This window comes from Primulina eburnea, chromosome 7 (genome assembly GCF_022965805.1).
Source record: "Primulina eburnea isolate SZY01 chromosome 7, ASM2296580v1, whole genome shotgun sequence".
Taxonomy (NCBI): Eukaryota; Viridiplantae; Streptophyta; class Magnoliopsida; order Lamiales; family Gesneriaceae; genus Primulina; species Primulina eburnea.
In genome coordinates this window covers 2203078-2341488 of record NC_133107.1, presented here as the reverse complement: position 1 = coordinate 2341488, position 138411 = coordinate 2203078, and the positions used below count along the sequence as shown (strand labels likewise).

General features: G+C 34.6%; 21 protein-coding genes across 55 annotated transcripts; 7 read left to right on the top strand and 14 right to left on the bottom strand.

Annotated features, from left to right (window-relative positions):
• Positions 1-6932: 6932 nt before the first annotated feature.
• Positions 6933-10186, bottom strand: LOC140836537 (WRKY transcription factor 6-like). Of its 2 annotated transcripts, none has more exons than XM_073202130.1 (5): positions 9652-10186; positions 9362-9466; positions 8765-9211; positions 7916-8029; positions 6933-7832 (listed from the first exon to the last, which is right to left on the bottom strand). In XM_073202130.1, the coding sequence occupies exons 1-5, from the start codon at positions 10012-10014 to the stop codon at positions 7158-7160; spliced, it is 1704 nt and encodes a 567-aa protein (XP_073058231.1). In that variant the 5' UTR covers positions 10015-10186; the 3' UTR covers positions 6933-7157. The 2 variants fall into 2 exon arrangements, with proteins under 2 accessions (XP_073058231.1, XP_073058230.1); XM_073202129.1 differs by having other exon boundaries at positions 6935-7832; positions 8765-9217; positions 9652-10184.
• Positions 10187-13040: 2854 nt separating this feature from the next.
• LOC140836536 (probable beta-1,3-galactosyltransferase 2) lies at positions 13041-14591 on the bottom strand. Its single transcript, XM_073202128.1, has 4 exons — positions 14349-14591; positions 14141-14266; positions 13932-14041; positions 13041-13603 (listed from the first exon to the last, which is right to left on the bottom strand). Exons 1-4 carry the CDS (start codon positions 14465-14467, stop codon positions 13455-13457), a joined length of 504 nt encoding a protein of 167 aa, XP_073058229.1. The 5' UTR covers positions 14468-14591; the 3' UTR covers positions 13041-13454.
• A 6385-nt stretch (positions 14592-20976) lies between these two features.
• On the top strand, positions 20977-23441 carry LOC140836535 (uncharacterized). 11 transcript variants are annotated; one of them, XR_012119119.1, is made up of 5 exons: positions 20980-21248; positions 21408-21494; positions 21863-21970; positions 22050-22341; positions 22954-23441. XR_012119119.1 is itself a non-coding variant. In XM_073202126.1 (3 exons), exons 1-3 carry the CDS (start codon positions 21016-21018, stop codon positions 23225-23227), a joined length of 594 nt encoding a protein of 197 aa, XP_073058227.1. In that variant the 5' UTR covers positions 20977-21015; the 3' UTR covers positions 23228-23441. The 11 variants fall into 11 exon arrangements, 1 of the variants encoding a protein (XP_073058227.1); XR_012119111.1 differs by having other exon boundaries at positions 20981-21248; positions 21713-21970; XR_012119114.1 differs by having other exon boundaries at positions 20978-21248; positions 21713-22356.
• Positions 23442-23713: 272 nt separating this feature from the next.
• On the bottom strand, positions 23714-29550 carry LOC140836533 (NEDD8-activating enzyme E1 regulatory subunit AXR1-like). Its single transcript, XM_073202125.1, is given in 15 exon segments — positions 23714-24112; positions 24211-24391; positions 24490-24573; positions 25031-25116; positions 25369-25531; positions 25617-25690; positions 26084-26172; positions 26621-26681; positions 26683-26715; positions 26815-26965; positions 27093-27172; positions 27413-27523; positions 28869-29032; positions 29138-29310; positions 29409-29550. Coding segments are annotated over 15 exon segments (1572 nt in total). The 5' UTR covers positions 29447-29550; the 3' UTR covers positions 23714-24028.
• A 588-nt stretch (positions 29551-30138) lies between these two features.
• On the bottom strand, positions 30139-34713 carry LOC140836530 (uncharacterized). Of its 2 annotated transcripts, none has more exons than XM_073202121.1 (3): positions 34137-34713; positions 31567-32975; positions 30139-30518 (listed from the first exon to the last, which is right to left on the bottom strand). In XM_073202121.1, the coding sequence occupies exons 1-3, from the start codon at positions 34452-34454 to the stop codon at positions 30245-30247; spliced, it is 2001 nt and encodes a 666-aa protein (XP_073058222.1). In that variant the 5' UTR covers positions 34455-34713; the 3' UTR covers positions 30139-30244. The 2 variants fall into 2 exon arrangements, with proteins under 2 accessions (XP_073058222.1, XP_073058223.1); XM_073202122.1 differs by having other exon boundaries at positions 34064-34186.
• A 162-nt stretch (positions 34714-34875) lies between these two features.
• On the bottom strand, positions 34876-38320 carry LOC140836532 (fatty acid hydroperoxide lyase, chloroplastic). The gene is made up of 2 exons (XM_073202124.1): positions 37845-38320; positions 34876-36068 (listed from the first exon to the last, which is right to left on the bottom strand). Exons 1-2 carry the CDS (start codon positions 38280-38282, stop codon positions 35019-35021), a joined length of 1488 nt encoding a protein of 495 aa, XP_073058225.1. The 5' UTR covers positions 38283-38320; the 3' UTR covers positions 34876-35018.
• A 1228-nt stretch (positions 38321-39548) lies between these two features.
• On the bottom strand, positions 39549-44465 carry LOC140836529 (condensin complex subunit 2-like). Of its 2 annotated transcripts, none has more exons than XM_073202119.1 (13): positions 44128-44465; positions 43932-44033; positions 43025-43142; positions 42673-42743; positions 42514-42574; positions 42159-42359; positions 41736-42037; positions 41485-41629; positions 41144-41403; positions 40907-40937; positions 40456-40598; positions 39955-40065; positions 39549-39765 (listed from the first exon to the last, which is right to left on the bottom strand). In XM_073202119.1, exons 1-13 carry the CDS (start codon positions 44365-44367, stop codon positions 39550-39552), a joined length of 2001 nt encoding a protein of 666 aa, XP_073058220.1. In that variant the 5' UTR covers positions 44368-44465; the 3' UTR covers position 39549. The 2 variants fall into 2 exon arrangements, with proteins under 2 accessions (XP_073058220.1, XP_073058221.1); XM_073202120.1 differs by having other exon boundaries at positions 41144-41391.
• An 867-nt stretch (positions 44466-45332) lies between these two features.
• LOC140836531 (uncharacterized) lies at positions 45333-48396 on the top strand. Its single transcript, XM_073202123.1, has 3 exons — positions 45333-45727; positions 46423-47718; positions 47937-48396. Exons 1-3 carry the CDS (start codon positions 45545-45547, stop codon positions 48162-48164), a joined length of 1707 nt encoding a protein of 568 aa, XP_073058224.1. The 5' UTR covers positions 45333-45544; the 3' UTR covers positions 48165-48396.
• A 395-nt stretch (positions 48397-48791) lies between these two features.
• Positions 48792-53291, bottom strand: LOC140836528 (chromatin remodeling protein EBS-like). Of its 4 annotated transcripts, none has more exons than XR_012119108.1 (6): positions 52996-53288; positions 51406-51748; positions 51227-51295; positions 50129-50267; positions 49551-49633; positions 48792-49051 (listed from the first exon to the last, which is right to left on the bottom strand). XR_012119108.1 is itself a non-coding variant. In XM_073202116.1 (5 exons), exons 1-5 carry the CDS (start codon positions 53066-53068, stop codon positions 49607-49609), a joined length of 651 nt encoding a protein of 216 aa, XP_073058217.1. In that variant the 5' UTR covers positions 53069-53288; the 3' UTR covers positions 49304-49606. The 4 variants fall into 4 exon arrangements, 2 of the variants coding, with proteins under 2 accessions (XP_073058217.1, XP_073058219.1); XR_012119109.1 differs by lacking the exon at positions 48792-49051 and adding an exon at positions 49067-49212; XM_073202116.1 differs by lacking the exon at positions 48792-49051 and having other exon boundaries at positions 49304-49633.
• A 6217-nt stretch (positions 53292-59508) lies between these two features.
• Positions 59509-59970, bottom strand: LOC140837355 (2S seed storage albumin protein-like). Its single transcript, XM_073203486.1, has one exon. The coding sequence runs from the start codon at positions 59968-59970 to the stop codon at positions 59509-59511; it is 462 nt and encodes a 153-aa protein (XP_073059587.1).
• A 7937-nt stretch (positions 59971-67907) lies between these two features.
• LOC140836527 (protein CELLULOSE SYNTHASE INTERACTIVE 2-like) lies at positions 67908-71292 on the bottom strand. Of its 2 annotated transcripts, XR_012119107.1 has the most exons (3): positions 69469-71292; positions 69286-69350; positions 67908-68218 (listed from the first exon to the last, which is right to left on the bottom strand). XR_012119107.1 is itself a non-coding variant. In XM_073202115.1 (2 exons), exon 1 carries the CDS (start codon positions 71202-71204, stop codon positions 69501-69503), a length of 1704 nt encoding a protein of 567 aa, XP_073058216.1. In that variant the 5' UTR covers positions 71205-71291; the 3' UTR covers positions 67911-68218; positions 69469-69500. The 2 variants fall into 2 exon arrangements, 1 of the variants encoding a protein (XP_073058216.1); XM_073202115.1 differs by lacking the exon at positions 69286-69350 and having other exon boundaries at positions 67911-68218; positions 69469-71291.
• A 1235-nt stretch (positions 71293-72527) lies between these two features.
• On the bottom strand, positions 72528-78678 carry LOC140836526 (nucleobase-ascorbate transporter 1-like). 3 transcript variants are annotated; one of them, XM_073202112.1, is made up of 14 exons: positions 78457-78678; positions 77149-77246; positions 76765-76941; positions 76533-76633; positions 76368-76443; positions 76015-76074; positions 75742-75929; positions 75561-75657; positions 74808-74894; positions 74618-74676; positions 74420-74511; positions 74076-74153; positions 73839-73996; positions 72528-73448 (listed from the first exon to the last, which is right to left on the bottom strand). In XM_073202112.1, exons 1-14 carry the CDS (start codon positions 78530-78532, stop codon positions 73236-73238), a joined length of 1560 nt encoding a protein of 519 aa, XP_073058213.1. In that variant the 5' UTR covers positions 78533-78678; the 3' UTR covers positions 72528-73235. The 3 variants fall into 3 exon arrangements, with proteins under 3 accessions (XP_073058213.1, XP_073058214.1, XP_073058215.1); XM_073202113.1 differs by lacking the exon at positions 78457-78678 and adding an exon at positions 78274-78438; XM_073202114.1 differs by having other exon boundaries at positions 73263-73405.
• Positions 78679-80079: 1401 nt separating this feature from the next.
• LOC140836525 (uncharacterized) lies at positions 80080-85848 on the top strand. 4 transcript variants are annotated; one of them, XM_073202107.1, is made up of 10 exons: positions 80080-80264; positions 80352-80455; positions 81830-81971; positions 82063-82359; positions 82449-82596; positions 82826-83791; positions 83906-84144; positions 84221-84294; positions 85042-85150; positions 85372-85848. In XM_073202107.1, the coding sequence occupies exons 2-10, from the start codon at positions 80400-80402 to the stop codon at positions 85414-85416; spliced, it is 2076 nt and encodes a 691-aa protein (XP_073058208.1). In that variant the 5' UTR covers positions 80080-80264; positions 80352-80399; the 3' UTR covers positions 85417-85848. The 4 variants fall into 4 exon arrangements, with proteins under 4 accessions (XP_073058208.1, XP_073058211.1, XP_073058212.1 ...); XM_073202110.1 differs by lacking the exon at positions 80080-80264 and adding an exon at positions 80715-80804; XM_073202111.1 differs by lacking the exon at positions 80080-80264 and adding an exon at positions 80715-80804 and having other exon boundaries at positions 80440-80580; positions 82068-82359.
• A 421-nt stretch (positions 85849-86269) lies between these two features.
• On the top strand, positions 86270-90447 carry LOC140836523 (protein disulfide isomerase-like 2-3). Its single transcript, XM_073202105.1, has 9 exons — positions 86270-86485; positions 86947-87105; positions 87616-87729; positions 87970-88127; positions 88563-88662; positions 89381-89557; positions 89643-89788; positions 89898-90044; positions 90126-90447. Exons 1-9 carry the CDS (start codon positions 86357-86359, stop codon positions 90280-90282), a joined length of 1287 nt encoding a protein of 428 aa, XP_073058206.1. The 5' UTR covers positions 86270-86356; the 3' UTR covers positions 90283-90447.
• A 229-nt stretch (positions 90448-90676) lies between these two features.
• LOC140836524 (GDSL esterase/lipase At2g04570-like) lies at positions 90677-92205 on the bottom strand. Its single transcript, XM_073202106.1, has 3 exons — positions 91796-92205; positions 91202-91694; positions 90677-91062 (listed from the first exon to the last, which is right to left on the bottom strand). The coding sequence occupies exons 1-3, from the start codon at positions 92156-92158 to the stop codon at positions 90866-90868; spliced, it is 1053 nt and encodes a 350-aa protein (XP_073058207.1). The 5' UTR covers positions 92159-92205; the 3' UTR covers positions 90677-90865.
• Positions 92206-94353: 2148 nt separating this feature from the next.
• On the bottom strand, positions 94354-95902 carry LOC140836520 (GDSL esterase/lipase At2g04570-like). Its single transcript, XM_073202102.1, has 3 exons — positions 95515-95902; positions 94705-95200; positions 94354-94602 (listed from the first exon to the last, which is right to left on the bottom strand). Exons 1-3 carry the CDS (start codon positions 95896-95898, stop codon positions 94409-94411), a joined length of 1074 nt encoding a protein of 357 aa, XP_073058203.1. The 5' UTR covers positions 95899-95902; the 3' UTR covers positions 94354-94408.
• A 3136-nt stretch (positions 95903-99038) lies between these two features.
• LOC140836521 (protein-tyrosine-phosphatase IBR5-like) lies at positions 99039-103791 on the bottom strand. 2 transcript variants are annotated; one of them, XM_073202104.1, is made up of 5 exons: positions 103301-103791; positions 101975-102074; positions 100836-100893; positions 100212-100318; positions 99039-99533 (listed from the first exon to the last, which is right to left on the bottom strand). In XM_073202104.1, exons 1-5 carry the CDS (start codon positions 103544-103546, stop codon positions 99439-99441), a joined length of 606 nt encoding a protein of 201 aa, XP_073058205.1. In that variant the 5' UTR covers positions 103547-103791; the 3' UTR covers positions 99039-99438. The 2 variants fall into 2 exon arrangements, with proteins under 2 accessions (XP_073058205.1, XP_073058204.1); XM_073202103.1 differs by having other exon boundaries at positions 99039-99544; positions 103301-103788.
• Positions 103792-104620: 829 nt separating this feature from the next.
• On the top strand, positions 104621-116809 carry LOC140836519 (histone acetyltransferase HAC1-like). Of its 3 annotated transcripts, none has more exons than XM_073202101.1 (17): positions 104621-104814; positions 105883-106213; positions 107127-107238; positions 107562-107850; positions 107937-108455; positions 108669-110455; positions 110944-111240; positions 111315-111593; positions 112476-112604; positions 113062-113262; positions 113382-113524; positions 113614-113926; positions 114177-114316; positions 114750-114828; positions 114940-115329; positions 115962-116179; positions 116287-116809. In XM_073202101.1, exons 2-17 carry the CDS (start codon positions 106020-106022, stop codon positions 116396-116398), a joined length of 5202 nt encoding a protein of 1733 aa, XP_073058202.1. In that variant the 5' UTR covers positions 104621-104814; positions 105883-106019; the 3' UTR covers positions 116399-116809. The 3 variants fall into 3 exon arrangements, with proteins under 3 accessions (XP_073058202.1, XP_073058200.1, XP_073058201.1); XM_073202099.1 differs by having other exon boundaries at positions 108633-110455; XM_073202100.1 differs by having other exon boundaries at positions 104640-104820; positions 108633-110455.
• Positions 116810-120323: 3514 nt separating this feature from the next.
• On the top strand, positions 120324-121926 carry LOC140836518 (anthocyanidin 3-O-glucosyltransferase 2-like). The gene has a single exon (XM_073202098.1). The coding sequence runs from the start codon at positions 120349-120351 to the stop codon at positions 121771-121773; it is 1425 nt and encodes a 474-aa protein (XP_073058199.1). The 5' UTR covers positions 120324-120348; the 3' UTR covers positions 121774-121926.
• A 1199-nt stretch (positions 121927-123125) lies between these two features.
• LOC140836516 (actin-related protein 4-like) lies at positions 123126-133342 on the top strand. 10 transcript variants are annotated; one of them, XM_073202092.1, is made up of 21 exons: positions 123126-123254; positions 123350-123441; positions 124111-124257; positions 124343-124416; positions 124603-124683; positions 125502-125562; positions 125703-125752; positions 126711-126765; positions 128009-128086; positions 128200-128253; positions 128701-128754; positions 128827-128887; positions 129551-129602; positions 129933-129999; positions 130984-131046; positions 131146-131208; positions 131758-131808; positions 132007-132069; positions 132597-132661; positions 132971-133039; positions 133121-133342. In XM_073202092.1, exons 1-21 carry the CDS (start codon positions 123242-123244, stop codon positions 133164-133166), a joined length of 1359 nt encoding a protein of 452 aa, XP_073058193.1. In that variant the 5' UTR covers positions 123126-123241; the 3' UTR covers positions 133167-133342. The 10 variants fall into 10 exon arrangements, 7 of the variants coding, with proteins under 7 accessions (XP_073058193.1, XP_073058192.1, XP_073058191.1 ...); XM_073202091.1 differs by having other exon boundaries at positions 132966-133039; XM_073202090.1 differs by having other exon boundaries at positions 132960-133039.
• Positions 133343-135451: 2109 nt separating this feature from the next.
• LOC140836515 (zinc transporter 8-like) lies at positions 135452-137141 on the bottom strand. The gene is made up of 3 exons (XM_073202089.1): positions 136492-137141; positions 135982-136131; positions 135452-135885 (listed from the first exon to the last, which is right to left on the bottom strand). The coding sequence occupies exons 1-3, from the start codon at positions 137062-137064 to the stop codon at positions 135580-135582; spliced, it is 1029 nt and encodes a 342-aa protein (XP_073058190.1). The 5' UTR covers positions 137065-137141; the 3' UTR covers positions 135452-135579.
• Between the last annotated feature and the right edge of the window lie 1270 nt (positions 137142-138411).

Here is a 138411-nt window from a genome sequence, read left to right as displayed (position 1 = left end):
AAAGAAGAGGAGTAGATCCAGTTCTGGGGCTGGTGAAGAAGATTGTTAATCCTCAGTTTCATTTATGTTGTTTTCCGCTGCGTCTGTAAGACATTGTGATGTCTGGTTTGTTTTACATTTCCGCTGTAAAACATTAATTATTCGAGTTTGTATCAGACATTGAAATATTCAGTATTTATGAATAAAAGACTAGTTTCTGAATTTCGTACTTCTGAGGCTTGTTGTTTTCGAATGTAAATTTGAGGGCAACGCCGGTGTCAACCAACCCCCGTCTCGGGGCGTGACAATAAATGTTAAGAATACAATGCTTAATCATATCATAAGAGCACTGGTGGTGTCCTTAGGTATAGGTTCTTGTGCTTCTCATATCATTACCAAACACTAGCTACTAATGTTTTGAAAATAATACTAGTTTTTTTTTTTATTTAAAAAAATTGGTTGTAAATTTTGCCTTATAATTTGTTTATATAAAAAAAAATTCAATTTTAGTCTTATATATATTGGTGTTTGATATTTTTAGTCTTATATCTGAATTAATTATAGATATATAGCTGTGTAACTATATTTCAATTTTAGCTCGTTTTCATCTAAATCGTGTAATTAAATTAACTAATATAATTTAAAAAATTTATGACTAAACGATTAAAAAAATCTCTAGTAATATGCACTCATCTTTAACAAATTAATGATAAAAAACTAACAATGAAATTAGTCAACTAATTACATGAATTTAACTAGAATGACACAAATTGATTGTCGAAACATAGTTACATTACTATAATTGATTAAACAAATTATACATGATTAAAACTATAACATCTTAATACATATAAGACCTAATTCTCAAGTAATTTTATTCCTAATTAATTTTAAAATTATATTTATTAAAATTATATTTAAGGATCATTTTTTATATAAATATATGTTAAAAATAGTGCCAAGCTCTATTATTTTGTGATTATTCTCTTACGCGTTGTACCTTTATTTAAATTTTTTATTGATTAATTATTATTATTATTATTATTATTATTATTATTATATATATATATATATATATATATATATATATATATATATATATATATATATATATATATATATAAACCGTCTTGGAAATGTTAGCGCCATCCTTGTATATATGTTTTGACATTTCTTGCAATGTTTTATTCAAATGAAACTGTCCTACTTGTGTATTCGTTAATGTCAAATATTTCATCATATAGCCATGTCTAAATTGTTGGAGTTGGTGAATATTTGATCAATAATTATGATTTTGATTCTTTTTTGAGTGAGTTCATCGTACATAATTTGTCTAGTACGATTTAGTTGACTAGCCCGATTTATGTTGCATTAGTCTATGCACATTGATAACTTATTTTCTTAAAAAAAATTATCATTTGTTGTAAATATATTTTTTTTTTTAATATAATGTTTTTATAAAGATGATTGCTGAATGAAAACTTGGAAAAACATATAAGCCAAATTAAAAATGGGCAAGTTTACTCTGAGTTTCCGACATGGACATTACTGTAAAGGACGGATTCATGGAAAAAACATAGCAGAAAACTTACGTTGTTTAAGATTTAATAATAATCAGTTTCTCGAAACATAATTTATTAAACTTTGAGGAAATTGCAGGAAATAGTATTTCTTTTCTTCATGTATATTAATTAAGCTTTCTTTTTATATTTTAGTTAAGAAAGCAATAGGTTAATTTGGTTTGTATCAATTACACATTAGAAAACTCAACAATGCGCAGTGATTAGTGTCCGATTCCACCACCAGAACCTTTCCCTGCTCCGACTCCAACTCCTACACCAACGCCAACTCCTACACCAAAACCGCCACCACCGCCAAACCCACCGCCGCCTCCTGAACCTCCTCCAAGACCACCACCGCCACCAACGCCTCCACCAGCTCCAAAACCTCCTCCATGTCCGGAACCACCACCGACACCCCCTCCTCCACCACCACCGAATCCTCCACCTCCGCCAACGCCACCTCCTCCAACACCCCCGCCCGCTCCAAAACCTCCGCCATGACCAGAACCACCTCCCACTCCACCTCCTCCACCGCCACCAAATCCTCCACCACCTCCAACTCCTCCTCCAACACCTCCACCTCCTCCAACACCCCCGCCCGCTCCAAAACCTCCGCCATGACCAGAACCACCTCCAACACCGCCTCCTCCACCACCACCGAATCCTCCACCTCCGCCAACGCCTCCTCCAACACCTCCACCACCTCCAACACCTCCGCCTGCTCCAAATCCTCCCCCATGACCAGAACCACCACCCACTCCACCACCTCCACCACCACCGAACCCGCCACCTCCGCCAACGCCTCCTCCAACACCTCCGCCTCCTCCGACACCCCCGCCCGCTCCAAATCCTCCGCCATGACCAGAACCACCTCCCACTCCACCTCCTCCACCACCACCGAACCCGCCACCTCCGCCAACGCCTCCTCCAACACCTCCGCCAGCGCCAAAACCTGCACCATGACCAGAACCACCTCCTAGACCGCCGCCACCACCAACTCCTACTCCCAGCCCTCCACCGGGACCTCGACCTCCTCCAAAACCCCCTCCAGCTCCTCCACCAAGCCCTCCGACTCCTCCTAGTCCACGGCCGCCTCGTGAACCGCTCAATCCTCCTCTCCCTAAGCACCCTCTCCTACTGAATCTACAATCATCACCTCTCCAATCATCATTTTCAAGCTTCTTATCACCGAAGGCATTTGCGCTCAAATTCAAGATAATCGCAAGCAAAAGCACCAACGCACACACCCATTTCCGTGATAAGAACCCCATTGCCTAAAATGTTTAAGCTTAGAACTCTCACTTCACTCTGGATGCTCAGCATTACTGGAACATATCAGTATATATAGGAATGAGAAAGTACCAGTGATAGATAAGTTTACACAATATTTTCTACGCCGCCATTAATGCAGAGAGTGTGCATGCATGGAAATGTGACGCGTTAAACAGATGGGAAGTGGCGGAGGTGCTCGGAGCATTAAATGAGAATGATAATATTAAATAAGACTGATTCAAAGTCAATCAAAACACATGCAAAGCTTTCACTTTACAACCTACCGACGCATTGCCAGTGACATAGTATGTTGAGAAAAATTCAGTAAAAAAGTAGTGTTCGGATCAGGATTTCGGGATACTCCAATTGCGGAAGTTTTGGTGTGGAAGATAAAGTATTACGTAGAAAATGTCATAAATTTGCCATGAATAAATTTTTATTCAGAAAAGGATTATTTAAATTTTTTAATATTAATTTAAATACTCGATCGAAATGTTTTTTTTTTCAAAAACATCCTCGAATAAAATAGTTCTAGAAATTCAATATTGTGAGTTATGACTGACTAATATATTTATCTAGATAGAAATTATTTTACACATATTAGCTTTTTCCAAATATTTTCGTAATTACTTAATTAAGAAATATTTTAAAAAAACAATTTTTTTTATCAATTATATCTTATTCTTAAAAATGTATTACGTCGACTAGATTTTGAATATTTTATACGCACGGATAAGAGTACATTACATGATAGAATAGGTCTCACGAATCTTTATCTGTGAGACGGGTCAATTCTACCGATATTCACAATAAAAAGTAATATTTTTTTATGGAAAACTCAAATAAAAGATCTGTCTCACAAAATACGAGAGAGTACCATGTCAATAGATGTGTATTTGCTCAGTACATAAAAAGTTGTGTGAACTCTAAATTGATATATGAATATATAAAGTTGGTGGGAGGTTAATTAGTTTACTTTAAGATAAAAGTCAACCACAAAAATTAAATGCCATAAAAATAAGATCGAACTTGCAATTTCTGTGTGGACCAGAAATTAAAAGAACTGGGTACTTCCAAGATATATTGCACATGTTTTTATCAGCTCCAATTTAATGCAACTCTTTCCCCAAATTAAAGAGTTTTTTTCTATATATACTGTGAATCATTCCACCCTGCAGTGAAAAGAAAATATAATTGTTATCATTTATTTATGGGAGAAATTTTTTTTAAAAAAAAAGAGGTCTCTTGTGAGACGGTCTCGCAAATCTTTATCTGTGAGACGGGTCAGCTCTATCGATATTCGCAATAAAAAGTGATACTCTTAGCATAAAAAGTAATATTTTTTCATAGATGATCCAAATAAGATATACCTCTCATAAATACGACTCGTGAGACCGCCTCATACAAGTTTTTGTCCAAAAATAATTCAATGATCCAACGAACAAGAGGCGATATAATTGACTAAAAGAAAGCTAACATATATAAAATATATATTATATAGATAAATATATATTATATGATATTACGGTCAAAGTGGGCTGTTTGTAGATATTGAATCATGTCGGAAAATATTTAGAAATAATATATTCATGTTAAATATAGCATAATGTTTTTGGACAATGAGAAAAAAAATAAGTTCAAAAAATAAATAATGCTAAATTTTCCTTAATTTCATAATCGGTTTTTTTAGTTAGTGAAATCAGCTTGTAATAGACGAAATTTAATTTGGGAATTTCTGAAACATATGCATCGATTAAATTTTAATATATCCATTGTATTTAATTAGAAAGACATGTATGATAGTACTGAAAAGGACATCTAAAAATAATGGTGTTTTTATGTTATGATTACTTTTTTCCTTTTTCTTTTTTGCTTATTTAGAATTATTGGAGAAATTGTATATTTAGTAAAACTAAATAAAAAGACATTTCTTTAGAAGTTAATTTTTTTCCTAATAAAAGTATTTTTATTATTATCGCAATTTTATTTGTATGAATAATGGATCTATAAGTGAAGATAAACAACATTTCACTTTTTTATGAATTTAAATTATTTCTTAAATAATAATTAAAGCCCAGAACCAGAACCATAAGTAGGGTAATTGTGAGATGATCTCATAGATCTATATATGTGAGAAGTGTTGATTAGATTCATATCTACACTGAGAATTAATATTTTGATGTAAAGACATGTCTCACAAAATTAACACATAATATCAGCTCATAAGAGTTTTCATGTGAGAAAATTTTTTATCTGGCCAGTATGAAGAATGTAAATTCTGAATTTTATTTTTTTCCCAAACTATATAAGAATGTAAATTCTGAATTTTTTTTTTCCAAACTATATAAGAATGTAAATTCTGAATTTTATTTTTTTTCCAAACTATATCTGATTTGAGCGGAATGATTAATTTGAGATTGAATTAAAATAACTTCATTTCAAAAAGTGTTTAAAACAAATTAAATTTTTTTTGAAAGAATTAAAATATGAACTATGAAATTCATTTTGGAACTAAAATACGAAACCACAAAAATCAAAATTTCCGACATATAAAAGAGAGGATTTAAATCATTTGAATTCCGTCCATGTGTAAAAATTTCTTCGAAAACTAGCCTTCAAATCCAAAGAAGCTGAGTTTACATACAAGTAAATTGGATGAATTTAGTTTAAAGACCAGTTTTTCGTTTGTTATATTACATTTCTTTCTTGAATAAGAATATTAATATTCTCGTAAATCAGGTTGAAAATATATCTCATAAAATTAAATGTAAAACGATGTCATAATAATTTGTATGATCTTTCTCATAAGCAATCTTAGTCATAATAATGTGCCAACAGGCTAGAAACAAATTCTAATGGGACAACAAATTAAAAAATCTTGCTCAAAAAAAAAAAAACAAATCAAAAAATATCTTACGTTGTACTTTGACAAGAGGATTTGATTTGGAAGAAAAAATTTGATTTGAATATGAATTTGAAGGCATAATTATCATTGTATATAACCCAAAATTCGATTAAATTATTCATGGGCTCCTTTCTTGACTTTAGGATGAATATTACTGGAAAAGGATAGCAACCTATCCAATACGACGGATTTAGCAAGAAAAAAAAAACAGAAACATCGATGCTTTAAATCTTTCAGTTTTTGATTCATCTAGTTTGGGTTTAATTATTTTAGATTGTAAATCCCTTTTCGAGAGATTTCAAACTTGTTTATTTGATTGGCAAAAACTTGTGTGAGACAGTCTCACAAGTCGTATTTTGTGAGACGGATCTCTTATTTGGATCATCCATGAAAAAATATTACTTTTTATACTAAGAGTATTACATTTTATTGTGAATATCGATATGGTTGACCCGTCTCACATATAAAGATTCGTAAGACGGTCTCGCAAAAGACCTACTCTATTTGTTTTTGCTAAGGTGAACCAAGTTGCTCACGCTTTGACTAGGACAAAAGGCTCTATATCAAATTTGGAAGGATGAGTTGCGCCTTCGATCGTTTTTTTTATTTCTGATGTTAGTCTAGTTGTATCAGTTTAATGAATACTTGTCGTTTCAAAAATAATAATATCAATCTTCAAATTTTGTGCTAAAATTAAAATTTTGTCCATGTTTCAAAAATATTCTTAATTTTTTTCAAATGTAACAACCAAGAAACTGATTTTCATCTCATTTTATGCTATTTCCTTGTTTTGTCTTCAAGCATATTGATACCTGCGGGAAATTTATGGTCCGATTCCAACAAGTGTCATTAATCCAGACGCAGGTTTCGAAATTACCCTGAGCCTGAAATCACAAATAAGATCGTTAAGAGGGGGCCAGGAAGGTGTCCTGGCGTAGCCCTTCCGACGCTCAAGTCAGAGACTGAGGATATATGGGAGGAGCAGCTAAGGGTGCTGCTGAAAACAATATAGTGAATGAATTAACTGAACATTCAAACCTGATATTTATAGGAGGATACTTGGATCCTTGATGGACCTGTCTCCCATTTGGGCTTGGGATGGGCCACGGGCTCCTAAGTCGGATCTTGATGGGTTCATCCCGGAGGTATCACATATGATAATACAAAAAGCATTGACAAGATCTACAACTATACAAAAAAGACTTTTCCGAATCCATACAAAAACAAACACCTCTCTTCTCCACTGTTTTTCTTTTCATTTTTTGTCTACATTGAACAACAATTTGGCTGTAAACAATTATTCGAAACATGAAAGAAAGAATATTGTATTATATCATTATATCTATCTATGTGTAAACAAAACAAAACAAAACAAAACAAAACAAAAAAATATATAAGAAAGATGAAATGTTTATTTCAAAACTCTAGTGCTTTGATCATCAGTTGACTGGAAAATTACTCGATGAGTTGATTTTGTTGTTTCCATTGCCATTGCTATCGGCATTAATGCTACTCCCATTTTCTTGATATGAGCCCCCGATGATCGAAGAAATGGCAGCAGCTAATGCAGTAGTGAAATTCGGATCATTTGTGATGGCATTTACGCTCTCTGTCAACTGAGTTTGCTGCCCTTGATGCTGCATCACTTGAAGCGAAGAAGAAATTTGATGAGTCCCTTCAAGGTCTTGCGATATTTGTAGGCCCGCAAACTTGGACTGGTTGTATAATGCTTGGCCTAAGATTTGTGGCAGAAGGGCAACAGCCGGATTCCCGTTTCCAGACATGTTTTGAGGTGGATTTTGGAATGGGATCGAGAATTGGTTCGAAGGTGTTCTTGGAAATGGATTAGGGGATTGTGTGAGGTCTAATGTAACGGTTGGAAAGGGCGCGGATGCAGATATAGTCGCCATGTTCGAGGAACAAGGGAGGAGCGTTCTGGCCAAAAAATTCGGGTTTATTAAGCCATCGGCACTAGGCATTGAACCTGAGAGTAGCATTCTTGCTGCTGAGGCCGTTGTTGAGACCATAGCCATCGCGGCTGGTGGCAATGGGTGGTTGTGGTTGCCTTCGTATGTTGTTATGAGGATACTTCTATCTTCGGCGCATCTTTGAACCTAGAATCATTTAATGGAACAGGAGATGAGACCAAGAAAATACGTTAAATTTGATTTAAGGGAGATGAAGAAGCAAGCATTACTTGTTTTCGTACAGCGCAACCAGCGGCCATGGTGCAACGATAATATGCTCGAGGGCATGGGTTTCCCTTGGCCATTTTCTGCCCGTATTTTCGCCATTGACATCCATCAGTGATCTACTCAAACATTCAAACCAAAAATCATTTTACTACATGCGATTATTAAAATAAAAACCAGAGAGAAATGGAAAACAACCTCAAGTTATCTGTATCGAGAGAAGTCCAATGAACAGAACAATTTGCACATTAATGTGCAAAGAATACACGTAGATTGAGTTGTCTTACAGTCTGATAGAACTATAGTTTGGGATTCAATTATTAAATCATAGTCGTAAATAATAAATTACATACATATCGATCTGCAGTGGTTAAGACAGATGATTCAAGTTGCTATGGAGGAAATTCTTGCCAGAAAGCGTGGTCCTGGACATTCTTAGACAATATTTTATTAAATGTGAAAGAAAAGTTTGGGAGACTGACAAATTTTGACTCGGACACGTCTTGACAGGAATTAAATTCATTGAATTTTGTGCTCGACTACGATGTCATCATCCCAAAGCTCAAGTTTAGAACTCGATCTTTAACGATTTATATTAGCAGACTCATATGTAAGCCAGATATCGGATCGTGGAAGCTCGGTATGTTACCGAATATTGGGCAGCAAGGATCCACAATCGAGTTTTAAGGTGTCTTGAACCCAGTCCATCTTGCTTTTATATCATGTCCAATGCCACTGATCTCGAAAATTCGAAATAGTGGAAAGTGAGATGATAATTTTATGTTTTAATAGATTTTGTCATGCCTGGTATAGATTCTACAAAGACTATTGAATCGAGTGTTACATATACATACCATAGGAGCCTCAGACCGAGCCCGGACTGAAACACGAGCCTTCCTCATAGTGGCCTCGGTAGCTTGATCAACGCTTTTAGGGGAGGGGGTTAGCCTAGGAACCTTGTTCTCAAGGTTTTGATCCTCTCCTCCGGTCATTTCCTTATCACTATCCGTTGGCGGATCACGGCCAATCCGCCCCTCGGATGATGACAAGGATGCCTCATATGTGTCGTTCGAAACCGCCAGCCCAAGATCCATGAACTGTCTAGGGACCATGAGTCCATTCCCGTTCTCATTTTTGTGTTCCGCTGCAGAACCTCCGTTGTGATCAATTGGCTTTTGCTGCATAAGTGTAATCATGTGCATCTGAAGGCCATTGTAATTGTTTGTTACTTGATTTAACATGTCCTTCAAACGGCGATTCTCAGAATTCATTCTTTCTAGCTCGGCTTGTAGAACTGTCAGCTGTTGCTGAGTGACAATATCAAGAGTTTCATTTTAAACAACAATCAAAGATTCGTTGCGAAAAATCCCATGACAAAGTTTATACTTTCATTAATATTTGTGCGATAGAAATCATTATTTTCAGTCCAGAAACTTTTTTTCGTCGCATACCTCACTAGTTTTAGCTTTCTTGTCCTCCGAGGTGGAAGATATACCATCGTCCACGATAGACTCATCACTACCAGTATTCCCAGCAGTAAGAAGGTGCAAACCAGTCTGTGTAATCAATTCACAAAAAACCAATAACTTACACACAAAAAACAATAATTCAGTAGCTGAAAAATGAATTTGAATCGTGAAATGACAAAACCCAAAAAACAATATCAAATAATACAGTCAACATTTCAAAAAGCACACACTTTGTACCAAAAAAAAAAACTGTTTATTTTTTTGGAACGTACGTTTACGTTGAAATCCAAGACTCTAGTGTTCTCCTCTTGAACGCGACGATCATCGGCGGCGGCAGCGCAGCCTTTCTTGTCGGAAAAGAAATCCATCTCATCAACGATCTTCCTCTTCCCTTCCCGACTATCGTGATGATCAGCAGCGATTGTGGTGCAGTTAAGATTTACAGGGAACTGAATAGTAGTGGGAGGCGGTGAAGACGATGACTGGTCCTGCTCCATGAATGATGATGAAGAAAAAGAGCGTGTCTCAGCGTGAAGATGAAGTTGCAAGAAATGGTGATGGGTTTTGTTGGGTTGAAGAAAGGGATACAATGAATTGTGATCTGGATCAAAGGAGAGTCCACTTCCTTTGGCCATAATATATAACAAGAAAGAAAGAATGAGGAGAGGAAATGGCAAGTCTAAGGAGATCAGAGCAAAGGACTCGCCTACAAAATGGGAAGAATGGGACTAGAGAACCAAGACCAAATATAAAGAGGGAGAAAAGGTTGAATTAGCTACTGTGGGATGAATCATATTGAGAATTGAAGGGATTTCATTTTTGGGTCTTGCTTCATCATCTTGTTACATTTGGTCAAGCTATATTTTTTATTTACTATTTGTGCGCCTAGCAACGATTCTAATTCTGTCGTTTGACCTGTGAGAATTGAGATAAAGATAAATAAATTAAAAGTTAGATAATATAATTATTTGTACTTGTATTTTCTTTTTTTACTAAATATATAGACTTTTGTAGATGATAGAACTTTCTAGAGTTTAAATCACCACCATTATATAAAGTATATCTTAGGCGTCCGTTGTAGACGTTCATTGACATAAATAGGTGGTGACTTAATTTGTTAACCACCAAGTTTTGAATGTAATATTATACTTTCTCAAAAGGGTAAACCCCACCCTCGAGGGCCCCACACAGAGCCGCCCCAAGCTCCGGCATGAAGGGAGGTAAATCAGGATTATGCACCGATAGAAGGTACCCAGAAGAGAAGTTGGCGGGAGAAATTCTCCATAAGGGGGAGCCGAGACTCGAAAGTGAGTATATCTGAAATATGGCAAAAACTTGTATGAGACAGTCTCATGGGTCGTATTTATGAGACGGGTCTCTTATTTGGGTTATCCATGAAAAAAATATTATTTTTTATGCTAAGAGTATTACTTTTTATTGTGAATATGGGTAGGGTTGATCCGTCTCACGAATTAAGAATCCTGAAATATTAGTCAAGAGATAAAATTAATGTAAATCTTATATTTTTCATAAATTCATGTTTGCTATTTATGAATTAAGTAATGTGCAAAAGCTGAAAACCCAACTTGATTTGAAACACAGGTTGTTTAATCTATATATTATAAAAAAGTCAAATATGAAAGAAAAATTACATATACAAGAAGTTTCAAGAAAAAATAAATATATAATACGAGATTGTATCGAAGAAGAACAAAAAATGTACCTTTCAATGTCGTTTAACATAAAGGGAAAAAACAAAACAAATAAATAAGAGAACTGACAGAGAAAACGAATGGAAAGGGTCAATATGTGTAAACCAAATTATAGGGAATGAGCTATGCATAGATAGGATGGTCCACTTAATTATGGACCCACTTTGGAATAATGCATAGTTTTGGGAGCAAATAGCAAAAATGATGTGATTTTATTTCTGCCTTTTTGTCACCGAGGATGAGGTTGACACGTTCCAGAAATTCACCGTCTTATTTACACCGGCAATCCCTGTGAATATTAATAATTACACGATGTCCACATTCATATATTATTATTATTTATTTTAATTTTTATAATAATCTCTATGTGATAATAATATATAATTTATTCTGTCAATCTTCGTGATAAATTTTTTGTGTTATTTCATGGATGACTCAAATAAGATATTTGTCTCACAAAATACGACAAGTTAGATCGTTTCACACAAATTTTTGCATTCAAAGTTAGGGTTTATAAGTAAACGACGAAAATTCGATCAGAAAAATCGATAATATTATTCCTACAATTTTATTTTAAAAAATCAAAATATAAATTAATGTGTGTATATAATATTGAGGTTTATATATATATATATATATATATACTGGTTAGGTTTTATTATCATTATCCTATTACAAGTATCCAAAGTTTAATAATTTATTATTTGTTTGTGAGAACGCTCGACTCTAACGTCCAAAGCGACTGGATCAATTCTCTCGTTTACCTCTTTATTTATGTTTTTTTTCAAAAAATTTGTTTTATAAAACACAAAATTATGGTGACCACAAGTTGTGGATTCACACAAAATAGCATTCCACACGTTTATTTCACACTCCCCTTTGTAAGCATTTTTTGTAGGCTAACTTGTGATTAATAAGTTATGATATAAAGATTTGCAAGAATATATTATTGTGAGACGATCGATCTCACATATTAATATATGTTTGACGGCTTGATTCAATCTATATTTGGAGTGAAAAGTAATATCTTTTTACTTGAAAAATAATATTATTTCATGAATCAGATCAGATAAAATATATGTACGGTATCACAAAAATTTTGATTTTTTTTTTGAGAAATATATTAATGGGACTACGTTTTCCTTGCCCACTTAAGTCAAATAAGAACTAAGCAAGCAACATACGACTTCTTAATTCTTGAAAGGAATCCCTTTTTTTTTCTTTTTTCTTTTTTTTTTTATTATTTTTTGAGCTGGAAGACAATCTAACGAAAAGAGTAATAAATTATAAATAATCATCTTTTCCAATTGAAAGTTATTTTATATTCAATCCTCGTTCATTTCATAGTCACTTTTGTTTTAAAATCCCATCGCCGTCCAAACAGATAGATATTCTCAAGTGTTGCACGCAAACTCATTAACAGGACATAAAATAATACTAAGTTCGATTCCAATTTTGCAATTGCTGGGAAATTCCTAGACTGGCTTGTTAAGGATCTATGATATGATAAATTGACGATGTAATCAATATGATGTAATCGAACAACTTTCATAAAATTGTGAGAGACCCACATAATCTAATGATATTGGAATAAGAGGATAAACACGTGTAGCATAGACTAACCCAATACCAATCAATAGTGAAAGGCAACTAGGCCATTTTTACCCACATTCATTTCTACAACGGGTCCTATCCTTCACCTGGCAAGTGACAAGGGATAAATAGAATTAAGGGTGATTTAATGTATTTTATAAAAGACGTGATTCAATGAGGCATATTTTTGAAATAACCATAAGCAATTTTCATTTTTTCCCCTAGTTTAGAAAAGATGAATCAAGCCATCTTATCCGACTCGTTGACTTGTTACAATTGTTAAGTTTGTTAATAATCACAATTCACAAACTTTCAATGCCTATCACAAGTATTAACAATAACAAAAGAGCTATACGAAAAAGTATCCTTGAAACATTATAATTATAGACTCAAACCTATACATATATTCTTGCACTTGACATACAGCAGGGTCGCGTCTTTGCGACCACGGTTGCTAATGACAAGAACAAGACCAGACATCACAAAAATATGTAAATAACTTCTCATAATCACTCAACTTTAACTTACAATTTTGCACCCGAAAAATAAAAAGGATCGACCTCATGACATGAACCGATCGACTGTGTCCTAGCTAGATGGTATTTGCAGTTGGAACGAACTTCTCTAGTAAAACGGAGAAGCATTAGAAGACGACTATTTCGAGTTTACGTCTCTGTATACTCGCGTACAAGAAAACTAGGAAAAGTAGCATCCACCGTTCGATCTAACATTGTTATTGTTGAGTTTGGAATTGCTGCTGATCAGCAGAATCAGAAGGCAGCTTTCCAAATAGCATCCTCTCCTTCTCCACACCTTCTGTGGACATCACTTATTCTATCGACTGATCTGCATATCCCGCTGCAGCTCCAATCGAATGAGGCAGCACACAGGTTTCCGGACTGTGCTTTCCATTCACAATCTGCAGAGACACTCAAGGTCGGAAAAGAACACGGACATCTCGAAAAATAGTATCGAAGTATTTATATGACTGTAGATTAGATTTTCCGGGCAACTGAGGACATGCACTCATGAGACCACCGGTAGAGCTGCTGGTTTCTCAGGTCTTGTGTTGGAGTCAATAACAAGTGCATAAGTGTGAATTTGTTTAAAAACATGGTCCCTTCAAGCAATATTCGTAAAGCAATAGTTGCACGAAAACCATTGCTGATGCAAGGCCTAATAACTCTTATAATCAAGGAAAATCAGAATATCTGCTCATGTGGATAATTTATTAATGAGATTTTTACCAGGTGCGGTTCCGCAACAAAGTCTTCGATCATCGATATGTTGAACGTCAAGTCCAATGAACCAAGATCCCAGAGACACATCCTCATTAGCATACTTGTGCAAAACATGCCTGCAATAATTGGTGCATTTAACATCACATGCTTTACCAAGATTTAGATACACCACCTGTTACTTAAATCTTAATTTCAGGAAAGAAATGTAACTTAACTGGTTTACTGAAATGTAATAAGCCAAATCTTTTGAAATGGCATACAATTGTCCCGTAGCATGACGGAAATACTTGTTTCCCGTTTCACCGAATTTCCAATATTCAGGTTCATGGTATCTTACCCCCCTGCGCCATGTGATTCGAGAAAAAAACACCTTGATGAAAAGCTAATTAGATTGAATTGGAAAGTTTGAGAGGATTAGCATACCTCTGAGCAAGGACGGGACCCGACTTCATACATCCTATGTACGCCCTCGGTTTTTTCCTGTGTCTTGCTAATATTCCCCCGAGAGTTGCTGCAGCAAAACAAGATAATAAAGAAGTCATAAATGATTCTATATATCTAATCTGTCAAGGGCAGATAAGCACAAGATTGTGCTCGGAGGACTGCAAAAAGGATGATGAAAATACGTCAAATTTGAACTTATATATAAGAGAAATGTTTACCCGGTTGTCTCTACCCCTGAATAAGGCTTACTTTTTAGATGGTAATAATTCTAACATTTCCTCACCGAAACGTTGATTTTAAACAATTAATGTTATAATTTTTACTCATAAATCTGAAAAACACGAGAATTTGGATCTCAGCCCAAATAAAAGTTCCATTTTCTAAAAAATCATCAATGTTTATGTAAACAAACAAAATGCCCAGTTTTAGAAACCACCGGAAAAGGGAAAAAAAATTGTTAAAACAATCCAGTATACAAAAAAAAAAAAGAATAGGTAAATGATCAAAGAAAAACAAACCAATACAAATTCAAAAGAAACAAAAGCAGAAATCATTTTCACCTATTGGTAAACAACATTCCTGCAAAGAAACACCCAATACAAAGAAAAAACGTCCATTTCTTAGACACGACACTTCTCGAAACCTGCTCTCCCCCTCTATTCTTCGTGTGCGTTTCTAAATACATATCTAAGCACAGAATTCTCCAAGATATTCCCACATGAGAAATGAGTTTTCTAGAAGCTAGAAACTTCAAATTCCCAGAATTTTGATGTTATTCTCGGTCAAGAAATATCAAAAAGATTTTGTTTTTGGAGGCCAAAAAAAAAAAGCTGCATCCTTCTTCTGTTCCTTGCACTTTATTCCTTGCCTCTCTCTGTATGTATATCTGTGGAGATTGCAGAACTCTTTGCAGGGAAGATAGATTAACAGAATCCGCAGTCTTATGATGAATTTATCATTCTGTCCTTTTCCGCAGTCTGTCGGCTGACAGTTAACTCCCTCATGCCATGGAGCGCATCAATCAATCGAGAGTTTTTCGGAATTTGATCTAGAAAAATTTCCAAGATTTTTTTTAAATAATTGAATCGTTCAATTCTGAAATTAAAATATTGGAAACTGCAGCACAAGTATAATACACATCCATTAAAATACCAAGATATTAAAAAATTATTCAAAGCTAGTTCTCGTATTTAATATTTTCAAATTATATTATGTATTAATTTCACTTGTAATTACAAAATCAACTGAAGAAATAAAAACGTCATTTTCATTCACCAGAAATTTAAATTGTATATATAATACAATTTCTTGTAATTGTTAGCTAAGGAAAATCTGCGTTTAAGATTATTATTTTTTTTGTAATTTTAGTTATTTTTTGTTTTGACGATTAATATGACACTACATACATCAACTTTACATCGCACCACATTAGAAAAAGAACTTAAATCACCAAACAAAAAAATTTAACATACTAAAACTAAAATCGGACAATATTAAAAACTAACATTGTACGTAGACAAAAATAAAAGACCAAAAAAACAATTTTTCCGTGTCGTCGATTCAATTTAATTTGTTTGAGAGGATTTGGTTTAGCTATGAATGTGATTTTTATTTGGACTTCTGTATTGGTGGGAGAATTATATATATTGTTTGTGATGTACCAATTTTAATTTAATCCAATTGATGTCAACGTTTTGTTCTACACTCGGGAATTATATTGTCATTATTGGATACATAAGTCTACCATTTGGGGGTTGACCTAATGGAAATTTGGAAGCTGTTAGAATTAATAGTCTACCATTTGGGGGTTCACCTAACATGATTTTCTAGTTAGCCTGTTACATTTAATAATATTTATTTATATAAATACATTAGCAAATTTATTATTACATGTAATTGTTGAATGAAATAATTATTTTCGTTGAATAGAGCAATCGAAACATGATATTTGAGTTGTTGTATGATTCAAAAGATTTGAGTTGCGCCGTTACTGTCAACTATAGATTTTAGTAAAGCGACAAACGGTCGATTATACCGTAATTTCGATCATGCATACTTGAAATCAATGTTAAACAAATGCTACCTGATAGCAAAAATAATCAAATTTCATTGAGAAACACATTCTCTTCTTATGAGCGAGTTTTTTATGATACAATAGTTAAATAAATGCTAGTAATAATTAAGCACATATTACTACTTTATGCTCACATAATGTAATATGAAATATCACTAGTCATTTTTCAACAAAAAAAAATGTAATGATATAGAAATTAAGATTTAATAAGCAAGTAGGGTTGGGTTTTTCCCAATTTAAATTGGGTAATTTTTTAAAAATATAGTAAACATGAGATCTGTGAAATTGTTTGTTTATTAAAAAGAAAATTTTAAATGTAAATGTGCTACAACTATGATTTATATATTTAAGTTGAAATATAAACTTTCGGCATATATATATATATATATATATATATATATATATATATATATATATATCACACACATATTTTTACATCTTAAAAAACACATGTTTTAGGTAAAAAAATTCTGTATTGGAATAAATGTTTTTCGCGGTAGATATGTTTAAAGAAGGTGAATAAACGTACACCTCATAAATTTTTCTTTCTTATTTTGAATAAATATAATCTCAACTAGTATTAGCAGTCGAAATCAGATCCCGATCTTCTAGATTCAGTAGACAACTAAAAAATAATCAATGCATAAGGATTTCAATTCTACTTAGGGAAAAAAGTAAAATCAGTAGACCAATAGAATTTGATGTAAAATAAAGAGCAATAGGACTGAAAGTAAATAATACAAAGTTTTTTATAGAACTTAATTGTTTATATTTATATTTATCTCGTTCCTCTGTTTTCCGAAGGATTTCATTGAATGATTTTGATTTTACAATACTTTTAAACATCCCCTTTAATTGGACTATCTACTTAAATTCTTAGCAACAAATTTTCACAACTTAGAAAAAATCTGAACAAAATGACTTTTTATGTCAGATACAAAACTCACACGAAATAGATCATATATATCTTTTATGCATGTGCTTGTAAGGTTTTTTAGCAAATGTTTGAATGTCTGATAGAGTAGATAACAGATCGTTGATAATGTCCAGAGGATTGCTGAAACCGAAATAGTACAAGATCACAAGTCATTCGCCTTTTTTCAAAAATAGTATGAAGTAATAAATGCATGTAACTAAGACATTCAATTACCAATTTTTTGTTTTGTTTTATATATCATAAACATTTTCTGAAACTCGGATTATTAATAATATGTTTTCACCAGTTAATGAAACAAATAAAAGACAATATAACTGATAGCACGATTCAGTGAGTGGTAGAGATATTCTAGTAATTCAGTAAAGACTGTCTTTCTGATTATTTGAAATATGCGTGATGAAAGGAATGTGTGCAATGGATCTTTTGAAAAATGAGTCGTCGAACTTTATGTTTGTTGAATTTTATTCCGTACTTTTAAAAGATTTGACAAATCAACAAAACTTATAAATAATCAATACTCTTTCATATAAAAATATAAAATATTAATATTTCAATTCTTAAAAATTATTTGTATATCATTAATATCCATTTACATCTTACGTAAAATACAGCTAGTATGTGCATATATAATCATTTATATGTTGTTAACTTTAAAATTCTAAAGAATAAATTTTATTATAAACAGCAGTGAAAACGACACGTGATTGCGCCCGCAAAGGCAGCCAAGAGTTGGGGTAGATGCACGTGATACAATCCTTAAGAACACGTGGCAGCTTTATATGGGTTTGTTCTCTCACATGTAGACTGACAAAAACGGGTCCCATCTCACAAGCAACCTTTGAAACGTGCATCATTCTGATGGAGGACATTCTCGTCATTTGCCTCTGAACGACCCTGCCAGAGTGAAACTGATGGCACCATACCACATCACGTGTGTATAGAAAAATAACAAAAAAAAAATTAATAATACAATTATTACTTTATTGTTTATTTAGCGTTATTTTAAGTAATAAAAATAAAAATATGTCTTTTATGAGACGATCTCGCAAATCTTTATATGTGAGACGAGTCAGTTCTATCGATATTCACAATGAAAAGTAATACTCTTAACATAAAAAGTAATAATTTTTCATTGATGACTCAAATAAGAGGTATGTCTCACAAAATACGACGCGTAAGACCGTTTCACACAAATTTTTATATAAAATTAGTTAAATAATATTCGATGTCACATTAATAATATCTAATAATTATGTCAATAATATTTAGTATCACATCGTCACTCTGATTATAAATAACTTAAAGTAAAAAAAATATTAAAGTAAAACCAAAATTTGACAATTTATATGAATAAAAACTAAAACAGATTTAGCAAATTTCGAATTTTGCAATTTTAACTTAATGAACAAATACGAACAATATGATTGTTAAACCATCAATACAGTATACGAGCATGAATCATATTTCGTAAAACTATAATTGGCAGGCTGTATACATCAACAAAATATTTTATATCGATTTATTTAAATTGAAAAAAAAATCTATTAAGAAATGTTCATTATATCAACATTTAAGTCGTCCTCAGATCAAAAGGAATAAATGAATTTTTCAAGTCATTTCATTGAATAAAACCAAAGAAGTATGTATGTTAATACTTGTTAGGATACAATAATTTTTCATATTAAGATAGTCGACTGCATGTGGTGCGCTTATACTATATAGCGTACAATTTAAAGAACTGAAACTCAACAGTAATGATTAGTTATAACATTTGGTAAATCAATGAACTTTCGATTCTACAATTTATATTAGCATCAAACCAAATGTTCGATTATTATGAGTTTTTTTAAAAAAATGAAACTGTTGGAGTGAAAATTATCGGATACAACAATTGTTTCTGTTAAGAATTCGACCGACACATAATATATGAATTATTATAAAATTTAAAATATTAGAGTTATAATTATCACTATCTATAATTTGTAATAAAAATAATTTTTAGCGTATGTATTATAATATATTAATATATACGATGAGATAGGAAGATGCCATAAATGTCACTCTTCGTTTCTACTACCGTCATACTCATTGCCGACATCTGTCTGGAAAAAATAACTGTTCTTTTTATTTTATTTTATAATATTTGTTTTTCTTTTTAATTTTCCCCATCTTTAGTATTTGTCGAGTCACGGCAATAATTATTTTTAATAATAAATATAGTACAATAATAATAAATATAATAATATAGTTTTTTTAAGGGAAATTTATAAAAAAAAACAAATCTATCTAATATTATATAGAAAACCCACAAAAAAAAGCAACAAAATTATATTTCCAATGTAATTTAGTGATTTTTAGATTTAAACACGAATGTGATAGAAAAAAAAATTTAGACAGATATTTATATATAAACGTAAATTTAATATTATGTGTTATTTATTTTAAAATTTTAATAACCTTAATCTACATTTGAATATTTTTTTATATTAAGTATTTAAAATTGACTCTTTAAACATTTAATCGATATATAATATATATATATATATATATATATATATATATATATATATATATATATATATATATATATATATAAGGTTGCATTTGGATAAAAACAAGTTGGATTTGAGGAAACAATTTGGAAGAAATATTTCAAATGACTCCAAATGAGACGTATTTTAAATCCACCAAAGTAACTCAAAATGTAGCTTAAAATGGTAGTTAAATACAAAATACTTTATATTTTATATAACACAAAAACTTATACGAGTTAATATTATGAAACAAATCTTAAACAGTCTCACAAAATTTTATCAAATCAATAATACTTCAAAAGTAAGATTAAACTAATAACAAGAATAAGAAATGCCCACCTTTCTTCTTCCTTGGAGTCCCACAAAATGTACTCGATAATCCATACGCCACAAACTCCAAACGGGGTGCCATGCTGTATTAAGATCTGGTCTGGGCCAACCCTTCTTATAAGCCATAACTCATGCAATTTTTATATATTTTTTTGTTCCATTTTGAATATTATACTGAGATATTGAGTTAAATGTTACCAAATGAATCTATATGAGATGTAATGATGGTGGGTCAAATGTCAGAGATGAGTGATATTCAAGAATCATGTGATTGAAGTTGGCGGCATACCCAATTTTTGTGGACGATGAACCCACACTAGAATCATGTGATAAAGCATGATATATAGCAAACTCTTGTACAACATACTCATCAAAAATCTTCTGGCCACCCGCCGTGGGCATCTATAACATCAATTATCCGATTTAATTTTTACAAATATCAGATAATAAAATTTTGAAAATTATAGTAGGTTTCAAATTCATCACAATGTGAAGTCGTTTCAAATCTTTCGTTCAAATACTTCTTCAAATCTAAATCTTTCGATCCAAACACAAATTCTGAATGAATATTTCACTTCAGTATTCTAATTTCTACATGTAACGAGGCAAATATGGTCATTAGGCTCAGGCCCAATGTAGTAATTAGAGAAGCGTCGTGTATGTTGGGCTGTTAGCATTTGAGCCCAACTATTTTAGTGGCCCATTTTCCAACAACTACCCATAGTCGAGTTGTTTCTATTTTCAGGTTCTTTGATTTGACTGCAAAGATTCATGGCACCGAGCGATGGAAGCAGACAAATAGAGCGGAGCGGCGACCACGACGGCCGGTGTCATCGCATTCACCTGTTTCTTCGCACTAGCAATCTCTATTCGCTTAATCAAACATCTACTCGTGAACAAAAAACGGGAGAAATCTTGTTATTTGAATACGGAACCGAAGCCTCAGAACTCATATTCTCAGTTCAAACACCTCAAGCTCAACGCATCGGATTTACAGGCATACGGTAGGTATAAGCTATTATTCTGTTCACAATCATTATCTTACCTATTTGTGGGAGATTAAAGGAGACCATTAGATATTAGAGCTTTTTCCTTTATCCTTTTGTGTTGATATCTTGTGGATGGGCTATTCTGTAATTGCTGTTGGTGCAATTATATTGCAGGCATGCGACGTGTTATCCAAACCACAGAGGTCATTGGCATATTTACTGGAAACAATCTGCAGAGTTTCCACAAATAAACTGTTACAGGTTTTGATTATTTAAGATATTTTCTATTATCTTTATATTTAATTTAGATAATTGAATATCATGTTTAATTGGTTACTCTTCTTCAATAATTGTTCGGAAGAAAAGTAAAGATATTGAAGAAATCATTCAACCACATAGAAGAATTTTTCTGTCTTCACTTCTTCTCTCGAAAATGCATCCTTGAATAAATGATATTTGCATGCCTTTCAATTTTGTAGGTACTTTCCAAAAGCACGAGATGAGTTAAATAAGTGGAAACTGTCTGACTTTGAAATGCTAATCATCAACACTTAATGATATACTGATTTTACAGTATTGTGGATGGTCATCTTGTTTAATCTGTCCTTGTTGCGAGGCTTGGAAAGCAGAATGAGCATCTCAAAGTGCATCCAGGGGTGGCATATCGGATTCTTTAGGTAGCAATACTGGAGAGACTGATCAGAAAGCCTTCATCTCTGATTGTAGACGATGCCGGAGTAAGCAGACAGCCTTCATCTCTTTGTATCGGAGGCGATAATACAATATTTTCTGCTAGTAGCAATTATATGAATTCAGGTGTTAAAAATGTTTCGGGTGTCATATTGACATCTGATCCAATTATAACAATACATCTGGAAACAGTAGCATGTTAAAAGAAATTACCAGTGCAGGTCAAGTTAGAGATGGTTCTTTAAAGCATGAATCAAAATTATCCTTGTTGGGTCATGGACCCCATGGGAAAACAGTTGTCGAGTATCTGCTAAAGGAGTATGGAGCAGATGGTATAAATCAATTTTGCCAAAAAACAAGTTTTTGTTGAGGCTCTTCATCCTCGTTTCTTGCCGGCTGGCTGGGATGTAATGCACAGGTATGCTAATGTTCGGTACTATCTAAACTTCAAAAGCTTTCACGTCTATTAGTTTGGCAATCTGGAAAATGGGGTGATCAATTTCTTCGGTTATCAGTTTCTGATTAAAAATAAGCCATGAGATATCAGGCGGATATTAGTTTTTCTAGGACAGCTTATTTAAAAAATAAAGAAAAGGAACATCGGTCTTGTGAGGGGAAATGCAAATCAGTCAAGTTTATCTAGCTGAGAATACATATACATTCAAATTTAATATTTGTTGTATGATTCCGTTCAAAGATACAATAAAATTGTTGTATGATTGATTGAAAAATGATATATATCAATGGGCCTTGTGCATTGTTCATTCTTAGTGTGATTACTTTGGTTCTTTGCTACTATGTGCGTCCTTAAATGGGGTTATAACGACACAGTATTGTTTAGACATGTTAAGCACTAGTTTGTGCTTCAGATTTTATACCACCAAAGTTACTTTTGCTGAGACAAACCATGCAACATCTTTCAACTTGCGATTCTGATGAAGGCAGTTAACTGTTAGATCTTGATAATGGCTAGTTTTATTAGTTCTGTTAGCACTTAGCACGATCTGATGTTACATTACTTTTTTGCCAGTGGTAAAAGAGATTTTGGAGAATTCAGCGTGCACAATCTACCAACAAAGTCAGTGCTGTATCTGACACGGAATAGATGCACAAGATGTCATGTAAACCAAGCTAATGGTGTTGCTTACATATATTTCGTTCCCGTTCTGGAAAGGGCTCTCTATTGGTTGATTGGCGGTTATTCCACTTCACAGAAGGATTGGAAAATGGCGAGCCTTATCTATCTGTTTTCAGGTCCTAGTGGTTTAGTAGATGCAAGAAGTGGAGCTCTAAACGCGAGCTAGCTACGAACCCCTCTCACGAGGTGCCTCAGAATTGACAAGCTAACTCAAGTTTTTGGTTTCATGAACGTGGTCGCCATCATACTCGTGAATTAGGGTTAAAAGCTCGTATCATATATAAGTTAACAAGTTTTATGTTTAAAGTGAATGACCGTTAGACTTGAGCATGTATTTGATATGTACCCAAACGTGGAAGGGAATCTAAGTGTCTTTTTGACATGACCACCACGAGCAACTTCAAAAGGAAACAGTTGGGTATGTGATCTGAAGTTCGATTCTTCTATCATCATCTTCTGGAGCAAATTTTCACACAAGACTTGGTTAGTGTGATTTATTTGCGCGATTTACAAGTTATTGTGTTGGTCTAAACGTATATTCATCGCGCATCAAAAAGTAAGAGCTGTGAGTTCAGTACAAAGAAGCAGCCATACAATATTTGGTGGAGAATGACTTTGAATATATATTTTAAACTATTCACTGGGGTTAATATGTTCAATCAACATTTCATTTTCATTTTTGTGAAAAATGAAAAACATTCCATTTTCTTCAACAATTGTCGAAATTAAGATCTTAAATCTCCTAAAAAACTGATATCAAGAAGCAATAAATACGTCCCCAGATGATTCTCATACCAGTTCATACAATCTCTTCTCGTACTTGAAAGAATGACCACCTACCTGCCGGGGACAAAAAAGGAAGAAAAGCGTGGTGCAGTTCCAGTTCATACATAGTCTCTTTGTGATACAAATTCCTCAGATTTTAAGAAAAGAAATATATATCAAATACCTGTTCCTTCTACAAAGCTTAAAGTAACAACAGCTGTGACTTATGCTCGACCCCATTAAAGATAAATGTTCCAATCATTGGAACAAATTGCCTAGTAATGAGCTGCATAGGAGAGCAGACTTATTGTTTAATGCTTGTACAGAAACATAATCGTTCTTATTACGACAAAACCGAGAAATTTTAACGAGGTCTGCACCAACCTTAATCACCTCCTGTGAAGCAATTCCACCAATAAAGGCAGCTACAGCATGAAGCTCTGCAGCACCATACCGGCACATCTCATTAATAAGGTCTTCTGTTAAGGTCGATCCATTGCAACCCAAGTCGCTAACTAGGGCAACAGCTGTTGTTTTCAATCTTGATATCTCCTCATCCATCTCACTGCAGAATAATTATCACAATTATGCAGGCAGAAGGCATCAGTTTCGAAAAGGAACACTTGATGATCAACTACAGCTTCTACTAAGCTTCTAGTTTACCCATCATATTGCCCTGGAAAAGTATTGTTATTTGCAGCGAAGCGATCCACGGCTCGTAGAAGAATATAAAATACCACGGCAATGCTGCATCATTCAATAAATTTACCAGCGGAAATCAATTGCTGTATTGCAATAAGCCGGCTAATGACGTGAAAGGCGAGATATTTAAGCACATTAAGGATAAAAATCTTTTTTTAAGTTGTGAAGCCGAACTGCTAAAAGAGTAAAAATTGCTTGATTATTATGGTAGGAGACAGTCTAGGATTTGATTTCTATTTCAAACTCATCTAAACACAAGCATCGGTGTACAAAGCAATAAATTTGAACTTTAGCTTGATATAGGTAGCAAGTTGGAAGAAATTAGCAGCATCAATATTATCCTTGGCGTGTCTTATAACATAACGAAGAAACCAGCGATTATCCTTTCAGGTTGTAATCATCCTTTTGTTGATTAAGTCAAACCTTGTATTTTCTCCTACAGTGAAAACCCGAAGTGATGCACCAAGACATCCAACGGAATGTTAATAGGATAAAAAGTTACCTGTAGTCTTCATCTGTTAAATACTTCTGTAATTCAACCTGAGCTGGAGAATTGAACTCATCCTCGATGGGGCGATATCTGCAAACCTAAGTATTTTGAAATAAGAACAATAAAAAGATGCTCATTATCAGGGAAACCTACGGAATCAATAACTGTACAAGAATAAGTTAAACATAAAAGTACAGCCAAGAATTATACAATTTTTCTTAAAAATCTAAAAACGTATTGACATAGTTAAACACAATAACAGTCAGTGTAAAAAGAAATACCAGCTATATAATTAATATTTCGGAAGCTCTGGAAAAGAGAACAGAAGAAAAAATGTTAAGAACATAAACCTTCAACTTTCGTGCATTTTTGCAAAAGCTTTTTATGGTGGCCTTTGAGACGCTATCTGTATCTCTGCCTATCTTCTTTAATATTTTTCTCACATGCTGCTCCACAACGAGAAAATCTGCCTCAGCCTTGGCCTGGTAGATCCTTTGCAGGTTAATATACAACCTGGAACAAAAAAACTAATGAACTAACAAGATGCATCATAAGGTGTAGTCAAAACACGAAAGGTAATATGCCTAGGAGAACTAACTCAGTTGAAGATGTCATATCTGGGATTGATCCCTCCAAAGGAGCCTCTCCACCACCTTCATTAGCTATAAATTCCTTGAAACATGAGAAAACAAATGCAAATATGATGTCAAAAACCATATTAGAAGATATAAATATTCCTTGTGGGAAATTCACTTGAGGTGTACTAACAGAGCACTTAATATTCTCACACATATATCCAGTGGGCGGGAAATTCGATATGTCAACTACAACATGGCCAGTTCTTTATTTCAGCAAACTGTGCAGAAACTTGCCACATTAATTGAAACTTTGCAACAAATGGGCTAAAACACTGAAATATAATAAAGCTCAAGGAAATCCTTTTAAAACCTATGAAATTTAAAGTTTCACCAACCACTAAATTTAGTTATGTTGGCACAAATATTACAAGCTTAAGTGAGAAGCTCCCCATTGACACACATAATACACGAGGAAACACATGGTTACCTTTAGAGCAGCGACCAACACCCAAAAATCTGATGAGTTGGAATTAACATCAGCACAGGTATCATTAATTATTTGTTGAACACTCGAACCTAAAGAGAAAAAGAAGTCTCAAGAAATGTTTCTCCACATATGGTGAGAGTATAACATTATTTCAAGTAGAAGAGAACGAGAAAAGTTTTAAAAATGACCAACTGCGGTAACCAACAGACTCACCCACATACTACAAAACATGCACAACTTCATTTACATAAACCGGTTTAATCCCACCTTGCAGCTTGATCTGAATGACATGTTAAATAATCGACAGCAGAAAACTTTATTGCTTTGGAGTTCAATAGATGAAGCAGAACTTAACAACATTCGCAGCATTGGCTGAGATTTAAAAACAATGCTCCTGCAGTGGAGAATCAAAATATTTTCAAGAAGCCAAATTTTGTCTGCACACTTTCCATGAAGATTTTCTGATGGTTTTGATAAAACATCAATCAATGAATTGCAACTACCACAACTAATAGTTCGAGTAACACATTAACTTACTAATTCCTCGAGGAGCAAAAACTTTAAATGATGCTTCGATGGCTTCTTTATAATTGTCCTCAGTCAGTTGCAATCATCTTGGACTTGATTAAATCCTAATACATTGATCCAAACAACCACACCACCTCAGAGAACAAAGAAACAAAAAAATGTAGCCAACATTAGATTTCCGAGGTACAAAACAATTCATGCACCTTAAATTTTGTTTTCTCTTCCCTTGTTGATGGCAGGTTTCCATCATGAGTTTTGGCCCACTCCTCTGCCATCTTAATAAGAATGATAACATATGGAGTGTGTTTGTGAAAAACGGGATCCACTGTATCCAACTCAATGCTTTCTGCAAAGCTGTCAGTGCTAAATACTCAATTGCCATTACTTAGACATATGTTATGATGAAGATTCACAGATGTGAGAACCGTGTCTAAGACAGAAAAATTTGTACATCAATTAAAAATAAGAAATAAAATAAAACCTTTTGAGCTCTAGCCATGGGTTATTTAGTCGAAGATCATCCAGAAAATGGTCGGGCTTTGATTCAATCACTGCATGTTCCTAAAGAAGGGGAGTAAGATTACCATACATGCCTTCATAACAGTTATGCTTAATAAATAGTTTCTTGGACAATTTTTGGTCACTGAAGTTTCAGAAACTAACCACAGAAATTTTTTATTCATGTTTACAAACATATAAATGTTCTTTTGCATTCGAAGACAATTGTCCTTCAGTGGGAGCAATCCCCATGATAAAATACTGCTAGCAAACTATCAAGAAATATTTGGCTTTAAGAGTTACCTTTACACTGATCCGGACAAAACCAGAAAGGCCATAAGAGCGGGCAAATATCAACATGACATTTGCATCACGACAGATTCGGTCCAGTTTTACCATTGAATCTTCAACAAGCTAAAGAAGAAAGAGAGGCATGTAAAAGACTAAAAAAACGTTGGCGAACTAAAAATTGATTACTGCTTATGGTACATGGGTTCACAAATTCACATACAAGTGAGTAAAGTTTGTAAAGATGGGGAACAGACTTTCTTTCATAAAGTGATAACACCGAACTGATAGAAATCACATTTAACAAACAAGGACGCTGAATAATAACACTTAGGTTTGTGTGGTTTTCCAATAATATTCATTCCACGCTTAACAAATAAGAAAAAAATCCTCAACTCCAAACAGGATATACATATGAAAAGAAATTACTTAATTACCAGGTACCAATTAATTGATTGAAGTATTACAAAGTTTGCAAAGTCAACAAATTTGCCATCAAATTAGCTCAAGCAGCCGATAACCACTCATAATACTCATCTCTAAAACTCCAATCTCGCAGAGGCTCAGCAACATAAATTGAAGTGCAGCAATTACTCTAAAAATAGTAACTTCAGATCTATCTTATCATAAATGACAGCGAGCATCAAGTACGGTTAGATAAAAGGGATGTCAAATCTGTTTGAAACCTAAATCAACGAAATCAGGAACTAAAAGGCTTAAAAGACCAATACTGGTCCAGCACAAAAGTCAGTATTTAACTATTAAGATCATCTAAAAAAAGTCAGTAGTAAAATGATAATTGTACATTGACAGCAAGTAAGTTCCATATTATAACTGTAAGATCCTGAAAATTAAGAGCAGAGCAGACAAACCTTGGGTATATGATGATAAATTTCAAAACAATTACCCTGTCAGAATAATCTCTACATTTTCTTCGACCCTCTCAGAACAGTTTCCCATGTGGTGCGTTCCTATCAATTCTGTTGTACACAAACCGAGGTATTCTACTTCTGAGGGTACAAACCTCACAGCTGTCACGAGTCTGTGAGGGAAAATTGGATGAAGGTGGTTGTTTTTGTTAAGCTTAACTTAAGCAGGACCAGAATAAGAGCCACTTATGTTTGTTCTCACTACAAATGCGGGAACTGTACATCAATATTGAGGTTGAATATTAGGTGCGAGTGAAGCAAATAATCCTAGAGACAGGAAGAATCAACTATATAATCCAGCTGTCACAATACTTTTATATTAGACCTTTTGGTTAAGTTAACCATCTCGGAAGACTAAAATACAGAACAAATAAGTAACCTTTGCAGTAACGAAGCTTCATAAGTAGCAGATACTGGAACCTCGTAGAAATGTTGGCCACGCTTATGATTCAAACAAAATCAATTCGACTAGAAAAATAAAACAAATTAAAAGAAAAGCCAAAGAATGCAATTACAGGCTTGGAAAAGTAATAAATCCGCACCTGGGTGGCAATAACCAAGGTAAACTGTGAAAAGAATGACGAGTTCGAGACAATTAAGGCCTCCGGGTACTCTTCGATAAATTTTGCTTTGACAGCATCATTCAACTCTTGTAGAAATGCGCATACTGTTTTGGCCTTGGATTTCCCAACACTCGATTCATCCACTAAACACATATCAACCCGATCAACAGCATGAATCATAAGCAATAGACAGAAACTCACAACACACATTAAATAACACATGTTATAATAGATTACAAAAAACATACCCATGAAATTATTTCCCAAATCCCCTAGCTCCACCTTGGAACCATCAACAACAGTGATACTTCCAACCCCACCAAGAACTAGATTTTTCAAGGTTTCCGATCCAGTGGGCCCACAGTTCAACAAACATATGCTCGATTTCTCGAGAGCTGCTTGCCCTTGCTCACCCCATATTCTGCAAAATAATTCAATATCAGAGCTATCGAATGTAATGATGAACGCCAGGAATACAGTGGAGGGAAATGGGATTCAAGAAAATACGACGTGTATAACCTGAGCTGGCGATCGTATTTGGTTTTGGGTTCCGCCATTGAAGATTACTACTTCGCTTTGTTGGTACGCAGAAAATATAGCAAAATCTTGAGAGGGAAACGAAGAAGACGGGGCTATTAAGTGACTACGGTATACTGTAAATTCTTTTTTTAATTAAAAAAACACTTATTTATTTATTTATTATTATTATTATTATTATTTATTTATTTATTATTATTATAATAAAAACAACAAATTATAAGAATTCGGCCAAATTGGGTAACCATGGAAAAAGATTTGCTCTGTTTTTATGGCCACAATTAAAATCGATGTGATCTATTTTTCTCTAAAATGTTAATAGTTTGAGAAAAAAAATAATTATCTAATTAGTAATATAATCAAATTATTTAATTAGCCGTATTTAATCATTTTCCTAATGGTAAAATAAAAATAAAATAAGACTTGAATTTAGTCCGATAAGCTACAAGCAGGGACTTACTGTTCCAATTATATTTTATTTAAGACTGATATTTAAGTCTAGATTCTTTGTATGGTTTTGGAAAATAAATGTAATTTTCATTTCCTTGGAGTTATTGGAAATTTGTATGAGTAATCTCTAATAAAAATCTAAATTATTGGTTTTTATATTGGAGTTCACTTTTGGTAATTGCAAGGTTTGCTCCAAGGTTGTTGAAGCCAAAATCCCCAAATTCTAACACAAGCCACGATCTTTGCCATTAAACAATATGCATTACATCTAATCAAATTATATTTGGGATAAAGACTTTGATTGCTTGTAACAACTCACTTTTAACCAGGGACCAAAAAAATAATAGTAATAATAACGGGACTTGGGATCAAAACATCCAAGAAATGAACTGGCATACCAGATAACGTACAAACATACTACAGTAATTAAAAAAAATGCAGCTTCTCAATCTTGGGTAGCTGAATTTTGCGAGCCATGATGCGGGGGGAATAGAGAGATCCGTCCTGAGCATGAAAGAAAGATCGTGCATCTGCGATATCAGCATCTTGACATCATCCTCGGGATTGGTGGGTTTATCATTATCGTTTGAATCATTTGCGGCTGATGCAGGATCAGAAGATGAGCCACCGGTGCCACTTAACCTACAGTGTGTTCAAGAATTTGACAAACTTGAGAAACCAACGTGAGGGATAAAGATACGTAAGAGATTAATTAATTACGTTGCTTATAAATTGGCTGAAAAAGGTAGAAATGAAGGCAAACCATTACAGCAATAGGAGTAAATTAATCTACTCGGTTTGACAGATATACAAGTTAATGTTTTTGTAAGCAATACATCCTCCACAACATGATGCATATCATAGTCCATTAGCTTAAGATTTCAGGCCCGCATCTTTCAATGGTTAGAGCTTTCTACACACACAAAAGTAGAGCTAGCTATCAAACATAGAAACCATATAGAGATTTTTTTCAGAAATCGAAACGTATTGTACTTCCGGCATTTCAAGTGCATAGAAAGTAATGAATATTTCTACAATTAAACAAATATATATTGTTTGACCAAATGCTCCTATATTACAAAGTACATCATTAGCCTACTAATAGAGCCCATCTGCGAGCAATAACAAATGGTAGTTTAACTATAAATCGATAGCAAATAATCATATCTTTTCACAGAGTTTAAGATACTAGTACGCTTAAGAAATAAAATTTGCCCTTTAAATCACAACATGATGCATATCATATGGCACACTAGAATTGGAACTGTGGCCTTGCACATCTCAAAAATTGTAACAAAATTTTGGTACTTATGCCCTTTAAATCACTTAATTTCTTATCATCCTTTAAATCACATTCTGAAAGCAAAAATACTGATGATTTTTCATCTTGTCTCAGTTGGATTGATTTTCATTCTAAAGGTCATAATACTGTAAATTGGCAATCTGTATTGATCTTTTTTCGAGTAAAGGCCACCAACGCGGGAGCATTCATTCATGAGAACCTTCCTGGAAGAACTAATTGCTGATTTCATAAAAGTTACTCAAGCCCTAGTAATGATCAAACATGAAAGGGGATCATAATTAATATAAGCAAGGAACTTCATCTTTGAAACACAACAGTCAGTCAAAATCCAGTAACTAACTGTACAGGTACGAGTAAGGACCTCCACTGAGAAGAATTATAACGCACCTTATTACAGAAGGTTTTGATGAACTATCATTTTCAGCAGCAGAACTCTTATTAACAGTGTAAGTAGAAAATAGATTTGGTTCAGAAAAGCCATCAATATCTCTTTCATCAAATGTACTGTGAGGGCTGAACACATCTATATCCGCCGAGTTTCTGTGGGAAGTGGTAAGATGATCATTTTGAATCCATTCATTTTGGGATGGATCTTGTAAACTAGCAGAGCCTGTAAAATCATCCCACTCATCAAATGCATCCCCATCAACTGTGTTGTTCTCCTCGTGCATTCTCTTATTCTCACTCATGTCAGTCTTATTGGTTTGCCACTGGAAATCTTGAAACAAGTCTACACTGGTAGAATGATCATTTGATTTTTTAGAACTGTGATTATCCCCAGTATTAATGGTAGCAAAAGACACTTCAGCAAGCTGAGACTGCTTGTTCGTGCTAGGCTCATCATTAACTGTTTTATTCGAAGTTACACCAGCCGCATTGGTTTTCCATTGAAAGTCTTCAAACGAAATATCATCAATGGCAGAAAGATTATTTGAAATTTCTAGAGTATGATCATCCTTAGCACTTGAAACGATATCAAAGTCACTCACAGTTTGGGACACATCCATTGTGTTAAGCTCCCCATCCATTGTCTTATTTGCAGGTACATCTTCATTATTGGTTTGCCACTGGAAGTCTTGAAACAAGTCAGCACTCGTGCTAAGATTATCCAAATTTTCAAAAGGATCCTTGGGACAAACTGTAGCATCAGATTCCCCAACAATCTGAGTCTCATTACGGCCCATATGAGTCCACAGATCATCTGAATTCCAGTCACCGGATGCTGGAGAAGCTACAGGATTGTCCATTGGCTTTCCAACAGTTAAATCCTCTTTATGGATAAACACAGAGTCCATATGAGCAGAAAGATCAACCTCTGAAATTGCGAAATGTGATGCTTGAGAATCCTGGATTTTATTTCCAGAATCATCTGGTGAAGCCATAACCTGGACAGATGATCTCGCTGCAGCATGTTGATTGTCGGATACAGCAAACTGGAAATCCGCCTGCCACTCAGAGAAAGATTCAGTGGTCTTGCTCATGGCAGACCCATCAGCTGGATCAGACGACTGAACATTCTGAAACAAATTTTGATTGTCAAGACCTGCAACTGCTTTAGTTCCTGTAGTCCCAACATCAGTTAATTTGAAAAAGAAATTATCTGCAGCGAGTCCAGTTGAACTCCAAAATCTTTTAGTCTCTTCTGGTCGTTTGTCTGAAATAGTGGTCTCTTGTCTCTGTATCTCTGCTGGCCATGCTATTCTAAAGTTTATGAAATCCGACAAGGGCAATTCAGATTTAGTAGAAATCTGCCCTTGATCTTGCTCATTTTTGCTGGTTGGTGGTTTGACCATTTCCTGTAATTTGATGTAATTATTTTGTCAGATGTTTAATCCGTCCAACCAGATAAACACCAGACACGGGTACTTAATTTTTTATCAGCTTGGTGAGTTACCATGGAAAGAAACTAGTCATAAACCAAAGCAAGACAGAATATAAAACTACCACTCTTGCGCATCACATGTCACATTTATGTACTTTGAGGCTAACAACCAGGTGAAAGACATCAATTTCAGATACCAACACTGCTGCACATTTCAACATACACAAAAAGCAGATAAAAAGATCGTTGGTCTTATGCTACATGAATACTGCCAAACTTAATTGTCTGAAAAATTAAAAGGAAAAAAAGAACTAGCAATACCAAGCCAGTGCGAAGAAAATGAGGAAAAAAATTCAAACACCATCTTCATGGATATTTTATCTACAAAATATAAAATTATTGCCTTTAGACAGTAATTTACTTCAAGCTCAAACATGAGCTGAAAAACCAATAGACCATTTATTCGATTGATCAAACCATATTACGATCACGAGAGTTAATTTCCACCCATTTATTTGATTATCCATGATTCCATATTTACCAATCATAATAAGCATGACATAAATTGTTTTATCATTGAGAGCTCCAAACCTTCATACATGACCGCAAACAATGTATGTCTATATAAATGCATTAAATTGTGTTATATCGTAAACAACTACCAAAAATATGGAGTTCATTTCAAACAAACAGGTCATAAAAATTTTACCATGGTACATAAACCCGAACTACTGAAAACAAAGTCCATACATGCCACATCCTATTATTTGATTATATATGGGACTTCATATTTTAAAATAAGTTGGTTTTCAACTGTGATTAATAGCAAACTGGACGGCTCCCTCACGATTCACCCTAAAAAAGTACCAACCTAGGCATTTCTCCTCCTCAAACAGCCACCGCACCCCTTCTAGAATTTAACTTCCCTTACCTCAGCCTATTTGCAAAAGCAAATAATTAGTTCTTCATGATAACTCTACATGAACCTTGACCCCGAAAAACCAAGAGAAATGCAATCGAAAAGGAAAATCTGTATACATAATAAACTTAAAAATACCGTACCTAGCAACAGAAACCAAAGAACTCAACGTGTAAATCGATACAGAGAATTGACATTTGTCACTGGCTAACATACCGATCCATCCAGAGCGAGAGAACGGAGCAACCACTGATACCCAATGGTAGAATTAAAGCAAATGGGATCTGGGCCAGCATCATTTTGGCAACGAGCTCCGCAATACACGCAGATGTTCGACTGTAATCCCCTGAGAAGACTTCCTTGACAGAGTTTGCAGCGGAGATGAGACGGAGAGGGTTCCAAGGTGGCGATAGCAGCGGAGAGCGATGGCAAGGCAGGTAGAGTCGGATCGTTCGGGTCGTACCCGTGTAGGCCCGCTGCTGACCGGGTCGAGATCTGGACCTGCCGGATCAGGTCACGTGTAAACTCGGACATCGATTGCTTTGGTTGCCTCGCGCTTCTGACTTCACAAATAAGAGCGTGCCTGATTCACTGGAAGCAAGGTTGCGCTTTCACTATTGGACCATTCGTCAACATTGGGCCAACTTGGAATGGGCTCATTATTTCCAATAAATGGGCCGTCTAACAGATTTGTATTCACTACCTACTTTGCTACTTGGGTAATTAAAATCTTGGGCTCGAAATTAAATAACTTCAAATTCATGTTGAACCAAAATTAAGTCTATAGTTATTTTAAAATTTTGATAAATTTAATGCATCAATTAATAAAATTATTTATGAAAAAAAATATTCGTAGCTATGATAATATTCATTTTTTTGATTAATATACATATGTTTTAAGTTAAAAATTTGAATCAGTTAATATTTTATCATGAAATTTTGATGTATAACCGTCTCATAAGAAATCCGTACTCATAATTATTTATAATGTTCATGTAATAATAGCACCAAACGTATTACATTAAAATATAAACCATGTATGATTGCTTATATAGTTCCCGAATAATTTGATAAATGGATGTCTCAGATCACACGATGTCACTTGGCCTTCTGGAGAGAAGTGATTCTACTACCGGAAGAAATAGTAATATTATCAAATCTTCTAAACAAATCAGCCAAAAACAAAGCGGCGGTCATCGGCACCACATCCCTCGCCGGGCATTGCTTGTTCGCCGCCGACGGCCCATCTCCGCCTCTCTGTGGCCCATTAGACCAGTACAGATACATCAGCAGCTCCTCCCCGCCTTTCTCTCTCGTAAACCGATCGTACACAAACTCTTCAGGATTCTCAAACACTGCCGAATCTTTCATGACCAAGGGCTGGTACCCACACAGCAGCTCTCCTTTCTTGATCGTGAAAACCCTGCCTTCCGTTTCGAGATCGAAGTCTTTCCTCGCCCTAGCGTACTGCAACGGAACCGGGGGATTCAAACGGAGGGTTTCATACACGAAGGAGTTGATTAGCTCCATCTGTTTCACGCTTTCGAAACTCAGAGTGTTGTTGTTTTTTGCTAGGGTTTGTCTCGCTTCTTTTCTGAGTTTCTCGTGCAGATTTTGGTTGTCCCCGAGAGCGTTAATGAGTGAAAAGAAAAACAACGCAAACCCACCAAATGCGTTGAATCCGAGTATAAAAAGAAGGTCGTGGACCGTTTCTTCTTCGGTAAGATTGAACTCGCTCTGGGCATGTGATAAAATCTCTTTGGCTTGATTTTTGACGAAATCACTGAGTTTCTGGTATCCAAAACTGATCAACCAAAAAGGGTACGTGAAGGAGTGCAGGAGGATTTCTGGAAGTGGCTGAAAGGTGTTAATGGCGGTGGTAGGAACGATTTGAAGGGCCAACCAGACGGAGATAATGAGGTGGCCGTATTTTGAGACTACCGGGGTGCTGGACGGGTCAGCGCGTAGGAGGGTGCGACTGAGGAAGGTGAATAGGAATTTTGCGATAGGTAGGTAGTAGCTAACGCCATTGCTGGAGGTAGAGAGCTTGGATTCTGTGGAGTCCCATAATGTATCCAGTGAGGACTCCATTGAAGGCACCCAAATGCTTGAGCTTTGCCTGAGCATTGAAGAAGCCAAGTTCTTTACCTGCAAAATATTTCAAATTTAAATAAAATGTGCTTGCACATTGAACTTAATGCCATGTGGTGCAAAAACAATTCTTTAAAACTCAACACAATGCTTGATTCTAATTATACCAATCTCCTTGATATATATATTTTTACAAAAAATACATTAATTATTATAATTATATTGGAACGATGACTATTTTTTATGACAAAAACTTGTTTGAGACGGTCTCACGGATCGTATCTGTGAGACGAATCTATTATTTGGGTTATCTATGAAAAATTATTAATTTTTATGTTAAGTGTATTACTTTTTATTGTGAATTTATATCGATAGAGTTTACACATTAAGATCTGTAAGACGATCTAACATAAATTAAAATCGCCATTCTCACCGACATATTATCGACAGAGTTTACACATTAAGATCTGTAAGACGATCTAACATAAATTAAAATCGCCATTCTCACCGACATATTACTATTAAATCGTCCAAAAAGCCATCCAATCATACTTTAATAGGTCTTCCCTGGTCTAGTAAGCCAACTGGTCACACATGAAATTAAAATCCATTTATTTGAGTAAAAATGATTTTATATATGAAAAAGATAAAAAGAAAATAAATGCGTAACTTTGTTTGATGCCTAAAAGTCACTGTTCATAAATAGGTCCCAACGAGGACCACGATTATCTCTTATTGCAAAACTTCGACGGTACACGTTGAGCTCAAATTAATATAACATGTATTGTTGCTCCATATTTGTTGTATTGTATTTTTTCCCGAAATTGAAAAATAGTAAAATTTTATATTTCATTTGAATATAACTTAATTATTTATATTTCTAATCTTAATTAAGAGTGTTAGCTATCACATATTAACTTAATTAAATTTTTGAGCCTCTAAGTTAAATTCTAGATTGAAATTAAACTAAGGTCCATTATCTTTACAAATAACTTAAATAATTATATAAAACATAATCAATATGTTAAAATTACATGTACGCGAGTTTTCACGAGATTGGTATATTTAATCTTGTTGACCTTGTAGAATACCAAGAAACAAAATCCCGAGAAACCAATCGAATTATTTATTGATTACTGTAGAAAACTTTCATGAATTTATGCAAAATTAATTGAAATTAATTGTTTTAAAAAAGTTAATTTTATTTATCCGAAATCTACGTTTTAAAATAAATGAAACATCCATTCATATGGTTTCTTTCATGCCAAAAATTTATGTGAGAGGATCTCACGAGTCATATTTTGTGAGAGCTAATTTTATTTGAGTCATTCATAAAAAAATATTACTTTTTATACAAAAAATATTATTTTTTATTATGAATATTGATAGGATTGACCTATCTCACAACTTAAGATCTGTCACATGATACTCACTCGTCTTTTATCGGCGGATTGACTAAAATATTTCTCTCAGATCTTCGAAAAAGTTTAAATATTGTATTTTTGTCTAACATTATAATCTCTTAATAGATTTTTTATTTACAAGAGAATCAATCATGTAGATATTTTCAATAAAAATAATAATTTGATGATAAAAAAGACAATTTTCAAAAACAAAATCACTGCTTCAAGAACATCTTGCCAAAAATATAGATCAATAATACGGTAAACACAATATTTTACACTATTTAGTCAATTATTAATTAATATGATCAAGTCAATTAAAAAATCAGAACTACTTTTAATAACAACAAAAGTTATAGAGTTCGATCGAGTTTTTCGTAAAACAAATAATAATGATATTGTATAAAACTGGTAACATGCGAGCGCATACCTGAGTATGTTTAGGTTCGGACGTATCAAGATATGCGCAAACCCGCTTACCGCCGGTGAATTTGACGCTGGGCATGAAGTCTCCGACAAGAACATCACTCTTCTCGACGAGATCCATGTCGAAAAGGTATGAGAAAGACTTCACATCCAGGAGGGCAACAACGTTCGGGTTCACTTTGAGGAAGAAAGGAAACGTCGGGGGCAAGTTTGTTCGGAAAACTTTGCTGTTGAATTTCTCGATTCTCGTCTTGAAGAACTTCTCGGGGCCTTGGAACCAGGCATAGTTCAGCCTGTCGGAGAGAGGGCCGATGATCGGCCAACCGTAGCTGCCGGGGATCGGCATCCTGGCAGCGGATGACGGCGAAGACTCTGGTGGAGAAGAGGATAGCGGCGCGGCAGATGGCGATGCCATCATTCTGCAGCTCATCAGTCCCGACATCCCAAATTATTCAAGATAAGTAGGTACAAAATTAGAGAAGCAAACATGTAATTATAGGAGCGAGCCATGATTGAGGGCAAACTTGTAATTTCGTACCACCCTAAATAAATCTCATGCACTACTTGTCTAAATTAGAGTTTTATAAACATTGGTAACAACTCACGTGAAGAATTAAATCTCATTCGCTACTCGTCTAAGTTAGAGTTTTTATAAAAATGGCCAACTTCCTCTTCGTTTCAATCATATAAATTTATTTCTTTTTATATAAATTTACAAAATTCATTCAATTAGCAAATAAATTTTTAACTTTTTCTCTTTACCTAATGAAAATTAATATAAATATTTTATTAATATTTCAATAATTTTTTTTGAAATGAAATTTCCATTAATCATTCATTGTTCCCACCCTCGTGGTTGATTGAATTACAAATAATATCTGGAGTATGATACGTGATAAAAAGATTAGCAAAGATAGTGCCGCGCGTGTCAATGTGTGAACCACCCTATTTGCTTATCTTCGAGCATGTTGGATTTTGAACGCGAGATGAGCTTCTAAAATTTGACAACATCCGAAGATGATCGAACCAAACTCCGTGTAGAATGTGAATATATTTTTTGTTCTTTCATTCCAGATGGTCGTAGAATGTCACATCCGCTAACATATATTGAATATTAATATTTTGAGTTTTGGCTTTGAAAACATGCTATATATCTTAATATTTATCTTCAAAAAACATGTTATATATTACATCACTCTCTCCCCATCTCAAATATAAAATATAATTTTCTAATAATTTTTAACATAAGTTTAAATATGTTAGACAAAGAGTTTAAAACAAGAAATCATTGTACTGAATTTACAAATAAAAAAATTCCAATAATTAGATTTCAGGCATATTTGCGACTTGATTCGAGTCGAGGGAAAATCAAGCCACGCTTTGTGAACACACGCGTCGCTAGAGGGCTGGATCTTGTGACTCCTAGGTACAAAAGCAAGGTCTTCCGCCATAGTTTTGCTTTATATAATTGTGATATATACACGTACGTCTGATGTAAATAATAGTTTTATCGTGCACTGCAATATTATGATCAAAATCAAATTTTAGAGAAGAAAATTATGAAATAGTGTTCTATGATTAGCAATATCGAGGTTACAATGTTAAGACCACCAAAACTACAATCTGAGGGAAATAAGGATGTAGAACGCAGTAATACAAAACCAAACCGCCTAAGTTGAAGTTTAGCTAAAAGAATGAAGTATGGCACCTTAAGAAAGGGTATCAACGTGAGGTCTGATGTTTATGCTCAGATCATCTAAGCTCGGGCAGCCATTGATCTGCATTCCGTGCTCGTTTGCTAAATGCAGTAGACATATGAAGCACAAATGAGGTGAGATATCATTGATAGATGCTGCAGCTCGGCAGCTGTCTGGGAAACAAGACAATACTTGGCGGAAGGATATCGTTCCTTCCGGTGATTCTTCCTGAAAATGTACCTTGACAGTTAAAGTTTCCACGACTGTAGCAGCGGTAGTTCATAAGCGAGAAAGAAAATATGTCTGGATGTATATGCTTGCGCATGTATATGGTGCTTGCGCATGTATATGCCACGAACTATGATAATTGACTGATCATGAGAAAAAACCCTCTAAAATTTAAATGGGAAAATTTACCTGAACTGAAGTTTGATTTAATTTCTGTATATGGTCCCAGAGAGTTTCCTTGAGTACATGAACATCAACCTGTTTAGAAGTCTTGTCGTACTGAACCTCGATTTTGTTTACCTGTTTACTCCATTAAAAAAAATGAGCATGGAGATCTAGATGTCTTTTTGTTTCAGAAATATCTAATGTATTGGTGAGCAAAAAACACATCAGAAGGGAATAATTTTCACACATTAGTCGGTGTTGACTTTTCTGTTTGTCGTGTGATTAGTGGCCCACAAGCCTGTAAGTGTTTATTGCTATGAAAATGGAGCTGGAGGAACAAACATGTGCTACCAATTTACCACTGAATTCAGAAACATTCTATAAAGCAATTTTTTTGCTTTAGACACAGAGGACAATTAATAAAGTTGAAGATCCAAAAACTAGTTCAGCTGTTTTAGCTTGCCTACAGTAAGACTCTGCAACCGATGATGAAAAAATTGTAAGATCTATCAAAATGTAACCAACCTGCCGAGGTTGGGAGATAAGAGTGCTTGACTCTTCAACATCACTGTTGAAATGTCCATCGTCAAATGCACCATCGAAACCACTGCCATCATCATCCCGAAACTTTGCTGCTCCAAAGTCATCACCGTGTTGGGTTTCCTCGTCTAACCATAATCAGTGATGTCATTGCATCAAAATGAAATGGAAAAGTTAACAGCAAGTTACGTCAAAATCAATAGCTAGATATATATTTGAGTCAAAATGATGAGAAATATGTCACCCATGTTGGCTGATACTGGAATTTAATACAGGGGTGACGAGAAAAATGTCACTTGTTTTGTCCGACACCAGGAAGAAAATACCAACATTTTATCATGTTTCAGTAAGAAAATTTGTCATTTTGCCACATGCAACGAGACATTTCTATAAAGTATCACATAAGGTTGTGTGAAATCATTCAAGGCAAACCTACCTTTTCTCCTCCTTCCACCCTTTCCAAGGCACTACAATCAAAATAAAACAAAATGATAAAATATCCCGACAAAATAATGTTATGAATCTATATAGAAAATTGAAAGACTAAATAGTCATAGATCAGCATGTATCATTCTTCTTCCATGACTGACACAACAAAGTTTAAAGTAGCAAACATGAGTGGGACGGGTGGTTGGGCTAGTAAGGGGGCGGGAGGTCAGGCTATCAAGTTTACCAAAACATTAGGTAACAAAAATAGCTTCACAAGATCCTCCGGTTGGTAGTGACAATCTTCTGGAAGCTTTGTGTTGCAGGGTGCTCGATTTGCTGGCAGCAACAGTGACTTGGGATTCTTAGGAGGATCAAATATATTTGAAATATCAGCATCGATGGCTCTAGAAAAATCAAGGTCTGTCTCTGCTTTCTTATTTTTCATTTTCTTAGCTTTTGGTGATCCATTTTCCTCAGCTTGGTCCTTGGGATCTATACAACAGTCTTCCTTAAAAGTCAGAGCTAAAAACAAGTAGAAAAGGATGGGAAATTTAGGCGATGTGCAAACACCTGTCACGAGTATACCTTTCACCTTCTGATATTTCCAATGATTGGGCCCTGCCCATGCATTTTGCTTTGTCGAAAATCCCAAGCTTGAAAACAAGTAGCCATCAACTTCTCCAAATCTATCATCTTCGAGGAGGTCATGGAACTTTACACCGTCATCGCCCTGACAAATGCAACAAGTTACAGAGCATAATTAACATTTTTTATTTTTCATAAAAAAGTGAATGGAGGCAAGAATGATGTAGAAAATCTAGGGTACGAAAATCTACTGAATCAGAAACATCTGGCTGAGTCGGAAAAATTGGATCCTGATCATAAGTTCCTTCATCTACCGTAGTAGTATGGTCATCATGACCAAAGCCCATATTTTCACTATTACTGAACGAATAACCATTTCCGAACGAGTCACCATCCATGTCAGGGTTGTTGTTAGACCTCCCAATAACTTGCTCAGATGAATTCAAATCATATGATATCCGTTGATCTGTATCAAACTGATTTAGCATGGCCCCAAGGCTGGGAGATATTTCCATATCGTTTGACATATTCAGTACCATCTGCTCAATGCACTCTGAAAAAAAAAAATAAACAAATGAGAGTTATGTGATCGAGAGACCAGTCATCTCTGCAGAATAAAAAATATGTGTAAATTCCTGCCAATACAAGCAATCATATGCTGCAGATGTACATACCTCTAGCAAAAGACAAATCAATTTTCTCTCCCCCCTCACTCTGAGACAAGGTAGACATACACTTTCCAGGTACTTCCAATGAATCGAAAAGGACCCGGCAATCAGCATAAACTCCAAGATTGTTCAGCAACAGACCCTTAGCCCCACCTTCATCAAACTGTGCTGATGTCTGATGGTATAGAGGATCGACCACAAATGCAACTGAGAGACAAAATTCAAAACACATTTACTCATACCAGTGAGTGCACACATAAACAAAACAAAGGCACAAACAGATACAAGGACAATGTGAGTTGACAAAGTCAAATAAGGAAAACACGAGTATTTTTCTAACAGTGGTAAAGGATTAACATACCATCAAACTTCTTTACATTTATGGCATTAAAAGATGGCTCCAGCGTAGATAAAGGTGACAACTGCACACACATAGCCACTCTTCAAATTCTACAATCAGTCAATCGACTAGATACAAAAATCATGTTATTGACCCACTACACAGGAAGAGACTCTTAACCTTTCTCCCTTGCTCCTTCTTATCATTTTCTTCTTGTTCATTACTGATATCGGCATCCTCGAGAATAGGACCTGGATGAGGAGATACAAAAACCAGTTAATAGAGAGTAAAATAAGGGAATAAAAACAATTATCTACACCCACACATGCATAAAATTCCAGGTCAAGCATCATCATTCATCTGAAAAGAACCAGATGACAAATTACTGACAGAGAGCATTTAGTAAGAGTAAATGGTAGAATGAGAATGTACAGATCAAATACAAAATTCAAGTTCTTCTAACTAATGACCGAATAATTCACGTTACAAAATAATGACGAGCGAGAAGAGATATAGCTATGGGAACCCTAACCTTGTTCATTCTCTTGGCCAACCCTATTGATTCCTCCAAGGACTTTATAAGCTTCAGAATGAACTGAATCCACCCTTAAGGAATATATCTTGACCCCAGCTTCCAGGGTACAACTTGCCTACATAAAAAGTTAAGATATGGCAGGTGTGAAATGTATAAACTAAAACGTAAGTCATATGGACACTCTGAGAGTGTTTCTTGTATAAAGATATGTCATCAGTAGCAGCCTCTGCGCCACATTTCCAGTCCAAGACTCGACATCATTTGCACATGTGTCCGATCACAATAACGCACCAAACCTACTTTATTAGGAGTTTGAGCTCGTGAAATGTGTAACCGAAGCTAGAACGTACATAATTGCTTTCAATATTATACTCAAGCTCTCAATTTTCCACTCGAGCAGAATCCTGCAACAACTTATCAGAAAAATTTATGTAAAAAAGAACAAAATGCTAGCATGATGGAACAAAAGTTTCTTAGTCGGACACTCGACTTAGACGGATTATTATTAATAAAGATTTTATCTTTCTTTTTTCATTCTTTGTACCATTTCCCAAAGTTCGGACCCCATTATTTTGTATTAACCAAAATCCAGCCAAATACAATCTACAAACTTGAGCCAAGAAATTCAAACAGCCTTGCAATTATTAATTTCCAGTAACAACAGCAAATTGTACACTAGAACTAAGCTTCTTAAAACACTCAATTACTCACGCATCTACTGAACTCCAATTTCTTTCGAAGCCTCGTCGGCTCGAATTGGGAATAAATTTAACCGATACGATCTACAGTGATTTATAACAAAGCAAATGACAAACTGAGCTTCCCATAACCAAGAAGCTACCTTACCCGTCTACTAAAAGAAAAGGCACCTTTTAATTGAACCCATGAAAACTTTGAGTCTAACCTTTTGGAAATTGGTCTCGGTATCATTTTCTTCTTCAACTTTAATAATTTCTCCGAGGTGATCAATCAAATTAAGCTCCCACGTATTCTTCTGATTAATTTTCTGAACGGACACAGGTACTCAGTATATATATAAGATTATAAACAAAAACAGAAAACACAGAAGCAGCAACAGAAACTGAAAAACAAATCCGAACATTTTCACTGGCAAGTTTAATGCAATTATGTAGCAATTGAAGGATCTGTTCTTTTCCGAGACATGGGTCTTCTTCAAAAGCAGTAGAAGTAGGAGCGTCAAGCTTGCGGCGGACAGCGGCGTCTCGGGCTGCGCGTGCCTGGGCCCTTTCGAGTTTATCGTTGTTGGAGGCCAGGAAGAACGGGCTCGTCGGGGAGAATGGAGCCCTTTGTTTCGCTTTCGGGCTCAAGGCTTCAGCCATTTTCGTTAACGTTAGAATAACTCAAAATTTACAGAAATTGGAGCGACAAATACGATTTGAGTGCAAATTTTTTGAAAAAGTTGATGTTTATTTCCCCCCTTTTTATTTATCAAATTTTCGTAATCATGTACACCAAACACAATATAAAAAATTTATGGTATTTGATTTATCACTCAGATTGTTATTAAATTAACAATCCATAGTTTATCCTATCCCAGCAACCAAATTAGCCCTTAGCGACTTATAAATTATAATATATATATATATATATATATATATATATTTTTTTTTGACTGGATATATATATATATATATATATATGTATATGTATATTGCTCCATAGCCAACACTCATGGACCATTAAAATTATTAAAAAGACTTGATGTTGAAAGATATTCGAACAAGTGAAATAGATGATATGTCTTTGTTAATTAACAAAAGTTCAATTCTTATACTACTATTTTGTCAAGCTTCGTTGATTCAAAAATATATATCGAACGACTTATCGTCAAAAATCATCTATCAATTTATATTCCTCTCATTTTTTTCAAAATTTAATGGAATCAAGTGTCAATTATCACTAAGTTCACATAATCGAAGAAACCCCATATGTATAAACTACTTATTGTTGGTATATTTTTTATGTAAATTTATTTTTCCCTTAAAAAATAGGGAGAAAAAGAAAATTTGCAAACTAACAATGGTCAACTATTTATTTAAAAAAAAATCTCTTCAAATATAATTAATTGATCAAGATTAAAAAACAAAATTCAAATATCGTGATTAAATAATATACATCACATCACATTAGATAATTTATTATTTTATATGAAACTTAAAAAAATGATAATTTTCATTAACAACTTAAACTACAAAAAAAAAAAAAAAAAAAAAAAAGAAGAAAAAAGGTGGCAGAGCCCAATTTGAAGTCCATAACCATTAGGCCCAGAGCCTTGTCGAACTCAAAATTGGACGGATCTAAAATATACATCCGAAAAAAGATCTCGGTATGTATTTATGCAAATTCACAGCGCTATGCTTTCCGGCAAGAAAGAATCAGGAAATCAATCATACTTTGAATTATCATTTCATTCGTAAAAATCTGCAATCAGAAGAGCCCCTTAATCGTTGAATTTTCGATTGGATTTGATCGGAGAAGATCCAAGATTTATAGGGGATGGATTTTGAATTGAGAAGGGCCAGAGAGAAGTTGGAGAAGGAACAGAGAGAGAGGAAAGACAAGGCCAAGTTGAAGTTCGAGAGAGAGAGGAAGGCTAAACAAGAAGCGGAACGCCAGCGCCAAGCCATCGAGGCCGTACAGAGTGCCCGTCGACTCGAAGCCGCAGAAGCAGAAGCCAAGGTTGATCTTTCCTACCTTGACCCCTTTTTTTTCGTTGTTTGAAAAATTCGTATTTGAGTTCGGCATTCTGTGAATTGATGTGGTTATGAGTAATAGAGAACTGGAAATGAATGGTGAGTAGGTTATGGTGTGAAACATATAGTGTTTTTGGTTCTATAATTAAGTTTATTGGGCAATCGAATCTCAAAACTGCTGTAGATATTAAATTCCCAAAAATTGAGAAATAAAGAAAAATAGACAAAGGTGGAAAATCTACCTTGATTTTCTGGGTACAGTGGCAGGTTTTATCAATGTTATGTTATCTGCTCCACATGCAAAAGGGAGTTGGAACTACATATCTGGTAGTTATGAAGCCATCCATATCTTGTTTTTGTTTATTTTTCTCCTGTGTAATGTGATGTTGATACATACAAGAGATGGGGGTAGTGTATAAAAACGGTTTATTCCTCTTGACATAAAAAATATTGCATGAAAATGGATATTCTGTTATTTTTCCATTTTTAAGTTTCATATGGAAAAGCTTGCCAGTTAGCGTCAAGATTTATTTTTTCCCAGTTTCAATTAAATTATTTTATGCATGCAAAATTTCCTAATTTTTTCATGGTTAATGTAGAATTGTGGGATTAGTTCCTTTACTGGTGACTGAGTTTGATTGGGGATTAGATCTTGACACTACAAATTTGTGTCTTCTTCAGGCAAACCAGCAAACTGAAGAAAATTTACTTGCTGGTCGGGGAGTCAATTTTTCACGTATTTTGGAAGCTATACCTTATCAGGGTAGTGGAGACAAAATTAAACTGCCTCCTTCCTGTTTCACTGAATTGTCTGATCAAGGCGCATTCGACAAGGGACCATTGCATTTCTCTTTATCCTTGATATATCAGGATTTTCTCTCTGGTGGGGAAATTGCTGAGAAGGAATTGCCCAGGACAACACATGCTGGTGTCCTGGAGTTCACTGCAGAAGAAGGTTTTGTGGCACTTCCTCTGCATTGTTGGAGTAACTTGTTCTCTGCTGAGGCTCCGAAGTCTTCTCTGGTGGAAGTGCGTTATGTTTGGCTGCCCAAAGGAACTTACGCAAGATTTCAATCAGATGAATTGGGTTTTTCTGACATTCCCAATAATAAAGCGGTTCTGGAAACAAGCCTTCGCCAACATGCAACCCTTTCCCAAGGTGATGTACTTACGGTCAATCATGGTGTCCTGACCTATCATTTGCACGTACTTGAGTTGAAACCTTTTTCTAGTATATCTGTTCTAGAAACAGATATCGAGGCCGACATAATGGGTCCTGAGTCCCCAGAAAGTACAAACCAGCACACTTTGAGACCTCTCATATTTGGGAAGCCAGAGTCTGGAATAGTTGATGAAGGAAATTACAAGTACTTCAAGTTCTCAATACATGATGACACTTGGAATAGGATTTCATTGGGAGATGTGAAAATTGTGGTCAACTTAGAGTCACGGACTCAAGAAGGAGATACAGATCTCTATGTCTCCAAGCATCCCCTTCTGTTCCCTACCCGCCACCAGCATGTCTGGTCTTCCCATGACATGGGTTCGAAGACATTGGTGCTTGGCTCAAAGGATCTGAACTTGGGTCCAGGTACTTACAGTGTTGCAGTGTATGGCTTTAAGGGAACATCCAAATTCTCTGTTTCAGTTGTTGTTCAAGATGTTTCCACGCAATTGAGCCAGCATACTGCTTCTTCATCGTCATTTACCGGGGCAGATACTACAGAATGTAGAAATTGTAAACACCATGTACCTTCAAGGACTATTGCACTTCATGAGGCATATTGTACTAGACACAATATCATCTGTCAGCATTTTGGTTGCGGCGTTGTTCTTAGAACCGAGGAGGCAAAAAACCACGTCCATTGTGAAAAATGTGGTCAAGCTTTCCAAAAGGGTGAGATTGAGAAGCATATGAAAGTGTTTCATGAGCCACTTCACTGCCCTTGTGGGATAGTCCTTGAGAAAGAAGAAATGGTAAGAATTGTGTTCTATACATTTCTTCAAATATGTCAACCCTTGGATGATTGTTATCTTTTTTTCTTGTGGGGGTGATTTTGTGGTATTCGTCACATAAACGACTTATCTTCAAAGAACGATGAGAAAAATATCATGTGTTTTTGTGTTATTTTTTTACCATCTCTTTCGTGTTTTTCTCCTAGCTCACTTTTAGATTGTATAATGAACTTTGGCAGGTGCAACACCAGTCTTCAGATTGCTCCTTGCGACTTATTCCATGCCGATTCTGTGGAGATATGGTTCAAGCTGGGACTTCTGCTGCAGATGTGAGAGACAGAATGAGGGGGCTATCAGAACACGAGAGTGTCTGTGGATCTAGAACCGCGCCCTGCGATTCTTGCGGACGTTCTGTTATGTTGAAGGATATGGATATACATCAAATAGCTGTGCACCAGAAAAACTGATCTTGAATTGTTGTCTTTCTTTACTCTTCAGAATTGATATTTTCTGTGCACATCTGAAGCCAATATATTTTTACGGGTCTGATCACTTTTTTGCGTAATAGAGAAGTGTTCTCGCTGATTCTTTTGAGATCGCATCATGAAGGAATCTGATTATGTATGTATTGTTGATTTTTTTTCGTGTGCTTTTATCCAGGATTCGGTTGTTGATAATAAGAGAGAAATCCATTTTCTACGCGCTCTATTTCAATTATTCAAGTAAATGAAATGGTATTTTGACGCATAAGCTAGTGAAATTCGATTTCTTGATACGATCAAATGTGTGTGGGTATTTCCTCCGGTAATTGTCGACGACTTTGAATTTTCAAAATTTCAAGTGGCATAAACCTCTTGCCTAACTCACGTTAGAGCAAAAAATTATCCTACCCAGTCAATGTTGTAATAAATAAATCATTTAATAAACTTTAAAAACGACTTCATTGGCCTCTTGATTGAAGCCCTCTAGAGCCATTCTATCTTATCTAAACGATTTCCAAATCTTACATCTTACGGGTTGTATGACGCTATGAAACATATAATACAACATACGATACATCTGCAGAATCCGTACATTGCCTCTGGACACGCACGTTTCATAGACGTTGAAGATTCTATATATGTCTGTCATGTTCTCCACTGTACATAACTCTATAATTTTGTACGATACACTTGAATATTTCTCCCTATGTTGTTGAAATTTTAACATTTGGATCATAACATTTGTTGTCGATTTTCATTAAAATATGAGAGACATACATTATCAAATGGTGTTGCGAAAGGAGAATTACTCCACGAGAGCATAGACCAACTCCACAACACTGGCCGATGAGAAAAGTCAAACTGGTGCTTCCCTGTCAAGTAAACAAACTCACTTGTTCAAAAAAATATGGTGAGGGAAACATTAAAATTATCTCCACCCAGTTATGGGAGACGGGCATCAATACACGAACACGAGGGTCTTTTGTGGTGGGGAATCGTCACAGCTGACCACCACTCAACACGGAACACATCGCTGTGAATCAGAGGAATTTCCCCAAAAAACCAAAGCAAAGGAACAAAATCACTTCTGGGAACATAAAAATTATGAAATCAAACAGACCGAATAAAGCACAAGATTCAGCGTCATCAAACATTACGTTATCAAAATGTTTCAAGTTAGTTGGATTGGCTACATTTAAATTTCCTTCAAGGGGAGGTGCCCACGTCCAGATAAACATAATTACCATGTGTCTGGGAGCATATGTCACACACACTAATTGTACATGAGTAGGAAACAGTCCAGATGCATCAATAGATAACAAAGTTGCCATAATTAGAAGCCTCTAGCTCTTCTAAATACAACAACAATACCTATGTAAGTATGCAAAGATAAGGGAGCCTCTTCATCATGCATTGAAACCAATCTGTCATCTCTTTCTTCGCTTCGGCTCCACCTGATGAGGAAAATAAACAAAAATCAATGAGCATGACAAGCTAACCTTAAGTACAACTACAAAAATATGATAATTCTTTTAAGCACAGCGAATTTCTTTGATACACAACAGACGACCAAACTAGTTGTTACAAATCAAGTATCAAAATTTCACGATTTATTAACCAAATAATTAGAGCGCAAAATTCTAGAGACACAATCCCGAACAGTTGAAAAATAAGCACAAGAGATTCAAGAACCGGGACACAGAGCCACATAACAGTCACCAAAGCATGTTTAAACATAAAAGAGGAAAGGAGGGCCAATTCTTGAAGTAATCTGTATAGCAGGATAGCAAGACCAATACACATCTTGCTGTACTAACCTTCTCAAGCAAAGAAATAAAAGGTAATATGTAGATCTTATATTTTAAATACCTACTATCAAAAGCCTCACACAAGATTCAAAGCAATGAATTGAAAATTTTGACAGCAACATGATAGAGAAAAATCCATACCTTGGCTTCAGGAGGAGGCGATACGGGAAATGAGTTCAAAGACCTTTTGGCGTCATCGTCAGATGAACAGTCTGAGCACAGGAAATGATCCAATTTCTTTGCGTCTTCAATGGTCATACGCATACAAGAAGGATGAAACCTTCAATCCAACAATATATTAAACATGTGCTCTCAACAGTGAAAATAGAAAATCACAATCAAACAATTTCGAAGTAATAATGCTATGATCACCGGTTTGAGACACCCATCACAAGATGCTAGAACCCAACCATATGTTCAGTTAACAACAATCTAGAGCATGCATATATGTATATTCTTGCACCAAGAATAGCTTTAATCTAATTAAATTGAAAGCCAAATGTCTCGCCACTAAACCTCAGATCCGCTAGATTGTAAAACATGAGAAGCTTAGTTTGAATTAGTCAACTTACATTGACTTCCCCCATATTTATAAGCATTCAACCTCTACATAAACATTTTATGTGATATAATAGCTAGTACAGACTACAGCTATCAAAAGCTATAATCATATTTGGACTGATATAATAACTAGAACCGTGATCTATCAAGTTGGCACAATTTCAACGTCTGTCACATTGATGTTAAATCATTATGCTGAAATGGGTGTTTTGTTTTCAGAACTATTATGCAGTTTTCTATTACCATAAAATGCGTGTGACTGCGAGGTGCGAGGTTCTGCAGTGATGAGGTTGAGTGTAATCTGGATCCTTCTTTCTTGGTCCCTTTTGTATTTACATGTTTTAAGAAAGAGAGATTTGGATGCTATGAGAATCAGATGAGAAAATTAAATCGTTGGCTGCTATTTACTCACTTCGTATAATTGAATTCAGCTAAAAACGAGATGACCAGATTGAAGATCTGGAACAGGTACCATTTACAATATGAACCTGAGAAACGTGTTTAAAAATTCCAAAAAGAAAACATGTAACTTCAAAACCACTCCAGTAAAAAAAATAGGTACAAACTAGATATCTAACCACATAGAACATTTAATTAAAAATATTTCATGTGTTGCATCCTAACTTCACTACCGAGGTAGTCGAGAATTTTACACGACCAAATAACCAAGCATCGTACCAGTCCTTGCATCCTTCACATTGTACCATGAGATCATCTGGGTTGTAAGGCATCTCACACTTGCAATACCTTCAAAATAAAACCAAAAGGGTTCTCATATCAGATATCAACAAAGTGTATTTTGCATATTCTCAATGTCTTACACCAGAAAAGTCAAAATTCTAAAAACTGGGACTCACACAGCTACACGGTCTGGAGTGAACCCTCCAGTTGCAGCCTTGTACTCAAACCTACAAAAGTAATCCTCTGCTCCCACATTTTCGAGCTTGGTGTAGTTTTTAAAAGTGTGCACAATACACCTGCCTTCAATCGTATGAGCACTCTGTACATCGAAGTGATCCGACAAGAAGAGCTCTTTGGCACCATGGAACTGTCTTCGACCTCCAATTGATTCTTCAGGCCGGTAGTACCATTGTACATGCACCTTCACGTTGTTCCTGTGATCAGCTTCGATTTTGTCCACTCTTGCCACGTAAGGGGGCTTGTCTGAATCTGATGGTCTCATCAACACACAATCACCCGCTGCAAAAATACCAACGTGACTTAGTCTAGCACATTGCACGCGTTTAATCAATCAAAAAACCATGTGATATACACAAAGTTAAGTTTGTTCGGACAACAGTGATGTTTGCCATGCATGCAAGATTGTAGAGGGCACCAAACTTTTAAATAATTCAAGCACTTGATATTAGCATCCCAATATTAAACATGCAGATGAGTGATGCATATGCATTTGCCAGGTAAGGGCACAACCGAATTTTCAAAAACTATTGGATATTCCTAGATTAATTTTCCACGAAAGGAACGAGAATGGAAAATGTCCTCCTAGACCACAAAATAATGATATTATGATCATAAATATTAGAAGTACAAACCTCAAGAGTGTCTTAGTGGCTAGATGCAAATTGTAAAGCAACAAGTGAGCCATGTCAATGTGGGGAGCACTAAGGAATAATACAAAAGAATCTAAATATTTGGAGACACTCCATCCAATATTTACTTCAAAACCATTAGATGAAAAATAAAATAAATTCATTAGTTTAAAGTGAATAAATAATTTGCATTTCATCTAATATTCACTATTTATTTACATCACATTAAAGGCAACTCAAAAGCCATCTTGAGCCTAAGCACATCAAAACCCATGCTTCAAAGTCAAGGATCGTGATACTAAAGGATGATGCCTAGTCGCATGTAGGCAGAAAGATGAACCTCTGTTAGCCTTGGCTTTAGGCACATACCTCGAAGACTTTTAATGACTATGAAAATAATATCAAACAATCGTAGATATCAACATTTTCCAGTTAGAGAACTTAGTAATATATATCTTTCGACCCCAACCTCTTGTTCACAGGAACTACAAATGGAAATGGTGTTCCTTTCTTTAAATTAAAAATTCCTGGCTCACTCCTATTTGCATCCAAACTTACATTCATGTTTCTGTGAATGAACTTGTCATACGATGAGTTTCAAGAATCTCATATACATAACTATGACACGGGTCTTCGAACAAATTGCCATCCAGAAGCTGCCGCTCAACATTTTTTTTCTACTAGCCATAAAATAAAGCGTTTCAAGCTCAAAATAATTCGGAACTTAAATTTCTACCTCAAAATTATACATTTTGCAATTAAAATGAAAAGTAATAGAATCCTATTGCCATGAATCAATGCACCTTGCAAGTAAACCAACCCGGGCAGCCAGACCGACATGCAAAAATTATTAGAAAAGTAAAATTCTACACAAAAGGACAAATAAAATAACCATACGTCGAACGATTTTGTTGGTGCCCTTAATAGTGTAAGAGTCAAGGTCCTTTTTCCCTGGTTTCGTCTTCGCCATCTCTTCTCATCAAAAGATAATTTTCACAGATAATTTAAGCAATATTATAGCTATTGAGAGGAGCAAGCAAAACCCTAACTGCGCGGTGCTTGAAAGAGAATTTTGGGTGGGGGGGGGGGGGGGGGGGAACGGAGGAGCTGTGTCGGAACACTGGGGTTCAGTTCGCTTCCCGATTCTCTTTCTAAGGTGATAATAATGTCTCATGATAACGCCAGTGCAAAAATCCCTAACGCCAGAGCTATGAAACATATATTCTCCTTTTTACCCATTTTCACCTTTTTTCTCCTTTGAATTTCGCCATGTCATAAACAGCCTGTTAAGCTCATTTATTGCGTTAATTAAGTACATGTAATGGTTCGATTGGCAAATGAGTTGCAATCAGTATGACATAGTAACTCTAGATCTAATTACTCATATTTTATCCGATTAAATATGTGATTAAGATATTACCCTAATAGTACTATTGTGTTCATATCGTCAACTATATCTTTAATTAAATTTAAAATAAGTGACCAATATCAGCAATTTGACGCACGATAACTTCCCTTGAGTTCACTCACCACAATATTATTCACACTCATACACGCTTAACCCCACAAACTTGAATGATAGTGAAAGATTAATCTCTTAGTTCAAACGTTTCATGATCTTCGGCTCATGAGTTATATTTGTTACCCAAAATACGGTTTTTATTTCTTATAAGTATGATATAACGTGCAAAGTCATATACTAAACTAATGGTGATAGTGAGGATTGCACTGACGTAGGTGTCAAAGGGCCGAACCGTAAAATCTTGTGCATGACAAACACAAATAATTGTTTGGTGTCATAAGAGAAGACTTTAAAACAATCAAAATGAGTTTATATTGATTTTATGTATAACAATTACTCTTATATACATCAAAGTGATAGAAAAGTGAAATAGAATGAATTCAAATCGTTTTTAAGTTAAACAAATTACTCTAACATCTATGGTTATTTAAAATGGTCTACAAAATTTTAAAAAAATTATATATTTTTTCTGTTCGAAAAATAAATTTTTTTTAAAATATTACAGTTATTTTCATGTTTTATGTCATGTTAAATTTTCATTGATGAATACTTGTAGAACATGTAGCTATTTTTCAAGAAAGTGATTTATATTATAACTTTAAAATATATCATAAGAAATTTAGAAATTATGAATGTACAAAAAATTAATTGATATGTTTGTTTGTTTTATTACTTTGAATACTCATAGTCTAACTATATTATTTTTATAATTTTAAAGTTTTGATATTAAAATAGGTGTCACAGATTAAGTAAGAATATTGTTCTGATTATGGATCACGTTAATAAATATTTTTATAATTAGACATATTATTACAACACTATATACTTATATCTATATCAAACCTAAAACTACTCAATTTTATCACTATTCAAGAACTCGAGCAAAAATAAAATTTGTACTTTGTCGAGGTATTATAGATTGAATTAATTGTTGAAAAATAAAAGATAGTGAGATACAAATTAATATTGATAATCAAAACATATATTTTTCGAAAAAATAATCAATGATCATATGAATTGATGATGTTTTTCATTGGAGTGGGTCTCATGTGAGACCATCTCACGGATCTTAATCTGTGAGACAGGTCAACCCTACCGATATTCACAATAAAAATCAATACTCTTAGCATAAAAAGTAATATTTTTTTATGGTTGACCCAAATAAGAGATCCGTCTCATAAATACGACCCGTGAGACCGTCTCACACAAGTTTTTACCTTTTCATTGTTAGCCTATAATTGGTTACATAATATGTACTGATTCTCAGGTCTTAAAAAATATAATGATAAAACAACATGCACTACTGGCTTGCGGAATGGACGATAGAGAATGCGATTATCATAAACTGAAAGATAATGATGATATAATTATTCTTTAACCCTAATTATTGTAAAATTTGAGTCAAACGTCGGATAATCATAAAAAATTAATCATTCAGAAGATTTACACGCATGATTATAGATAGATTAGTTAACTAACTAATATGTATATATGCACAGTAACAATTGCTATAATTTGTATTCCTTGTATAATCACTCTCAATATGATTAATAAAATATTTAGAATTTTAAAATTACCGTGTAGAATTTCGTTTGCATCTTCAAATAATCTGGTAGGGAAAACAACATTTTGCGGTCTCCGAGTTGGTGAACGTTTGATAAAAAATCAATAGATTCTTCTACGAACACTTTTATTTAAACAATATATGAATATAAAATTTTATTAATAAATAAGGGATTTAGAACAAAAATAAGTGAAACAAAACTAACAATATTATTTTTAACTATAAAATTCAATTCTTAAAAAACATGACCAAATACTAAAATAAATTCTAGATCTATGGATTTTAAATTTCAATTCAATGAATATTGAAAATTTATCTAAAACTAAAACTAACCGAGACATCATCTCACGCAATTACTATACATCCAAATCCTATTTTTAATGCATAGTTGTCTGTTCAATTGCCAAATCAAAGCAATCCCAATCACAATTTTTTCAGTTTATATTTATATATCAAATCAGTATATTATATAAGATTTGATTGACTTCTCCTTTTCAAGGTCTCTATTCTCACACACACACACTCATTCTTTAAAGAGTAGGTCTCATGTGAGACCGTCTCACGGATCACAATCTGTAAGACGGGTCAACCTTACCCATATTCACAATAAAAAGTAATACTCTTAGCCTAAAAAGTAATACTTTTTCATGGATTATCCAAATAAAGATCCGTCTCACAAAATACGACCCGTGAGACCGTCTCACACAAGTTTTTGTCTTCTTTAAAAAATTTATTTGAGTATGTCTTTTATAAGACGGTCTCACAAATCTTTATCTATGAGACAGTCAATCCTACCGTTATTCACAATACAAAGTAACACTCTTATCATAAAAAGTAATATTTTTTCATGGATGACCAAAATAAGATATCCGTCTCACAAAATACGACTTGTGAGGCCGTCTCACACAGATTTTTACCAAAATTATTTTACAACAAATCACAATCCCGATCAATTAAAATATTCTTGACAGACCACGACCATATTTAATTATTGTGTATGTGTATAATTTCGTCCGCATTCTCCGTCGCAAGAATATCATTCCCTTAATCTTCGGTAATCAACACAAATTTCGAGCAATTTTTACCTCTATTTAAAAAGAAATTAAATTACATGCATGTATCCACTTCCATCGATACACTAATTTTTAGTTTTGCTCTTTCAGAATGAAAACCAAAATCTTAACCTTTGTTCTCGTAACATGCAGCCTCGCACAAGCTGCATTGTCTGATGAAAAAATGACTTGCATTTTCACAATGAAATACACGATAAAAGTTCAAAACACTCTCCCGGAGAACACTCATCCCATGTTGCTGCACTGCGCATCAAAAAATGACGACATGGGATATCATAATGTGACGAGAACGGAGACTTTTTCTTGGTCGTTCTGTGAACACTATTGGTTCAGAACTAAATTCTTCTGTCATATCTGGTGGGATAACAAACAAAAGGCTTTCGACGTCTTTAATCGTAAACTCAAGGAAACATGCATAAGGACCGGGGAGTGTTATTGGGCTGTGAAGATGGATGGTTTTTATTTTTCTGACGGTCATACTCGTGCACAGTTGACCAGAATGTTTGGTTGGGATGTAGGAATTAAGGATGAAACATTAGTAAGTTAAGAATTGTGTTTGAAATTAACTCGAATTAATATATATCGTTTCATCCGAATTCTCTTTAATTATTTCTGATCACATCTTCTCTTAGTGTTGATATCTTATGTTTTAAAAAAATTCATGATAAAATACATCAAAATTTGATGTTTAAAAATACTTAAATCTTCTCACGCGATTAATTTATACTATTTGTGACTCGACCATTTCTTAAGTTTCGAGAAAAATAGGTCTTGTATGACTAACCAAATTTCAAATTATTATTAGTTATATTTATCTATAAAAAGCAGCATATTATATAAAATTTTTTTGAACATGTAATTAATATATTATATAACATTTGATCACCGTCAATTCCCCTTCTCAAGGTCTATTCACACACACACACACCAAGTCAAAAAAAAATATTATATATATATATATATATATATATATATATATATATATATATGATTAGTAAAATAATAAAATTATACTTTATATAAAATATTTCGACATTTCGTTGACGAGGCTGCAACTTTTCCCTAGATAATAACATACATCTGAAAAAAATTATTACATCAAATCACAATCCCGATAATTAAATTATCGATTTGACAATCATATTATGTTTAATTTCTTCAAGAATATTATTCCCTCAATCTTCTGTACGTAATCAACACCATTTTAAAAATTTCCTGCAGTTTTTACTTTTCACCACCTCTATTTAAAATCCAATTCCAATATCGATATATGATCAGTACTTCATCAATATTTGTATTTTTCTCTTTAAGAATGAAAACCAAAATCTTAACCTTTGTTCTTGTAATAATAATATGTAGCGGCCAGCTCGTACAAGCTGCATTTCCTCATGAAAAAAATTCTTGCTTTTTCACGAGGGCATACGTGGTAGAAGTACAGAATAATCTCCCGGAGAACACTAACCCCATGACGTTGCACTGCGCATCGAGAAATGACGACATGGGATATCACATCGTCACGAGAAAACAACATTTTTCTTGGCATTTCTGCGAAAGCTATTGGCTCAATACTAAATTCTTCTGTCATGTCTGGTGGGATAACAAACAAAAAGCTTTCGATGTCTTTAATCGTCACATTAGGAAGAAATGCATAGACTCCGGGGTGTGTTATTGGGAAGTGCAGGCCGATGGTATTTATTTTTCTGATGCGGATGAAGGTCGTGGTATATTGAGCAAAATGTTTGATTGGGATGGATGAAACAATTATGTTTTCATTAATTGTCGTTTCATGTATATGAATGAATTATCAATATTTTTTATCTCTTCAGTTATTTCTGGATCGTCTTTCCTCGTTATTGATATCTTAGGTTTCTAAAAATTCATGATAAAATACATTAGTTTTTTATGTTTAAAAATAATAAATCTTCTAACACAATCACACTCTCAAAACAATGTGTATTATTAACGTAGCTTATAACTAATTAACCCATACTTAATGGCCATCATGATTTTCTCTCTCTTATGTTACATTTTTGGCAAAAACGTGTGCGAATCGATCTCAAAAATCGTATTTGTGAGACATGTCTCTTATTTAAATCATCCATAAAAAAATATTACTTTTTATGCTAAAAGTATCACTTTTATCGTGAATATCGCTAGAATTAACTCGTCTCACAAATAAAGATTCGTGAAACCTACATTTTTTGTCTTTTTATTTATATTTTTTTATTTTTAGTTTGGTTAACTATAAATTTCTATTTCTATTAATATAATTTATACTTATTTTCCTCATTTTTTGGTAATTTAACTGATATGTTTTTTTTTTTCATTTTAAAAAAGAAAAAACGTAAATATTACAAACTAAAAATGAAAATTAATCGTAATATAACCAAAAAATTACATGTTAAAAATAGAAATTTACTGTAAACAAGAGCAAAAGTAAAAAAAAAAAATTGCAAATTACAAATTACAGGGAAAAAAAAGAAGTAATTTTTCCCATGTTGATTATAAAGACAAAAAGTTTTTTTTTTTTTAAAAACAAAAACATACAAGCTTGACCGTAACTAGAATTATATTATATTTTTCCTTTTTGTGTAATTTGTTATATTATATTTTTCCTTTTTGTGTAATTTGTTGTGTATTTTGTTCTTTTTATCGAGTGAGTTCGACGAGATTTCAACCTTCTGAAATCCTAGTTCTGCTTATTAACTACTTCATAAAATAATATATCTTCTGAGTTCTGAGTACTTGGCTAATATTAAAGGTTAGAGCAGTGATTTTTATTAGTAGTTTGGAATGGGGAGAATTACACAGTTTTAAGTGATTATTAGTTGAAAGTGACACCATATTTGGTTAAAACTTCTGTTATGTAGTTTCGAATGGGGAGACGCCACCGAGTTCCTGTTCGACATATATATGTATCTTCCATTTGTTAAGAAATATGGCTAGATATCTATCATGCTTTATTTTACTTTATAATAATAATAATAAATTTCATAAGTTGCAGAAGAATAATCATAAACCTTGGAGCTGCAGTAATATAAAAAGGATATATATTCAACCCCAAACTGGAGAAGATACACTCACGCTGCACCACCATGTAAAACTTTAATGTAAAAATTACACACGATAGTATGCATAAATTCTACTTAATTATTGCATGCATGCGGCCAAAAATCAGCAAACGAGATTTATGGCTGCACAGGCACAACTTTATTCTCAAGGCATGAGGGCAGCGTGGGCTATCGAGTACTTCAGGCAGCATTTAGGCGGCACTGCTCATGCATTTGCATTCCGCACATTTGTGGAAGATTCTCCACCATTTCCCTCATCTCTTGCATTTCTTCCCTTCTGGATCCTTGTTCCATTTGTTGCTCCCTCCACATCATTTTCATGGCTTCGCACCTGCATGGAGAGCTGATCTGCTCCAGCTGCTGGCAGCACTGCTGGAGGTGCTCGCCTTGTCCCCGCATTGGATTGCTCACAGTGCTCCTCAGGAAGGAAGCATCCAAGTAGCGTCCTCCCGCTTTCTGCATCCACATCTGGCAGTGGCTCATCTTCTGTTGTCGTTCGTATTCCTGCATGCAGGATCCTCCCCTGCCACGTGGGTTCTCCTCGTCAACCATTGTGGTGGTCACCACCGTGGTGTAAGTCGTAGCGCTGGCCACGGCGAGAAGAGCAGCGAATAGAGCGGCGAAAGCGATGACTCTAGTCATAATATTTGAAGATTGATACACACTGATCAATTGTGTTTGGTGCGAGGAAATGGAAGGCGAGCTAGGGTGGTATTTGTAGTGGAGTAAAGCGTTTGCATGGCGAGAACGTGGAATATGATTCACATGCAAACCGGAAAAAGGACGGAGAGGTGGCATCACCATTGGAATCGAGCTTCCACGTCTGTAAGTGCATGCCTAGGGACTTGGTTTTTAACATCATCTGATCGTTGTATTCTAGAAAAATAAAGTTTAATAAAATGTATCCTTCTATTATTGTTCGAGGTAAATATTGAATTTTTCGAATAAAGGTTTGGAATTTCGGTAAATTTAAGAAAAATGCATCTGCCCAAAATTTCAATTAGGATTCAGTACCTAGATATATTTTTTTAGGAATCAGTACCTGAAAAATATATACTTTTAGTTTTAACCTTTATAAGGTAAAATTTACATTTTTACCCTTTATTATTTAAAGAAATATATTATTTTATTCACAAACATTACATGTGTCTTTTCTATTTAAAATATAATTTTTAAAAAATATTGTTTCTCAATTATATGGAATAATAGTAAATACTTATTTTGACATACAAAGTACCTATTATGGGGTTTCAGATATTTGATTTCGCTTTTTGAATACTTCAAATATATAAGAAAATACTATATTTTCGAGCATTGACCATAAATTCAGTCATTGTTGGGCTTTTCCTGAAAAATACATTAGGATGACTTATTCATGTCATTTTATTTTTTTTAAAAGAAATATAGGTCATCACTTGTATTGAAATAAGATTAAATATTTATTTTGACCTACAAAATACCTATTTTGGAGTTCCAAATGCTTGATTTGACTCTATAAATACTCCAAATGTGTAATAAAATACTAGATCTTCGACCTATCACAATAAATTCAATAATTGTTGGTCTTTTAATTGGAAATGCATTAAAATGACTTATTCATGTCATCTAATTTTTGAAAAAAACACAGTTTCTCACTCATTGTTGAATTAGAAAAAAGTACTTATTTTGATCGATAAAATACATATTTTGGGGTTCCAAATATTTGATTTGATTATTTGAATACTTCAAATGTGTAAGAAAATACTTAAGTTTCAAGTAATATTAAGTGACTTTTGATGGTGTCATTTGTGAAGTTAAAATGTGATACTTAAATTGGAACAAAGAGTATCTAATTAGAGTCTATAATAAATTATTGTACCCCGTAAATACTCATATCCAATTATTTGAGGATGCCAAAATATAATTTGAAGTAATATTAAGTGACATCGATGATGAAATTAGTGAAGTAAAAATGTGATACTTAAATTAATACAAATAATACATCATTCGAGTACAAAAATACTTGATTCTACCTTCTAAATACTCAAATTCGATTGAGTATGTCAAAATATATAGTTCGAAGATAATATTTAATGTTCTTTGATGATGATATTTGTGAATAAAAAACGTGTTACCTAAATTGATACAAATATTACCTAATTTGATTTCACATATACTTGATTTACTCTTTTAAGACTCAATTTTGATTATTTTTGGATATAAAAAATATAGTTTCAAGTAATATTGAGTTACTTGATTTCGTAAATGAGATATTCACAATATGTATTAAAATACTGGATATTCGAATAAAAAACGTAAGTTCACCAAGTGTTGATATTTTTATAGAGATACATTTGGATGACATATTCATCTCATTTAATATTTTTTTAAAAAAAAACAAAACAAATTCTCGACTAAGCATTAAACTTTTAAAGTACTTATTTTTACTTGAGAAATACCTAATTTGAGTTTGTAAATACTTGATTTCGTAAATGAGATACTCACAATATATATTAAAATACCGGATATTCGAATAGACAACATAAGTTCACCAAGTATTGATATTTCTATGGAATAAGGATTTGGATGACATATTCATCTCATTAATATAATTTTTTGTAAAACAAAAAACAAATTCCTAACTAAGCATGTAAATTTTAAAGTACTTATTTTATTTGAGAAGTACCTAATTTGAGATTGCAAATATTTGATTTGGTACATGAGATATTCATAATATGTAATAGAATACTGGATATTCGAATATGCAATGTAAGCTCACCAAGTGTTTATTTTTCCTTGGAAGATGCATTTAGATGACATATTCATCTCATTTAATATTTTTTTTGTAAAAAAAATTCCTAGCTAAGTATTTAAATTTTAAAATACTTAGTTTTACTTGAGAAGTATCTAATTTGAGTTTGTAAATAATTGATATCTTGAATGAGATACTTACAATCTGTATTAAAATACTGGATATTCGAATAGGCAACATTAATTAACCAAGTGTTGTTCTTTTCATGGAAGATGCATTGATACGAAGAGTATCTAAATTGCTGAAGTTAAAAATATGATAACTAAATTGGTACAAAGAGTATTTAATGCGAGTTCGCAAATACTTGATTTTACCATTAGATACTCAAATTCGATTCGATTATTTGATGATGTCAAAATATATAATTTGAATTCAATATTAAGTGATCTTTGATTATGAGATCCGTGAAATAAAAATGTAATACATAAATTGTTAAAAGTATTACATAATTAGATTCTACTGATAATTGATTTTATCATTTAAAAACTCAAATTTGATAATAAGTATAATGAAAGAATATTGATACATATAATGAATGATTACCAATAAATATTATGAATGAATATTAATGTGGATGATATCAAATGAGGTATTGTCTTGTCATTTAATGATACCAACAAGTATTGTGAATGAATATTAATGATATTATAAATTAATACTCATAAGTATAAAGAAAAAAATACTAATAAGTATAATGAATAATACCAATAAGTATTATGTCAAATAAGAATAATTGTCAAATAAGTCATTCAATGAATATCAAAAGTATTGTCAATTAATATTGATGAGTATTTTATAAATCATTAATTCAAAAATCGATAGAAATGCTTAAAATGCAAACTTCAAGCTCATTTACGAAATATGTTCATAATGCATCTCCCAATTAGTCCATGATGAATAATGAACTGTGTTTATTTATTTAAATGACATGAATAAGTATCCTAATAAATTTTCCATGGAAAGATTGTAGATTCAAATATCCAGTATTTTAATGCATATTGTGAGTATCTTATTTACGAAATCAAGTATTTACAAACTCAATTAGATATTTCTCAAGTAAAACTAAATACTTTAAAATTTTCATGCTTATTTGATAATTTTGTTTACCAAAAAAATATTAAATAAGATGAATATATAATCCAAATGCATCTTTCATGGAAAGATCAATACTTGGTGAACTTACGTTTGCATATTCGAATATCAAGTAGTCTATTTATATATTTATGAGTATCTCGTGTACCAAATTAAGTATTTGCATTATGAAATTAGGTACTTCTCAAGTAAAATTAAGTACTTTTAAATATTCATGCTTATTTGAGAATTTGTTTTTTTTAACAAAAAAATATTAAATGAAATGAATATGTCATCCAAATGCATATTCCGTAGAAAGACCAACATTTTGTGAAATTAAGTTTCATATTCGAATATCCTGTATTCTATTACATATTATGAGTATCTCATGTACCAAATCAGGTATTTGCAATATGAAATTATGTACTTCTCAAGTAAAACTAAGTACTTTAAAATTTTCATGCATATTTGGGAATTTGTTTTTTTTTTTACAAAAAAATATATTAAATGAGATAAATATGTCATCCAAACGAATCTTCTGTGGAAAGCAAACACTTGTGAACTTACGTTGGATATTCGAATATCCAGTATTATATTACATATTATGAGTATCTCCTGTACCAAATCGAGTATTTGCAAACTCAAATTAGTTACTTTTCATCCAAATGCATATTCCATGAAAATACCAACACTTGGAGAATTTACATTACATGTTCGAATATCCAGTATTCTATTACATATTGTGAATATCTCATTTACGAAATCAAATATTTGTAACTCAAATTAGGTACTTCTCAAGTTAAACTAAGTATTTTAAAATGTTCATGCTTATTTTAGAATTTGTTTTTTTTACAAGAAATATATTAAATGAAATGAATATGACATCCCAAATGAATTTTCCATGAAAAGTCAATACTTGGTGAACTTACGTTGCATATTTGAATATCCAGTATTCTATGACATATTATGAGTATCTTCTATGTCAAATCAAGTATTTACAAACTCAAATTAGGTACTTCTCATCCAAATGCATATTCCATAGAAATACCAATACTTGGAGAACTTACGTTGCCTATTCAAATATATAAGCATATTGTGAGTATCTCATTTACGAAATCAAGTATTTATCAACTCAAATTAAGTACTTCTCAAGTAAAACTAAGTACTTTAAAATTTTCATGTTTATTTTAAAAAAAAAATTTAACAAAAAATATATTAAATGGATGAATATGTCATCCAAATGCATTTTCTATTGAAATACCAATACTTGGTGAATTTACTTTGTCTATTTGAATATCCAGTATTTTAATACATATTATGAGTATCTCATTTACGAAATCAAGTATTTGCAAACTCAAAATATGTAGTGACCCGTTCCAGAATCACCTACTAATCAAGAACTAAGCATGCACTTAACTTAATTAATAATAATCAGAGATAACAGCGGAAATATGGCCGACGACAATAGTTATACAACCCAATCTAAATCAGAACAACTCAAAATATATTCGGTACAACCATATCGAATCAAAAAGATACCAAAGAACTAAACCAACCAGCTACTCAACGTCCTCCTCCTCCTGAGCTGTCCAACCTGAGGCCTGCCCCGCGGGAATGGGGTGTCCAAGATAAACAAAACCGAGGACGTGAGCGATAAGAACGCCCAGTACAAAAGCATGAGTATACAAACCTATATGAAATGCACATGCTATGATATGATACCAAGGTAGGTCAAGAAACAGGAGTAACAAAGGATCTCAAAATGCTCAGTCTAGAGGCGCCAAGTGGATAGTGCCGCGCGGTACTCCTCTGGGTCACTGCATCCACTACAAGAACAGACGTGGACCAAAAATGTCCCGGATCACCGAAGCCCTCCCGACCCGTCGGCCACTGTGTACTCTCAGTGTCCATGCGTCCACAAGACAAGACAGGGCTGAGCGGCCCCACAAGATATAGCTTATCTCGAAAGAGATACAGCTCAACAATAAAGGCTATCTCGAAGGAGATACGGCTCAACATGAAATGCAACATGCATCATAAAGCGTGACATAATAGCATGCATCATATGACATATATCAATGCACCACATAATCATGCAACACATATAAGAATGTATACTCGACCAGGATATCTCGGATAGTACTTTCGTACCTCTATCACAGCAAGCCTAGCCTTATGCAACACCGCTAATCAGGTCTAGAACAAGCCTACGCATCAAAAGCATACCCAATGAACAATACTACCATGCTCGACTAGCAAAACCAGTACTACCAAAGGTTTAGGGTTTACCTGCGTCCGTCGACAGCCCTTTGATGTCGTAACTCAGGCGTCGCTACGCTACCAATCCTGGCAGCTCTTGGCTATCGCTCGACCGACAACTTACCCTAGAAACCTTCCAAACCTCTCAAATATGAGACACAACTCAAGAACTTGCCATCCAAAATGAGGAATTTCGAGCACTATTTATAGGCTATGTTCGGATCCACCGAACCCACTTCGGAACGTCCGAACTCCCACGTGTCCATCGGCTCTTGACACCTCATGATCGGATCCACCGAACTTACACTTCGGATCATCCGAACTTGCATGTAAACCGACGTGTCGATCGACTCTTGACACCTCATGATCGGATCCACCGAACTTACTTCGGATCGTCCGAACTCTTCGGTGCTACCGAACCATCTTCGGTCCATCCGATCATGACCACGGTCAAAATTACACATTAAACCTTCTTAATCACCATTAATCCGTTAATTACCCAATTTGGAATTCGGGCTACTACAAAATAGGTATTTCTCAAGTAAAATTAAATATTTTAAAATTTACAGGCTTAGTTTGGAATTTAATTTTTTTTACAAAGAAATATTAAATGAGATGAATATATCATCCAAATATACCTTTCATGAAAAGACAAATAATGACTGAATTTATGGTGATCTTCGTATTTTCTGATCTTCGTATTTTCTTACACATTTGGAGTATTTAAAGAGTCAAATCACGTATCTGGAACTTCAAAATAGATACTTTATATGTCAAAATAAGTACTTAATCTTATTTCATGATGAGTGAGCAACTATATTTTTTAAAAAATAAAATGACATGAATAAGTCATCATAGAGCATTTTTAATGAAAAAACAACAATGACAGAATTTCTTATTATTTTTCGAATATATAGTATTTTTTTACACATTTGGAGTATTCAAATAACAAAATCAAGTATCTGAAACCCCATAATAGGCACTAATATTTTGGTAGATGGAAAACACACAATTAATTTGGTGGATAAAATTATATATTTATTTAAGTAATAAAAGGGTAAAAATGTAAATTTATCTTTGTAGGGAGCTAAAACTAAATTTGTAGAGTTGTCAGGTATTAATTTGTAAACAAAATCATCTAGGTACTGAATCTTAAACAAAAGATGTACAGAGGTATTTTTTTAAAATTTGCCCTTGGAATTTTATATATTGTTCTATGTAAAATTGAATTTTAATAAAATATTCCATTTATTTTTAGTTACTAATTATTTCGCATTTATTATTATTTGAGTCATCAATAATGTTTTTACTTATTAGAATTTTGACAATATCGTTTTTATTATTGTTATTTATATATATATATGTATATATTATTGTACAAATGTTTGGAATTTGAAATGACAAATAAAAGGGAGTGATCAGAAATTTTTACTTTGATGGGCTAAAATTTGTTCTAAAGTACATATATAAACATATACTTGTAATCAAGAAATTTAACCAAAAAAATTTCGATATTTCGTTATGATATACATGTAATCAAGAAGATTTAGAATTTTTTGGTAACTGTAAAGTAAACTCCATCAAATTAAATTAATAGTACATGAATAAATTATAATATTTACATCACTCAAATTCCTTAAGCTAAGAAACTGAAGTATAGTGTCAAAATACATAATTAATCAATAAATTTCAAGGAGAAGGTGATACAGAATTTGTTACTATCCAATAAATTGCCAAAATCGTTCAAAAAAAAAAAAATCAACGATAAAGAATATTTATAATAAACTGTAACATAAATAATCAAACAAAAAACAAAACCACAAATATTTTATTTCTACAGAAACCAACAATTTTTCCTTTTTTTGCCAAAATGCCTAGCGGTGGTTGATTTGCAAATTTTAAGCTCTTTTTCCACCACCCTTCTATCATTGTCCATTAAATACTCTGGGTTAAAAAATGGATGGGCTACACATTAATTAAGGGCCAGGCTACAGCCCACCTTTGCCCCTAATATGATAGGCCCCTTGCTAAGCGATCGGTCTTCTAATTTAGGCCTGATGACAGCCGTTGGAAGAAGAGAAAGAAACTAGATTATCTGAAATATGACTTTTAGAAAACTAAGTTTTTTCTGATCGTTTATCCGCTGATCATTTTGATCACTATTTTACTATCGTTAAAATACTCCAACTCACCAACTTTCAGGCAACATAGAAGATGTTTATGCAGCTTTTATAAAATTTATGATATAGGATGCTGGATGCCTATTTGATTTTCACAATAAAGAAGTATACATTTTCGATATTTCACATACTGGTTTGGAGCAAAAAACCCCAATTATATGTGATTTTTTATTTTTTTTTTGGTTAAACTACGCGTATAAGAATGAATAGAACTGTTGAATTGCAAAAGGGGGAATCGGATCCCACCAAACAAAGAAGAATGAATGTACAAGAAGAAACATTCCCACTTTCTATATATATATGTTTTGGCCGCAGCCACGGATTACATTACCAAAAAAAGTTGTATACGATTTTTGGGCAAAATCAAAGAAAAGCAATTACAGAGACGAAAAGACTAGAAAAAAGCAGGCAAACTTCTTAACAAAAGAAGTGAAACAAGAATACACCCTAAAATTGCATCCTTGTTTAATATATTTTTTTTTTCACCATATATTATATTACAGTATGTTACCATCGGTCGATGGCTGGGAGCGTTTTCACCGAGCTCGAGCTGGCTCCTAGTTGACAGTTAGAGAAACCAAGAAAGTTCCTGTGACCAAATAAATATAAAGTAAAGAGAGGAAAAAACTACACCGACGCAATTGTTGGACAATATATCTATAGAATAATGAGAAAATGTGATCTGAATTCGTTTTGGTCCAGTGTTTTCTAGCAAGGGACACATGATACCTACCAAGAAGATATGATAACAATAACAGGTGTGGAAAAAAAAAATCATGCAAAATCAATTGTGAGCCCTACAAACACATATATGTATATATATACATGGCTAACGATCACGGATCCAAAAAAAATCACACTTCAGCCTGACCCATTCTATATGGTAAGCATGTGGCATCTGTTAGGTTGTATTTAATGCTGATAAAAACCATCTACTGTGCTTGCTAATACATTATAAATGAAATGATATTTGCAGTTGAGTCTTCATTACAAGTTGGATATTAAGGTCCATCAAAGTAAATTTGATCCGTCACAAATGGATTACAGTAGCGTTTAGTCCACGCCCCAATTCCACGATAATTAACATGATAAAAAAATTGGATAGCATCTATGAATATTAGCTAAATCTAGTAGTTATAAATGAAGAAAAATAATTAACGCAAAAATGGACTATCTTGCTGTCAAGAGCACAAGGAAAATATTTAATAAGCATCTTTCTTCTGCTAATCTGCCGCACTTAGATGCAAGATATTTATTAATAATGTCCATAGATTTCACATAATTCTAGTTGACTCACAGACTGTGTCATCCCGGTTGCTCTTGTCAAATGGAAAAACTGGGAATTTGAGATAATAATTGAAATGTTTTTAGGACTGTCACTGACGAAAGAAAAATAGATAATAAAATGGATAATGAAAGGAGATTAGTAAGGTATAAGAAACTCAAAATCACAGAGGCCATACAAGGTATTTCTCATATGATTAGCAATGCTAAATATCCTTTTTAAAGAATTTAATCCGAATCATCCGACAATAAATTTTCAAATAAAAATGTTGCCAAATATGTGAATCTACAGCACAATTAATCTCAGAGAAATCAAAATATATGAATCTATACAGTAAAAATTGCATCTTTGGTTAACATTCCGAAATTAACCTGATAAAGCACTTTTCAGCTCAGAAACTACATAACATGCAAATCTCAAAGTATTAATCAACTTGCTGCAATCAAGAAGAGAAACAATCAAAATGTGCCGTGTGACATCAAGAAATTAAGAGAAGCAAATAAAAAATGATCAAACTAATTAGTTGTCTCAATGTCAAGTTTAATTTTTGATACCTTCATTGGCAGAGGATTAGATACTTTGGTAACTAGCCCCCCCATGTCCTTGTAAATATACTTTTCAGCCTATTTCCGGAGACTCTTTGCAAAGCTTTCTTAGCTCCGACCACATCCATTTCTGTCAATATCTGCAAATGGGCACAAGCACCGGCCGCCACAAGCCTCTTTCGACAACTTTGGCTACCACCAGTCATGATTGCCACCACCGCTGCTACCGGAAACTTCTTGGAAACAACCACGTCTTTAGGATCCAACATTTGCACCAACCTTGTCAAATTGTTCTCATCCCTCACGAACTCTTTCTTATTTGATTTCACTGACAACAATGATATCAACGCTTTTGCCCCAACCTCCTGCATACCACCGGGCTTCACGGATTCCATTAACTTCACCAAATAGCCCATACACCCACCTATCGCCCTTTTATCACCATCGCTAATTGATAAATTAGCAAGCAAGGAGGCACAAATATGCTGTAACATTACATTCCCATGCTTTATAAGCTCCGCGATTTGTACAATAAACATGGTTGAACCAGATAAAATGCGATAACTCGCATCCGTAGCAGATAATGAATAAATAGCTCGCAACACATGCTCTAAAGTTTCAGCACTTGAACACTCATGAAACAAATGTAGCAACTTTTGCAAACCCTTTTCTTGTAATAACAAATCACAAAAATATTCACCTGAAGAAGCAAGAATGGATACGCAACTGGCCGCTTTCGCTTGCGCTGATGGATTCCCAGTAATAAGCAATTGCATCAAAACAGGAAGTGCACTTTCTTCGACCAACAAATTCCGAATATCTTCGACAATCGAGACATTCCTTATCGCACCAACAGCATTCGATTGAGCTAGAAGGGAGCCAGATTTACATAATTCTAATAGTATCGGGACGCCCCCATAAGCAGAAATTGCCCAAGCATTGTCAGGATCAGCGGTAATGAATTCCACAGCCATGGAAGCCTTTTCTTTCATGGACATAGAGCTGCATTCGATTATTTTCAACAAAGGGCCCAATGCCCCCTCCTCAAACAAGCATTTCCTGGGAAAATCTCCAGCTGATATGAGGAGTGACACTGCCACAACCGCTGGTTCCCGCACGGAATCATGCGCATTCAGATCGAGCAAGGAGATCAAACAGCCGACATTCCCTTCCTTCGCAACTAACCCTGCAGACTTTTCTTCCTCGGAAAGGAGCTGAATCAATGAATCCAACGCCTTCCGCTTGAACTCAAGCCCACCGATCTGAATTCTAGTAAATAGGTCTTTGATAAAAAAGGTGAGTTCTTCCTTGGAGGAACCAACACTGGGCTGAGAGAGAACGATGGCGGTAGACTGGAGGAGAACCCCAGATCGGAGAAGGAGGTCGAGGTCGTTGATTTGCTTGGAAAGCCATCCAGCGGCCATGTCAAGATCGGATTGCATCAAAAGCTTCCCGCGTCTGAAAGAAGCGTCACAGCACTGTTCGCAGAGTGTCTGCACGCGGCGGAGGGTGCAAAGCAATGCTGGAATAATCGGAAGAATCAAAGGATTCTCCGACCAGTGAGGGGAGCCGGAAACTTCTGCGAGAAGGGATTTAAGATCAGAGAGTCTCGACCGAAGAACCTGCCACTTGGAGGCAAAGCAAGTGACGGAAAGAGTGGCAGGGAGGAGAAGGCCGAGGAGTTGCGTTACCCGATCGAGGGTCTCGGAAGGAGACGGTGGCGGGACGGTGGCGGGATACATCATTCTTTACTTTTATTCAATAACAATTTTATGTTTCTATATTGGCTTCTTGTGTTCTTAAAAAGATGAGAATGAGTAAACGAGGAACACACACACTGACACACACATATTGTGTGTGAGTGTGACACAGCTACGCTTACTTTTTTGAGTGAGTCTCATGTGAGATCGTTTCACGGATCATAATTTGTGAGACGGGTCAAAAATACCCATATTCACAATAAAAAATAGTACTCTTAGCATAAAAAATAATACTCTTTTGTGGATGACCCAAATAAGATATCCGTCTCATAAATAATACCCGTGAGATCGTCTCACATAAATTTTTGCATATTTTTTTACTCAGTTGCTACCAAATAACCTAATTTATTCTATTTTTGACTTTGACTTATCGACTTATATTATGATTAATTTTGATTTTATTGAAAGATTAATTCTTTATTTGTTAAATAAGAATAACCTAAGCAGCCTCGTGTGTTAGATTTAGCTATGCTGGTTTGATCAAGCTTCTAAATTCAAATAAAAGTTATTAATATCACGTTCGACTAAAAAATGTTGCCGTGACAGTTTATACATGTTCTATTTTTAAGTTGGACGAAGGATATCTCGTAAACAACATTTAAATTCTTGATTTTTGTATCATATGATCTTAAAACAGTCAATTATACTCTCAGATCAAACGTATAATTATAAAAAATATCATTTTCCGTGCGAGAGAAATTAAAAGGCATGAGAAAAGAAAGACTCAAACACAAAATTAGATAAAAATTACAACATTCATATTTTATATACAAAAAGTTTATTACACGTTAACTCATATTTTATATTAATCTGCTAGATATTACAAAGCGTGGGCCAAGTAGAGTACATGGCTAAACGGGTTACGAGTTGGTCAGGAATTTATTTTATTTTTAATTTAATACGTATTCCATGCAACAGACGATACTTTTAACGACGAAAGATGAATGTCTAAAACACAAGTGTTTGTGTACTTACAATCAATATTTTCGAAATCGAACAAGATCGACGGATTAGATTAGGAATCGATTACGAGTGCGATCGAGAGATCACTTAAACATGGTTTGACCAATTAAACTAGTCAGAACCAATTGTTTATTTGAAAATTTAATTTTCTTATTTTTAAAATCTTAACTTTACAATTCGCTGTTTATTTGAATGCTTGACCATGTATGCTGGGAAATTGGAATTTATTAGATCTTTCGTACAAGGTGTGGAATGTTTCTGGCTGTCTATCTTGTCTATTCCTTCTGACAAACTTTTACGCCATATATCGTAGGTTTTTCTTGAGTAACAAGCACTCTCCTATTGATCATCTCTTTTTTTAGTGCAGCTTCAGCAGGCTTTTGTGGTTCAGGGTCTGGTCCGGTCTTGGCTTCATAGGCTTCATTCAGTGACTACAATTAGGACAGCTCTGAAGTGGTTTCATAAAAATTATCGCAGGAGGAATGTAATTGACATGGCTAGGATGTTCAGGTTTGCTTTTACTGTGTATGAGATATGGAAAGCTCGGAACAAGAAGATTTTCGTAGGGGATGATCCTTCCGTTAAAGCTACTTTCCACAAGATCAAGATTTTGTTATGTGGTGTACTTATCTGTATTTTCCACTGGATCCTACTGGTTTTCTTACTTAGCAGGTACTGTTTGTATTAGACTCTCACCGGTAGACCGGTGGTTTTATAGTTTACCTTATTGAGAAAAGGTGTTGTCGGTTTAGAACAATGGTTTAAGAACGATTATGATTAATATTTAATCATAATATAACGACAGGAGTGAACCAAACAAAAAGAATGAGAATAATTTCTTATTTCATTGAGGTTAGAATGACCCTACAAAAAGTAATTTTTAGATGTTCTAAATCCCGTTTTGCCCTCAAAAACCAAAAAATGGATAACGTTCAACGAACAAGACTATCCAAAATGGAAATTTTTGCCCCAAGAAATGCAATCTAGCTAATCATGTCCATCGAATAAGAGTTTTCAGAAGAAACCTGAATCTTCCTTGAGAAACAAACTTGATTATGTTGGTGGAAAGAATCTGTTGAGATTAAATGGCAATGTATAGAATTCTTCATTCCGGTTGTCACCCCTGAACGTCCTGAACTTTACCCACCAAGGCATCCCTCTATCTTTTTTCGACTTCTCTACTTCTATTGTGTTGTCCAGAAATACAGCGACAATCAATCCCACTGTTGCAGGAGATGAGAATATGGCATTCAGGAACGCGTTAAACTGCAAAAACATGAACTAGGCGTGGAGTTAGATGTAGAAGGGAGAGTTGTTAGATAATGGAACAAGAGGACACGTGAAAGATTATTGTAGGATCTATTCCTTGCCAAGGTATCAAAAGGCTACAGCTTTTAGTAATTCTGCAACTAATTGTTTTAAATTATACACCATCACAGATGCTACATTGGCGACCATGTGCTATACATGGAATCACATTGAACAACAATGACAATTGACGCTACCAACGGTTGTAGTGAGGATGAGTGAGATCATTATAATTTTGAAAGAGTAGGAATATTTTGGTTTGATCCCATTTAAGGTCCTCAACAAGAGATAACGTAATTTACACATTTTAAACACTCACAACTTCAAGAGCGAAATGTGGAATCTTACCCATCCAGCCTTTGTGTGAACTAGTCCATGTGGAGGATTCCAATAGTTATCAAAAAATTGAGGAACAGAGATCCCGAGGAACAGTGAGAGACCAGTGATCAAGAGGTTCCTCATAGAGTTCATGTTAGTGAATTGAAGAAATGATAAGCCAACAGAACCTGCAAGCAAGCAAGTATAAGACCTCGAAAGTAAACAAACTCGAGAGAATGAAAGGTGTTATGAATGTTGATATCATACCCACGAGACCGAATAAAACACAGTAGAATGCAGCAAATATTGGGAATGGTATAGACGCAAAAACAGCACCAAATTTCCCTGCATCCAGCACAAATTAATTTTTGAAGAACAAAATAACAAAAGTCACGGGGTGCCTCACTTCCGAGGAAGGAAAAAACTGAAATATTTTATAGCACAATACACGCTGCTTCAACAGTCCTTACACTTTTTAAGGTGACAAAAAGGAAAATTCTATCTTGGATTCTATACTTTGCCTGTCGTCACATATTTCCAACCAATAATCATCGGATAAAGTAGCATTTTCTATATTCCAAATCAAATGAAGTAAGAATACTGATACTGACCAAAGATGGAAAAGAATATCATGAAGGCAGATGAAATCTGTACAACTCTACGGCTTCCAACTCGAGTTAGTCCCAGAAGCCCCACATTTTCACTGTCAAATGTTTCCAGGGCATTTGTCGCATTAAAATATTCAAGAAGAATATCAAACATAATGAACTGAATAAAGATATTCCGGTTCCAGACTCTCAATTACTTACACAGATACAGTAGAACCACTGCACGTTCCAAAAAGACCATCGAGCAAAACGCCTATTCCCTGTATTTATATCAATCATCATGAACACAACCTAAATATCTATTTCAAATATCAGATCTTTTATAGCAAAAAAATGTAACGTGAGTTCATGGGGGAAGTGAAATTTTAAAGTTGAGTAAAGGTTGGCAAACCTGCCAACCAATGCCACGGCTGAGCACGTAGGCAGGAGGTGGGGTGGCAATTGCCAGACGAGATGCTGCCTTATACGCTCCTGTGGACTGCAGATAATGTTAAAGTCATAATGTATATACACCTTGTTCAGAACAAAAAATTATGGTGCAACACTTATAGTTGTTTAAAAAACCACTATATACTGTTCTTGAAAGGAAGTTGATCGATTTTTATCACCACCAGTTGGTAATCTGCTTGGCATGAAATCAGAATCTGAACATCTATTGCATATGTGGCAAAAAGGGTAAGATTTCCAATTACTCAAAAAATTTCATCATATCTTTGAAGGTATTACTGACAATTAGTTCCAACAAGCTTAAATGGATGGTTCCTTTTTGATAATAATACAGAATATTCTCACACGTGGTAAATTATCTTGCCTTGTTTTTTTTTTAAGGAGGGTATAATTTCCATTTAATGCCTTCCAACTACAGGTTAAAAAAAGTTGGTAGTAGAAAGACCAGATAGGTAGTTTAGTTGTGATCAAATAGGTAGTTTGATTGTGATTTATTGCATTGGAGAGCATAGCAGTAAAATTAAAGTTTCCTTCCCGGTTTAACCAGTTTAGTTGACATCAATCAAATTAAAGTGATATATGTGAAAATGAATATCAAGTGAGCACTCTCCACGTCGAGCTCATATTGAAATTTCAAGGTAGTTTTTTAACCCAAGCTACTAAAACTTCCATAGAGAAGAAAATCTTCAATCAATACCTCAACCATTGAGACAAGAACAGCAGACATCATGGCAAAGGCATGACCAGCCGCAAAAGTCGGTGGCCCCCACTGAAGAGGATAAGGGAACTTGAACCTTGGACAACGGAAAATATACTGTTAGATTTCTCAGAGACTTAGCCAGACAATTTAACAGAATGTTTACTTGTGTTTATACAACCATGGAGCTGTGGATATAAGGTTGCTTCTGTCTGTACGGCAACTGTGCTGAGTAACAATCGGTCTGTTACGGTAAGCTCCACTCGCAGTTAGTATGAGGGAGTATACCCAAATAACAATGACAGAAACCAATACTGGAAATCGTTCAAAGATGGGGAATTCCCTTAATGGTTTAACATGTTTCAGATACTGTAATTGAAAACTGTTAGTTGCAGCATTGTCAGGAAAAGAAGGCATAATCACGCAGTGCTTCAGATGTTCAAAATTTACTCACTTGTGACAATCCAATAACCAAGAAAAGGGCCGGTAAGCCAATTTCTATACAATTCCCTAGCTGTAAATTAGAAAACATGTTATCAAACAACAATACGATACAGGGGTTTTGTTGCATCGAGCTTACACAGCAAGCCACAAATTAGGTGGAGTAAATGATATATGAAGACACATGGGGCAAGTTTAGACTCTATCATACATTTTTTTGATTCAAATTATTGTGTTTTAGGCAATTCTGAGAGAAGATTGCAATTTGGAAATTTATGTTGGCATTTTAAAACATAAAAACAATATATTCTATAGAATATGTAAAGATAGAGTAATGAAGTATAAATATCAACGGCAATAATTTACCGCAGGAAAGCCCCGTTGAAATAATCCCAAACCAACCAAGCCAACGACAGGTGCCATTCCAAGAGGACTGAAAAATCTGTGAAATACGAAAAACAAATAATATTTCACATTTAAAGTGGAACTTGTTTATTTTGTTTTTCTGACATTTGGTTATCAACATTATACCGTGAAAAGAGTCCCCATACTTGGCTGTAGCCAAGAATTATTTGTATGCTCGCAGCAACTATTAGAGCTCCTTGGATAGCTCTCATTGTTTGAATAAATCTCTGCAAAAGCATTCAAGTGCTATACATGAAATTGCATGGTGCCATGAATAATATAAACACATAAATTTAGGACTTAAAAAATGGGAATCCAGATTATTAAAAACATAAAGCAAATGGTACTCGGTACTTACAACATGAGGCTCATTAATTGTTTGCAATGATGACTCGTTAATAATATATGCTATAGGAATGACATATGCGAATGACCCTCCAACAATGGCAGGTAACCTTGTTCCAAAGAGCGTTTGAAGAAGTGTGTTTATGCCAGCTACAAAAAGCAGTGTTTGTATGACACGTGCTTTGTCGCCCTGTTTGATCAGCAACACATTACTTGGTTAGGAAATGACAAGTCAAATTAATGCCCAAATCAATTAAGCACGGGATTTTAACTGAATTGTGAAAATAGTTACATGTATAAATTCTTGAAAGACATTCAGGAGCTATCTTAACAATCTAATCAAGATTCGTCAAATTCAATTGGCGAAAATTTTAAAAAGCATAAATGAATAACTTACATCAGATCCACCCATCCATGGGACAAGCAACGTTGGGATCATCACACTTGTGCCAAGTACTAATACGTAATTCTGAAATGCTAACAAGATGGTTTCGGCTGCAGACGAGAATACTCGCATAAGCATACAATGGCAACACAAAGTTAAACGCCATAATCAGTAAATCTTATTATAACTAAGACTAAAAGAGAAGAAACCTGTATTGGAATTTTGCATTCTACAAATTCCAAGAAATTATTCTCAAAATTTCATTACTTAACATAGTTACCAGGAAGGCCTCAAAAGCTAAGATTTGAGTTTCAGAGTATTTTGTCTTCATGAACTCAATCCTTGCCAACTAAAGGACTTCAAAAGTTGTTTCATTTTTCTTATACTTTATGTTTCACCAATACTTGTCACACAACAAATGGCAAAAATTTGAAAAGCCAGGTTTTTCAACTCTTTAGCACTTTAGTTTTGCCACAAAGAAAACAAAGAATACATCTTGAAAGAAATGATATTGCATAAAGAAGGAAATGTTGTCTTTCCTTCACTGAGTCACTTTAATGCTTCAAATTAACACCCACAATCTCCGGCTTCACTAGAGAATTTGAGAATAATTCAAAGATGACAGAAAGATTAAAAAATTCTTGGCATTCAGAGATCATCATCCTCTCTAGTAACTTCCTTTCATTACTATGTTCAATGCACAAAAACAGTTCTCCACATTCTTGATTGCCACGTCCCAAAGTCCTTTTCCCATTCAATACCGCACATTTTTCCATTTAAAAAATTAATGAACCAGAAATTTTTAGCATGATCCGGTTTAGACACGATGAACTATATTTTTTCTAATTATAGTAAAGAAAACGCACATCCAAAATTCATACATTTGCACACAAATGTCAGGTGATTCCTCGTAAACGGTTATTAAAAGAAAGATTCGTAAACAAAATCCACGTTTTCATTTGGTCCATAACTCCCAAAAACAGCTACAACACCAGAAACATAAGTCGTAAGTTTTTTTTAAAAAAAATAAAAAATAGAAAACCATAAACCCACAAAGTTATAAAGATGCCAAAACTCACAGAGAAACAATCCACACGACTAAAAACTAAAATAATTAAGCCCCGAAAAAGCTAAAACCTTCCACATTTATCATCTCTTCTCCTACTCACTGTTCATACAACTGAACACCATTCTTGATTATCTTTCAAAAGAAACAACTTTTGTTGACAAAACCCGCAAATATGCAGACTTGGAAAAAGAGCAAAGGAATGTATTTCTAAAGTTTTTAGTAATGTGTCAAAAGGAAATGATGCCACATACGCCATGGAGGATTAGAATCAATGCAGTATTCAAGGTCTTGAAGCTGTTCCATGGGAGGGTGTGTAATGTCACCCATTGATAATAACTCTTTCTTCTTTTCCTGCCCTTCAAGAATCAAAGAATAAAACTTGGTTCTTTTAGTCTCTGAGAGGGAGAATATGAAGAAGGCAGGAGGAAGAAACAAGAACACATTAAATTAAAGCAGAAGCAACAGCAACAGATAAAAAAGTTGAAAAAGTGCAAGTGAAAGAATGTGTGTGTGTGTATATATATATATATATATATATATATAATTATAGTACTATAGTAAGCAAATATTTGCAAAAAAAATAATAATAATGACATTGTTTGTTGTATTTATTAATATATATCATCAGAATATAATAATCTTTATAAATTTAAATATATATAAACATTCGTTTTGAAAATATTGAATTTAAGGAATAATTTCTTCCTGCTTGTCCCCCTGAATAATATTTATTTAATTTTACGAAGTGAATTTTTTTTTAAAATAAAACGCACTGTACTCGCACTTTTTGTTGACTGCTTCGCCTCCTTTTCTCATTCGCCGATAAGCTTAAATTTTGAATTTGAGCCGAATTAGTTACTGTTTTTCGATTCTTTTTTCGCCACCATTTTCATGAATTATTACCATTTTAACAAACAAATTCAGGTAATCTTATGCCACGGTGAATGCCGTTTATTGGTTGAAACCTTAAAACCTTAGTATAGTAATGTTTGTAGTAAATCTTATCTGGCACTCATAAATTACTATTAATGCCAAAATCTGACACGATATTTAGCCTTTTTAATTATTTGTATATGTCATAATACCATCCTAGCTTTTTTGTAAAATTTAAAACACTTTTTTAAATATAAAAAAATCATCGTTTGAAAAGCAATATCTTGAGGTAATCCTTTTTTAAAATAAATTTTTTAAAATATTTTCATCTATATTAACCCTCTAACATTCATATTTTGCCTCACATGCGCATCATGTGTGTCTCGATATCAGTGATAACATGAACTATTGTTAGAAGACGGCTTTTGCTTGACTTCAATGAAATTTGGTCGTGGGATTGATCATACATCAATTTTTGTATACCAATTTTTACATTTATCTTTGAAATGACCAAATTATGATGTAAGAACCAAACAAATACAACCTATTTTTTAATTCATTGTGTAGCCAAAAAAAAAAAAAGAAAACATTGTTATTTCAACAAAAAAATATTATATTTATTATTATTATTTTATTTAATATTCTAAATATTTTTATATATATAAAAATTAAGACTGGGTGCCATATCTGTGTGCCTTAATCTGTAAGATTTGATGTGGCGGTCTTAAGATGATGTCCGAATTAATAAAATATATGAATATTTGATGAATGATGAATTTTTTCTCCGATATCATTTATCTAATTAATATTGTGCTAATCTGATAATTTTCTTAATGTACATCTAAGAGACCGTGGTTCATACGTCATCCAAAAAATTGAAGTTGGCCAAGTCAAGTATATATCCCGATCGTGGAAGCGCACACGTCACCATCACACACACAATCTCACACAGTGGACGTGTCATGATTGGTGCTATACATACACATATACATACATCCTTCGCCAGTATTTAATTTTTCATTATCCGATCATTAATGCCCGCTCTGATCGATAAGCGTGCTCTCGTTTCTCCAATTTTGATTCTGTTTAATGAAGTTTGGCGGTGGTTTCTGTATTTCGGAATGCTGCATCCTGGAATTTTCATGTTATTCCGCTGATGAGTTTCAATTATCGCACGTTTCCTCGGGTATTCATGCATTTGATGTGATTTTTTTTGGTTGAAAAATTACTTTATGGTGAATTTGTTTTGAATGTAACTCACTTGATGGAACAGTGGCTGTGGGAAATTTGAGAGAGAAGCTGGGATTAAGGTTTCATTTTGATGGAGAAGGACGATAACGGTCGCTGCATCTTTCCCTTGACGAATCTACAAATCGGGTAGGATTTTCGTTTATTTTGTGTTTTCTTTGGTCTTCGTGACTTCGATGGTCAGCGTCTTTGTGTGAGAATGGGAGGTTGCTTCTCCGTTGACGGTGAAACATGGAAAATTCTCTGTACTGACGGTGCGAACACCTATCCTTGTTTATTATATTATCTTTTCGAGATGCTTAAGTTGAGTTAGGCGGAAGGATTCGATGCTTGACTTTGTATGTTGTTGTGTAATACTTGTTGAAAAGGGTTATGTTTACATTTGCAGAGGTCCTGAGGAATGGACATGCTTGCAGATATGATTTAGCATTCCCCTCTTTCCGCTGTCAGCAAAAGAGAATTAAAAATCGAGATTGAAGTTGGTTTTAGAAATTTCATTGAAAACCATCAATTGCTGTCATTTTAATTTCTCCTTAAATATCAGATCATGAAGTTTTATGGATTATAGATTTTGCTTATTGTTAGCAAAGCATGCAAATAGACGAGCGGACAGGAGCCTTCGGTGTCATCTTTTTAAAGTTGTATCTGTGTTTCCTCTCCAGTATGTTATTGAGTGGGAAGAGTAATGAGAGATACTGCCCTTATGCAGGATATTGTCAAGTCGTGATTTTGCACGTAGATAACTGTCACAAGGAATGATTTCGAGATGGGAAAATTAAAACTCCTAACTTGCTTTGAGATAGTTTTAAAATGAAACCGACTGCATTGTTAACAAGGAAATGAGTGAAGTCATGACAAGAGATAAGAATGTAAATTTTTCTATCCTACTCAATCTAAGCTCATTTGTAAGTGTTCGGAGTAATTGCTTAGATGAAACCTTTAATTTCTATCTGTTTAAAAGTGGCAAAAAGTTTTGGGAAATTTGGATCGGTATCGGGTCACTTTACATGGGCCACGTGGTTCAGGGGTTTATATGCTATGAGATAGTTTCCAGAATCGTGTTATCTTTGGAAGATTTTCCATTTCTTGGAAACGATCTGCTCTCGATGCTAAAATTAATGCTGAACTTGAATTAGGAAAAATAAAATACCAGGAGGTTATGGAAGTCTGAAAAGTACCAGGAGGTTGTGGAAGTTTGATAACTGTCGTATGTTTTTTTCCTTGGGATGGATTGGCATTTTAGATCTGATTCCAATTGCAGTGGATAATGTGTGCACTATCTGAATTTCATGCTAAGCATATTTTCTCTGTTTTCCTGCACGTGCTCAGTTCTGTATATTTCAACATGCTTATTTTTTTGTTAATTAAATTGTTTAATTATATATGACCATAAAAATTTTCATTAATTTTTTTCTGAATCATTCTCACGTCTTCAAGCACCTAGAGATAATTATTCTTATGTTGGATTTTAAGTTTGATTGCCAACTATAACTTTTTCTTCAGGGATTTGCAGTCCTACCTTTCACATCTCAGCTTATTTCTGGCCCCTGAAAGCAGAAAACTATATATTTTGGTGGACAACCGACCTTGGTTGAAAGACCTTGCTTCGAAGCCAACACATTTGTGGCAGTTGATGGTCACCAAGGTTTCTAAACATTTGTCTGTTTTGAGAAAAATTTAACCAAAACTTTTTTCACATACAAGTTTTAGAAGAAGTTTGTTGGGATATTGTTCAGTCCAGATTGTCGCCCTTTGCAAACACTAGAGGGAGGAAGGAGAGAAAAATGACCGGGGAACTTTTAGAGTCGCCAACTTCTTCCACGTCGAACACAGGAAAGTCGCGGAACTTCAAAAGATGGTTCTCATTGATTAATACCGTAACACAATCACAGAAGAGAGCTATGTTACCTGTAAAGAAGCTGAGGAACTCTTTGATAGCAAACAGCAAGTTGCATAGAACCTTGTATGGCTTTATTGTATTCGAGGTTTCATGGAGCGATGTACGTGGTATAAATTATTTGAATGAGCTACAGGTATCACTGATCAAGTTATACATGTGTAGTGTTTGCCTTGCCTTGCAGTGTAGATTTTGAGTTTTGATATTGAGGCATGTTTTGTTCAGACCGACACATCACTTGCCATAGAGGCTAAAGTGATGAGAAGATGGGAGTTCGACAGTATAACACAAGCTGTGAAGTGCATATCTTCGTGGTTCCATGGAACAATGAGTGAACAGATTTTGTTGAATGATTATTTGGATGCTGTATCAGGTACGCTTTTCTTAGTGAGAACTTTTCATTTTCCTTGTTCACTTTATGCTTAATGTAGAAAACTTCAGGTTGAGCTACCTGTGTGCCCTTACAGTAAGCAGACAAGGATTATAGATTGTATATTGTTATTTCCCTGTCCAGTTATGGCTTTGCAATTTACATATCTTTTATTATTTTTCTGGATTGCACAATATGTTTTTAGGTTTGACTGAATTCAGGATTGTTGCAGGGGAGGTTTTCCACGATGCTCGAGAAAGTTTTCCGAGGAATACCAAGGCTGATGTTGATGGCAGTATCGGTGATATTAGATGTGCTGGGGATGAATCTCCCTGCAGTTCAAGTAGCAGTTTCAGCATTTATCCAGCAACAACAGACAATAGCACTAACAGATTTCGTACACCCCCTCCTCCTGATGGCCCTTACAAACGAAGGAAAGTGACAAAGTCCATCCTTTTCAACTTTGAGTACGATATATATTCTGAAGAAGCAGATGCTGAAACTGTGGAGATATTTTCTCAGACATCTGACGAAAGTGATCACGAAGAAATTAATGGGTCTACCATTTACATGGATGTGTTGATATTGCTTCGGTTCAATGATCATGATCTCCCTTTCAAGCTAAAGGAGATAATTATGTCGGATTTACGGTTACTTACTCTACTTGAATCAGGGCTTCCATCTTGGGTACTCTTTCTTCAGTCTTACCCAGTATTTTGCCATCTTTATCGCCCATGGATGTGCCCTTTGGCTAGAGCTTTTTATGTGCTGATTTCAATTGTGACTGTCCTGATTGGATTCTATGATTTGTACAAAAATGTGCCTCTGCTAAAATCAACAGCATCTCATTTGTTTGGGCCCCTTTTTGATTGGATTGAAACATGGGAAATGATTTCAAGAATTAAGTACTTGGGAACAATGTTATTTTTTCATAATTTTCAGAAGGCTGTTAAGTGGTTTCTCATGGTTATGCGAGCTGTGCGGTCATTTCTTTCTGTTTTTACAGAACCAATGACTGGACCTTTTTCTGAGTTCTTGGATTTATTCCTTCCTCTCTGGAGCATGTTTGTAGAAATGGTGGAGAGTACCTTCTCCGTGACTTGGATGATTGTTGAGTCTTCTTTCACTATGATAGGCGATATTATAGAGATTCTACTGCTGCCAATATGGTATCTCTTAGTGGCGCTATGGAATGTTGGTAAGTAAACTGTTTGGCTAGACTCTTGAGACAAATACGTCATAAATACTCCTTTTGAATGCAGTGTTTGATTATTCCCGATATCTTAATTTGTAAGTATTGTATTGATTGCAGCAACATCTATTTTGTACCCTATTTTCTGGATTTTGGGGGAAATTCTTTATGCTCCATTTCGGCTGGTTCTTGGATTCTGTAGCCTTTTGACGATTTTATGTACATGTATGTATGAAATGGTTGGCGATATATGGCTGTTTGTGAGCAGCATCTTTCAGTTTAGCAGAGGCGTTGAGTCAACAGTTAGCTCGTATGAGGTTTCAATGTTCCGTTCTCTCTGGAATGACCTTTTCTCCCAGGTTATTCATTGTAAAATTTCACCAGCTAATTACAGTCACATGTATGTTTGCTTACTCACATATTTTTTTGTTGCAGATTTTTCGTGCTCTTCGAAGTATTCTTAACGGTTTAGTGGTCTTCTTCACTGCATGCAACAGACATCGCCTAAGGTATGATTTCAGTGTAATGGCTATCAGCAATTTCCAGTTATATACATCTTTATTACTCAGTTTGTAGACAGTACCTTGATGGCTTTCTGAAAATTATGAATGTCATGGAAAGTGGAGACACTTAAAGGTTTTTAGATCCCATAGTAGTCCATTCAAGGACAGCAACAACACTTGATAATGATGATGGTCACATATACAAAATTATCATCTTAACATTGTGACAGAAGGTGATGTGATGAATGGCTAATGTGGAGAGTGGTTCGTTCTTATGGCCAATCTTGGTGAAAATAAAAGCTAAAACACCATTGAGATTCCTTACCCCAAACAAAAAAAAACATTGAGATTGTTGGGTGTGCGGGGGAGAAGGTTAAAATAAAGTAAGTATTCCCCGAAAGAGCCTACAAGTATCATGTCCTAGGCATTCTAGCCATATGTGGGAGGGGCGTAGATCATCTTGATAAAGGACATATATCATCTTAAAGTCACGTAGAGAGTTTGTTCGTGCTACGATAAATCAATCTGTGGTGCTATAATGAGTTATAACTTCTTTTTTGTTGGTGTTTGATTATTTTAATAGGTAAGTTGAGTCGAAATAGCTCTAGCTTTTAGGATAGCGAACAGCTTATTTGTTATTTCTCTTTATGCAGATTAACTTGCATACCTTTTCCGTTCCTGGATTTATTCTACTCTTTTTTATCTTTGTCGATGACCTCATTCTAAACTTGTCTCAAATGGATTTTATAACAGCATCTATAATCATGGCATGGAATTCATCCAAAAGTTGTCTCGTGCTTCCAAAAAAGAACGGCGTGATGAAAAATGTTCCAACCAACGGACTTCTAAAGCTCAAACAGCTGTAAGTATTTTTGTGAAATGTCTCATTTTTTAAAAAAAAATTCATGGGAGGGGTTCGTCACGAAACACAACCCCCAACAAAAACTCTTACGTTGGCATACAAGCACCCTACTGGATTTTTATCTGATGGACGACCTCCAAATATTTTTAGCATTTGAATGACCGAGTAGACATTTAGCCATCTGACAAATTAAATTTCCCCTGTGCTTCACTTTTTTACAGCCTAGAGGTTGGAAACCTACTCAGCACAAAGTGAAGTCCAAGTAGTTTAATTGACTCACACAAAGGTTTATAAATGGATAGACAGACATTCACACCGGCTAATATCATCTGTATATTTAGTGGCTGCACCCCAAAGATCTGCAGCCGGGCAGCGATGAATACATAGTAGATTACAGGAATGTATTTTTATGATGCAACTTCTCAATCCCTGGTGTCGTTGTCAAGGTTTTATCGACCGGGTGTAGAAATTTCATGATACCTTTAGGCTTCTCTCTTCATCCCTCTCATTCGCAGTTACTTTGTTATCATTTTTATTGACGAGTGAATGTGTTCATTGTCATGTATATATATTCTTGGTCGTCTATTCATCCCCTCTCATACTTGGCCGTGGGAGACATTTCTATGCAGGACTCTCAATACTTGTATAGATGGGACGTCATGTGTAAATGTATGTAATCTCATTTCATCTCTCTCATACGCAGTTTTTGTATAATCAATCATCTTTCTTGGCGTGTGTGTTATTTATGCATTGTTGGCTTCTTTATAACACAGACAGACGATCAATTTTATCTATATTTATAATAAAAAATAATATTTTTAATATACAAATATTTTTTTATGGATGACTCAAATAAGATATTCGTCTCATAAAATACGATCTGTGAAATTGTCTCACACAAGTTTACGAACAAATGAGATCGACTCTACCAACTATTTAAGTAGTTTTACAAAAGAACGAAGGATGTTAATTCATATGTTCTCAGACGGAAAGATGGCTCGGGCGATTATGATTTACTCAAAAACCTAAATAGATTTAAATACAAAGTTTAAAAATTGAATAATATTTCGAGTAAAATACTAATTTGACATCTCAAAGCTGACGTGGCATTGTGCCATTGGCTGAGCAGACGTAGCAAGAGAACAGAATAACACAGCACAAAATCATGTCCCGATTTCATTCGCGAGCTATCAACAGAAGCCAACAATGCATACATCGATATTGATTCAACTGCTACTGTTTTCTGTAGTGGAGCTGATCGCAAATGGCGTTTATGGATTGTACGGGCCTTCGTCCCCCGTTCTTCAGTTGAACCCTAACAATTTCAACTCCAAGGTATAGAGTATGCTCTGATTTCCCCGTGCTTTGGTATATCCGGAATCGTGTGTTTGTGATATATTGATGATACGATAGCTTAGTCGACTTCTGGATTTAAGGCCACTTTGTCGTGATATTAGTTTATGTCAATGGAATTAAGGAGTTTGGACTTCAGGGTGAAGGGTTTTGTGTTGAATTTTGGAATTCTTCATTATCGACAAAATGTGATTAAAATGACGGATCGTATACGAAAATTGAAGGATTTAAATTCCAAAGCTGTCAATTTACTCAAACTCTTTTGACACGCATACGATTTGATCAGGCAACTGCTTGTCATTTTTCATTTTCATTTACGTTTTGTTGGTTTTTTCTCAGACCTTTCCAAAATTCCATCATTAGGTTGTTCTATCCAGTTTTTCTATCGATCAGCGACCTTGTGTTTTAAACTTTCGTGATTTCTTGGTATAAATGTAATGCAGGTTGTAAATTCAAATGGCGTTGTATTGGTTGAGTTCTTCGCACCTTGGTGCGGTCATTGTCAAGCGTTGACACCAACTTGGGAGAAGGCAGCTAGTGTCTTGAAAGGTGTAGCAACTGTGGCCGCTCTAGATGCTGATGCTCACAAGTCACTTGCGCAGGTGCCTTCTTGTTGAGTATTGTGGTCTTTATGCTAGTGGCTAATTTAAAGAAATTCAGCTAATGAGGAAGTGAGGAACTATATTTATCCTTGTCAGTAAAGGTCAATTTTTTAAAAAAGAAAAAGTTGGGTATGCTGTCTATAAGGATCATGTCAATATTCGTGTGCTGGGAAAATATGTCATGCTACTTCCAAACCATAATATCATGCTCGTAGTGCTAGGCTATGAAGCAAATGAAACCACATTTTGTAATTTTCCAACTTGCTACCTGATCTTGGCCATTCTGGCTGAATAAGCTACACGATTTTCAATGACTTTTTGTCCTTATGTGAATTGAAGATGAAACCTCGTATGTTTTGTTTCTCTAGGTCTTTTCCTGAGTAATTTCTGCTAACTATGTTAATTTTCAACATCGATTGCTGATTATTATATCTTAATCTCACTAAAGCAACATAAATTTGCCTGGTTTTCTCTGATGTTGTGATCTTTCATCCTCCACGTGTTCTGAAGGAATATGGAATTAGAGGTTTTCCAACCATAAAGGTCTTTGCCCCGGGGAAACCCCCTGTAGATTACCAAGGAGCTCGGGATGTCAAGCCCATTGCAGAATTTGCACTACAGCAGGTAATAGTGACTCTTGGAACTAATGGTTTTAATATTAATTTTAGTATTTATTGATACCTTCCATTTCACATTTACTGGAAGCAGTATAATGCTATCGGCATGGAAGAATCCACAGGGAAAATACCATGAACATTTTTTTCTCCACCGCGACCTGCTATTTGAACTAAATTTGCAAGATAATCTTGTAAATTTTCAGGAGTCAAGGTTGTGATATTTTTATGATATTCGATTTTAATACAGATCAAAGCGCTTTTGAAGGAACGCCTGAATGGGAAGTCAACAGGGGGATCAAGTCAAAAGTCAGAACCCAGTGAGTCAGTCGAACTGAATTCGCGTAATTTTGACGAATTGGTACATAAAAGCAAAGAACTATGGATTGTGGAGTTCTTTGCCCCTTGGTAAGTCAATCCATTTAAGTTGGTAGGTTTATTGGCTATGTCAAATGCCTGTCCTTCTAGTACACGCTTGACTGGCAAAAAAACTATATTCCTATAGCTATGTGCTGCATCATATTGGAGTATGTTCCTTGTCATTTATTTTTACGAATCAGTTGTTCTTATACTGATGTTTCTCACCCTCGTGGTTAAAGTTAATGAGTAAGTCTCATGCGAGATAGTCTCCGTGAGACGCGCGGTTCGTACTTACAGTGAAAAAGTAATACTTTTGAAATAAAAATTAATATTTTTTATGGCACTGTTCGGGTCAGAGATCTGTATCACAAAATTGAAATGTGAAACGGGTTCAGTTTTTGTGAAAGTTAATTGCTATTATACTGTTATGAATCTCTTGAGTCAAAACCGTTTTGGCTTGTGATCTATTCTCTTACCATGAAGGTGTGGACACTGCAAGAAACTTGCTCCCGAGTGGAAGAAAGCAGCCAGTAATCTCAGGGGCCAGGTGAAATTGGGTCACGTGGACTGTGACGCAGAGAAGGTAAGCGTCAAGACACTACTCACTTGTGACATTGTTTGTGTCATGTTAGTTTTCATATTTAAGTTAAAGATCATTGCAACGCTGTTGATTGCCACGTATTCTCTTTCATATAAGTTAAAGATCATCACACTGTTGTTGATTACACTCCCTATATTGGCCATTGGAAGGTAAACTTTGGTAAGATTTTACTGGGGTGCTCATAATTTCAGTATATTAATTCAAGATCTATATCTATTTTTCAAATTACAACAAGCAGCAATTAGGGCTCAAAGCATAAATCATGAACACTACAAGCATATGCAATCAACGTAATAAGTAGAAACATGAGATTTTATGTATTTCTCCTTAATTTGTAGCCATTTGATATTAGTTCTCAGATGAATTTAAGACCACGTCAAACATTACGTGTGCCTGTGAAAGACACTCTTAAGCCCATCAATCCATTTGGCATCCATGAACCTAATGTTTGGATGTAGCCGACTTGAATGTTATGGTTTGTTTTGTATATCCTTAGTATCGATTATCACAAGTCAGTGAAGCACTGTAGCTGGTCATCCTTAATCACCATAGCCGGCAATGTACTTGTAGATTTGTGCTCATTCTTGAGGCATTATCAATCATTGTTGTAATTAGGGACTATGGTAAAGAAAATTCAATTCCGACTTGCAAATGTTACAAGTCATTAAGCAGCACATCTCTAACCCGTAAGAGTTTCCAGTCTTTGATGAGCAGATATAATGTACAAGGATTTCCAACAATCTTGGTGTTTGGTGCTGACAAAGACAGCCCCTTCCCATATGAAGGTGCAAGATCAGCCCCAGCAATTGAATCCTTTGCCTTGGAGCAGCTGGAAGCAAATGCCGCTCCTCCTGAAGTGACTGAATTGATTAGTCCGGTATATCTCTGTCCCTAAACATTTTCCATTTTTTCATTCTTTTGCTGTTCATTTTACTCAAGGACTTCAGTATTATCCTCTTTAGGATGTTATGGAAGAGAAATGTGGCTCGGCTGCCATCTGCTTTGTGGCCTTCCTCCCTGACATACTGGATTCCAAAGCTGACGGTAGAAATAAGTACCTTGAGCTTTTGTTATCAGTCGCAGAGAAATTTAGAAAGAGCCCTTACAGGCAAGAAAATACCTTTCTATGTTTCATTGAAGAAAGCATCAGAAGTATGTCTGAAACTTGTGGCTTATTGCAAACTTAACCAAGACTAGAGTTTTTACTGATGCTGCAGTTATGTTTGGGCTGCTTCCGGTAAGCAGCCAGATCTTGAGAAGCATGTTGGAGTTGGTGGCTATGGATATCCAGCTATGGTAGCCCTGAATCTAAAGAAGAAAGCATATGCTCCACTGAAAAGTGCATTCGAGCGTGACCATATTATGTAAGCATTTGTTGAATCCATTTTCCACTCTCTATTTCCTCGCTCCTGTGAACTGGGTTTTATGTTCATTCGTTTTCTCAGAGAGTTTGTCAAAGAAGCTGGACGTGGTGGAAAGGGCAATCTGCCCATGCAAGGTGACCCGACAATTGTGAAGACCGAAGCATGGGATGGCAAAGATGGGGAAGTTATTGAAGAAGATGAATTCTCCCTCGAAGAACTGATGGGCACTGAGAATTAAATACAGTAATACCACAAAAATGTGATTTTTGATAAAAACCTGCTTGGTGATGTGAGATGTAATATGTATTGCACTTGCTGTGAGTCAGTCGGCGAATTGCCATTAAAAACTCGTCAAGCTTTAGTCATAACAGATTTTTCCTCTAGAAAAGGAAAGGTTCCTTTACTCCCTTCTAAAGCAATTCGACCACATTATACTTGGCTTGTCCACAAATATATAGACACACGCACACAAATAGGGTACACTCGCTGGATCCAAGGTTGGAATCTGATAGTTATGAGTATCACATAATTTATATTGTTTTTCAACTCTAGCAAAGCTATAACGATCAAGCAATACATCACAAGAATTCGACATAAAAACACGTATATGATTTATAGCAATCCAACACTAATAAACTCACCCGTTCAAAATTTAGATGGACTAACATATATGTATGTACAATATAATATACCAACAAAATAAAAAAATAAATGAAACATTATTTATGAAACTACATATAATATATATGTATATATATAATATATCTGATAATCTGACCGAGACTTGAACAAAACACTTGTTTTCTGCTACATAATTCAAATCAAACCAAGAACTTGTACAAAGCTGTCTTAACCACATGATCGGATACTATTTGGTTTGCTCGCTCGGTTGGATGAAAAGCATCCCAAAATACGTATTTATTTGCATCCCTGCATGTAAAAGGATTACGTTCATTACATGCATACCCCATCTCGAACATCCCCGTAGCGCAACATCCCACTCCAGATACATCGAACCCTGCATATATATCGTCACACAAACTACATTTAACAAAATATTTATATATAAATCGGGTCGATTTCGAGATTGATATGATTCATTTATTAGGTTGGAGAAGGACTAGGTCCTAAAACAAATCAAGTGGCAAAAAACATACCATATAAGGAAGGTCTTTTAACCATTTGTAGAAGAATGTAATAGGGATTGGAGAAGACAAGGTCCACCCCAACTAGTTCTTGGGTTAGGTTCGACACCAGACCTCTCAGCTTGTCATTGAAACTCATGGCTACTATGTTGTAGGAGTCAACACAATCGTTGGTGTTTGCGAAATTTCGTGCTCGTTCCAAGGGCATGCAACCCATCGGGGGAAGGCCTCCGAGGGAGATCTTACGAGCCCCGAGGTTGTAAAGGTTGATGGTGAAATTCTTGGCGATCCCGACGAGAAATTGTTGGTACTGATCGATGGTGTACTGCGATCGTCTTCTTGGTGGGAATGCGTAGTAGTTCTCCAAGAAATCGTTGGTCCCTATACTCATAATGTACAACGCCTCACCAATAGTTTGATTAGCTTTCTCATCTCCAAGATAGGCTCGTAGTTTCGTTTGGTAATCTTTGTAGTATTCCAATTCCTTCCACAAAGGTATCACACCCTGAAAATTTTATCAACGTTACGTTGGCTACATAAATATGCATTCGAGAGGTTAGAAAATATCCGAACACTAAGACTGAAAAAACATTTGTACTAAATTACCAACACATCCGAAGTAGCAGTATCATATCCAGTCCCAGCTGAAGCAAAAGTGACACCAACAGCAAAATCCGAGATATTATAAGTAGGGTCCAAGTAAGCAGGAACAAGCGACTTCAGGCCAACGGCCTCGGATATGAAATCGGTCGGAATCCGGCCATTCGAGAACCTTCCCGTGGGTCGTCCACCCGTGAAATCACGCCCGTACGGCTCGAAATTGCTACGAGCAATCGTCGGGAGCTGGTTATTGTTGCCCGCATCGACCGAGGAGTCTCCAAACACGACAATTGCCGGGATTTTGGCACTCGTGCTACTCTTCGATAGTAAGTGCAGCAACCATAGTAACACTAGCACGTATGGTCCCATTACGTTTTTCGATCTAGTTTCTTTTCTTGGTTTTATATGAATTTATATATATATATATATATATATATATATATATATATTGCATGCAAGTTGTGACGATCATATATATATATATATATATATATATACATCGGTGGTAATTAATGCCAGTGCTGTTGAGCTGCTTCGTTCGGAATTCAATTGCCTTAAGTGTGGCTAAAGTTAGTTCGATCTTGTTCATGTGAATAGCTGCTTTAATTTCTTTTTTGGCGCCACGAAATTATTAGAGCTCCTTGTTTAATGACTCGGGCTCTCATTTCTTTCATGTTCCGTGTATATGGGGTCATTTTCAAGCCTTTGGAGCAATAAGTACATATATACTTTAATTTCATGTCTACAAATACATTTTGAAAAGGACAAATATAATTTTCATAATTCATTTCGATTTTTAATCCGATCATTATTCATCTCGATTTACAAATTTTGTGTAGGACCGAGTGCTTTCCGCTTTAACAAAAACTATAGCTAGTGGTAATAGTGCAACTCAAATCTTTTAAAACCGAACATCAGCTCAAGTACCACGCGGGTTCGATCGCTCTACTAAGCAGAGACAATTATTACACCCAACAATTTGTAAAAAAATTGACACGAAAATGGTTCCAAATTTCTAAAATGGGTGGGACGTCGACAATAATTTGAAAATTTTTATGGTTAACTTGTTTGTAATTTATTATTATGACATTGCTGCTGGCCAACTACCCACCGAAAAGTAGGAAGAAATATGCAATAATTTAAGAAGAAACTAGGGGGAGGTCGATGTAAGAAAGCTAAAGGTTTGACTAAAAGTTTAAAGGGTCCAACCAGAATGGAGGTGCTGGTTTATTCCCTATACTGCAGAGTACTTTTTGTTTACTATACAGTTTTCATTAATTTCATTGTCTTATTTTTTTATTGGTTGTTTGAGAGATTTTGAAAGAAGGAAAAGAGAGGAAAATATTTATAAGAAAAGTTTTCTTCCAACCTAAGTCAACTAATTTATATATTTTTTCCTTCGGATTTCAGTTATTTTTCATTAGAGTATTGAAATGACAACATGATATAAAATGAAAAACATACGAGTTACAAAATCAAAAATTTAACGTTTTCTTATTTATTTATATGTAAAATATAGTCCATTAACATTAAAAAATGAAAATCATATGGATGGAGTATTTGTGAGAAAAATCAATAGAGGTAGGTATAAAGGGGTAAAATTTAATTATTTTTTTTCTTGGTTTTTTTTTCAAAGAAAGTAGTAGCTAGTTTTTTTATATCATCATCAAGTCTTTCCATACAAGCTCAAGTTTTCGCATGCAAATTCAAAGCCAAACGGTTTGTAAGCCATTACTGTTCACATTGTCTTTAACAAATCTAAATTATTGGTCGTTGCAATTAATTTACCCATTCTAGTACACATGCGATTATTATTAAAAAAATTGCAATTTTAGTTATTTAATTTGGTCTCTTTTGAGTTTAGTTTATAATTTTTACTAATTTGATTTTCATCTAGTAACTTTGATTTACTTTTTGTTTTTGTCTGAAACTTCTAAATCCACCAAATATGACTTATTTGACACCGATTCTCTCTTGCGTGATTCATATGATAAGAATAAAACTATATTACATACACTAAAACCTACCTAAAAAGAACGAAAGAAAACGACTAGCTTTTTTCTTTTATTTTGAAGTATTGGAAGTTATTTTGCTTTGTTTTATGTCTTCATTTTACTTATGAATTTTAATGCATGTAATATATGTTTTATTCTCTTCACTTATGTCATGTAAGAGAGTATGTCAAATAAACCGTATTTGATAAATTTAGTGGTTTCCGTAAAAAAAGATCAAAGCAAAAAAAAAAACATTAAAATTATTGGATGAAAACCAAATTACTTTGACAAATTAAATTGCTAAAACTCAAAACATGCGAACTTACATAATTAAAATTATACTTCTTCGATTGTTATTATATTTCAAATTATACATACACGTATGGATGTGCACTTTATATATTTTATTATGATTATAGCAACATACGCACGTAAAAACCTTTAGTTTTTTTTTTTTTTTTTGGGTACGTATCTTGTGTGTGAATTGATTTGGCAGAAACAAATGTGAAGAAATTGCCATAATACTTAAAGTTGAGAAGCACAAAGAGAATTCTAAACTTGTCCCCTGATCAACAACTTATAAATCAAGCCAAATTTGATCTTGCTTGGTGAAATAAATCAACATTTATAAAAATTGATGCAAAGAATTCTGGATCAAGTAATCTACAATAATCCGACTAGTTTGTTGTGTCGGATGGAAAGAATCCCAAAAGACATATTTGTTTGCATCTCGACATGTAAAGGGATTCAATTCATCGCACAAGTATCCCATCTCAAACATTCCCGTAGCACAGCATGCAACTGAAGATACTTCAAACCCTGCACCACAGACTTTCGCGTTAAGCCCGATGGGTAGCAGCTGTTGCGGATTTTCTCGTAAAAAAAAAACGTAATAGCAAAAAATAAGTTGATTATACTTGCCAAATGAAGAAGGGTTCCTTATCATTTGCAAGAAGACTCCATAAGGATCAGAGAAAACAACCCTAATCCCCTCCATCTCTTCATTCATCCTATTCACCAAACCATTCAATTTGGCATTGAAAAGTAAAGCAACTCCATTGTATCCATTCATACACCCTTCCCCATTCCCATTAACAAGATTCGTAGCCCTCTCCAATGGCAGACAACCCATTGGAGGGAGCCCCGTTAGCGACATTTTACGTGCTCCCAAAGCGTAAATCTGCTTGACGAATCTCTCCGCAATATCAATGAGGAAGTCTTGGTATTGATCAAGGGTGTATCTGGACCTTGTGTTAGGGAGACTGTAGTAGTTTTCTAGGAAGTCATTTGTTCCTAAGCTGATTAAATATAGAGCCTCTTTGATTATGTATTCGGTTTTTGTGTCTCCTATGTAGGATCTTAGGGCTTCTTGGTAGTCTTTGTAGTAATTCACTTGCTTCCATAGTGGTATCACATTCTGCGTGGCAAATTTGTCAAATGCATGTATTCCATAATTTGTCAGTTTTTTTAAAAGTGACGATATATGCACGATGAGGATAACACGCAGAGGCGGAGCCACATGGTTGTTTACCCGGGCTAACCCAATTTTTTTTTTTAAAAAAATATATATATGTAAATTTTGTATAATTTTGAAATAATATGATATTTGTTCCGATAGATCAATTTAAAATATTAAAAGATTTTAAACTTTAAAATTCCAGTGCGGACTCACATTAACTTCAAATGCAATTTAATTGAAAAACTTAAAGAGATGACATAATAAATACTTACAAGTACGTTAGAAGTTGCATTATCAAAACCAGTACCAGCAGAAGCAAAGCAAACTCCGCTCGCAAAATCAGATATATTGTACCAAGGATCCAAGAAAGCAGGCACGTAAGGCTTCAGGCCAAACTTTTCAGAAATGAAGTCCGGCGGTATGCGGCCGTTCGAAAACCTCCCAGTCGGCATTCCGCCGTAGAAATCACGGCCATACGGCCGGAAATTGCTTTTCAACACAGTCGATATCCGGTTGTTGTTCCCAGAATCAACGGATGAATCTCCAAACACAATAATCGCCGGGACCTTTGATACAGCGGTGGGGATGACAGTACTAAGACATGAAGTGAATAACAAAATCAGACATGAAAGTAGTATTACTGTCAAAGACTTCATGTGTTCTGACATTTTTTCGATGGGAAAGTGGTTGTGCATGACGAATATTTATAACTCGGAATACTGTCTGAAAGAGGTTGTTGGATTTAAATTTGTTTGACAGAAGTGAAGATGGCATTGATGAGTGAGGACATGAGATTGGGTGCATGGTCGGCGGGGTGCAAATGCAGCTGCATGCATGCTCTTGCATATTTAATCAATCCAACTTCCAGATTACAGTCATAAATTTTATGATTTTGTAGTCTTTTATAAGATTCGTGTTAAACATTTGTCGCGAAATCATTAGTTTCGTTATGTTGGATTAATTTCTTAGTTACAAGCCAAAAGTATTAAGGGAAAATTAAATTTTGTCATTGTATGTTTTTTGAGTAGGTCTCTTGTGAGACGGTCTCACGAATCTTTATCTGTGAGACAGGTCAACCATAACGATATTTACAATAAGAAGTAATACTCTTAGCAATACTTTTTGAGTTGGTCTCATGTGAGACCGTCTCACGGATGCTAATCTGTGAGACGGGTCAACCCTACCCATATTCACAATAAAAAGTAATACTCTAAGTATAAAAAATTATACTTTTTCATGGATGACCCAAATAAGAGATCCATCTCACAAATTCGACCCGTGAGACCGTCTCACACAAGTTTTTGACATACTTTTTTTATGTATGACCTAAATAAGATATCTGTCTCACAAAATACAACCCGTGAAACTGTCTCACATAAATTTTTGTCATTCTTTTTTATTTTAATTTTTTTTATCTTATCGGCCAATTCATATTTTAAATTTATTAACTTGTAATGTTTTTTTGACTATTTTATTTAATTTTCAACGAAGTACTGACGTAAGTTTATACATATAAGTAATAACTATTATCATATCAATAATTTTCGATGAAATGTCATCATTTGTCGTCATTATTCACCACTCTAATATTGAAAAATGACTTAAAAAGTGAAAATTAATGGATTAAACTGTAATATAATATAATATAATATATATATTTCAATACAAGAATTTTAATTATGACTAAACTAAAATTGTTTTCATTTGCCTTTAATTTACAAGTTAATAGTATACTATTTTTAAGTGGGTGTCTATAATTCGAAAACTCTGCCTATTTTCAAACAAAGAAACTGTTGATGAAATTTAAAGAAGGCCCAAAATGTTATATTTAGACGTGTAAAACAATAATCGGGTAAGTTTATGCAACCGTTTTTTATTTTTTATGACGAGCAAACACGTGATGCAGTTCACACTCGGTAAGCCTTGTGCAACAAGTTTATCGGAGAATGTTTTGATTCGAAGAATCGAAATCATGATCATTGACCAAGCTCTCACGTACTCCACAAATTCGACACCCACTTAGAGCATTATGCAACCTGTTTCACTATTAACTTAGATGTCTCATATTTTGCAAATTAGTCTGATTTGGTTTTTTTTATTTTGCAACTTTAGTTCCTTTTGCATGTAAGTATTTACGTGTCACTTTCACATGTTACAATCATATCAGAGTTACATCATCGATACATGAAAAAGACTAAAATTATAAAAAAGTTAATATAACACATAAATAACCAAAATCATAAAATAAAATAAAAAAACAAACAAACAATAAAATTTACAATTTTCTCAAAAAATTAAGACCGTTTAAACAAATGAATTCTAGGAGTAATACTTAGTTTTACAAACCATGGAAAACTCAATAATTTCTCTCATCCAAGAAATCATGAATGGTTTCCTTAAAACAACAATTCCAATCCATCAACATCGATCCCCGGTAAACAAAAAAATCCAAAGTATATAATTAAACACGAGAAAAATTGTAGATCATCCTTTCCCTTGTCTATATATATATATATATATATATATATATATATATATATATATATATATATATATATATATATATATATATCTTCACTCACCTGATTAATTATCTCCGGCTTGAGATGTCGCAGCAGAAACAACGTGGAACATTTCTGGCGGTATGCATCGCCGTGTTACTGGTGGCAGGCACATTTGTTGCAGAATGTGGGGCAGAGAAGCCTAAAACAATAAATTTTAGCCATCTGAAGGGATGGTCAAATCCAGAAAAGAAGGTGGTGCCGACACCGGCGAATAACTACACGAGAGGCTGCCAGATGAGCCAAAGGTGCCGCCAGGGCAGGAGGCTGTTGACTACCCAGCCTCTTCCGGATAACTGAGATTTTACTTCTGATGATCAAGTGGTCGAACGTTGTGTGCTAGCACTATTGTTTACGAGAAATATTGCTGATTAAGATATATAATTATTTTACCATAAAAAAGATATTTAATTATTTGATTTTTTCTTTACCAAGTATGATGTTTGTATAAAAAAATTGGACTAATATATAATAATAATGACGTAAAAGCAATAATAATTAGTTGAGTATTTTTTTTATAAAATTTCAAATTCTTTTATAGAATCAAAATTAAGAGTTAGGAGCATAGGTGTTTTTGAGTCACATTTTCTTAAAAAATTCATATGATATTCTGTTGAAATTTTTGGGTGGGATTTACTGCAAATTGATTCATTTAATAGTTTTATATAAAAATGAAACATTAATTGAACTGAGAAAAAATCAATGCTTGGTTATAGGATTTGTATGCTGGGGTTTGTAATTGTCTGCTGATCTTTTAGTATTATTGCAATATGCTTTGGCTCCTATTTTCCCATATTTTATAGCTTTCATGTTAATTTTAAATGGAAAGTACTTATAATTTATTTGGTCACCTTGTTATTACTCGTCGATGTCTTGTAACTCATATGACATCAAAGTTCTAAATTTAGGATAAAGTATTTCGATACCCAAATTGTAACAATCCTTCCCCAAATTGTTGCGGTCATGCAAACGTTCCATTTTTTTTAATGAAGGAAAAAAGAGGCCCTGAGATTTTTGGTTTGAGTTCCATTTATGTGAATTTATGCCTACTTTTATTTATTGTTTGTCGTAATTAATTACAATTAGTTTTTTACGAAGGAAATACAATTTAAAAGTAATAGTATAATATATTCTATAGAAGAGTGTTAGCGACAATTACTCTGAAAAAACCCAATCTCGGTCGATATAGGCTTGCGAACAAGAAACCCATATGCATATTCAATTAACACAAGCTTAAGTAATCTCATGCATAGGCTTCGGGATCAAGCGAGATCGCATACACGTCTAGTTCACAAAACTCAACCATAAAATTACCAATGCAATCTCTGCTACATTAAAGCACTTCCCCTAGCTTGACATCTCAGCCATAATGCATCACTCATAGTCGAACACGAATACAATTTTAATCGGGTCGTGATAAAAATCCAAAATGTCAAGATTCAAGAACCGCCCATTGTTATATCATTGACAGCAGGTGTATTTGTGTTGGTGCTCAATGTACTGTCGTTTGAAATGCTCGTCTGAGCCAGCCCCGCTCCAAAGGTAAATTCTTGAGGAGGGGTGTCAAAAGGGGGACGAGAAAAAATTGAAGTCCCGCCAATGTTATTGAAAGTTGTAATTGCTGCAACTGGCGGATCATGAGGCCGTGCAAAGCCAAAGCTTAAGCTTGGCATGGCATTGCTGCTGTTCTCTAACGAACCGAAAATCTTGAGCTCGTACTCCTGTAATTGCTGATACATCGCTAAAATATAAGAAAACAGAATAATGTCAGAAACAAAATTACGATTTGAAAACTTTAAATTCATGCCGAGGTACTAGTTACATTGTGACTAACTTAGATTTTATAAACAAATCATATGATAGATTTCACAAATTAAATTAAGCTGACGCACCTCTTTGACACGACACAAATAATCGGTATTTCGAAAAGTTAAACAAGGAAACACAACTACCTGTCACCACAAAAAAATCTACTAGAATCGAATACGGGGCCTGAACTATATTTTACACATAATTAACAATCAAACTCGATTTGATCCTCATGTTTAATATTAGTATCTAACATGATGGCTCCAGTCCCAGATCAAATCATTTTGTGGATTAGTAACCATATTGTTAAGTTAATTCTTTTTAGAAAATAATAACTTAATAAATTACTCGTTATTCCACTACTCTCACATCCTCCAACAAATTACAGAGTTCTAGAACTTCTGATTTTAATCTCTAATCCAAATCTTTGAGCTCTCAACATGAAGTCTGTTGAATTACATTTTAAAGGGCAAATCTTAAGTAAAAATCTTGGCACTTCAGGAAAACCTACTTGTATCATCAAAGACAAATTAAATAGGTTATATCTGATTGGAGTTAATATAATAACTGAGAAAACTGAAAGGAAGTGTTTGTTAAACCTTGATTCAGTTCCACTGAAGGTCTACGCTCTTTCACCCACTGGTAACTCTGGCCAAGTTTCCAACCTTTGCTTTTCATCAAGAAAGCAATTACTATAGCTGGAGACCTGCCAATAAGGCTTACAGAATTTAACCATGATCTTCGCAAGGATTAAGTAAAAAACTTTCAATCAAAGCAGCAAGAAGAAGAAATTATTGCAAACAAACAAAACACTTGCAAACAAGTATGCTGATGGTACCTAGTCATATATCATTAGGGTCATGTTATACTTTATATTAACGATATGCCATATATACATTACAATGAGCTCTATGAACTAGAAAATTACCAAAGTTTCTAAGGCATCGTTTGGTTCATGACAAGAAGATGAAAGATATATAATATGAAGATGATAAATCATTGTGTATGGATAACAGGATAACTTATGACTCTATTCATCTGTAGAAATTGAACCAAATGATTGATGAAACAAGGATGTACCATAATTTAACGTCTTCTCCCTTACAAACACATACACACAGAGAATATCCAGAGAGAGGAAGAGGTAAATAAAAAGTCAAGGATATAACAACCAACAAAAAACAACCAAAAAAAAGATGCAAGCCCCAACTTGTGGTCATCACCTGTTTTTCCCTGACATGCAGTGTACAAGAACCCGAGCCCTATCCTTTTCACATTGTTCTGCAAAAAGCACAAGGGCGTGATAAGGTGATAAAAAACATAATTATAAATGTAACAGATTTTGAAGAAGCAAAAAATTCCATGATGTGGCATTAAAGGTTCAACCATTCATCACTTTTTACATGATAAGCATATACGCGACAAATGAATGTATGATTTGTAAGGTCAATTACAGCCAAAAAACATAAAAATCGGCTTTTATACAGAGAAAACATCTTCAGCCTTCAATAGTCGAATTCATATTTTATTTGATTATAGCAGGCAAAATAAGTAACTTCATTGATACATAGTGGCCAGTCTAACTCATTTCATTTTCATAAGATGGTGCAGATCCCAATTAATTATTTATCATCCCCTAATAAAAGTGTGAAAAAAGTTGCGCTCAAGTCGAACTTTAAAATTTTTTTGGCTTATATAATTGCTTATGAATTTCTGAGTTAGAGATTGAGCACATTATTAGTTAATTTATAATTCACCTGATTCAAAATCAAAGAGAAATTCTTATAATTCTATTTTCTATTATGAAGAAAATGTTTCATATATTTTTTAATGAAAAAATAATTAATAAAAATAAATTTCACTAGTGTTAAATATAATTTTAAATTATTATTATAATATTTAACCAATATATATTATATAGAATTTACTCAATTTATAAATATATATTGACAGTGATAAAAAGTTCACGAGCTAGTTCACGAGCTTTCTAACAATCATGTAAAAGTCTAAGACCAAGAATAATTAAACTCGAATTGAATGGGTCACAAGCTAACTCAAATCTTATGCCTACTAGCATATTGTAGTGGGAAAACTTAAATCATGTCCATGTATATGTAAATATTTATATATATGACTTGGAGCTAAAATTGTACATTAACAGCTCCATTAAAATTATATGCAGTTCATTAAACCTGCCAAGTGTGTGGCATTCATCCTTTTCATTTCTCCACCCCTTTACTTCCCTTCTTATATAAATCACATCAACAGTGTAAACGAGGAATTGACACAATTCAAGGTATTAAAAAACCTAAAAGAAATTTCCAGAAATTAAAGGATGAATATTAAGAGTTATAAGCCTCACCTAAAAACTGAATCGCATCATCAAATGGCAACTTTTGATTGTCCTGGAGGCAGTGATAGGTAAAAGAATTCTTGTACAAATTTTGACAATCAGGTACAGTCTGCACATATACAGATGTCTTTACAAGAATGGAGAAGTTCGTATCAACTATATTTGGAAAGTTGATTAATACAAGTAAGAACTCCAGGTTCAGCACATGACAACTACAAAATGCAATAAGAGCAAGTTAAAATCAAGCTATTGACCAGATGTACGAGGCACTTTCTTCAATGGTTCGGATATCTAAAAATCCTATGCACAATAAATTGTGAAGATTAATCTCATCCAATATTAAATTTCACAGTAATATTCCACGTAATGGTAACATGGCCAATCATTAGTGACATGAGTGACCACACTAATTTGTGTCATGACTCATGTGAGAAGGCCAACCACCAGTAAGCATACTAATCACACATCCAACACCTTGCTGCATCTTTTCTCTTGAAGAAGCAAACAATGAGCGTTCTATAAGATTTAACACTCTATCTTGTCAAAGCAGTAGTCATTACCCAGTAACTACTATGTTTTAGGGGGTCCAAGCATATCAATCAAAGTTACTAAATACTTTCCTACAGTTCCTAACATGAATGTAAAGGAGCACAGAATAACCTGGCTTTCCTTGTCTAATTTTCCATTTGAAGTCAGCCAACAGAACAAAAGGTAAAAATTAATGGACAAGTGCCCGATAAAACTCTCCTTTTATCATCAAACGGAAGTCTTTCGACCTTTCGAACTAATCCCTAGAAACCTGATAGTAAGATAAGCCTCCAATCCTTCCTTGGATTATAACTACTGCTGGAGAGAAAGATCAGCAAACTGCTGCAGGGATGTTAGGCGTTTCTATAGAATAGCATATTACTCCATAATGATGCTCACGTGTACTTTCTTACTCTGCTAATGATCTGTCTGTTGGGTTTGGGATTTTTTGGCTAAATTATAATTCAGCAAACAATCAACCAAGATTGTGAATGAGAATTAAAAATAACGAGGACTTTGAACAAAGAGGGGTCGAGCAAAGAAAATTATACCCAGAAAAATGTGATTACATAAATGAAACTTTAACTATACGGGAAATTCAGCGAATCCAAGACAACTACAATAAGTCTAAAGGTCCAAACACAGATTATATAACTGTAAATAAATAAAGATAAATTAATATAAGTATCGGCATAAAAAAAATAACTGAAATTTATCAAATAAACCCATCCACTGTGAAAAACTGACGGGAAACGAAAATAAAAATCATCAAAGCACAAACGGAAATATCGGTCAATTATTTTTTACATTAAGAACACGGGAAATGCCCTGAGTTTTGAGAAGTTCGGCGCGAGCAGCATTGTCGTAGCTGCCCAAGTAGAGGAACTCGGGCAAGATCTCCGATGGGAAGGCGCTGACGTGGACGGGAGATGCAGCGGATTTATCGGATACGGAGGCCGTACGGTGGCCGCAGATGCCACATACCTCCCCCTCCTCGTACTTGTGGTAATGACCGCAAACCCCACACGGATTCTCTCTCTCCCTCTTCCTCATAATCGACCCAAGATTCCAATAATTCACTTCCCAATGCTTCGTTACACCTTCTCGATACCCAAATTCGAGTATTTGATTGGGCCAATTGACGAAAGGAGAGAAGGCAACTCAAGAGATAATTGGGTTTTGGGTTAAAGATCGTTGTGAGGATGAGGAATCGGTCGAGTACTGGGAAGAGATCTCCTCTGCGGATGAATGCAAACGCTACAATGATTTGCTGAACTCAATTCCATCGCTTATATTTTCCGGATAAATTTTCCTTAATTCAATAACTTTAATGACGATAATGCCCTTCCAGACAATAACACCGTTACCGCCTCATCGTTTAATTTAGTAATATACGTTTATTTATGTTACAAATATAGATCAATGTCATCGATGAAAGATATTTGATATAAAAACTAAAAATTATTATTATGAATATAAGTAAAAAATACACACATTGTATATATTATTATTATTTTTAAGTTGATCAGATAATAGTAAATAATTAACACAAAATTATTTTCAATTTCAAAGAATTGTTCGATTTAAAATAAAAATTTTGTTTAATTTTTTTCTATGTAAAATACAAAATGACTTGATTAGATTTTTAATTTATAGGAAGAATAATTATAAAATTAAATATTTTGTTGTTTCTAAGATAACTAATATGATCACAACTTTTTTAATATAATAATATAGATAAAAAATAATTATTTATAAATCTATGAAAAGAAGTTGACTCAAATATCATATATATATATATATATATTAATTAATAGATTGCGATTTCTTGTGTCTAAAAAAAACTAGTATCTCATCAAATCATTGTGGATGACAAATCTTATATAGTTTAAATTCTAAAGATATTATATATATTTATAATTAGGCTTGCCATCATCATGTAATAAAATAAAAAATAATAATTTGTGTATTTATTATAATTATAAGAGTATGTTTACGGTCTTACGAATCTTTATAAATGGGTTAATCTTATCAATATTCACAATAAAAAATAATAATTTTTCATAGATTATCAAGAAATACTGTAGACCGTCTTACCCACATTTTTATAATTATAATTATAGACCGCCACACTGTACATGAAATTAACAAAAATACACATCTTTCTCAAACGGCCCATTTCTTCGTCGAATCACCGTTCGACACCGTGCTCTCGCCCGGCGACATTGGAGCTCGAGAGAAGCAATCAGCTCACGCCTGTGCTCGTTCGGTTTTCTACTGTTCATCGCCCACATTTATGCTCGTACAGTTTTCAATTTCTGGTAAAGGTTAATTGATTCTTTTCATTTCCGTTTTTATTTTGGATTCCATTATCAATTCCAATCAATATTTGCTCCAATTGATAACCTAGCGTGTGTTTTTATCATAACTGATTGTCGAATTGGAGTTTCCCCAATTTGATTGAACCCGAGTATTGTAAAGTTCATCCATTTCATCTCAGATGTAACTCAGACGGTTTATGCGGTGATTTGGGTCTGACTGATTGCGTTAAACGTGTACATGCAACACATATACGTGTTTATGCATATGATCAAGCTTGTGGGAAATTCCATACTGCAAGCTATTTGTTCAAGTCTTTGTACTGTGCATATACTGAGTTTGGATCTTGGTGACTTTATTTGTCTTCTTCTTCTTTCAATCAGATGAAAATGAAATGCTACTTATTTTTGCTTAGAAGTAGACTCTGCATCCATGGTATCTATAAGGGGAAAATTTTTACTATACACTTCTTGTTCTATCAAGTCACACATCTCGTGGTCTAGATTTGAGCCGTCTAGAGTTTTTGTTAAGGAAGAAAAAAATTGGCTAGGAAAATCTGTTTAAATATTAGATGCATTATAATTTGGTATGTTAAAAAAACAATAACTTTTTGAATTTTCTTTCTTATTTTTTTAAACATATTTCCTTTAGGTTTTATATGATGCATATTTCCACTGAAATTTTGAGTTTTTTTCCCTGAAACTATAAGTGCATCTTTAATCATTGAAGATGCTAGTCTTGAATCAAGTTCAAGCACTGTTCTGTATTTATCATGCACCATTGAATTTCAATTCAATTCATCTTTAATTTACACCTGTATGTCTTTGGTGTCCCTAACATTGATGAATCAAGGGTGATTCTGGTTTGCAGAAATTGTTGTTTGACCTATCAATTGGAGTTGATGGACATAATTTGAGATATAGAGTCAGTGGCCATTTGATTTTCAAATTGCTTTAAGCTTCATTGTTGGTTAAAAGTGGGTTGCATGCTAAGGATTTGCTGTATTAGCATGATATCATGTTAGCTGACTTCTCAATTGGTTTTTTGTCTTTTGGGGTTTTGCTTTGCAGGTCTTTTTGGTGAAGTTTGGGCATTGCTCCTGTCATGCGGGATACATGATTCGACAGCTGTGTCCTGACTAGTTTACGACTATGATGGAGACGTCTGATATTATTTTATTGAAGGTATATATTAGCCTAAAACAAAGATGAATACACAAACCCACCATTCAGGGCAAATTGGCCAGGTACCAAACCAAGCTGGCACCATGTTGCCTGGTCTGTCACAGCAAAATGGAAATTCGATACCTAGTCAGATGCAAAATCCTATTATCCAGCGAAATGTCTTGAATACAGACCACCCTGAAATCACAAGAGCACGCAGATATATGCAAGAAAAAATGTACGCTTTTTTACTGTCATATCTATAGAGATAGATGCCACAGAATAATTGTATTTTTGCACTGTATAAGGCAGCAAATTATACAACTAATAAAAATTAATAAATGGAAAAATTATAAATGAAATCTCTGTGGCAATATATGCATGAAGATGCAGGAGGTTTCTATTTCTGCATGGATTGCATCGATGATATAACCAATAGGAGCCTCTATTTCTACATGGATTGCATTGGATAACCAGTAGGAGTCTCTGTTTTCTAAAACAACTTGTGCATGTTTCTGCACTAGTTCATTCCTTCGATTTTCGTGACCTTTTTCTTTAGGCTTCAGTTGTGGTGTTCCAGAGAGAGGTCTATTCCCCTCTAATATATACATGATTTTATTTTTTACTGACTGTGGTCCTTCTGTTACCGCCTCGTTTTGGGTGGTGCTCACGAAAAATAAGACTATGTAATACCTTTGTCACGGCAATACCATCTTAACGAGTTTTAATGGATATTTGTGCTAGCTTTTTTTTGTCTATTCAGTTGTATGCTGTGTAATTATGTTTTGTTAGATGTTGACAAAAGTTTTAGAATGGAACAACATATTTGTTTATGTGATTACCATATAAATATCATGTTATTTTGGGAAAATGCATGAGGGTGCAGCCATTTCCTTTTCCATTTGGTAACTTGCTTTTTGTGTGGTTAGATTATGTATTTTTCTTTCTTTAATTCTTTCTAGTATATTAATATATTTTTATTCTCGTTTTAAATGAATGCTTTCGAATTTCCATTACCCCAAGCTTTTGATGCTAATGCTTCCACTGTTTCATGATATTAATGCCCGACATCACTTCCATAAATTTGCTGTGATTATACTTGGAATGTTTTTGAGTTCTCTCCCTAAAATTTTAGCTTTCATACGCTGCAGATTGAGATTTATTAGTCAGCAACGTCAGCACCCTCACGAGGCACCCTCTAAGAAAATGATTGATTTAGTGAAACGCTTAGAAGAGGGTTTAGCAAAGAATGCTACCACAATGGTACGGTATATTTGTATTCATTTTCTGTAAATCGAAAAATAAGTGATCACTTTCATATATATATATATATATATATATATATATATATTGTATTGGTTAATACTAATGACTTTCACTGGAATTTGTAGTTGTCTTCCAAACTTTTTAAACTGTTAATATTGTGAATGTCTACTGGTTTTTTTTCCTTTTGAAGTAATAACTATTGAAATAATTTAATATCTTGTTGTCATGAGGAGTAGTTAAACCTGGCAACTTTGGAATGACGTTTGACCGATTTGTTAAAACATATACCTTTGTTTAGTAACAATTGATTTGCTTATCAGGAGGAGTATATTAACATGGAAACTTTGGGAAGTCGTTTGCACGTTTTGATTAAACGTGGGCCTGTGAATTATAACAATCAGCAGTTTTCACATGCTAATTCTTCCAATTCCATCGGTGCTATGATCCCAACACCTGGATTGCAGCAAACTGGGAATTCTGGCTTGATCGGGAATTCCACTATGGATAGCTCTCTCGTAGCTAACACTAACACAATTACATCTCCCACTGTTAATTCTGGAAGCTTCTATCCTACTGGGAATTCTGGTGGTTCCTATGGTTCATCTGATGGTATTTTACTATTTTTATTCTCATGATCTCCTGGAATTATATTTGCTATACTTTTTTGAATCCTGTCTGATAGATTCTCTTTGCAGGAGTTTTGAGTAATAGATACCAACAACCATCTTCTGCCTTCTCTGTAAATTCTGGGGGAAATAACATGATGGCATCCATGGGTGCACAAAGAATGACGAGTCAAATGATCCCCACTCCTGGATTTAATACTTCCGGTAATAATGACATAAACAGTAATGCAAATAACCAGTCATTCATGAGCATGGAGTCATCAAATAATGTTGAGGCATTTCAACCTGTTGAATCCTCGGTTGTTTCACAACAGATGCAGCAAAAGCAGTATGTTAGCGGTCAAAATAGTCGCATGTTACATAATATTGGTGGGCATATGGGTAGTGAAATCAGATCTACATTGCATCAGAAGTCCCATGGATTGTCTAATGTGCCCTTAAATGGAGGTTTGGGGATGATGGGGAACAATATGTCTCTGATGAATGGTCCAGGAAACACTGAAAGCTATTTAAGTGGGACAATGTATGGAAACTCCATCAAACCCATGCATCAACAATTTGACCAAAATATACGACCAACGATGCAGGGTATAGCCTTTTCTCTTTTCCACCTCTCCTCGTTCCACCCCCCCCCCCCCCCCCCCCTCCCTCCCCTATGCATTTCTGAACAGGAAAACTTGTGATAATATGGGAAATTTGATTTTAGCTCAAATTTTTTGGAACTTTCTGTTTTGTTTCACGCCCATCTCCCATTCTACTTTTTAGGAGATGGATATGAAATTGGTGCGGCTGATGCTGCAGGGTCTGGTAACATGTATGTTTCGGTCACATCTGTTGGGACAATGATGAACAATCAGGGATTGAATGCTGTATCCATACAAATGCAATCCGTTCCGAAAATGAACTCTCCTATGATGACTGGTCAACCAACCATGAACGCAGTTCAACAGGTGACAGCGATGAAATCTCAATCTCTTGACCAGTCTGACAAATTGAATTCTCAGTCGCAGTATTCAGGGAGGGAAAATATCGTGCATACTCATCAACAACAATTTCAACAGCCATCTCATCAATTTCAGCGTCAGCAACATGTTCAGCATCAGGTCCAGCAAAACCAGCAAACTCAAAACCAGCTGTTGTTAAAGAATGATACATTTGGTCAGTCTCAGCTAACAGCTAATATAGTTGCCGAGGCAAAGACTGGACGTGCATCTGAGCATCGTGGTGATGTACTGCATTCACAAGTCTCCAATCCCTTCCATTTTTCTGATATGCAGAGTCAGTTTCAACAAAATACTATGGAAAACCAGTCTAGAGCTACACAGTTGCTGTCACATCCATCTGGTCCACAGGATGTCACATCATCATTGACACAAACTTCAGATCAGATGCAGTTGTTACATTCACATCAGTTTGCTGCTAATTCTCAAAGTGAGTTTGGTGGCATCCAATTAGATGCATCATTTCGTGGTCAATGGTATTCCAATACTCAAGATGTATCTCAAGTGTCAGGGAGACTCCTGAATGATCAAAATGTGCAAGATGAATTCCATCACAGATTAACTGGCCAAGATGTGGCGCAACTAAATAATTTGTCCTCAGAAGAATCAATTATTGGTCAATCTGATTCTTCTAGATCAGAAGTACCCCCAAATTTAAGCAATACAATATCTAGATCTAATAACCTTAATCGTGAACGACAATTCAAAAATCAACAAAGGTGGCTACTGTTTTTGCTGCATGCTCGTCGATGTTCTGCTCCAGAAGGGAAATGCCAAGAACCTAACTGCGTAAAGGTTCAAGAATTGTTGAAACACATGGATTGTTGCAACACTTACAAGTGTTCATTCCCTCGTTGCCATGTTACTAAAATCTTAGTCAACCATAAAAGGCTCTGTCGGGATGCAAGCTGCCCAGTTTGTATTCCTGTTATGAATTTTGTGCAGGCACAACGAAAGGCATGTGCACATTCTGACATGAATTCAGTCTTACCTGGCTCTATCCATGGATCCTGTAAATCCAATGATACTGCTGAAATCGCTGGAAAGACAACTCTGAAATCTAGCTTAGTGATTGCTGAAACTCCTGAAGATCTGCAACCTTCTATTAAGCGCATGAAAATTGAACAAGGTTCTCGATCTCTTATCTCTGAAATTGAGAGTTCTGCTGCACTGGTTTCTGCTGTAGATGAGCCTCCTCTCCAGAAGGTGCTGCATGCCGAGCAGCATCCTGATTCTAAACTTGTAATAAAATCTGAAGTTTGTGAATCTAAAATGGAGGTTTCTGTAAGCAGCGGACAATTAAATTCCCAGTTTGCCAAAATGAAGCAGGATAACATCGACAATGCTAATATCAAAAGGCATGAAGGTGATCTATTTTTGTCAAATAGCCATACTAGATTTGGTGTTCAGGAAGTCATTAAGGTTGAGAGGGAAACGGTGCATGCTAAGCCAGAAAATTCATCTATACCTTCTGAGAGTGCAACCAAAACTGGGAAGCCCAAAATAAATGGGGTATCGTTGACGGAATTGTTTACACCTGAACAAGTCCGGCGGCACATTACAGGCCTTAGACAGTGGGTAGGCCAGGTTAGTATCATATTATACTCATTTATTGTATTCCTTTATTTATATAATCATTCTGTCTGACAATTGTGGTAGTCACTTCTTATATATGCATTTCTGAACATACGATGCTATGAGACTCCTAGATGCAATTTTAAACTGGGAATCATCTTTGACATGAAATTTTGTTTGAAATAAGATGCAGGTATAGATGAAAGGGTAATTAAGAAGAATAAGAACCACTTTTGTGTTTTTGCCTTCATCATCATAATCAAGAAGTGTATTGTACCCAATATCTTAAAAAGCATGATGCACACTTTTCTCGCTGGAGAGGAGACGGTGCAATAAGTACAATTTCTTGTAATTGATCTACATGAAATATCTTGTTCCCTTTTCCATCACAAGAACCGTGATATATCTTTTGTGTTCTTTGTATGCGTAATTCACCATGATACATCTTATGCGTAATTCACCATCTTATATTTCTGTTGACATATACTTTGTCAACACAGAGCAAAGCAAAAGTAGAAAAAATTCAACAAATGGAGAATTCCATGAGTGAAAATTCTTGCCAGCTGTGTGCAGTCGAAAAGCTTACTTTTGAACCGCCCCCTATATATTGTACACCTTGTGGTGCTCGAATAAAAAGAAATGCAATGTATTATACCTTTGGAGCTGGAGAAACTCGTCATTACTTCTGCATTCCATGTTATAATGATTCCCGTGGAGATGCTGTTGTGGTTGATGGGACTGCCATTCCAAAGGCGAGGATGGAGAAGAAGAAAAATGATGAGGAAACTGAAGAATGGGTATACCACTTCTACTTGTATTTTTCTTGGCTGCAATAAAGAGTATATTCAGACACTGAATGTTTATGTTGCAGTGGGTTCAATGTGACAAATGTGAAGCTTGGCAACATCAAATTTGTGCATTATTCAATGGTCGGAGAAATGATGGTGGACAAGCTGAGTACACTTGTCCAAACTGTTATATAATCGAGGTTGAAAAGGGAGAACGTGTGCCATTGCCGCAGAGTGCTGTTTTGGGAGCAAAGGATTTGCCTAGAACAATATTGAGTGATCACATGGAGCAGCGATTGTTTGCAAAGCTGAAGCAAGAAAGGCAGGATAGGGCAAGGCTTCAAGGCAAAGGTTATGATGAGGTGAATCGAATTTTACTCGTATTTGGTATGGGATGGGATTTTTTCATTTTCCATTGGTGATTGATCTTTATTGTTGGTTTGCATGAGTTTTTTTCTTTAACATGCCTCTGTTTGTTTACACTAAATGGTATCTAGAGATGCGTAAGGAATATATATGTTTGACATTTGATGGCAAACTTACCCTGAGTTCATACTTTGATGCTTCAAGTCAATAACTCCTATGAAGTTTTTGATATCTAGTTAGAACTGCCTTTTGAGAAGTATCTAAAGAGGGCTTTGACTTCTAAAGAAGGTTGTTTTTTTTTAATCTTAAAATAAACTGCGCAGTACAAAGGTTTGTTCTCTTTTATATTAGTATGGTGGACCTATTTTGATCCCCCAAGTTTGTAGATTTATTGTTTAGACAGTTATATTGTCCCATGTGTTCTTATTTATAAAATTGTTAGTAATAATTTTGTAATATATAAACCCAAATACAGAAATGAAAGCTTGAATATTTAAGTAGCTTGATACTTTGTTTAACCATATGCAATGTCACGGGAAGATCAAAAGTGGGAGGAAAATTTAGAAACTTGCTCATAGAATTTATTTGTTCATAAAGTTATCACAAGATTTCATTTACATGGTAAAATAGGAAATCTTGTGATTGTCCATGGCTACTATACAATTACTAATATCCATTAACCTCTAAGTTAAAATAAATAATGAATAAATTTTCTTTGCTTTTGGAGTTACTTGAGTGTAATCATGCTTAGTGCACATGCTCCGATATGTAGTGTCAAAAAACTGAATTTTGGTGTCTTTGTTGTTTCAGTTGTAACTATTTTCCATCAGCATGATTCTGTATGTGATATTCAACTGTTGTCTTGTCACTTTTGCCAGGTTCCAGGAGCGGAAGCTCTTGTTGTGAGAGTGGTGTCATCAGTGGACAAAAAACTGGAAGTCAAACCTCGGTTCCTTGACATTTTCCAGGAGGAAAATTATCCATTAGAGTTCGCATATAAATCTAAGGTGTGGCTTATTGAAGGAACTGATTGGCAGATTCTTAGACATGGATTATGGAATATCATTAACTAGTATAGTTCCATTTATTTCATTATTCTTCTTGAAACAATTTACAGGAGTCATAGTTTGGGTCTAATTCTTAATGTTGTTTATTATTTTAGAGTTTTAGTTGAGTAAAATATATTGAGGTTGCACATCTATATGTTCTGTATGGTTGTAAACATGATCAACTTGTCTTTACTGTTAGGACTTAGGGCTTTCGCTATTACTATGACCTTTTATGTATATATATAGATGGAGCCAAAAATTTATGGAGGAAGGGAAATCTGTTGTGATATCGATTTGATAACTTGTGTGATCAGAAAATTTTGGAATAATAATTTAAATTTATGAAATATTGTTACTATCTGTGGGCGTTTAACTTTTCATAAGCTAATCGTCGAAAACCATAATTATCTTTCAGGTGATATTATTGTTCCAAAAAATTGAAGGAGTTGAAGTATGCCTATTTGGCATGTACGTTCAAGAATTTGGATCAGAATGCCAGCAGCCAAATCATCGGCGAGTCTACCTGTCATACCTGGATTCTGTTAAATATTTCAGGCCGGAGGTCAAAGCTGTTACTGGAGAGGCTCTTCGGACATTTGTGTACCATGAAATTTTGGCAAGTTTTTTACTTCATCGGTTGTTATGAAATTGCTCTTATAGCCGATTTAGTAAAGGTGAGAAAATCTTTGTTACTATTTGTAATGCTAGTTCCTTTTCTGTTTTTCTTTATTCCAGATTGGGTACTTGGATTATTGTAAAAAGCGTGGTTTCACTAGCTGCTATATATGGGCTTGCCCGCCTTTAAAGGGTGAAGATTATATTTTGTATTGCCACCCGGAAATTCAAAAGACACCGAAATCTGATAAACTTCGAGAGTGGTAAGCTCTATGGTTGTCAAAAGAAACTGATATATGTATTGAGTGGTATTGCAGCTCGTAAGTGTTTTACTTTGTAACTTCTATTTTAGGTATCTGGCAATGTTAAGAAAGGCAAAAGATGAAAAAATTGTCGCTGAGCTCACTAATCTATATGATCATTTCTTTACTTCTACCGGGGAATGTAGAGCAAAGGTAACTGCAGCCCGGTTGCCATACTTTGATGGAGATTATTGGCCTGGTGCTGCCGAGGACATGATATATCAACTGCAACAAGAAGACGATGGAAGAAAACCACATAAGAAGGGAACGATGAAAAAGACCATAACAAAAAGGGCCTTAAAAGCATCTGGGCAAACTGATCTTTCTGGCAATGCATCAAAAGATTTGCTGTTAATGCATAAAGTAATTTTTTACTTCAAATCTTTTGTATCAATTTTTTGATCATCTACAGTGCTTGCTATTAACTCCATCATCAATCTACTTTGAGCACTTATCAATGATGCTGTAGTTTTTTTAACTAGAACATGGATTTATGAATATTTCTACATCTGTAGTTTTTGTCATTTTCTGGCTCTTTTCTGAAGTGCATAATAAAGAAAAAGAACTTAGTTACTATTTTGTAGTTGGTTCTTAAACTTCTGTGTTCTTGTAGCTTGGAGAGACAATTTTTCCAATGAAGGAAGACTTTATCATGGTTCACTTACAGTATGCTTGCACGCACTGCTGCATTTTAATGGTGTCTGGAAATCGCTGGGCTTGCAAACAGTGCAAAAATTTTCAGCTGTGTGACAAGTAAGGATTCTAGCTCTTTTTGGCTTGTTCATGGTAAAAATTTGTATGTCTCATTCCGTTTGTGATTTTCTTGCCTAGTTGGTATTATATTAGGTTCTCCATCTTTATGTTCTTGAGATAGGTTATGGATATTCAAGCAGAAAACAGAAAATATGGAAAAAAATATTAATGTTCCAAACATGTATGAATTTGCTATTTCAGTATTTCTAGTTATAGTTGTATATCAGGGAATAAATCTCTCTTTCTTTCCTTCTTTCTTTCTCTCTTTTTGCTTTGTTATTTGTTTCTTCAGTCATGTTGTGTTTTATGCCGATAACCTTGTTTACACACAATTTAATATTTTGGTTGCATGATTATACCCTGAATTCTTTGGGTTCTCTAATATCATCTTGCAGATTGTGTGTTGCTGAGTTGTGTCTATTTCACCTTTCAGGTGCTATGACGCTGAGCGAAAACGTGAGGACAGAGAGAGACATCCTACTAATCAAAAGAACAAGCATGCTCTTTATCCTGTAAGTCCTTGTTGTCAGAATTTTGTACCCTGCATGGTATTTCATACGTTTGCTTTTCTCCATTGTTTAACGCAGGCTTTGTATTTAGATCGAGGAATTTTCTAATTGCAGGTTGAAATTACTGGAGTTCCTGATGATACCAAGGATAAAGATGAAATTCTTGAGAGTGAATTCTTTGACACCAGACAGGCTTTCCTTAGCCTTTGTCAAGGAAACCATTATCAGTATGATACCCTTCGCCGAGCTAAGCATTCCTCAATGATGGTCCTCTATCATCTTCACAACCCCACAGCACCAGCTTTTGTGACAACATGCAATGCGTGTCATCTTGATATAGAATCAGGCCAAGGTTGGCGGTGTGAGACATGCCCCGATTATGATGTCTGCAATCCTTGCTATCAAAAGGATGGAGGAATTAACCATCCTCATAAACTTACCAATCATCCATCCAGTGATCGGGATGCACAAAACAAGGAAGCTAGGGAATTACGAGTTGCGCAGGTAACTACTGTTTTCGTTTTCAGATGTTCCATTCTCCATAGATATTACTTTCCAATTATCTGTTTACAATCTGAATGCTGATTACTTTCTACCACTTTATTGTGTTCTTCTCAACCTACTCAACCAATTAGACCGGTTTTAGGCAGTTAAAATATCTAATACCTAATTGACTCTACGCCACATCAGGTGTGCTATGATGGTAGCCCTTGGATCCTCATGTAGGGTTCACTATTCGTTTCAGGGATCCAAGGGCTCAAACTCAACAGGGTGTGTGTGGCTAATGCCCTAATAGCTAAAGATGACTTGTTCGTTATTCCACGTGTAATAGTGTAACTGACCAACTAGATAAGAATTCTAGCTCTATTGCTATATCTTCCGAGACTAGGAGATGCTTGAAACCCACCTCTGTACCATTGTTCTGTGGCATTAGTAATCTTCTTGCAGATAATGGTCCTCCTAAATTCTGCAGCAAATCATGTGCCAAATTTGAAGTGCATTTTTTTTTTGCTTATCCAGTACTTTGCATGGTGATCTGTGAAATTTTTATAATGACTAAGCTTTGAACCTAGTCTCCACAAGCTTCGGTTTCTTGCTGCAAGTTGTGTGATGACATTGTTTTTTCGGTGTTGCAGCTGAGGAAAATGCTCGAGCTCCTGGTGCATGCTTCTCAGTGTCGTTCGCCAAATTGCCAATATCCAAATTGTCGCAAGGTGAAAGGACTTTTCCGCCATGGCATGCTGTGCAAGACACGTGCTTCCGGAGGTTGTGTTTTGTGTAAGAAAATGTGGTATCTCCTTCAGCTTCATTCTAGAGCGTGCAAAGAATCCGAATGCAATGTACCGCGGTGCAGGTTTGTTCAGAATATACATCTTTCTCACCCAAGATCTTGCTTTTACCCACAGGTAAAACAAATAAAACAAAGAATGATATTTACAAATATATTCATTTCTTGTGCAGGGATTTGAGGGAGCACATGAGAAGGCTGCAACAGCAATCTGATTCAAGACGACGTGCTGCTGTAATGGAAATGATGAGACAACGTGCTGCCGAGGTTGCTGGGAGTTCTTGATGAGTTGTGGACGTTCCTGTTGTACATACACCTCTTTTTGAAAACACTGTTATACTTTGTTTGACTGGCAAAGGAAGACATCTTACAATCACAAGTCAAATCTGTTGCAAGAAATAATTTACAGGAGCTTGGATTCAATCTCACCCCCAGGGCGCAGAATTTTTAATTGGTACTTCTCCAGATATGTTTGATAGGGAAGCTTATAGATAAGAGTCTGCTTGCTTCTGTTACCAAAGAGCTTCTGAAGTGTGCCATTATGACTAGATCACAACTGATTCTTTGATTTTGTTTCTGAGTTGTATCTGTTGCCATCATTTGATGGTTGTGTACCATAGCTGTTAGTCTTAAAGTTTCAATTTTTTCCGTTGCAATAGTAAGAGGGAAAGCTCAGTTTTCCACATCGTTCTTTTCTCCGTCTCTATCTATATCTTGAGGACTTTTAGATTGATATTCTGCCATACTCGATTCCTAGGAACCGTAAACTTTTAAAATGTTCTAGTGATATATAGTTTCTTTTCGAGAATCAAAAGAAAGCCAAACCAAATTTTACCATGAAACCCTCAAAATTCCATAGAAGACAAAATTAACAAGGCCAGGAAACTTTCAACTTCCTATGGCCGATCAAGAAACTTGTGACGTTGAAGTGAAGGCGCTAAATACGTTTGTGACGAAGAGTTAAAATTATCCGGAGGATAGATATAATCCTTTCCATATCCAAGATTCTTCATTAGCTTCGTTAGTGCATTCCTCCAATGTAGTGGTACACTTTCATCCTGTCCCACGGATTCTTGTACAACCTTCTGTGCAGCTCCGATCGCACGATAAACAGATGCCGATTTAGGAGTCAAAAGGCAAGTACGAAACACACTATCCGAGTATCACATTACACTCCGGCATCCCTATAAAATGACAGCTTTGGTAACAAGAAACCGCTTTCGTTAAAGCCTGTGGATCCGCCAAACCGACGTCCTCACAGGCGTATCTATCACTCCCTGTCAGACTTGTGCAGGGCACTGGTCAAATTGTAATGCTCATCCGCTACTCTATCATAGGCCAAAAGCTTGCTCTGTAACAATTCTTTGACGTCGTTTGTTGTTGCAACAATTTTGGATTCTTTATCTAGATTAGTTTCTTCAACCGAGCTGTTGCTGTTGTGGCTGAGATCTCAAGAGCATTCAATGCCACCCTTGCATCTCCATAACAGTGCAACGACAGAAAATCGATAGCTTCGTGATTCACTTCAATTTTAACCATCCCCTTCAAGTTCATAGCCAACCCTGGTCCATATCCGAAACAGCACGATTCAGGAGCATCGCTAGATCATAAATGAACGCTATGCTCACATCCCCAATCATAGGCAGGAATGAATCTTGCTGCGCCTTGTTGAACCTGTGCACTTCATTAGGGAAAAGAACCATCCCTTTGTTGGCTTTTAGTCGGGATGTAAACAAGCCAAGTCGCTCTGAGTTGCGACTCGGAGCTCGACTCGATAAAAAGCTCGTTTGAAATCATTTGTTGAGCTTGTTGAGCCGAATTTGAGTTCAAGGATATTCAGCTCGTAAGCTTGTGAGCATGCTCGACTCGTTTAACTCGACTAGTTTTTTGAGCTTTGAGTGTACAATAATAACTTGCATCGTCTCACATTGAAATTTGAGTGTAAGAGAAGTTATTGATATACTATAAAATGATAAGCTTACCTCTTTAAATTTTCATTTTGTAGAGAATGCTCGACGAATTCGAAAACAAGCTTTTTTAACTAGCTCAAAAATGATATTGTTTAACAAGCTCGAAGACGAGCCCTCTTAACGAGTCGAGCTCAATCCAGACTCATTAAATATGATAAACGAGATACTAACGAGTCGAGCTTGAGCTATTCGCGAGCTTAATAACTTTTCTGAAGTAGATAAGAATTTAGAAAAACTTGATATATATTTTTATATATTTAAATAAAAATTAAAACTTCATGAAATGTAAGAGTTGAACAAAAAATCTGACCATCACATGCTAAAAATATGTCCATTCTAACATTCAAATTAGTGAGATAATCAAATCTGGGAAGAAGAAAAAAAAACAGAAAATTGATGATCAATTCGAGGTAATTAAAAAATAAGGGACTAAATCGGAATAATAACATAAAGTGAGGGACTAGGGATTAACTAACCATTAGAGCAACAGTAAAAAAATGCCAGCAATGGAATGACATAAGCAACATTCTAGAAACTTTTTTTAAAATAATAATTCATTGTCTCAATCTCTGCTTTCGTGAGAGAGAAACCTCAATTTCTTTGAAATATTAACTTTGATCATGACCATAATTAAACAAAAATGTTTTTTTATTTACCTAATATAATTATAAAAATTAGGAGGCTGTATTCTATACTTTTAAAGGTTTTTAATGACTTTTTTTAAAATAATATACTTTTGTAAAATTCATATATTTTTATTGACTTTTATAAAATCTCACAGGATTGTAAACAAATTTCATATATTCTTGTAAACTTTTTTTTCAATATTTTTGTAAACTTTTATAAAAAAAAATTTCATAGAATTGTGTGAATTCTATAATTTATAATTTTGATTTATTTTTTATTAATTTTTTAAAATGATTATTGGACATAAATAACATCTTTAATTTTAATTTTTTTTATTTATGAATATAAACGAATTTTACTTACTTAAAAGTTAAATCAATTTAATTTGTGAAAAAGACAATGAACTATCCAATTTATGACAATCAAAATTTCAATTTTTTATGTTAGTTCAACATATTAATGAACAATATTTTTATAAGTTCATAATAAAATTTTATTAAAGTAATCATCAAAATAATGAGTAATCTTTTATTTAAAAAAATCTAAGCATTATTGACAATTTGATCAACATCACTCCACATTCCATTGGCTATAGTATCCCTCGATGCATTATCATTTGCTCATTGTTGTTCTTGAGTATCAAATAACTTATTAAATTTGTCACGTTCATAAACTTGTGCTGATTGAGCTTCATTATATGGTTCAATTTGAAATTCATCGAATCGACACTTCTTTCGAAGAAAATTGTGTAATATAGTACAATCCAATACAAGCTCTGTTTAGATCGTATATCGAAATGGAAGATTCATCTTGAATATTCTGAACTATTATTTAAATATACCAAATGTCAACTCAATAGCTTTCCTCAAAGAAGCATGACGAATATTAAACAACTTTTTAGCATCTTCAGGGTGACGATCTTGACCTACAAATTCTTGAAGATGATAATATACATCTCGAAAAAAGCCAAGAATTGACGTCAATTTAGATATCTAGCATTTTCATGTGCAAGAATTTTGAATTATAATCAAAATTAAGCTATAAATCAACTAAAATTATAGAAATTAATTAAACATCAAAAATAAAATGAACGATGTTAATAATTTTGATTTTAAATTATTGTTAGCAATAAAAAAATATGTTTTTAAAAATTATAAATAAAAAAATAAATAGATAAGAAAAGAATGAAAATTTTATTGAGTATGTTTGTTTGAGAGATTTTTCAATTAAAATGTACATCCAAATTTTTATGTCAAACCAAAGATTTTTTTTGAGATTTTATTGTTGTAATTTAGGCTATAATTCTTGTACTTAATAGAACTTCATTGAGTCATTAAAAGTCTATTAATATTTTGAATGTCTATAAATTTTTGTAAAATTTTTAAAAGTCAAGTTGAAATGTCACGTAACTTTTTAAAATTTTACAAAAATTTACATTAAAAAGTACTAAATTTTTATAGAACATATGAAAGTTTAATTTAAATAATTTTAGACTTCCATAACAAAACAATATATTTTGATAAAGTTTAAAAATAATTAAATGAAATATCAATCATAACAAATACGTTAAAAAGTAATTAATGCGAATGATTCATTGTATTTATATACTAAATTCTAGAACCAGACCAGAGGAAAAAAATGTCAGAAAAGTTGATAGAACTGGTGTTCATCCCTTTCCCTTCGCTAAGCCATCTTGCAGCTTTGGTAAAGCTAGCAAAGCTCTTGACTGATACAGATCGACGCCTTTCAGTCACTATCCTCATCTTCAAGACACCGATTGACACCAAAATCGATTCTTTCACCAAGAATTACAGCCACTCTCGCGTCCGGTTCGTGCAAATCATCCCCCACGATGAATCCAGGATCCTGGAGGTGATGAAATCGCCCAGCACCTTCATGTTCCAATTCATCGGAAGCCAGAAGAAAGCTGCCATGGACGCTGTGACGGAGATTATGAAGGATCCGACGAGAATCGTTGCTGGGTTTGTGATGGACATGTTCTGCACCGCCATGATCGAGGTGGCGGATGAGTTTCGGGTCCCGAGTTACATTTGCTTCACTTGCGGCGCTGCTGTGTTGGGTCTCTTGCTTCATTTTCAGCGACTTAACGACGAATTTGGGCCCGGTTATGTGGCAGCCCAGTACGAGGGTTCGGATTCTGAGGTATCGATTCCAACATACATTAATCCTTATCCGGCGAGTGTCTTACCATCTATTGTGTTTGAAAAAGACTTCGGGGTATTGGATCATTTGAAGAGGTTCAGGGACTGTAAAGGGATTGTGATAAACACGTTTGTTGAATTGGAATCACACGCAGTGAAGTCCCTTTTGGCAGATGTGAACGTCCCAAACATTTTCCCGATTGGCCCCATGATTCAGGAAGCAAGTGGAGAAGAACAAAGGAAAGGGCAAGGCGAGATCCTGAAATGGCTAGACCAGCAACCAGATTCTTCGGTCGTTTATCTTTGCTTCGGCACCGACGGCTGTTTCGACAGCGAACAAGTGAAAGAGATCGCTACTGGGCTCGAAAAGAGTGGACACAGGTTTTTATGGTCCCTTAGGAAGCCTGCTCCTGAGGGAAAGTTTGAGATGGCCGGGGTATATGAAGACCCTGAGGAAGTACTGCCAGAGGGATTCCTGCAGCGCACGTCTGGAGTCGGGAAAGTGATCGGGTGGGCACCGCAGATGGCGGTGCTATCCCATTGCTCCGTGGGGGGCTTCGTTTCGCACTGCGGATGGAACTCGACTTTGGAAAGTGTTTGGTGCGGAGTGCCGCTGGCTGTATGGCCGCTTTTTGCAGAACAGCAAGCTAATGCATTCCAGTTCGTTAAAGAGTTTGGAATGGCTGTTGACATCAAGATGGACTACAGGAAGAACTGTGGTGTTATTGTTGGGGCAGAGAAGATCGAGAGGGCCATTCGAGAGTTGATGGATATGGACAACGAGATCCGAGTTAAGGTTAAAGCTATGGCAGATAAAAGTAGGGTAACCTACGAGGAAGGCGGCTCGTCCAAAGATTTCTTGGGACGTCTGGTTCAAGATTTTGTTGGGACAGTGTCTTGATGCTGCTGGCTCCATGACTTTGAGTTACATGGCAAGTTATCATGGAAATTTAACAGTCTGCGGACTAAAGTTCAACGTTTGATTTGAATGTAAGAAATCTTACTTTTCGAGAAAGCATCAAAGACAAGAATGTGATTTGTGGATTTTTTTTTCTGTCTTTTTCAGGGAAAAACTAAAACGTGTTCTTGTTTCAATCAGGGCCGGTTTGGCAACAAAAATTATTCGAACTTTAAAGATCATCACGAGTAACATAAATCATTTGAAATATTGAACCTTACAATTTTAGATGCGGATGACATCCGATCGTCCGACAAGTATTGCCGTGTAAAATCTTTGTTAAATTGATCAAAGAGGCTCGAAGATTACTCTAAGTTACATTTATATATCCGAATAAGATTTTTTCCTCGGCCGGTTGAGTATCTTCAAGTCAAAAGTATAATAAATTCATCATAAAAATTTTGAGACAATTTTAAATATTTTTTAGTTTAAAAAATCATGAAAGACTGATCAGACTCTACTGTTTTGAATTATACGTGGTTTACCAAAACTAATGACTAATGTGAGTACCTTTCAATCTCAAGTAGAATCTATTAAAAAAATTATATTTAAAATATTATATTTTATGACAAAAATATAATTTTTAAAAATTATATTATATATTTTTTTAAAAATATTATTTTCATATTCGAAAAGTTACTTCTTTTAAAAATTTCTAATAATAAAGCATCAAACTAAAAATTCAGCTATTTTACCTAAATTTTGTTAAAAAAGTTGCGGTTGAATATTTAAGTAATCATGAAACAAATTAAGGATAAAGTATAATAATAATAAAAAAAAAATTAGGAGATGAATCTCGTACTTGATTCGAATTTAAAAATATATTATATTTTTATTTAAAATATATTATTTTTCACTTTATATATAAACAATAGATTTACTCTGAAATATTTCAATTTTAACTACATAATGATTTTTTTAAGTGAAATATATTAGATAATCTAATATTATAATTTATATATTTTAACAGTAAATTATCTATAATATATTATACTTACTATTTAATAAAACTCGAGACGCTTTAGTAAGGGATATTTAAGAATGACAAAAACTTGTGTGAGACGGTCTCACGGATCATATTTGTGAGACAAATCTCTTATTTGAGTTATTCATAAAAAAAGTATTATTTTATATACTAACTCACATTATACTCACTCTTTAAGAAAATGAACATGGTCAACAATTTTTTTAGGAAAATAAAATTTTAAAATATATTTGAAATACAATGTAAATGTCATTTTAAAAAAAAATTGTCTCGAATAGATAATAAAATACCTCAATTTTCGAATTTGTAACTAACTTACCGTTAGGGTTTAATCCTCCAAAACCCGGGTTGCGTTTACATTCTTCCCTTCACTGTAAGCGCGCTCCCAATCACAGGGGGAGAAGACAGATAGACGGTGGAAAAATTATGTATGGCGGTGGTAAGTGTTGTGGATTCCTCTCCAGTTCTTTTTTTTTTTATAAGAATTTATGAGTAATTGGGCACAATTTTAGTTCTTGTTGTCGTTTGGTATAGATGAAGTGTCGGCAATAGTGGTGGACTTGGGTTTCCATACCTGCAAAGCTGGTTACGCTGGTGAAGATGCGCCAAAGGCTGTTTTTCCGTCGGTGAGCTGGCCGAATCTCTGTCTAGTGTGTTTTTGTTTGTTCTGAATAATTTTCTGGTTTTTTTCTTTCTTTTATCTTTCAAAGTTAAGAGATTTTGCTTGCGGAGTGTCGTGTTTCTGGGTTTTTTGGTTTTAAAGTTGAAAAGACTTTCTTTTTTTTTTTTTGCGCCTGGAAGGGATTAAACAGTGGTGCAAGGGCTAGGTTTTTTTCTTTTTAAATTTTAAATTGGAGATTTTACTTCAATTTAGTTGAAACTTGAAAGTATTAGACTTCGAGGATCAGGGGTATGTTTGGGGGTTAAAGGGAAAACATTATTTAAATGCAGCTCAACACCACGATTGCCATTTGATCAGAATTTTACCATTTAAAGTCTACCTTCATACGACTATTCTTTTCCTAAAATTGGTATAATTTTAGTTGAAAATTGGAAGAAAAAATTTGATGTTGAAACAAAAGGATTAAGTGACTGAGGAGAGGATGTCTGTTAATGCAGACAAAACATTTTGCCAAATAAATGGATTTCGAATATGTATAAAGGTGTTAATTGACAGTGATCTTCTTAAAAAGGGGTTGCCTTAGAGTTGGGCTTTTAAATTTATTTCTAATGTTTGTGCCAATTCTTGGATTTTCATTCTATCATTTTTCTTAAAATATAATATATTTAATAAGGATGTTGGGTCAATTGACCAAATGGAAGTTGATGGTACGGATAATTCAGACAAGAACTCTGGATCTGCTCTAGATTCCAAACCCAAGGGTAAGCGTAAACTTTATGTAGGATCACAAGACATGGGGTTTCGGAGGGATCACATGGAGGTCAGTGTGTTATATTTATTGTGCTAAGATCCAGCCGCACTTTCATAATTTTGTACGCTAATCATTAAAAAAATGATATCATCAGGTGTTATCACCCATCAAAGATGGAATAGTTGTTGACTGGGATATGGTTGAAAACATATGGGACCATGCGTTAAGGTAGCTGCTGCTTCATGTTATGAATTTTCTAATTCACATTTCTTAACCTTTTACAACGATCTTGAGTGAGAATGTAATTCCCTGTCTTTTGTTCTTACATGCTGAATATCATTTGCTTAACATGTTATGCACAATTTCAGTGCCACCTGCAGAACTTCACACACTTAAAATACTTATAACCGGCAGGAAATGCCTATTGAGTGATCCAAAGGAGCATCCGATGCTACTTGCCGAACCATGCTTTAATACTCAGTTGCAGAGAGAAAAGTAAGCTGAATCCTTTTTGATAATATTCTACTTTCAATGCTGTGTATGTTTTCTATGAATATTTGCAATCATTTTTATGCCAGATTCCTTGTGACTGGAAGAAAAATGGGTTCATCGGAAGAGTGATAAGAAGTTGGAATATGGGAATGGATTTTAGAGGAGAGCTCTAAGCTGGTGGACTAGAACATAATTGATAATACATAATAAGAATTTCTAGCTTATTATTACTGTAATTGTATGGGGAAGTTATCTTGAATGCTGATCAACATGAAACTGGAGGATAAATATCACTGTAGCTGACCACAAATAACTTTGTAATTAAGGTTTGACGTTGATGAGATAGAGGATGCTCAATGGATGCTTGAGGAGGTTATGGAACCCAAGTTAGTTAGAGCATTGTAATGAATAACGAAAATTGGGTTTTCAAGTCCTAGATCTTGCAAGACTGTGGAACATCCCAACAATCCTGACTACTATACTCTGCAATGAAATTGAAACAGAGTATTTACTTCTTCCTGTTTCAGTTGAAGCTTCTTCTGCTTGATTTTTGGGTAGAGTTGGAAGCCTTTCTATGGCTTGTAACATTTCCTAGTGAAAATCATTGCAAAAGTTCGTTTTCAGATTGTTATCACATTGGAACTGCTATGAAATCAAGTTTTGTGAATGTTATTGCATTAACATTCAAAGTTTTTGAATAAGGTATTCCAAATGCTTTACAAGTTACATTTTTCATATTAACTTGTGGTAATTCCTAGTTGTTTACTTATTTTGTCTAGGTCTTCTTTTAGCTGATATTTTTTGAGTTTTAACTCTAACAGGTCTGCGGAGATTATGTTTGAGAAATTCCAAGTTCCTGCCTTGTTTTTGGCCAAAAATGCTGTGAGGAGCCCCTATTGCGGTCTTGCATGCTTACTATCAGCAATTTCTTTTTCAAGAAATTGGAATTGAGTAACCTATATTTTGTTGAAGTGGATTCTTATATTTTTATAATTCCGTAATCATTTGTCTGTTGGTGCTAGGTCCTCACATCTTTTGCATCGGGGCGGGCCACCTCTTTAGTCGTTGACATGTAGGAATTTATTTGCTACTTGTAATACTGACCACGGTTCCATTTATTTCCAAGGTTTTGATATAGTCCTGAACCTTCCATTGATAATTGCCTTATATCACTTCCAATTTGAAACTAAACAGAAGACTTTTCCTTTTTTTCTAAAAGACAAAACAAATTCATTGCCGAAGTATCATAAACTTACAGCCTGGGTCTCTTTTAATGGTTTACGACTGTAATTATTTTATTTCTTTCTTTCTCCTAAAAAAGAGCAGCCTGTGTGCTTATTAGAAATGAAATCTCTGTTCATCTGAATTGAGCTCCACACGCATCTTAATCCAAAAATTATATTGGTTTCTCACTGTTCCTGGGAAATGTTATTGATGCACAGAAATCTGCATGGAGCGGTCTTTCCCATTTATAAATCATAATAAACTTGTGGAGTGATGCTACAGTCAGGAGTTCGTGGTCATTCTTATGCTCAAATCAGTCACCCGAAACGAACACCATTGATTTATAATTCAAAATCTATATTAGTGAATCTGCAAACTTTTATTCGTATCTTCATAAATGTGCCGATTTTAGCCTAATGTTGCCAAAAATATTATTTTCTCCTTTTATTGATGTTTCTTTTTTTTGGCTTAATTTTGACCATTTGTGCTTCTTCTTGCTCAAGTATTTGCTAATCACCTGTGTCAGCAAGCTCTGGATGTTTTCTTATTTTCTCTTACATGGAAAATTCTTTGGTCTTTCTAACTTTCAGACCATAGACAAATATTTTTGTACCACTCCTTTGTTATTAGAGAAAACTGCTACTATTCTCTATTATCACTTTCAGAATTGTTCATCTCTCTTGTCGATTTTTGTTATTATAAATTGCCTAGACAAGATAGAACATTGATGCCTCTTGTTATGGTTTCCCTGATTGATTATATGTCTCGATCTAATATTAATTCATTGCTACTGTTACTTGCTTCAGTGGCGGAGGATCGACTACCGTGGCTCCAGTTCATGATGGATATGTTCTTCAGAAGGTACTTCTTCATTTCATCTTTGGTATTTTGGTGATACTCATATTATGGATAATATTTCAGAAAAGCTGATTTTATCTGTGTCAGAACCATGTCTCTTCGCTGTCTACTATTCCGTCGAGTAGAACTCATACATGCATTATAGTCTCTGTACGGAATCGTTTGGCTACTTGATGCAACATGCAATTTTAATTAAAAAAATGTGAAAGGAGGGTGATACTTAAGGTCAGTCTATTCTGACAAGATTAACTGTCCTTATTAACTAACAGCTTCTTGCACGCTTATAAGATGTTATTTTATCCAAACCTATTGGAGCATATTTTCGACATGAAATTCAACATACATATGGGAACTCCAAGTCTTGTAAGATCCTTTTTTGTGCCAAAATTCTATGGAATTAGTTTGAAAATGGTACGCTAAAATTCTGTCTGAAAAAACAAAGAAAATACAGAAGATTAGGGATCACCATTTTTCTTGTGCTTCCATGCCTACAGTTTTGAGTATAAAATGCTGCTGGGCTGTATAGATATGTGTCTGTTGGTTTGTTTGGCCTCTTGCCACAGTTTTGGGGTATCTTGTGTTGTTCGTATTTACTCTTAGCATACTTGCGTTGTTGGCCTGATGCTATTTTGATTGTCTTTGGTGGTTTACTTGGGTATTTTACTCTTTTTTTTTGTTCGAGCTTCTAACTTTTTGTTATTAACAAGATTTTGACTGGGTTACCAGTTCTGGGTTATTGAAGACTGAAGTCCATTTACCTCGTTCAGAACTTCTTAGTCAATTTTTTATGCCATGCGCTTTTGCCCTAGCAAAATTTACCTTTTTCAGAATCTCTTAATCGACTTTTTATGCCATGGCGGCGCTTTTGCCCTGCTATATTTTGATTGACCTTTTTCTGATCATACATACTACCTGAATGGCCCCCTTCCTTCGCCAACCCTCCTCACCCCAATGGATATTATATACTTGTGTGTACAGAATTTGATGTTTGGTTTGACCTTCTTCTCTTGATGGTGATTTAAAAGGAAAATCTCGTTAGTATTCTGGGTACCAATTGGTTAAGTTAGTAGTTTGGATTCCTGGGAGGCTTTCACTTTTATCCGTTGGGTTCACCTAGTTTTAGAAGTTGGTATCATTTCTATTGTTGATGTATCAACTTTTCATTGCAACATAGCATTTATCTGTTTTGGACTTGGATAATTTCCCCCTTCTAATGACAAATTGTTTTGCTCCATGCTTGATATAGGCTATGGCAACATCTCCTGTTGGGGGAGAATTTCTCACTGATTGCTTATTGAAAAGCCTGGAACACAAAGGGCTTTCTGTAAGGTTTTCCCCTTCATATAAGTTTGTGATTTAACAGGAAGTAAACTGATGGCTGCTTTTATTTCCATCTTTTCTTTGATTCTTCCTACTTTCTTATCATCGAATATGTAGATAAAACCACGATATGCATTTAAACGTAAGGAAATTCGGCACGGAGAATTTCAGGTGAATCTGTCATTTATTTATTTGAAATATTCGAGTAATCCTTCACTTTACTTCTGGTAGGCATTTGGCATGCTGCTTAGGTTTTATTTCTATTTTAACTGTTAAATGATCATTTGTTTCCGGTACTGTGATGGAATCTATTGAATTAAAGTAAAATCAAAATTTTGCACTATCACTGTGGTCTGTGTTGCACTTAGTGTGGATTGATCTTGGAACCTTTGCTAGTTTGATTCCGAATACTGAAGAATTATCTCCATCTGTTCAACAATGTCATAATCCTTGGCCGCATTCCGAAAGGAAAAATAAATCGAACTTATCTTCAACTTAGCTGAAATTTAAGCTTCTTTGATGGTTTCTCTTTGAATGTTATGCTTACTTCTTTGCAGTTGTTGTTGCTGTTTTCTTTTCTATGACTGCGCTTATGACCCTTTCTTTTGGATCTCACAGATTGTGGACCTCGACTTCCCAAATACAACAGAAAGCTACAAACTCTATTCTCAGGTGATTGTTTGATCAGGGCTTGGTAATTCTGGTCCTCCTTCATTAAGTTAAAATAATTTCTATTTGTGACAGAGAGTTATTGTTGGAGATATTAAAGAATGTGTATGCCGAGTGCCCGACACCCCTTATGATGGTTTGTACTCCTAAATGTTTCAAAGTGATTTATTCAACTAATATTATGTGGCATTTTTTTACAACTTAATTATGGTGAATTTTTGTTTTTGCTACAATTAAATATTACAACCAAGACAGGGTAGACTAAATGAATGATTTATACTGAATTGCCCGTTACTCTTTATCATAACCTTGTAACTAAATCACAATATGACTGCTGTTATCCGAGAGATGCTGGTATTTAGTTGTGATAATTTGCACAGACATTTCGCGGTCCAAAAAGAAAAGGTTCCTTGGTCTTTATGTGGCATTGGAGATAGAAAATATAAAATTTGTGATAATGTTATGCACGAGTTCTCTGGACTATCTAATGGTGAATTTACAAGACCGCTGTGAACATTATTATCAGACGAGCCTTAGTTCCAACTAGTTGGTGATCAGCTAATAGTCCACATGTTACACCAATCTTTTTTTTTATACGGTGTCTAGGAAAAAGACTGAGAATTTCATGTTGTCTTCTCTCATTAATATCACTACTCTGTGGCTGACTAGCATAACTTTTGGCCTTGCTTATGTAATTTGTTTACTTGTTCCCTCAATGGTGACTCGCCTACTGTTCTATGATTTGTGTTGGGTTAGAAAGTAAACAATTAAAATTGCTGACTTTTCTCTTTTCTGTCAGAGACTTCATATTCCAATATCCCAATGACACCTTACGAGCTTCCTGATGGACAGTAAGTTTGTCTTTAAGCTATTTTAATTTCTCATTCTTCCATCTTTGAAATCAGGATATAAGATTTTTGATGTGTTAGGATTAAGCTATGCCACTCGACTGATGGTTGTCATCTTTTCACCTTTTCCGAGGACAATATATCATGAAGAGTTAGCTAGTTCAGCTTCTGCACGAGTTAATTGTTTATGCATTTATTTTCCATTTTGAGGAATAAATTAGAATATGATCATGATATTTTTTGTTCAATATGATCATAAATTTGTATGTTAATGTTGTCAGTTACTATTTTGTTCTTTGCTACTAATTTCCTTAATGATCTATTTTAATGCAGGACGATTGAAATTGGCGCTGACAGATTCAAAATTCCTGATGTACTATTCAATCCATCTCTTGTCCAGGTCAGTTTAGGACAGTTGCTATCTTACCTATTTTGTGAAGGTCCAGTATGAGATATAGTTATATATCTCTAGTTATGTGATTGTGTTTGCATTTACTTCACTTTTTTGTTATGGGATTTTTTCGATACCTGGATACTTCTGTGATATTTGCGCGCATTCAGTTGGGCATCTCTGAAGATTTTTATATTTTATTCATGTTCCTGGATTTTGTTTTTTAATATGATATGATAATTCACACATGGCTGAGCCCCGTATGTAAGAACTGGGGAAATTATTACTTCCAAGGTCAAGCTGCGGTTGTGTTACATAACTTCTACACCTATAGAACAACCCTCGAGCTCTATGAAGCAATTTGGGGCAATCAAACCATATCTAAAATTAGACCTCTGTTATTAAAAACGCAAAAGCAAATGATTCGGGACATTGAACATAAGGCAACCATTCAGTATGAGTGTGGTATACACGCTCACAGTCTCATAGTAATACTTGTGCTTACATGAATGAGTATCAAGGGACGGTTTACTGTGGTTTCTTTGTGGAGGAAAGTGTTTTACTTGTCACAAGTCTTCTACATTGAAAACCTAATATAGGTAAACGGCCGCAAAAAGGAAGATTGTCTTGTTATAAGCTGGACAGACTGAAAAGAGGGGATGTCATATGATTTATTTTGGGAAATTGGTCCATGTGCAGTACTTTGATACCACAATATCAATGAAGTGTGACTAAAGTCATCTCTTAAAATCACCATCTGTTTACACATCAGGTGCTTTTATTAGATTGTTTGCTCTTGATTTCTTGTTATCCACGATCGCTTTTTGTTTTATTTATTTTTCTCGGAGAAATATGTCTGGTGTTTTATGAGATATTCTCGTTTCCAAGTTACAGATAATCCCTTCACAAAATATTTGATTCTTCACTAGTTTATACTTGATCTTTATATTTCTACTTAGCAACTTGTATCTGACAATTTGATGTCCATCTTAGGCTATACCTGGCATGGAAAATTCTTTAGAGACAGCTTCATTTGTCCGTGGTCTGCCTCAAATGGTGATTACTCTTTTCTTTACTAAACTTATATTTGTTCTCAATGCTCATTTCTAGTTCTTTCATTCCTAGTTGCAGTTGGTTATTTCTGAAAATTTCCAGGTTATTGAGAGCATAAACAAGTGCGATGTTGACATTCGAAGAGAACTTTTTAGCAGCATTTTGGTAAGAATCTCTCCCTTGTCTCTAATACACCACCAATCAAGCATGCTTTCAAAAAGAGTTGTAATTTTCCCATTGATTGGACCTTTTTCTTTCTTTTTTGTTATTTTATTGAATTGATGGGAAGTCTTCCCAATTCTGAGTGCTCGTCTTATCGGCTTCAAATTTTTCCTTTTTCCCCATGTTTTCTGTCCTCTACACTCGGTTTGTCCCAGCTTGGGACCACATCTAGCTTGTAGATTTATTCCTCTTCTTGGGTGCTAACATTGTTGGCTGTAATCTGAAGGATGGTGACATGTTAATGAACTAAAAATGTTAGATTTGTATCGGGATGTAGATTCTGTCTACATACTTACCGTATGAAAAGGAGTTGAACATATTTTCTGCAATCTACTCTTTTGCATTTGTTATAGCCTATAGGACTTCTGTTTTTCGCTCTGTTTGAGTTGGACTGTAATTATTATTATTTATTGATCCATCCCTCATCATTTCTGTTTTGTAAGTACTATAGCAGGATAAGCACTTTTTAACTCATCAAGTTTTATGTCATAGTTGTATTGGCACAGTTTCTATGGCTCCCCTGCGTACTTGACACACTTTCAAGTATGTGTATTCAATAGTCTTACTAATGTGATTTGCTTTTCTTTCCCTGCAATAATGTTGAAAAAAGTATGGGAACCATCATTTTCAGATATTAGGAGATTTGATTGTTGTAAAAGAATTTCATCCTAAATGATAATTCCTTGGAGCCAGCCAACTTAAGTTGCAGGGATTTTAATATCATAATTCTATGTTGTGCAGCTTGCTAGTGGTACTGCATCAATGCAACAGTTGAAAGAACGTCTTGAGAAAGACCTGTTGGAGGTGATTTCAGATTTCTTCTATATGCACATACATTACTTGTTTTGATTAAAATCATTAAATATTACTTGTTCTATTTGTTTGTGGTTGCCGAAGAGCTATGCTTTTTATAGGAGGCAGGAAGGTGGTAAGCATATCCTTGTTGAGGATTATACTAGTCTTTGATCAGCAGTTGCTCAGTCTGGTTGCCTGTTGGTTTTATATTTGCTATATGTGTTAGCACAACATATACCTGTTTATTCACTTACCCTTTTAAATTTGTAAAGATCAAGATAATATATCGACTCTCTGTTGTGATGTAGGGATAAGCTTAATATAGGGGAATTTTACTGCATCAGTGATGGATTTGAATAAGCATTTCAACCTCATAGTACTGTGTGAATGAGTTGATTTCAATTTATTGACATTTTAAATTCACTCAATTTATTGACATTTTATTGCACGATAAAGATGTCAACTACTTGGATGGTATGTGACATCTTTAAATATTTATGGAGTGGCTTTCTGATACTGATTTATGTTGCTTCTAGGAATCTCCTCAAGCAGCAAGGGTGAAAGTGTTGGCAAGTGGAAATGCTACTGAAAGGAGATTCAGGTTAGGTTTATTTGTGCACGACTGCTCTACAGGATCTTTTACCCTCGTCGCTCTACACCTTTTCTTTCACGAGTGAATAGGCTGTTTATGCAGCTGTATTCTTGGGTTTGTTGACCATTATTTATATTATGAATATGTTGGGATCAAATTGTACAGAAATATTGAGTGTACCTATTTTGATCTCAAGAGTGCCAGTTGAATATTTTGTGTACCAGATTTTCTGTCAAGAAATTGTTCCCATCAAATGACTTGTGTATAACAACTGAAATTGTTTCTCTTGATGCTGGGTACTAACAAGTGTCAGTACAGCGTTTGGATCGGGGGGAGCATATTGGCATCACTTGGTTCCTTTCAGCAAATGTGGTTCTCCAAGTCTGAGTGAGTTACCTTTCAGCTCATGAACTTGCTTTACAAATAATTATAGCAGATTCATAAATTTATATGCTGTGGTGATGATAGGTATGAAGAGCATGGAGCTTCTTACATTCAACGCAAATGCCCCTAACATACTTTCGTGTTCTACCTACTAATTTATATAGCTTTTTGGAATGGCAAGATGAGTGGCTATTTCATTACTTGTATCTTATTACACGTTATTTAATGTGATAATGGATCTTCTCGGTTGCAACATTACCCAGTATCATTTTAATAGAGCATAGTTACTTAGAGTTTCGTGATTTATCTCGTGATTGATTGAAAGTTAATTCTTATTCAAATGCGCATTTCTTGGTTTGTCATATATGTACTTTGTGTGTCCAATGTAAATTAGTCTATCCCATGATGTGGTGTACCTTTTAATTTGTGTCCAATGTAAATTTCATATGGCGCATAATTTAATGTATCCAAAGACTTGGGTTGTGCTTCATTTGTGGCACATTCTCCTTGGCACCCACTCTCTCTACTATTCTCCATATTCTTCCATTGCTCTCTTATCACAACTAATTTTACACAATATGTTGCCATACTCGAACACCATAAGCAATGTTATCATGATTTCTTTCAAAAGATTTTTCTTTCGGCCGATTAATTTGTCCGTTACCATTGCCACCTTCAATAAGTACATCGGCCTTCAAAACTTTTAATTTCTTCGACATTTTCTAATTTTCTCTCACCCTTGAAATTTCTCTAGCACCGTTTAAATTGCTGCCATGATCCGATTTGGTGTCGAATGCAGCTCACCAAAGATTTTTCAACGAAAATAAAATAGCTATATTAACAATTTTTAAGAGAAACAAAAGGTAATTCGTTTTAAATCGTTGGTTTCAAATCAGAAGAGTAATTTGGTAAACGTGTACCTAATAATTAGTTCTATACAAATTGGACATATATATGATCACATCTAAAAGATTGGATGAATTACTTGGTAATAATATAAGCCGCCTAAGCCTTGATGATCGAGTTTAATTTGTGCATTTAGGTATAGTTTGGTATATGGGATAAGAGAGGGATTGATAAATAATCATTCTTATCCCATGTTTGGTACCTTTTTAAAAAGCTCATGATAATATCATGGGTCCTTGATAAATAATTTTTTAGAATGATAAAATATCCCTAATAGAAGGTGTGATAATTTTAATCAAATGATAAAATACACTACAAATGACTTAATTACCCTCAATTTATAAATGATTTTTTTATAAATCTATGCTAGTAGGTAGAAATTAAAATCAAATAAATATTTTATTTATTTTTATATATTATATAATATGATAATTATATAAATGATTTCGAGATAATTATATAAATAATTTTTATAAATCTCAATAAAATTATTATTATCACTCGATTATCCTTAAAAATTGATATTTTACTTGACTTACAAAATCAAGGGCTCAATTATCATATTATATAATATATAAAATTAGGTAAAAATAAATAAATCATGCAAGTATTATCGGTACATAAACAAATAAAAAATATGAACTCAAGCTACAACTTTGAAATTATAAAATTTATTATGATAAGGTTAATTTTGTCATTACAATCTAATATATAAAGTTAATCACTCTTATTAAAATCATACTAAACATTAAATATAATATCCTACACTTTATTTATCCTAACTTATCCTTATATTATATATTACATATTTATCCTATTATGTGTACCAAACTATGCCTTAAGGTATTGTCCTAATGTATACCAGTCACTTTTATTTATATATTCACATTATAAATAAAGTCCATGATTCATTTGTGAGGACTCCATATGCGACATTACCATAAGATAGCATCTCCTGTACCGCCTGTGATTATCTCTGAAAATACACGAAAAAACAACTGAACAAAACGGTGCTTGAATTATCAACGGACCCTCGTCGCAGTGGACCATACACACCCTTATTGTTTGGGACACTTTCATATATAGATGAAGTAGTTATTCGTCATTAATCGTCCTTTTCCCAAGCTGTCAACTTTGACTTTGAATCGTGGACTTCTTCTTTTTTTATAGATGAATTGTGGACTTTTGAGTTTCGAGTTTTAAATTCTGAAATTTAGATGCTGTCTCCTGCTATATCGATTGGCAGGATTTGCCCACATGGGCAGATTTTCCAGCGTTGATGCAAACATCCACTGAACCTTAAGTTCTGGCCTACCTATGTTTGTGTTTAGACCGAAGAAGATTGTGTGCGCTTTTGCCCAAAAATGAGTAAATAAAGCCTGAAAACAGAAAGGTTGCTATCTTCTCCAATCAATTTCTCGTTGAGTGGACTAGGAACTAGAATTGGAACGAAAGTTCATTCCACCGAAAAACTTCCGGTCACTCAAAAAACTCCACACTCCAGTCAAATTTCGCGAACAAGAAAACACGTGTTGCACCAGCTTCAAAATAAATAAGAAATGGCACCCATGGTAAATGACATTAAGTAAGTTGTATATCCAGCAAAATTTTACAAAACATCACAAAAATCTTCAAACTCAAGCCCACTTGGCCAAAAGAGACATAGCCCCAGCACCCAAAAGAAGAGACACGTTTGCCCCTAATTGAAGCTTTCCACGGGCTTGCAATTTAGGACTCATAAAATCAGCAGCGAGAAGATCCACGAGTGCCATATATATCAAGATCCCTGCAGATGCTGAGTTGAAGCATCCTTCTACAATCAGAGCAGTAGGGCTCGTTTCGCTGTAGATGTTACTTATTCCAATGCCAATTGCAATGCCTACTGGCGTCGTGAGGGAGAAGAATAGACCCATTATTACAACTGCCCTCGACTTGAACTTTGCCTGCAATGATATATATAGATGATTTAGAGTGTTGAAACCAAGTGAATATAATCTATATTCATACCCGGTGACACCAAAAGTTCGTGTTGAGTTTACCTGTGCTATGCATCCTCCGAGGCCAATGCCTTCAAAGAATTGATGGAACGTCAAAGCAGCAATCAATGGCCGTATTGTTTTAGGACTCTCCGAAGCACCTAAAGCTATTCCAATTATCACCGAGTGGACTATGATACCCAACTCCAACACCTGATTCAAAGATAATCTTTTATTGCTCATATGTAGGGAAAATTCAAAAACTCCGTAAAAGATTGAACTTTTACGATTAAGGATCGGAAATAGAGGCTATCGAACATGGTCGTGGGGGTGGAGTTTCAAATGTTCGTGAGAACTCGAAAGAAAGGACTCGGGAAGATCACTTTCTAAATTGAAAACTTAGTTAAATATTATCTAAATTTGCAATTTTATGTAGAAATAAGTGGTGCGTAGCAAGACCTTACAGAAAGAGAAGACGTGTCCGAGTAAATTTCATTTCATTTCCATCAAAATCGCAACAATCTCTATTCAAAAAGAAAAAGGGAAAGAAAAAATCGTAACAATCTAATATACCTGGGATATCACTCGATGACGGAGGAGCTCCGTTTCACCGGAAGCCGCCTCCGACGAAACAGATCCATGTGCATGGCCGTGCGTGGCGTGAGCATGCACCGGGACCACCCCTTCCTCCTCATTCCCGACTTGTGCCGCCGCCTTTACGACCGACCTGCGCCTGTAGTACGATGTGGCGTACGTATCCACCATCAAAGTCCCAATAGCAGAAACCATCGCGATGAACCCCGTGAAGGGGAAATCCCCCCACGGGCTCGCGCTGATACAAGGAGAAGTCAGGTTCTCGAACGCGTCCGGCAGAACATGTATGAAGCCCGTCGATAGAATCACTCCGGCGGCGAAAGCTTTGACGATGAAGAAGAAGCTCCGATCAGGGCTCAACGCTGGCACCGCTTTTCCAAGAACCGGGAGGCATACCCCGATCGCACTGGCCACTAATATCGACGCGATTGCCGCTAATTTGTATTTCAATGCCTTAGATTTGTTTCGTTCTTCTTCATCAGCCTCGCACGTACATTCTGCCATAATAACTGCAGGCAGCAGCGCCATCATGGCGAAGAAAATGGTCTTCATTTCTGCAGAAAGGGAAGAAGAAGAACCGGAATAGTGGGATGTGGAAGAAGATTGCCAAGGGATTTTATGTCTAAACTCCGGCCTCGACTTGTTTGTTTATATATAATCTCGTACAGAAGAAGTCAAATGATTGAAGATAATTTGTGTGCTAATTTCTTCGTCAAATGAGGTAATGTTAGTGTTTAAGGGAAATTAGTACAACAAAGGGTTTACTCCACAACTCGTAAACTTTGTGGTTTAATAATCTCGACGTGACCATTTAAATTTTTTCTTTTTACAAATTTAACGAAATATCTATGTTTTATATTTATCATTCGTTTTTATATATACATATGTGTTTCGACAACTAATTTTTTTAATTTATGAAGACATCCATAATTATAACTAAAAAGAAAAATGAGTTAAGATGTCGACATGTGTAGGGATTTTTTTTTTTTGCAAAAACTTGTGTGAGACGGTCTCACGGGTCGTATCTGTGAGACGGATCTTTTATTTGGGTCATCCATATAAAAGTATTACTTTTTATGCTAAGAGTATTACTTTTTATTGTGAATATGGGTAGGGTTGACCCGTCTCACGGATTAAGATCCGTGAGACGGTCTCACATGAGACTCACTCTTTTTTTTTTTTAAAAAAATTTTATTTAATTTAAGTAGATTAATGAAGAATGATTTTTCCACGTAGTTATGAAGTCAACTCTCATATATAATTAATAATAAATAATAAAGAAAAACAATATCAATCTTCTCTTTATCAGTTTTCCACATCATAATCTAAAAATCTTCCTAGGATTTCGTTCCACTAATTGATTAATAACAAAAATATGTCTCAGATAGTTTCACCTATCATAATTTAGGTTCATAAGATCTATTTATATGGTCACTATCTTCACTTCATTTTAACGGGTAAGATCTTACCACACATACAATTTCAAAAAAAGAAAATGAGTTCTATATATGTATGGACAAATCTTAGTAATCTATCATATCTGATGAGATGAAATAAACCAATAATTTATGAGACGAATATCTTATTTGGGTCATTAATGAAAAATATTATTTTTTTATTATGAATATCGGTAGAGTTAGACCCGTTTCACAAATAAAGATTTATGAGACCGTCTCACAAAAAACTTTATCCTAATTAATTTCTCTTTATTATAATCCTTTCGAACCTTTGACATGTGATCTGTGTTATCAGTATATGCAAGTAAAAAAAATTAAAATTTAATTATAATAAAAAATTATATATATTATTTTAAAAGATTTTTTTTATATAATAATTTTTAAATGAGAGACGTATGATAATTTGAATATGCTAAATAAGATTTACCTCCATTTTCGTGCT

Bases quoted from the DNA above. Each gene is read 5' to 3' on its own strand.
- LOC140836536 (XM_073202128.1), bottom strand. From the start codon at position 14,467: ATGACTTCTTTATTATCTTGTTTTGCTGCAGCAACTCTCGGGGGAATA. The intron at 14,042-14,140 runs GTTAAGTTACAT...CAATTATTGCAG, and splicing joins TATTACATTTCAGTAAACCA to GCATGTTTTGCACAAGTATG. The intron at 13,604-13,931 runs GTAAAAATCTCA...GTGTCTCTGCAG, and splicing joins TTGTTGCGGAACCGCACCTG to ATTGTGAATGGAAAGCACAG.
- LOC140836524 (XM_073202106.1), bottom strand. From the start codon at position 92,158: ATGGGACCATACGTGCTAGTGTTACTATGGTTGCTGCACTTACTATCG. The intron at 91,695-91,795 runs GTAATTTAGTAC...TAAAATTTTCAG, and splicing joins CTGCTACTTCGGATGTGTTG to GGTGTGATACCTTTGTGGAA. The intron at 91,063-91,201 runs GTATGTTTTTTG...ATATATATGCAG, and splicing joins TAAAAGACCTTCCTTATATG to GGTTCGATGTATCTGGAGTG.
- LOC140836527 (XM_073202115.1), bottom strand. From the start codon at position 71,204: ATGATGTATCCCGCCACCGTCCCGCCACCGTCTCCTTCCGAGACCCTC.
- LOC140836516 (XM_073202090.1), top strand. The intron at 130,000-130,983 runs GTCAGTTTAGGA...TGTCCATCTTAG, and splicing joins TCAATCCATCTCTTGTCCAG to GCTATACCTGGCATGGAAAA. The intron at 132,070-132,596 runs GTGATTTCAGAT...TGTTGCTTCTAG, and splicing joins TTGAGAAAGACCTGTTGGAG to GAATCTCCTCAAGCAGCAAG.
- LOC140836519 (XM_073202099.1), top strand. From the start codon at position 106,020: ATGAATACACAAACCCACCATTCAGGGCAAATTGGCCAGGTACCAAAC. The intron at 111,594-112,475 runs GTGAATCGAATT...CACTTTTGCCAG, and splicing joins AAGGCAAAGGTTATGATGAG to GTTCCAGGAGCGGAAGCTCT. The intron at 116,180-116,286 runs GTTTGTTCAGAA...TTTCTTGTGCAG, and splicing joins TGCAATGTACCGCGGTGCAG to GGATTTGAGGGAGCACATGA.
- LOC140836521 (XM_073202103.1), bottom strand. From the start codon at position 103,546: ATGAGGAAGAGGGAGAGAGAGAATCCGTGTGGGGTTTGCGGTCATTAC. The intron at 102,075-103,300 runs GTAAAAAATAAT...GTATATGTGCAG, and splicing joins GCATTTCCCGTGTTCTTAAT to ACTGTACCTGATTGTCAAAA. The intron at 99,545-100,211 runs GTTTAACAAACA...CTTATATTTTAG, and splicing joins TTCAGTGGAACTGAATCAAG to CGATGTATCAGCAATTACAG.
- LOC140836529 (XM_073202119.1), bottom strand. From the start codon at position 44,367: ATGGCTGAAGCCTTGAGCCCGAAAGCGAAACAAAGGGCTCCATTCTCC. The intron at 42,038-42,158 runs GTATGTACATCT...TTTTTTTTTCAG, and splicing joins TGATTTGTCTTTTGCTAGAG to AGTGCATTGAGCAGATGGTA. The intron at 40,599-40,906 runs GTAGGTTTGCCT...GATTATGGTTAG, and splicing joins GGGTGGAAGGAGGAGAAAAG to ACGAGGAAACCCAACACGGT.
- LOC140836528 (XM_073202116.1), bottom strand. From the start codon at position 53,068: ATGGCGAAGACGAAACCAGGGAAAAAGGACCTTGACTCTTACACTATT. The intron at 50,268-51,226 runs GTACGATGCTTG...GTTGGATTGAAG, and splicing joins TGTGAAGGATGCAAGGACTG to GTTTCATCCTTCTTGTATGC. The intron at 49,634-50,128 runs GTATGGATTTTT...TTTCCTCATCAG, and splicing joins CGCCTCCTCCTGAAGCCAAG to GTGGAGCCGAAGCGAAGAAA.
- LOC140836526 (XM_073202112.1), bottom strand. From the start codon at position 78,532: ATGGGTGACATTACACACCCTCCCATGGAACAGCTTCAAGACCTTGAA. The intron at 76,444-76,532 runs GTATAATGTTGA...CGTATTTCACAG, and splicing joins GTATGGGGACTCTTTTCACG to ATTTTTCAGTCCTCTTGGAA. The intron at 74,154-74,419 runs GTCAGTATCAGT...TGCTGGATGCAG, and splicing joins GATATTCTTTTCCATCTTTG to GGAAATTTGGTGCTGTTTTT.
- LOC140836537 (XM_073202129.1), bottom strand. From the start codon at position 10,014: ATGGCCAAAGGAAGTGGACTCTCCTTTGATCCAGATCACAATTCATTG. The intron at 9,467-9,651 runs GTACGTTCCAAA...TTGATTACACAG, and splicing joins TCTTGGATTTCAACGTAAAC to ACTGGTTTGCACCTTCTTAC. The intron at 7,833-7,915 runs GTAATGCTTGCT...AAATGATTCTAG, and splicing joins GTTGCGCTGTACGAAAACAA to GTTCAAAGATGCGCCGAAGA.
- LOC140836523 (XM_073202105.1), top strand. From the start codon at position 86,357: ATGCATACATCGATATTGATTCAACTGCTACTGTTTTCTGTAGTGGAG. The intron at 87,106-87,615 runs GTGCCTTCTTGT...CGTGTTCTGAAG, and splicing joins CTCACAAGTCACTTGCGCAG to GAATATGGAATTAGAGGTTT. The intron at 90,045-90,125 runs GTAAGCATTTGT...TCGTTTTCTCAG, and splicing joins TTCGAGCGTGACCATATTAT to AGAGTTTGTCAAAGAAGCTG.
- LOC140836520 (XM_073202102.1), bottom strand. From the start codon at position 95,898: ATGAAGTCTTTGACAGTAATACTACTTTCATGTCTGATTTTGTTATTC. The intron at 95,201-95,514 runs GTAAGTATTTAT...TTTGCCACGCAG, and splicing joins ATGCAACTTCTAACGTACTT to AATGTGATACCACTATGGAA. The intron at 94,603-94,704 runs GCAAGTATAATC...TCTGTGGTGCAG, and splicing joins AAGGAACCCTTCTTCATTTG to GGTTTGAAGTATCTTCAGTT.
- LOC140836530 (XM_073202121.1), bottom strand. From the start codon at position 34,454: ATGTCCGAGTTTACACGTGACCTGATCCGGCAGGTCCAGATCTCGACC. The intron at 32,976-34,136 runs GTATGTTAGCCA...ATCAAATTACAG, and splicing joins CTCTCGCTCTGGATGGATCG to GAAATGGTCAAACCACCAAC. The intron at 30,519-31,566 runs GTGCGTTATAAT...AACACACTGTAG, and splicing joins TCAAAACCTTCTGTAATAAG to GTTAAGTGGCACCGGTGGCT.
- LOC140836531 (XM_073202123.1), top strand. From the start codon at position 45,545: ATGGATTTTGAATTGAGAAGGGCCAGAGAGAAGTTGGAGAAGGAACAG. The intron at 45,728-46,422 runs GTTGATCTTTCC...TGTCTTCTTCAG, and splicing joins CCGCAGAAGCAGAAGCCAAG to GCAAACCAGCAAACTGAAGA. The intron at 47,719-47,936 runs GTAAGAATTGTG...GAACTTTGGCAG, and splicing joins TCCTTGAGAAAGAAGAAATG to GTGCAACACCAGTCTTCAGA.
- LOC140836515 (XM_073202089.1), bottom strand. From the start codon at position 137,064: ATGAAGACCATTTTCTTCGCCATGATGGCGCTGCTGCCTGCAGTTATT. The intron at 136,132-136,491 runs GTATATTAGATT...TCTTTGAATCAG, and splicing joins GTCATCGAGTGATATCCCAG to GTGTTGGAGTTGGGTATCAT. The intron at 135,886-135,981 runs GTAAACTCAACA...ATATCATTGCAG, and splicing joins TCGGAGGATGCATAGCACAG to GCAAAGTTCAAGTCGAGGGC.
- LOC140837355 (XM_073203486.1), bottom strand. From the start codon at position 59,970: ATGACTAGAGTCATCGCTTTCGCCGCTCTATTCGCTGCTCTTCTCGCC.
- LOC140836525 (XM_073202107.1), top strand. From the start codon at position 80,400: ATGGAGAAGGACGATAACGGTCGCTGCATCTTTCCCTTGACGAATCTA. The intron at 80,456-81,829 runs GTAGGATTTTCG...CTTTTTCTTCAG, and splicing joins TTGACGAATCTACAAATCGG to GGATTTGCAGTCCTACCTTT. The intron at 81,972-82,062 runs GTTTCTAAACAT...GATATTGTTCAG, and splicing joins GGCAGTTGATGGTCACCAAG to TCCAGATTGTCGCCCTTTGC.
- LOC140836532 (XM_073202124.1), bottom strand. From the start codon at position 38,282: ATGTCGGGACTGATGAGCTGCAGAATGATGGCATCGCCATCTGCCGCG. The intron at 36,069-37,844 runs GTATGCGCTCGC...AATATTTTGCAG, and splicing joins CCGAACCTAAACATACTCAG to GTAAAGAACTTGGCTTCTTC.
- LOC140836535 (XM_073202126.1), top strand. From the start codon at position 21,016: ATGGCACCGAGCGATGGAAGCAGACAAATAGAGCGGAGCGGCGACCAC. The intron at 21,249-21,407 runs GTAGGTATAAGC...ATTATATTGCAG, and splicing joins ATCGGATTTACAGGCATACG to GCATGCGACGTGTTATCCAA. The intron at 21,495-22,953 runs GTTTTGATTATT...CTTTTTTGCCAG, and splicing joins CCACAAATAAACTGTTACAG to TGGTAAAAGAGATTTTGGAG.
- LOC140836518 (XM_073202098.1), top strand. From the start codon at position 120,349: ATGTCAGAAAAGTTGATAGAACTGGTGTTCATCCCTTTCCCTTCGCTA.